Here is a 115,007-nt window from a genome sequence, read left to right on the forward strand (position 1 = left end):
CTGTCAGTACCTCAAGTCTCGTCTCGAGGGGGGGGGGGGTCAACGCCGCATCATCAGGGTCTGAGTAGTTTGCAAACAACATTCCTTCAGGAGGACTTGCCTCTGCTTGGCTCCACATCTTTGTCAAAGAGGGGTTCCTGGAGGATCTGCCCTCGTCTGTCCCTGCTCCTGATTGGCTCCTGGGTGACCCTCCAGTCCTTCATCCGATGACGTTGCCTTCCTAAGTGGCCCATGGGGGAGTTGTTCGCCAGAAGCCTTACAGCCTCCTACATCTTGTTATTCCTGTATCCCCCTAGTATGTCTTCCCACATAGTTCCTTGTGTTTCTCGTGACTGAAGTTTATTGTTTATGGTTCTGGTTTTATTTCTCATAATCTTCTTTTTACCAAAGAAAGTTGGGTATTTATGCATTTATTGGTATGTATATATGCATGCATGTACAGTATGTATTTTACCAACGTTTCACAAAAGCTATTAACTCGAACTGCATGAACGGTGATGGTTTGATTTGTCATCATCCATTAGATTTTGCGAGCACACAGCTCCCGGAGAGGTGAGATATTTACTCTATTGTCGACACGCTGGAGTTTCGCAATGTGCCGCCCCTCGCTGGGTGCTAACTCACTGCTAATTCTACCCAGCTGGGTACGTATGATGGCAGTTTACACCCAGGAGACGACAAAACTGTAACGGATGACAAATTCCATATTTAAACACTAACATAATCCTGACTCTCATCATCATTTATATTTTAGTTTAGTTTAGTTTACTAGTTTGGTTTACTAGAGTATAGGTTTTACACCTTCATGTCATGTTTTTCCAGCCAGTTTTTACATTTCAAATTTTTTTTTTTTTTGCACAAATAACACCGTAAATAGTCAACATGGATAAAATATAAATAAGGATTTAAATCTAAATGTCAATCTGGACTTTAAAGTCCACTATACATAAGTGGCACACATTTGTGTTCACATGGTCTCATATCTGCAAAATCACATAAAAACACAAATTGATGTTTTTCTTCAATTATTGTAATTTTTGGTCTTTCTATACTCCAAGAATGATGCCACCTAAACCATCCAGGAAAGGTTTTCAGGTAAGTGCTAATTTACTACCAGCTCCAGGAGCAATCTGCATGAGTGGAATTTCAAAAAAGGCTTCATACAAGTTCTCCAGAGCGTAAATAATGTTTTGACGCGAGCTCTCCTCCCTGTGGGGAGATGATACAGATCTGCCGTGGGCTCAAGACGAGGGAGCGAGAGGGCGGCTATAAAACACCTCGGTAAGAAGACAGGCGAGCCACCGAGAGGACATTAACCTCTGATCAGCTCCCTGATGGAGGGACTGTCAGGCAGACGTGACAGTACGAGGGAAGTCTCTGTGCGCTCTGTTCTTTCAGGTGCCTACGAGGCATTTACACTCAAGAAGAAATGTGTTTACGCTCAGCTGATACTGCCTCATCGTAGTAGAAAGAAAAACATTTCATACATGATAAAGTGACACTTTGCTTTACTCTGCTGTAATGGTGTTGTACCTCAGCAGCAGCAGCCAGTTATATTACAGACGTTTTGGTGGATTCTCTCTTGTTTAGCAGCCAACTGGTAGATTCAACATTGAATTTTCAAAAGCGGATATTCCCACTGACTTTGTTACGCAACTTAGCTACTATTTGACAAGGTTTTATCAAATTAAGGCCCCATTTACACGACAACCATTTAAAGTTTTGACACCTCTGTCATAGAGCATCTTCCCCCTCAAACTGTTATGGCCGCTCAACCGAAACACACCACAATAATACAACAATGTGCATATTATTAAAAGAGTCATATTATGCAAAATTCTCTTTCTACACTAATATGCGTTCCCATACCTGGAATGATGCCCCAGAAGTCTATTATCTCTCTCCCTGGATTGTTTCAGGTTTTAAAAAGTACTTCCTCCTCTTCCCAATGGGCGTGTGTGGGCAGAGCCAGTCCAGCTCACACAGACACAGCAGATTCTGAATGCAGCTCCTATGGTCCAATATTCAAATGGGTGAAAATCAAGGAAAAACTGGATTTGAGGCAACAAACTTTGATTACAATGTCTTTGGACCAAAGGGACCCATGTGAAAGTATTGAATGATGTACATCTTAGGGAACTAGTTACTTTCTCGGAACAATAACTGATAATATAACTAATTTATTCTTTCAACACGATTTACATGTTCATGAGCTTCAGATTTTCTGCACCTAAAAAAAAGCTCTAAAAACTGTTTTTTCTGAACGTTGTCACCTTTTGTGCATTTAGCCAAAACCTGCTGCATTGAACTATTTCTCAGATCAGAAAACTTTCCCCCCAAAAGTAGTTGTAAAAAATCACATTAAAAAGTTTAGCTGCCAGACGCAGACAGAAGAAGACGTCACTTTGCCACCAGCAGACTGTTTTCTGGGAGCTGCAGTGCAGAAACAGCAATCATTCATTAGCAGCGAGGACAAATTTAAAAACTGTAGATTACCACTTAAAATCATGTTCCTGGTGTGTGTGACAGGATATAATTATCAGACCGCCAGCGGGATTCAGACGGCTGAATCAGATGAACCACATTAGTGCCCTTCTGGAAGTTAAATAACAAGGCTTGGCCTGAATTCATCGTAATCAAGTGTCAAAACAGGCGAGGTGCAAAGGAGGGACACATGGAGGACGAGTGAAGTTAGCGTTTACAAGAGCAGCGCAGCGAGTGTGTGCAGGTGGAGGCAGACACAAGAAACTTTCTGCCTCATTAACTTTCAGCACAATAAAAAGAGGCTGTGCTGTGATAAAGGGACTCTAATATCCATTATAACACCCCTGGACAGGAGAACAACAGCTACGAGGGGTGGGGTAATTGTAGCCCTCCCGCCGCCTCAGCTTTCATGAATAATTACATGTGTAATAAACTGTGTGGAGAGACTGTTAGGGGAGGAAATCCTTTTTTTTTTTTCTTCTTTCTCCAGAGACAGTGACGGGTAAATAAAAGCACAGTTGTGCCATCATGCAGCTTTAGAGATAAAAGAAACTGCTGTGAAGTTCTCAACACCAGATTAAGGTGACGTTGGACGTTTACAACCAGCTTTATCACAGCTGATTAGAAACTCTATTAATTCCACGTGGACGCAGAGAGAACATGCAAACTGCACATAAATGGAATCAGGTTCCCAAGCTGTGAGAACAGAAACCAGGTTGAAATGCAGAAACACCGACATCAGAGCATCCCCCCCCCCCTCTGTTTACACGACGACGTTTCTGTGTTTTCATTTCTAAAAAGTTTCGCATTTACACAGCAGGGTTTTCAAAGAAAAATGTCTATTCACATGGAAACGACAGAAACACTGAAAACAATGTCATTTTCATGTTGCGACCACGAGTGGGCGCTGCTGTTTGTTTTGGTAATCAAACCACACATCCGCCGAGAGAACATTAAGCTATTAACAATGAAGGGTACACAGATATCCGCATGAGCAAACACATATGAAACTATAAAATCCCAGAAGAATATCGACTGGGAGTCATGGCACTGCAACTATTGTCATAAATCTTTGCTAATAATCTAATGACACACATTATTAAAGTAGCATTACAAAACCATTTCAAAATGTAATAACTGCAGCCGATAATGTAATAATAAATCAGTGGTTTGCCTGATACCACTGATTTTCTTGTAAATAAGACCTTTTTGTGGTTTTTTTGTGCTGTTTGCTTATCATAAATCGGTACAAAATCGGATGGCGTAATCATCATATTCATTCAACGAGAATATATACAGGAATGTTTGTCAATTACATTTGCATTTATTGCACTTTGGGACTTGGTACAATTAAAGTAGATAAAATTATTATTAGTGATTGCTCATTATTATTATTATATATAATATAAACCTTCCACAATCTGAAAGTTCAGGATTAGGATTGTCTGTAGTGACCCTGAAGTGAAAGAAACTGCATATGATAAAAAACAACCAATGACATATACATTTTTCTTACATAACTGAAACTTAAAAATTAACAGCTAAAGCATTTCCCCGATTGAGCATCTCTTAATGCCTCAGGATGTTGGCAGTGTTTCGACCGCTGCCTGCAGAGAGACGAGCGTATGTGCATGACATCCATGCCTGTCTAATTACCTTCCCTCCATTTGCGGTTCCCATCAGCGACGAGACTCCATTCATTACCCAAGAATGTGCAATCAGCTCCGTAACGATTATCCTACACAACTAGCCAGCAGGAAAAAATATGCGGCTTTGTTTGCTTTAATTGTTTAATCATTTAAAAGGCGCCAATTACACCTGCAGAGAGGAGCGGCCTCATCATGAAGAGCTTTAATCACAAAACCTATTGTTGTGGGGTTTCTTCTCTCCAAGGCCACAAAGTTCTTCTCGTAGATAAAAAAACAAAAACAAAAACAAAACATAACTCCCTTATTAGATAGATAGATAGATAGATAGATAGATCTACCAGAGTTGTACCTCAGGAAAAAAAAAAACCAAACTCAAAACTGAAAGATGATTAAAGATGATTTAAAACAAAGACTGCATCATGTAATAAAGTAAGTTAAATGAACGATCACTAATCAAGACACAGTTTCAATTCTGATTTGATGCCATGCGTCACATTTATGGTGGGGAAAAAGGTGGAGCGGAGAGATGGAGCAGAAAGAAAAGATAGCAGAGGAATGAATTCAATAAAGTCTGGCTAAATGTCATGAAGTTACTGTTTTAGTTGCACCATCCATCATGTTTATCCATCCATCTTTCAAACCCTTGTGAGAAATTTGGAGTCACCAACTCTATTGATCGATTATGCATTCTGACTGTCGGAGGAAACCAAGAAGATAAAGAAAACTCATGCAATGAGTGAGAAAATAGAACTTTTGTATGAACAATATAAAAGTAAAGTCCACTTACCATTTGATGTTACCGCTGAATAGGATATAACTAAGCTGTATGGTGGTGTGAGTTTATAACCAAGTTTAATATTTATTTACGCCTCAATTTAAAACAAAAAAACAAAAAAAACGAATAAACAAGGAGACCTTCAGGCTTATACAGCTGCACCAGCACTCGTGACGCTCACAGGGATACATTTAATGTGTTGATCAAACTAAACGTACATCACATGGAACACGTCAACAACGATTCCCTGAGAGTGGAGGTAATAACAGACCTTGGCTCTGTCACAGCCTGCTGTTACACTGATTCGTTCGTCTTTGTCGTGCCGATTGCTCAGATTGACGCATCGTTGCTGAAGTGGTTTGGAAAACTGTGGGTTATTAAGCAGAGAAGGTCTGAGATCTGCTCGTTTCTTCTGTGTTATGAAGCATCCAAAGATTTCCGGTCTTGAGTCAGACACTTTACTGTGAAACATTCACATCAAAACTTGTCATTTTGCACTCAAACTGTGTGTTTTGATAAAAATACTCAATTTATAGGAGGAAATCATCACCATGACTTCTTCACTTCCTCTCACACTTCGATTGAGAGCGATCTCGCCCACAACACCGGGAACCTGTTCACGCTCTGTCAACTTTTAAAATTTAAGCCTGTGAACAATTTCAGTTGTTGTCTGTCGTACTTCAGCTCATGACTTTGCCAAGAAACAGAAAAACATATATTATTTATTATATAAAGTAATAAGCTGAAGTCTGAGAGACGAGAACTGAACATGTTGGAAAACAGTAGACGTTCAAAGTTTGTAATTAAATGTGGAATACTCAGACTCCAGATGAAGTTCAATCGAACTGCAGCAGAGTACATCTGCAAGTGTTTTTTTTAAATGATATGTTGCATTCAGCCGTTTCTTCCAGATGTCAGAAGATTGACTGTAGTTTTGTTGGCTGCTCTGTTCGTCTTTCTCGTCGTCCTGCGGTAACTGACCGCGCTGAAGATTGTTAGAAAATATTGAGTGTCAAAGCTGACCATGTTGTCGTGGTGATATATTCCATTGTTCAAGATATTCTCTCGAGTCTAATATACATGTACAATCATTGGAGTGACACTTCTGTTGAGTGCTTTGAATCAAAACTCATTGTAATCAATTTATGACAAACCGCTAGTCATTAATCAAACTAATTGAATTAAGTTGATTGCATGTTAATTAAACAGAAACTTTCTATGGCTGAGAAGCTAAGGTACCAAGGGGGAAACCAAAGATAGCCATGTGTATAATAAAACTATACGTCCAGATAAAATTAGTCAATGGAGTGTTTATAAACACCCTTCTGAATCTTTGGACTTTTATTAAAAATAATCACGACAAGTTAATGGTAAATAATTAGCCTCAAATCAAATTAAAGTAATTAAATCTACATGTTAATGACACCAGAATGTGGTACGACTACGCCTGGTGAACGAGTAACACCGTCAGTATATTCATCTGTGGGACTGAAATGCGTTTAGCGTCGCAGAAAATTGACTTTCCTGGTGAAATACGAGTCAACTGCAACTGAGTCTTCTTTGTCTCGGGACACCTGATTTTTAATTTAGAGTCAGATCAAGTTTCCTGACCCTGCAGATAATCAAACTTATTCACAAGAACGATTCGATTTTTAAAGAATAGTGAGTGTCAACCTTGAAAATAAACATCCACGATGTGCCGTTTACCTGACAGCAGCAAGTTCAATCACTGTAGATACACGGTTCACTCTTCCCCCCCATCTTCTAATTCCCCTATTTTGTATCCGAGTAAACACGGAGACACTAACAGCTTTGACGGGCTGCCTTCAGGTAATCTTGGGATTCTGGTACAGCTAATAAAAACAGGCAGCGTGGCCTAATGCAGCTGCCCGGCAATAATTAAATAAAAACAGAGCAAAACTGGATTTTCCCGAACAAAAACAATGAGAGAGAAGAGAGAAGAAAGGCGATTATCCAGAGCTCATTGTCTGACTTGGTGGAGTAAAGAGAGAAAGCTGAGGACACAGATTGCAGGCAGGCTTCACAACATCAACTGCTCCGGCACAACAAGCAGGTCAGCTCACACAACAACAACAACTTTATAAAAAAGTGTGTTGGAGCCATCCTGATATCATTTCTCAATTTGGTAAATTTTACTGAGCATCTAACCCGCAGTGTCTGGATTGTGTTTATTGATGAAGTGCGTCTAAATAGAGAGCATGCAAAGTCCACACAGAAAAGGCTGGGACCGAAAAATTGTTGAGAATCATTCAAATAAAATTTTATATATATACATTCATTTGAGATCAAATATTTTTTCATGGTTTACATTGTAAACATGTTATAAAAGTAATGTTATAAAAAGATCATGTTATAAAAAACCACTCTTGAAATATTTAAAAGTACATTCAATAAATATATCTAAATTAGATGGGAGTATTTAATTTTCCATATTTCATTCATATCTGGAAACTATTGTTGCTTTGTTAATTGTGCAGAATATCTTTTCATTAAAACTAAGAAAAAGAGAAGCTGCACAGAGGATTGCGAGAGGCAAAAAGACATTTACATGACAAAAGCTTTTAACACCCTATTTGCTTCATTTTTACGTTAATGTAACATCATTCCAAGTTTACCGTTTTTAAGATGTCAAATTTCAAATATTTGGTAACACATTCAACTTAGATTACATAGTTTCCTACATCTTTGTATTTATATATTGATTTGACTACCGTACACTATTTTAAAAAGGTCTTTTGTCAATTAGTTTAAATTGTATTCCACCTCGTGTGACTGCAGGTGTTAGAAAAACAATAAAATCCCTTTGTTTCTTTCAATGAATCCCATTTCATGCAACACTGAATATGTGATCAAAGTTAAAACAAGAGTGTGTCCAGTTTGGTTTTTCATTTCCTTGCAATGTCTCTTTAAGTCTTGCAGGATGCACAAATAATTGAGCATTTAAACCTCCTAGAATGTTGGATCTAATCCTGCACAAACCTTCAGCATTCATGTATTGATTAAAACAAAGAAAATATCTTTCAACCGAAAAGAAAAAAAATGCAGCAGCAAAACCTTAAAACTGTTTCTTTCTGAATGGAGGAAAACTATCCCGGTGAATGAGCACGGTATAAATACGAGGCAAACGCTGCTCCTCTTGTGTTTAACACCTCAGGAAATGTGCAAAAATGTCAGACGTGAACTCGTCTCCATCATCCATCTAATTTACTTTAATACCCCAGTGGTGGAAAAAAAAAAAAAATCAAACTCCCTCTGCTGCATTTCTAAATATACTCCTAATGTGCGTGTCGGGTTTCTATTTGTTCCTTAGCATCAGAAAAAGGAAGTTAAAAAGGAGGGAAGAAATGCATTGGTGAATGATGTGATTGCACTTCAGGGCCTCTTGAGAGTTTTGGCTTCACCTCCGAGTGACTCGTGTGAGACTGAGGCGCATGTGGCAGAAGCCGCGTGATGTGTGAAAGCAAGTTTATGGAAATTTATGGAAATTAATATTCGCCTCTTTCAAATTGTCATAGTAATGATCGTAAAATGAGCCAAGGAGAAGGATTTCCTCCAGTCCGCCTGCCCACACACGCCGTGTGACACCAGGCTACAACCACTCGGGTTTCAGTGAGACTCCAACAGAAAAGTCGACAATTTCATCAATGAATTCAATTTCCTGGAAATACAAATGCCTTTAATAAAGCGGTGAGCTTTAACCAGGCTTAATAAATGTGTATTTTCAACAATGAGGACGCTGCTCAGGTGAAGCAAATATGTGATTGAATTAAATGAACTCATTCGACTGAAGAAAACCCATTGCAGGAATCATTTATTTTCATTTCATGTCTTTAGGAATACAGTTTCATCTTTCTGGTTCATATACAGGTTCACATTAGACTAAATGGACAGATGCTTCTTTAGTTTTCACATCAGATAACAAGTCTTCACTTTGGAATGGTCATGATCTCCGGGGGTAATGAGATGAAAATGTAAAACTAACAAGAGTCCCAGATCTAATTATTATTGACCTTTAGAACAAAGAGATTAGCCGGGGTCAGGATGTACAGTCTCTCATTGGTCGCTCTGAAGCCCAGGATTGGTTTGTCGGAGTCCAGGCTCGCCACCTGTTGCTTGGCAACCTGTCCTACCTGGCGGCCCTGCTTCCTGTTGAAGAGGACGGTCTCCACCGGCGCCGGCTGCCGGTAGATGAAGGCCCGCCGGAGACACTCGCACAGCGAGGCGTAGGAGAAGTTCGGGGGGCACGTGGCGAACTTCTTGTCCCGTTTGGACGCCTGGACGTAACCTGCATTGAAAGCAGAGAGAGAGAGAGACCGGGGCATGCAGAGTGAATAAGTGATGTCCCAGGAGGACGGTGGCTCTTTCCCAGGGTGCATTTTGCCCGAGGGCTTCGGTGGATCGACACCCTGGAAAAAGCTGTTGTGTAAACGGGGCCTCGCATTTCTTTTTATTTGCATCACATAATTCCATTAAATCCCACTGAAACATGATGTTGTAATACTTAATGAAATAATAGCTTAATAGCTTAATGAAAGTATTGCTTTTATCACAAACGTCCTTAGTCTTGTAATTTTTAAAACTAAATCATTTTGATGAGAGAATACGTGGAGTTTAACAATATTTAATCAAAACACAGTTTCCAAAATGAATAAGATGACATGTTAAAAGGACTGCGTTGTATTTGGCATTATATAAATAAAAATGAATAGAAACCTATTAATATTACAAAATAAGCTATAGTGCAAAATCGCATTGCCTCGTTTATAAAAAGCATCACACCCTGGATCACAGTAAAAACCTCAAAACCAGCCCCTGTTCTAGCTTTTTTATTTCTCGTGAATCCCAAAACATTTAAAATGAACATTCAATAATGTGAGATAAACAGGTTGTTTGACGTGCCTTTGTAAGTCTTGATGTGACTTTAATTCATGTGAGCAGGAGACAAATTTCAGTGGAATTCAGCAGAAGGTGGGTAAGTAAACCAGAGGGAGTTCATTCCTCTCGTCTTCAGCGCCTGCCGCCCAGCGAGACACAGACGGAGCGTCTTTAACCGATATTTCATCCAATTGCAGTGAGAGGAAGTCAGAGAAATTGCTGTAGCTTGACATAAATGACACATTTGTGTAGCCTGTTTTCGCACCCAGACATACGCTCCCGTCAGCCTTTTGCAAGCAGTGGAATTTATTTCCTCCGACATCTTTTTAGTGTTGTTTTGGAGCTCTTCATCATGTCTGACAGCAGTGATTCCCCGCTGTACGGCGGCGGCTTTACGCCGCACTAGATCAAAGAGAGAGAAAAATGGGCTTCTCATACAATTTAAGGGGCTTGAAAGCAAGAAAATAAAGGGGAACTGTCAAAAGTGCAGTGTTATTGTTACTATCCAGTAAAGAGAAAGAACAATATATTCTACTGAAAAGTGTTTTTTTTTTCCTTTTGTGAATCTGTGTGAACAGGAGCTTCTTTGTGGAGATCAGTCACATCCAAGATCAGACACTTCTACTGATCTACAAGCAGAAAAGGCACCAGACCAGTGTCGAGACACGTGGAGGTAGGATGTGATACTTTTAGGGAAGGATTAAAAAAGATTTTTGATAATTACACTGATTTTATGGATTAGATATTTAGAAATTCTGTATTATTTATTTATTTTTTATATATATTAGCCAAGATTGTACAGAATCAAAGCTTAACAAAGTTCGCTTTTTCTGTCATAAAACTAATGTATATGAAAGTTTCACATTAGAATAAATGATGGGAATACATTTTAGTCCACTTAAAGTCCACGATGAAAGGCTTAAAGTGAAGTAAGATTAAATAAACGTGATAAAACATCAATGAGACACAGTCCAGTCCCTGTGTCTTGTTGGGGTAATCTAGGTGAAGAATGGATTTTCTTTGATATTTTTCAAAGCTTAATTTCTTTCTTTCTTTTCAATAGGAACCTCCACTAAACTGTAACTGGCTGCAGTGGTGGGTTTGATTTTCGGTGGCAAACTTTCCCAGTACAAACACAGCAGCCGGAAAATGACTGTACTTGGGTTGGAAAGACACTGTGGCACAAAGATGATTTCTTTTGTCTCTGCTGCACAGAAAACAGTGAACAAACAATAAGGAATTTGTTGATGTAATGCTTGAATGAATAAAATAGAAAACATTGGCTGGTTTCTAATTGTCAAATCTGACGGGTTGGAGAGTCGCATCTGCTTTCTATCACTGATCAGCTACAACAGGTAAGTCGGTGATTCAAATGTTTATCTGGGGATTTAAATGAGGTTTCTCATTGATTTATGAGATAAAGGGATCAACAAACAGCTGCAAAGTGCTTCGCTGACAGAGTGAAAACATAAACCAGTAAATACATTACATATAAAGGTAGGATAATAAAACAACCAAAAAAAAAACCAAAGGCAAATATCACCAAAAGACAAAGATTGTTATTAGTGAGCTTTTATCTGGTTTCTAACTTTTAGAAGATAAATGAGACAACGCAAGTCAGTTAACAAGGTTACATCAGAAAATGGATGGATGGATGGAAATAGAGACAGAGAAATACTGGGAGAGATGACAATGAATGAAAGCGAGAAAGACACATGCCAGATGAATAGAGATATGATAAATATACTATATATGATCAAACCTAATAGAGTACAGCACATGTATACAGGTATGTATATATGTGAAACTTTAACTGTCAGAGAAAAGATTTTTCCTATCAGAACTCCTTCCTCTTCCCCCCTCAAGTAGATCTATTCATGTGAAAAACCATCAACAGAAACAAGATATTTCAGTTCGGTTTCTACAGCAACAGAGCAACTGTCTTTATGCCTGACAAGGCGAACCGCCTGTACGCTGCTATATTTACTGTCTTCCTGATCACACTCACCATATCTCCAGATAACTTGTACCAACACTCCTTTTTTTTAAAACTACCAGTATAAATATGCGCAGTGTTTCTGTGGCCGCGTCTTTTATCGTGAGGTTGGCGAACCCCAGCGATCGCGACTCCACTGCTGCTGGAAAGCAGATTATCTTTCACTCTTGAAATGTGATTAACCACATCCTGCGTGCTGAGATTTCCCATACGACACCGGGGCGTTTCAATAACGCGGAGACGTTCCTCTCTGCTTCAGCTCAACTTTGTCCATCAGGCTAATGAGATTAGCGTGACAGACTATTGTTGCTCGACAGAGCTCTGACCAGCTCGTTCAATACTAACCACTTTGTTGGTATAGAAATTCAATCATTTCTCTTAAATACTTTGTTTGCTGTGAAATTGATTGTCTAATGTTTATTGACATGAATCTGCCTGTTTATACTCTTGCTGTCTTATAGAAGACTAAAACTATTGAGATTATATAAATTCTAAAAGGGGGGGGGGGGGGCTAATTTGAAGCAGTTGTTTCTAACGCACCTTAACGACGCTGCTGGCGATGCTCAGACATGCATCTGCGGAGTCCCTTATCCCCTCGAATCTCATTTCAATTCACTTCAAGTAAGGTGTGAAAATACCACCTGGGATCCAGCTGGATGCTCAAATTGGATGATAGATTCCAAACAGAAAACGGGCAGATTGGGGGGTAAAAAAAACCCTCAAAAGACAAATGAAGATGTCAAAGTAGGAAATTGAAATTTAACTCGTTCCACATGTCGGTCTTTGAGACGAAAAGAGAAAGAAGAGGAGACAAATCAGCTAAAGTGAGAAACTGAAAGCAATTCGACGACAAGCATTGGTGAGAAACGAATCCAACAGACACAACAACAACAAGAAATCACTCCGAGATCGAGTATCAGACCAATTGAAGGTGTTTGCAAGGAGCAGAATATATTTCTTTGTCTTTTCATCCGTTTAAGCTACAGCGATGACAACTGAGTTACGGCGTCAATTTAAATGATCCGTCGTGTATTTATGGTATCGAGCGCGACGCAATACGCAGCAGAGCGACAACGGAGGTAAACAAGGTTGATCATTACAAGAAACAATAATTGAGCTTTAGCCGTCATGATTCATCAAAAATTTAAATCAAGACCGACATCCACTGAGTTCACATGCTGTGACGAGAAACTTCCAACTCGACTCTACACATGAATATTAATACTTCTGATATCAACACAGGTAATTCAGCAAATGATACATTGAGTGGAAAAACAACTTATTGTGCGAGAAATCAATTTACCGGGATTTCTAATTGGGTGGCGTCGTGTTGTTGCCATGAGTAGAAAGAAAGTTGATCGTTTCAAGTGAAAATTATCGTTTTGTTTTTGTTCCAGAAAGTTTTGCATTTCCACAGCAATGTTTTGAAAAGTTCCAAATACTGACAAAAAGATGTGGTTAAGCACGGCAGGCCATGAGTTGTTTCTGCCGTTAAACACAACACACACTGGTAAAGGGAGTTTGAATACAGTAACGTGTTATTTTACAATCGTGTTATTCCCAGCACTGCTCCCCTCACACTCCGGTATCCGTCAGCTGGATTCAGAAGCAGCGGCTCTGGAGGACACTGAAGTTCGCAGACTTCATTATGTGCCTGAGACGCCTTCGGCTTTACGACCTGGTGCACTGCCCCACTCACAGGAGCCATTAAGAAGATTGTGGCCATAAAGGGATACACCTGGTCGCCAACAATACTCACATAAACCCTGACGCTCCAACCGATCATCGATTAGCATTAAGTGGCCTAAAGTGTGCCAAGGACACTTGGCGATAGCAGCAGCAGCAGCAGCCTGGACTGTTGACTCAAGGCAGGCTGGGTTCATGGATACATCCAGGTGAGTCTTGCCATCTGCAGCCACAGCGGGAGCGGCGATTAAACTGATCGAACTGCATTTTACAATCTTAACTGCACACTTTTGTTGAGCAGCTTGAGATTTATGTTCCTGGGAAGCAGTGAAGGTTGTTTTCTGTCGATGTCTGACTAATCCACATCAGGGTTTTGATCTGGGTCACGTCTTTCATCTCTCACCCCCGACACGGCAGTGACATCTCTATTCAAGGATTTTTCTCTTTTCCTTGTTCAAAGTAAACACGAGAGACGGTGCTGCGTTACAATCTCATGAGATCGGCACTTTTATAACGACTTCAACTTCACAACCGACCACCAATCATCACACCGCAGTCGGCGTCGCCTGCAAGTTCCTGCCCTGCACTTTCAATGATTATTCACAAATCCCAAATGCGAGGACCATTTGGTCACATGTGTGTATTGGTGTGTTTCTCTTGTGTGTGGGCACATCATTTTCTGTGCAGCTTCACAAAAGGTGAGCAGATTCCACCTGTGCAGATAATTGGAGAAACCTGAGGTGCACTAGAATAAACCAAGGCAGCAGACACCATATTCCTCTCGCTTTCAACATCTAAACCAAACTGCACTGCGTATTTGTTTGGAGCTTTTTGTGTTCGATTTGACTTGCGATGGTAAAAAAAAAGAAACAAATTCATCCAAAGCACTGGACTCAAAGGTTATACGGTGTGACATAATAGTTTCAAAAGTCAAAGAAAAACCCATTGGGCTCTTACCCAAAGCATTAAACGTGGCAACGTGCTCCCACATGTTGCCAGGTTGGTCGGGACGAGGTTGCCACACCAGAGCGTCCACGTCATGTCGGAGGCAGAGACACGGCATCTGGGACGGGTCGACGTGAACTGTAAACAAGTACTGATTGCTCCCCAGATTCACCTGAAGAGAAGACAGACGAGAGGAACAAACGTTGGTGAGAATCACAGTTTCTGGACTCAATTTGACTGAAAATGACCAGAAATCATCAAGCATGAAGACAGAAACTTTGTGGGCTGATGTGGGATGAGGGAAAAGTTTGGGATTTGGGATCATGAGCAAATATTTGTTACAATGATGAGGAATAAATAACAGACAAAATCCATCCAGATCCTTTATATATTTTTGTATTTTATCCAGATTTAATCCAGCTTATCCAGACTTAGAATGAACTGGTCAAGTTATCCAGTTATCTTTTGTGACCAACAGTAAATCTCTAAATCAGCAGCCCAATAAGTTAAATGGTGGACAAGTAACACAATCATCATCATTATTATAACATAACACATGGATGAAATTAAATATCTGCAAGGAGATTTTTTTGCAGAGTGCAATCATTTAAAAAAAATATTATTTCCCATATAGCCAGACTACAGTGTGAGGTAATCACCACTCTGAGTTGAACTGGGTGATTTGGGTTCTCACAGATCAATCAGGACCTCTATTAGCATTTTAAGGGCTAATCAATTTTCACCAGTTATTGTCTGAGAAAGTGATCGACACATAATAATCACAAGGTGATAACAGGAGAGATTTTCTGTCTGTTTGCATATTCAAATACAATTTCTTTCTAGTTAACTATAATTACTTTTTTTCCCTTCTATTTTCATGCTGAACAGTTGCAACAATTATTGGTGCGTTTCACTGTTGACAAATGTGTGGTTGTTGATATCAATGACTTCATTTTGGAGCAGATCTTGTTAATAAAACCTTGTGTTCATCTGTATGTGATAATTACATTCCCTCATATTCACTTTCCTCTCATCAATGTGCTGATTAATAATTCTGTGTGTGTGGTTTGCTGCTATTCTGGTCGGACTTCATTTGTCTTGGATAGACAAGGATTGTCACTGTGGCGTAATCGTGACTCGGCGGACAACTCGCACCGATCCCTCACTCAGAGTCGACCCGTATCGCGCTGATCCAGCTGCCAAACGCGTCTCAGACGCTGTCAGGCAGCGCCGTCCCTCCTGTCACAATACACATTTGACAAGCATTGAAAAGACTCCACCAACCAGCCTCTGTGTTCTCTCCGCTGACAGTTTTGGCACAATGAAAAGCCACTCAGCGAGCCATCATCCCTCCTCGCTAGAAGTCACTTTCCTGCCACTTGTGCTTCGCGACGAAGAGGCTCGCTCACTCTCTGCGTTTTTGTACGCTCGGTGACGGACAACGGCGCAGTCCAGGTCATGATTTGTTAATCGAAGAAAAACAATGTGTGCTGGGTTAAATGGGCTCCAATCAGAAGTCCATGTGCCAGAGGGAGGATATCACAGCATTGTATGTAATGTCAACTAGTAAACTAGTGAATCGACTCCACTCCTGGTGAACAGTCACTCAGCGAGTGATGGCTCCTTCATTAACATAAAAACCCAGCTTTAGTTCAATTGAGTTGTTTTCATTAGTCCTTTTATTTGTGCACCAATTACAATCATGTGAACGGTTGTGTTTGCTTCTGTAAGCAGCACTGTCAATCACCTCTGATTAAACTGCACTCTTTAACCCCGACTAAGTTTTGAGCGTTAATCTACAAGCAAACTATTCATGAATGCTAAATGATGTTTTACCTGAATATTAACAGTTAGTGAACAGTCCGTCTTCTGTAACGACCCATTTCGGTTTCAGACATGACGGTGGATTCTCACGGTGCCCGTTCAGACGTGCCGTTAACGTGCGTTTCGGGTGAGCCAAAGCAATTTGAGGCGGCCAGTGCGAACAGCACGGGTCGCCGAAAACGCAGGTGGACGCCAGGTGTGATCGGGCCCACAGTCGTGAACGTGTCATCCAATCAGACTTTTCCTCTGTGTTCCGGTGTTGACAGTAGTTCGGTGTGTGGCTGCTTTCACACCGACTTCATTAACAGGGTGCAGTGTCACGTTTCCATGACGACTGGATATGACGACAGGGGAGCGTCACGGTCACATGGTTACAGAGTGGAAATGTTTTGGCCTTGATGCAGCATTGTTGTACGGAACAAATATAGTCGCTCTCCGTGAGGAGTTTTACCAAACATAGCACACACGTCACTAATCTTGTATTGTGCAGACCGCAGTGAATTCATAAAGTCATAAATGTTCCCTATAAATTTGTATTTTGGTTAGACTATGTCTTCACTGTCCAGGGTGTGCAGGCATGATGTACACTGACACATGGGATCGACACACCTGTCCATTGATACAGAAAAATGCTCCCTTACCTTCAACCCATTGATTTTTTTTTAAAGTCTCTCAATTTCAGTAATATCCTCCTTTTATGGATAACAATTATTTAAATAAATAAAAAAGAATAAGAAAAGCAGCCAGCTACTAAGGAAAAAAGCGACCTTGAACATGGTCTGAACCTCAGTTGATCCATGTTGGGAAGAAAAAAAAATAGGAGTTTATGATCAATTTGAAGCGGACGGCACACATAATCAAACTGTTATATACTGGTCCTGAAAGCTCTGTGTTGACCTTGGAGGCTGCAGCTTCATGACGAAACATAAGTACATGTGAACATATATTTTTTTTCAAAATCTTTCAAGTATGTCCTGTGTCTTTGTCATCGTATTCAAATCCAACTGCTGAGGACCATGAAATGTGGCTGTATAGCTCAGAGGCGACGAGCACATAGAATGTTCTTCCATTACGATATTTGAACCTCTATACAGCCGCTATGAGAGGCAGCGTAATGAATACAACAGGAAGTATTCTGAATTGTACTCCATGTTCTGTAGGGAAAGTACACAAATCACTTGTACCTGCACTCACTTTGGAAAAAAAAAAGAAGCTTTTCAGCGAATGCTCTTTTATTTCTATCAGAGATTTGAAAGGCTTTGTCGACAGAGAGAGGAAGTGAGAGGATGGAATTAGGAGGGAAGAAAAAAAAAACCAATGCGTCGGTCTATAGAGGCCAGAGGTGTGCATTAACGGCTGAAATGCCAACTCCGTCACCGTCACAGCTGGCGTCACAGTCCTGTGAGGCAGCTGATCAAACGAGAAAGGAACCGAATAATTGTTTATTTAGGGTGAGTCTTTACTTTTAAAACCGCCTTGTGTATTTTGTCTGGGTGTGAAGAGATCAGCTGCGCCACAGGCCGGTCAATGACGGGACGGAAATTCAATTTTGTTGTTGGCAGGAACAACAGAAAAAAAATCTCAAGTGCAAATTTTAAGCAATCGGCTAACAGATCACTATAAAAACCATCAAGTACTTGAACTATACAGTTTATTAGCTTTTGCTGCAATACTGATGGCTTTGTAGCAATTTAAGCCTAGCTGCAACTAAGAATATTACACCACAGCAATCAACTTACCAAAAAAATACTAATGTAGTAGATAAAGTACAGCAATCTCAGAATGAAAAATTGAGAAATATGTCCAAAGAAAAATCTGTAAAAAAATAAATCCAGTATGAGATGATCCAACAATCCACTGAGGCACGTGATGGGGAGGGGATTCCAAATACATGGTTCTGTTGGAGTCACAGTCTTGATTTCAACACAAAAACCAGCACAGTTTCACTTCGACAGATGATATGAAAAGTGAGCATTCACAAAACCTGCAGAAACCTCTGCTTTGACCGACACCAGAGACCAGAGACGACAACGTGGAGCCACTCAAAGCTTCATGGTCTAATTATCATAAACTGGCTGAGAGCTCAGCCAAAAACAGACATGAAAAGATAAATCTGACAACATTTTGAATAAAGAGAAGCACTTAAAAGATGGCCGACAAGATTGATTTTTTTTTTTTTTTTTTAGGAATAAATGACAGCTGAGGTGGGAATGATCCATTAAGCCATCCGCCGTCTACACCATTTTATCTAAGTCAGGGTCGGGCTGAACTGGAGCCTTTTCTATCAGAGGGCAGGCACATGGGTACATGCTGGACAATCCATTACAGCGCCAACACAGGGAGAAACATATACTGTGACAGTCGCTTATTTCAGACTCACAATCAACCTAACAAGCTTGTTTTGAGGAATTATGGATGGAGTCTGTGTACCTGGAGAAATCCCAACTCAATGACTGAAAACTTTCATTCAACTGTTGACAAGATAAGTTTCTTCTCATTTTTTTGTCCGAGTATGATGCATATTGAGTGAGTGTGCACCAACTATATTATTTGCAGATAAGTAGACGTGTGGGAATTCCCACACGCAATTTTATTTCGTTTAGTTTTTTCCCACTATGGCTACCCCGTGGCTCCGTAGACTTTAGATCATTTCTCTTTGATTTTTGTGCTCCTGTCGCTATAGAATATAGCACTTAGTCCCGTCAATTGATTCAAATTTTTTTCATTTATTTAATTGCATAATGATTGTGAATGAATCGTGAGCACTGCCACATTTTTTTCCACATTTAAAATTCATCCATTTAGGATTAGCAGAGCATGAACAAATGGAAAGAGAAAATGTCACAGTTAAGTCTTTGGCAATATGTAAATTGTGCATGTTGATATCATGATCACATTCAATTTATGCTAAATTTGCAGCCCTCGATTTAATCTAGTACTAAATCAAACTCTTATTCATCTTATTGAATAAGCAGGTGAACGTGATGCTACCTTTATGTGATGATCTTATGCTTACCCAACCTACATCTCTTACGATCAGAGCTTGCAGACAAAAATAATGAGCTCTGAATCTGACTCATTATTCTGCCTTTGCAAGGCAGGAATTTGCAGCCAAATTTTGCAGCTGATAGATGGCCAGCATCTCACTGTTGATTGTGTTTCACAAATAGAAATTAAAAGAACTACCAAAAAAACCCAGCATCATTTTTAATCCCAAAGCTGGAAATCAATTTGTATTAGTGACAGAATCACAAAATGGAAAACAAGTGTGGCTCAATGTCTCAAGACCAAGAAAATCCTAAATCTAATCCACTTTTAATTAACTCAGTTTGTTTGGGTTTTTTTTTTTTTTAAATATGATGTTATAAAGTTACCAAAATCCCATTTTCTAAGGTATGCATTGATCACCAAACTCGCCAGATGTTCTTGTACACGATGACAGAGACCGAGGATGTGACTCACACAACGACTATTCTCCGCCCTTTCAGACAAAACCATCAACAAAAGGTACCAAAACTAAGAGGGCCACAACTCTGAGCCGAGATGTTATGTAAAGGAGGTCGTCGTGAGTTTTTGACGGGCGGGAAGCATTAAAGCAGATACAATGAAGCTGCAGACTAAAGAACAGAGCGGTGAGGCTTCCTGGATGAAACACACACATGTCCACACACACGTGTCGCAAACGGATGTCCTTCAAAAGGCTGATGGAACCGGTAACACTGCAGTCCACCTTATTTCAGCGCAGCAGCTTCGACCGGCTGCTCTATTTGCCGAGTAAATGGAGGGAGAAACATTAAAGGGCTTTTATTCACATTAAGCCCTTCATCACGGCCGGGACAGAGACACAGTGTTGTACACTGAATGCTTATCATTAGCTTTTCATTGCATAATGAAAGGCTTCATTTTTAAAAATGTTGTGATAGTTCTTGTGAAGGGATTTTTTTTCTTCCCCCGTCATAAACACAGATATTATTCTGTGCAAAAGACAGTGAAAGAGGAACATCAGTGAAAGACTTGCATTCACAAATGAAAAGAGCACTCGCATCCGGCTTCATTTCTGATTTTCAAAAACGTTCATTTGTGCTTATTATTAAGAATTTCCCAAGAGGTGAGATGGAAACCTTGACTTTTCGTGGTATGTGCAACACTGACTGGACAATTAAAAATTATTTCCCCCTGAAAAACTCTTTTGCATTGACTGGTCAAAAAATAAGCTCCTATCTGACAAGAATAGAGACAAATGCAGCCGTGATATTGTTTGAACGAAATGAAACAAACCATTACCAGGGCTGGTGGATGAAGTTCAAGTTTCTAAATAATGGACCAATCTGTATGGTTCTGCGACACATGAATATTCAATCAAAGTTGTAGAAACCCACAGAAATTGAACAAAACAAAGCCTGAATCGCCTTCAGACATGGATTAGAAATGGGATCATTCAAACACTGTACCGGTGTAAAAGTGAAACCTTTTGACATGACCTATACAAAATATCGACAAAGATTATAAAAAAAATTGCTATGAGATTCCATTTTGTACTTTGATATTTTGTAAGTGTTAATATCAAACAAAATGCTTTGCTTTAGAGAAGCATGCATACCCAGGTCAAAAGGACATGACGTAACATTATATGGATATGACAAAGAAGTAACAAATGTACATCTATGTATATGTATTTACTGATGCTGCATTTCTGTATGTATGTTACATACATATATCTCTTTCTGGAGATATAGGGGTACATAGTTTGTGTAATTTGTGTTCTACTTAATTCAAGAAACGACAAAAGAAGCATTGGAAAATAAACTTTGATTGATGTTGTTTTTCATACATCCGCACCAACCTTCAACTTGTTTTTCTCGTTGGAACACATATATTCCGTGCGGCATAACTTTTTCACCAGAGGCGAGTTTCCACCGACAGCGGGATACAAGGACACCGGTTTTTCACACGTTCATAAAAGTTAACCTCCCGAATCTCCGAGATGCTCTAAAAAAACTTGCAGAATGATTTAACCAGAGGAAGAATACTGCTTGTTTGATGCACCGAAACAAAGAAGATAAATTGTTCTCCTTTTTTTTTCCTTTTTAGATATTTAATCTATTATTTACAAATCCAAGATCCTCGTCCATTTTAAAAGAAATCAGTCACTGACGGGTTACTTTACAGTGCAAATACTCGAGAAATGACACACTATAGCTGCGCCTAAAAAAAATGCGAGAAGACAAAAAAGAGGTGGAGTGTTTGTTGAAAGGCAGTCGGAACTCACGGACTCTTCACACAAGGCTTCTGCTGGGAATCGAGGCACGCATGAAAGTCTGACCAAACACTGCAGGGGTTTCATTTCAATGCTTTTTTTTTTTTTTTTAAGCTTTTCACCTCTTTGATACAATTTATTCATTCAGTGGATGAATTATATATATTTCTTTTTCGGTATCTCCACACAAGTACAGGCCTTCTCTCCATATAAAAAGAATGACTTGATATGAGCCTCAGCTGTGACCTGCACAACAATGGTGGGGGGGGGGGCCTGGGGACTGGGGACTCGCGAAAGAACGGAATGTAAGAAAAAAAATAATAACGTGGACGTCAGAAAGCAAATATGAGCTCTAGTGCATGACAAGTGATCAGCCCTGTGGCTTTCTAGCCTCCTCTCCAAACCCTCAGACCCTACTTGATGAAAATATTCTCCACATGAGCATTTGTAAAAATAGCTGTCAGCTCCAACGGCCCGGCTTCTTCTGATTCGAATCACGAGGAAGATTGATGAAGTGGGGCTACCTGTTCCTCTTTGCTCGGCCTCTGCGGAGCCCTGCGAACAAGTGGCTTGTTAAAGGGCAACGCCAGCCCTGGCTGGCCGGCTCACGGGGAGCACGGCCGACGGGAAACGTGCCCTCGTGCTCGCAGTGGGAATCAGGTGGGTAACGGTGTATGTGAGCGGACGGAAAAGATTGCAAGAAGTGCGAGAAAACGCCGAAAATTTTATGAACCCTCAGGAGAGGAGGATTGACGAAATCTGTGTGTTTACCAGTGGAAGGGGGAGCCATGTTACTCACCACTTGAGTGGGCTTGAGTGATTCTTCATCAAAGTGTGTGAGGCTGGAGCTGTCGTCTGGAAAGCCATCGCAGTCCTCCAGCTCCTGGGAGTTACAAGGGGGCTTGTCCCTGTCTGGGTTTCCATTCTGGACAAACAAACAAAAAAAACAAGCAAGAAGAGGAAAACATGATGGGCTCTGTGGTTTCACTTGTTTAGCATTTATTAACATGAAAAAGCCACAGAGAGCCTCGAGTGGACCCAGATGATACTAATAAAGAGAACGAGACAGGAAGTGGCCAAAAATGTCGAGAGCGACTGAAAAACAAAAAGGGTAATGATGTGAACACGCCGTCGCGGCAAGAGCTCAGAGCAGCTGAAGTGGAGAGCAAGAAGAGAGGCCCAGGAAGAGGAGGGATGCTGGGAGCTGGAAGGGTCGACGGCAATAAGGAACTTAAGGTCACCAGAAAACATCCTAAGAATAAAAACCCATCATTCAAGTTTTTTGTTTTTTTTTTATTAATCCAATTTTCATACATATACTGCTAACTGACAAGACTTCAAAGTGATCAGGCCACACTTCTGATAAAAAAACATGATGATTGGTCAAGTTTGGAGCAATGTGCTAGATTAAACTTAAACCCAAAATCTAAACAAAAGAAAACAAGCAATATGTTTAATTAAGTAAATCACAAATATTGTTTGCTATTGATCTTTCATAATTTATTTATGTCTCATCAGCCCATGTTCAAATCAAAAGAAACATGCAATATATCGATATATCATTTCAACATTTTATTTCCAGATTTGTGAGATGTTCTTTGTTATGTGACTGACCTGTTGCCATTAAACCAAACTGAATGTTCTTTCAAACGTGTCCTTTCAAATTATGACATAAAATCACGTGATAACCAAACTAAATAAATGAATAAAGGCAGTTAATGTTAATCTGGATGTGGAATGTGTTCCATTTCCCTCTGTCCCTTGGAGAAGGTCAAAAATCTGTGATTGGTCTTATTTTTTCTGGAATTAAACTCAAACGGAGCTTTTTTTGGTGACATTTAATCTACATTTTACACCAACTTTTTGGCAAAGAGCTTGTAAGTATTTCATGATGAGGTAATTACTCATTTGCATTTATTTTTATTTCTATACTTGTGGGGGTATAAAACATGTCTGTAAACTAATAAACTGACCAAACGATGTTGTTCCATGGAAAAGAGCCTTTAGATTTTTAACTGAACTAAACTCTGTAGGCAACATTCACACCCTAATCCACCATTTGAATGAATGAATGTCTATTCCGAACATACAAACAGAACATTGATGTATTTTATGTGGTTTTGTGGCTGTGTTAGGAAATCATTACACAGAAATACAAACAGTACGAGACAACTCTCATAGGATGTTAGTGGGAGAGATACAAGACATTTCTCATTACATGTAGCAGAGTAATTTAAGGGTGAGCCTCACCAGGTCCTCAGAGGTGAGGTGGGTTAGTCTCTCATGGATGAGGGCGGCCTGTTCCTCACTCATCACGTACTCCCCCCTCCTGTCGCCCATCACCAGCTCCGGCCACATGGGTCCCTCGGTCCGCTTCTGCAGGGTCACCTCCAAGCTGGAGACACATTTAAAAAGAAAAAAATAAATAAGAACTATGTCTAGTGTTGTTATATTTAATCGCATACAATCAAATACTATGGAAAACTTGGTCATCTTAATGTTATAACTATTTTTTTATTTGAAAAATATTAAAGTGTTGGTCTTTAGTATTCAAATTGAGAAAGAAATGCACTGAATGGCATTTTTTTTTAGCAAAACATTCTGAAATGATTTGATCAGTTTTACCTTTAAAACTGGTTTTGTGAAATATTAGAGAGAGAAAAATTCCAGCAATCTCTGGATGAACAACTTCAGAAAATCTGTCTTATTAAATAAACTGGAGAACCTTTTGTAGTACTTAAATAAAGATGTATTCATTCAGTAAACATCCAATCAGTAGCAAATTAGAGTATAAAAATGCAGAGATGATGATTGGGGTCAGACAAGGACCACGAAGAGCTTTTTTTTTTTTTTTTCTATAAGAAATTTATCATTTTCCTATAATACATGTTTTTCATAACTCCAGATGTGTTTTTGATTAAACTGACGTACCTTAGCAGAGGAATGATCTCAAAATCATTTTAAATGTGATCTTTATAAAAAAATTTAAATTTCCCATGACAGTGAAGTCAAAACAGAGTCCCTGTACAATTCCTGTGACAATAGATTAAAAGTGTGCATAAGCACTTCTGACCTCTGGTGCAGGTGTGGAGTCTGTATAAAGACTGTTACGTTTGTGTGTACGCTGAGAACCCAATTCTATTTTTGCCGCGTTGCATTAAATCAGGGCAATAATAAGTCCCAATGAGTTCAAGAGAAATTGAATAAATCTGAATAAAATCAGAATACCAACATGCATATTTCTTCCAGGGTGATACATCCTCCACGTCAGTGTGTAACTGTGAGACTCCACACTCACAGTGTGCAGCTCAGTATAATGAAGTGTGGTAAGCCTGGTGCTTTATCATGCATGCCTTCATATATTCTCCACTGCTTGTTACCCCACTGACGAGGGCTGAATTATGACAAACATACCGCCAGCACCACCATGAAGAAAAGATGATCTCCTCAGTAAAATGGCAAAAAACTCGTTTCCATAATTACTTTCATCATTATTCAGTTTGCATGAAAAAATTATCGAGGCAGCAAATCGTTCATAGTTCCATTTATTGTGACTTATCTGTGAATACATCTCAATTAATGAATGTATTATACATGATTCTGACTCTTTCCTAACATCATCATCATCATCATCACTGGTTATGCAATTCAAAGTTACAGATGTCATTCAGAACTTTCAATCAGCCCACATAACAATAAGCTTTTCTTCTTGTCTTGAGTACATAAACTGCACTTTTCTTTTATTCTCTTTAATGATGGTTCCTTCAGAGCCGTCAGTCAGACAACTGAAGACAAATAAGCTAAAACTGAAATGTTGCAGCAGCCACAGGGCGCGTGTGCAGTTTTCACTTTCCTCTGAGTTTGTTGCTGGTTCAATTCCCCATCTTGCACTGTCCACATGTTGGCGCGTTCCCGAACAAGGCAAATGCCAAATTCGTCGTAAATGGAAGTGGAACGCCTCACATGGAAAACCAATGGCAGCCAGCACTCCTGCTGGGTGAATGTGACTAACACTGCAAAACTGAAATCAATATTTCAGTGAACATCGTTTTATTTTCCCTTCTATTGTAAACGTCATTCAGAGGTAAACATATCAATTCAATCACATCTAATGAAAAACGCTCCTGAAATAAAAACTGTCAACCTTGAAAAGTCCAACATGGAGGAGCGACCATCGCTCACGCAGTGCAAGAGAGCTTCAACATGACATCCTGTTCAAGTGTTCCTTCAATCAGAGAACGTTAACAAGGGCCTTCCAGAAACGACTCCCCTATTTGCTGGGTTCTACCACTGCACGTTATGAAACTGGTCTATATTTAGCCACTGATGAGAAGATAGAAGAGAGACACAAAGGGAAGCTTCTTAATTCACATCCGGACGCAGAAAAGCAGGATGGTGCTCGACTGCCCGCCTCTGAAGAGCATTACCCATTGGCATGGAAAAACACGCTCCATACAAACAAAAGGACAACAGTGTCTCTCTCCAGGTATTTACATTGTAAAAGGCCATCCAGATGCTATCTGCATATACGGACAGAGACAAACACAAACTGACCGTATCTCCATCTGAACGGCTTTTTCCCGTTTTTATTTTGCGGGGGAAAAAAAAAAAATCAAACCGAGTACTTTGTTTGGCTGCCATAATGCCCTTATGGAAAAACACAGTCACATCCAGGAGGAAGAAGAGTTTTCTTTGAGATATTCACTACTTTAAAGGGCATTTGTGTGTATACAACACCCAGAGAGCGGAGATGGGAATAAAGGGTCGCTGAAGCTCAGATGTGAATCTGACATATGAGCAAGCATCCGCTCACAGAATGGAAAATAAAGACGTCTCATCTTTAGATATTTTTCACTGAACACACACAAAATCAGCCATTCTCTCTCTCTCTCTCTCTCATGCACAAGGGCCTTTAAGCTCAGCAAGGATCATCAGGGACACCAACAGGCTATGTAACATGTTTTCACACTGAATGGAGCACAGGAGGACTCGCATTGAAGAAGCAGGAAGCGGAGACAGACGCGCATATAAAAAGGTCCGAAAACAGATCGCATGACTCAACTCAAACGGATGAGCTGATCAATTGTTCTGTTGCTTATGAAAACTACCGAGTCCCTTCCGCATCTCTGCACCGTATCGCGGTGACTCACAGGATGTAGTTTTGATTATTAAAGACCAACAACGTGCCGTGTCGTGGCTGCCGAGATAATCCGTGTTTCTCCTCATGAATAAGTCACATGTACATTTGGGTGTCGATTACAGGGTACAAAAGAGACAAAGAGAGGCTCCTCGTTCACAACCGCGCTCGTCGGTTCTGTTCCGTATGTGAATAGCATCACTCATGAATACAAACATGTTTACCTGGTAAAACGTGCAAGCCACGTCTTAAAAGAAAAAAGATGAAAACCTTGAAAAGGCAACTGAAACAAACTAAAGCTTAGTTTAAGTCTTTCAAACAACAACATGCGATACAATTGTAGAGGCCGTGTAACCCCCCCTCACACCCCAAGACTGATACATACATTTATTTGACTTATTTCTCCTACATATTCACAAGAGTATGTTATGTTCTAAACATTTGCAATGGGGTTGGTTTTTTTCCTGAATGAAGTATTACCAAATGTTTGTCATGATACTGATCATTCACCTGAGTTTCAGTTGTGTCGCTCCTTGCAGTGCAGCATCACCTCATGTAGAGAAGAACTCGGTTTGATACCAAACCTTTCATTGTCTGGTTTCTATGCACGCATGTTTTTTTAATGTCGTTCCATTTCAGTTGTTCATCTGATCCTATTATGCTTCATTACAAAGAGCCGTGTTTATTGTCTTGGATTCAACTCTTAACAAACTCTTAACTTGGATTCAACTCTTAACAGACTCTTTATTTTTTTTATTGACCAATGTTATCCCCAGTCAAGGTCATCACTCCTCATCCTCGGACGAAAACCTTTCTCCGAGACATTCCCCCGCCAGTTCCTCTGTGAGCCTTATTGAAGCCGTTTGTCAAGGCGCTGTTTTCCTACTGGTGTTGATTTGATAAGCAGGAAGTCCTGAATCGCTCTGGGTCTGGCTCATTACTGGGAGCACTTTGCCTTGAGAGATCATCATAGGAGCTGCTGAGACCGACACGCAACCACACATAGGCTGCCGGTCAATGTAAAAAAAAAAATTAAAAAAAAATCCCACATAGTGTGATACAACAAGGAAATCATGGCTATATTTAGTCCCAAAACAGGGCTGGATGCTTTCTTTTGGGGGAAAAAGATGTGCTTTTTGATCATTTTCACTGATTTTTTTACTTTTCCCTTTTATACTAAGATCTTTTCAAGGTTGAATGTCTTATCAAATGTCAGGCTACATTAGATTTTAAGAATGTATCTACAAAACACGGAATTCAATGTTGGAACATCAAATCAAGAGTTATTGAGACCGAAATACACTTATTTGTCATAACAGTAGAAAACAAATGCTAATCAATGTATTTTGTATTTTTGTCAGAACTGAATACTGGTAAACATTTCCAGCCTATTCGGTGGCTGCATTGTGGACTTGCTGGTTGTGATTCTGACTTGACACATCAATTGTTTTACTGCTAGGATGACTGAATTTCTTTAGATTTTATGGCTGCAGGGATGTCAAAATAAAATGTGCAATAAGTGAGCACCTCTGCTCCTTATTCAAAGATAACTTTACCTTTCAATAACTCAACATTGCTGAGTTTTGAAGAGTACGTTTGCTATAAATGTAAGACACACTGGTAAACCTGTAAAACTAACTAAGAGTAACAAAGGTGTAAATGGATGACAGCTTTCCAATGTTTTATATTTCTTAAAGGATTTCAGTAGTAAGTAATTGAGAATATTCAGATAATGTGAGCTCTACACAGAATTCATGTGACATCTGTGCTTCTTACTGCAGGAGAACAAACAAAAGGAGTCTGCAGGTTCAACATGTCGCTGAGAGGTAACGATTTCCTGCTTCAATCACTCAAAAGCACTATTGAAAACAAACGGAAACAGCACACCACGTAATAGTTCAGCTAAAACAAAGAAAGAGGACCATATTACATGATTCCTGTAAGTGCTGCTGGCATCATTAAGAATTGATTTTGAAGTTATTTTATTGGTTTAGAAGCCTAAAATGGCCCTGGCTGTTTCTATGAATGGATGATTCTATATCCCACCCATGGTCACTACAGTTCCTCTTCATCTTTTTATTTTTTTTTAATGTATTGTAAAAGTATTGATGAGGCAGCTTTGTGATGGCTTTTAGTGTGCTTGTTTTTCTCAATCGTACTTAAATAAATGTGCTCATTTTGGAATAGAGGTTTTGTCGACTTGATCACTGTAAGAGGACCCATGTTTGGCTCCAGGCGCAAGACTTTCTGAGAGGAGTTTGCATGTTCTTCTCCTCTGCATGGGTTTTCTCTGGATACTCCAGCTTGGACTGACTTGAAGTCCTCCCCCAGAAGAGCTGAATAACATCAGGGTACAAGGATGTCTGGGCTTTGTTTTCTATGTTTCTATAACATACATTATCATGGACTAAAAGTATCCTGCACCTGGCTAAATCTAAATTGTGGTAGGCCTCGTCTCTTATAAAAGATGAATTGGTTGGTTAGTTTCTATACATCCAGGTCCCTTAACTGTGCACAACCTTAGGTTTCAGATTTGTATTCAAAATATGATATAAACAAAGCGTAAGTTGAATGCTGATGCAAGGTTGCCTCTGTCACAAAAAGGTTTTGAGCATCTGAAAACCCTGAATTCATAGTATATTTTAGATTAATTCCAAACCTTTTGTCATTTTTGATGATCCAGGCGCTGGCCTCGGGGTCGACGGCTGCATACAGCTGCCCTTGCAGCAGGGCGGAGAAACCTCGAACACCGATGGTCACGTTGTCGGGGGTCAACCTGAACTGCACCTCCTCTTTGGTGATGCCTTCGGGCATGCGTACGCACACCGTGATGTCCTCCCCAGTCTGCTGCCAAAAGTAAATGGGATCTGAATCGGGAAAAAGAGAGAAATGCAAGGGGCAGAAGTTAATGACAGTCCTCGGCCAGCTGTCACTGAGTCGGATATGAAAACATCCGGCAACAGTGAAGGAATGGCACTGAATATTCAGTGACACTGCAGATGGGAGACGATTAAAATGAACAAATTGTCAAACCGGGGTAAAACTACAACCGAGCTGACAGTGATGCTGTTCAGTATGGAGGACTAAATGTTAAATAAATGCGGCGTTAAATAATTAATTAAATGTGTTATTAATCAATAAAAAATATGAATTTGTTATTAATTTATCAAAATACCAATTTATTTTATGTAAAAAAAAAAAAAATACAACTAGTTCACCATTTTATTAATTATTTCATGGACCGGTGTTGCACTGCTTCATGAATTTATTTTATCTGTCCGAAACAGGACCCCAGTAACAATGATCACAATACTTGAGCTTACTTCTGTCTGCTACAAATCAAGTCTTCAAACAGAAACTTGTCACATGTGTGTTGGTGGATTGAAAATGAGCTTTCACATCCCAACTTGCTTTCTTGTTAGATTTTGGAGTATAAAAAGAATAAAGAATCCATAATTGTTGAGCTGTGCAGGGCTCCACCACAAGGCTACATGCTGTTGCTGTAGGGCAGATTAGGAACAACTGTTAGGAAGCTTTTTCATTTTACTGAGAGACTTTGAGATTTTACTCCGACCTGCAGATTTCTGCTGCGAAAACAGCATCTGTAAAAGCATGACGTAAACGAGCTTATTTATCCTTTCTATACCAATATGTCGAAAGAAAAGGGAAAAAAAAGCCTCTGATCTAGGCAGATATGTGGAGCCTTATCCTTATTTTTTTTTTATCCTTATTTGTCTGCGGGTGAGCATGAGGTCTGCTCACACCTGCTAACAGAGCTCAATTAAATGTAGTGCCATGCTCCACTCGCCAGAAAAAACACGTCGGCCACTCTTGACATGGATCTGAGCCAGGTTCTGATTCATCATATTTGTTTTTAATAGGATGACTCAGTGTTGCTGTGGTAAACAGGACTTCTATCAAATTGTGGCTCTTAATTAATTGAAAAAAGAAAGAATCTCTTATGATAACAGATCACCTGTAATTATGAAATCCATTGGTTAAATGATGAGGCAGCTGGGCGTCTGGCACTCGAGCTACTCCCTTTAAAAGACAGAGTTCATAAGTCGAATGGAAAGAAGTTGCTTGTTAACCGGGAACAAATCTGTTCTCACGTCGCTCTGGAGCCAACTTTCTGTTGCCTCCGGCTCATCACCTCTTCTGGCCTGTTAGTGCCTTTCTGATCCTCCGACAAATCTGTTCATTTTGTCTTGGAGCTAAAAATAACACCTGTGGAGTGGGGGCGGCGCTGAAATGAGACACATACACCCAGCAGAGAGCGAAAGCTTTTGAATATGACCAACACTGGTGGGATCATGCGTGTGAAGAAGAAGCCAGCGGGCCATGTTTGCTAATGGCTTTCCTGGGAAACCAATGACCAGTGTCCTTCTTTAACTCTTAGTTTTGCACGGATGCCTGATAATGACTCCGAATACCAGGCACACTCAGAAATAGAAGAAACAATCTCATTCTAAATATATTTTCCACTAACACCGGCCATTGTATCTGTATGCTTATTCGAAGGTAGACTGATATGCTTTTTTTGTTCACAATACATATTTTTAAAAAAATTCTGCGCTGTCGAGTCATTTTGAAAACATGCCTTAAAACTCCCCTTTTCTCTTTGGCCTTCGATACCATGTGAGCCGTTGGCATTTTATTATACACGGCTTTTACTCATCGTTTCATATCTTTCATATTACCCATGCTTGTATCCCTTTTGAAATGGTCTTAACTTCATTTCTAATATTGTATTGCCTTCTTTTTTTTTTTTTTATCTATTCATATTGTTTCCTATTAGATCGCTTTAAGTCAGTTTCGTCAGATAGTGAATAAATGCATTACAAAGTTGGGAAGCAATTGAAAGCCGCTATATATGTGGTTTAAATGACATATACAAGTCAAAGAGACCATTTTGTCCACAGAAGAGATTTAAAAGCACTTTAGTTGACAATAGCTGTAGTTATTGTGGTTAAATGGATCACCATGTTTTTTTTTGTTGTTTTTTTACATTTGTAGTTAATCAAGAGATTGTAACCTGTAAAACAATAAAGACCTGTGTTATTTTACCATACCTGCTCCATATGTGGTAGAGTTGTGAGGACCTGAAATATGCACACTATTATTACCTTGTGTTATGAAGAGATGAGAACTTTCATTTAATTTAGTCAATTATCTCTTTTCTTCAATGTTGATATTTCTGCAAAGAAAGGCCTTGGTGATTTAATACACAAAACATCTTTGTCCTACAAGTTCTCTGGAGATGTTTTTCTATCTTTACCCGAGGGTCCTTCAGGGCTGCAATAGTGTATGATTCCATCGTCTCCCTGCTCACTGAAGTCTTTCATTGTCACCTTTTCCATTTGATAATATAACCCTCACTGGATTCTGGTGTGCTGGGGCGGGAAGACATTGGAAGCACGCAGCCTCACAGCCCTGATTTACACAATGTAAATACATTTTGCATATCTGCATCTGTTTTCCCACCAGCACGGCACACAGTCACCTCCAGCGGTCACTTTAACATTTCCTCTCTCATCACTTACAAGCTTCTTTGAAGATGCCTCCCCTCTTGACACCTTATCCACTTCTCCCTCTCTCAAAGAAGAAGAAGAAAAAAAAAAAGGCAGAGTGCCGATAAAAGGATTGGCTGAAAAGCTGCTATTATTTTTGCTTCAGCACCATCAACAAATACCCTTGCTGGTCTGGGTCACGTTGTGTACGTGTATCTGTGTGGACTTGTTTGCTTATCTATTTGTTTGGAGTTTGCGAGCATTGTCAGGCATGAAAGAAAGAAATACAACATAGATATAGATAAATAGATATAGATGGTACGGCTCAGTGGCCTTAACTCTGTTTTTTTTTTAACTCCACTTACATAATATTTGATGCTCAGAGAATGAGGCAGTTCAAAAACTCATTAAGGGTTTGGAAAAAAGATTTTCAAATTTTCTTTCATGCAAGCAAGGTAACTAATTAAATGTACCTGCCAACATCATCTCAAAGTGTGTTGATCCTGGGGCGATGCATGATAAAAACCAACTGGTGCGACTGCTGTGTTGACGTCGTCTATTCTCGCTGTGTAAAAGCTGGCATCACAACCTTTGAGTGCAACAAAACTGCAGCCTGGGAGCATTTCAATAGCGGGTCTTCACCTGCTTCCATACAAATATTCAGGGTTCAGCTTGACTGAACTCCGAATGCGGCAACAAACCAAACCTGTTGAAACCATTTTGATGCAGGTTGCGATGGCAGTTTTCCACCTCTGTGCAGTAACAGAACGGTTCCCGCCACTGTTTCAACCCCCTTCAGACATTTTATGAACTGGTGCCGAGCTCGAGGTGGAAGTGGACTCGTGGGGATATTACCAACTAGCACCATGGAAACATTAGAAATACCACGCATATTCCGAATGCCACACAGAAAGTCCTCCTAGATTTGAGTGCAAATGGCAAAAATGAGCCTGGTTTAGGACAAAATAAATTAAATCCACCCAGTATTAACTCTGTTTACTGATTCGCATCTGCAATTTCCAGTCGTGAAGCTGAAGTCCTCAACTGAAATCAATACGTGACACCGAGTTACCATTTTAAACTGACGCTGAGGAAACAAAGTTTCACTAAAGGTTTTTAGGGTTAAGAAGTGAGGAGGTCTGAACAAAAACATAAACTATATTCTGTGCATTTATCGTACTTGATAAAAAAATATATACTTTAGAAAACAAGAACAAAAAATGTTAAATGCTTAATTAATGTATAAGCCAGCTATTTAAATATAACAATTCAGAAACAGCACTTGATGTCTGCTTTACCTGCTTAAAATATAAATCAGCAACAAATGAGCTGCCTCAACACCCTGTGTACATTCCAATTGAAGGAATCGGATTCTGACTCTGGAGAGCCCAGAAATATAGCAATTAAATTGTATGAGAAATCCCAATTTATCTCCTTCAACGTCCAGATATAAACATGCGGTGGTACAATTGTAGAGCCGAGGCAGAATTAGCAACTACGAGTGAAATATTGAGAGCACAAATGTGAGCGAGCAGGCAGAAAGCAATGCTGCACAGCTACAGAGCCTAAAAATACATCTGATCCAAAGGAAAAAAAGTATTTCATCTGAGTCGCAAATAACTTTTGTGAAGAATCTGAAGTCACATTCGATTCCTTCAATTGTTCCCATAGATACGAGATGCTTCTCCAGACGAACCCGGTCATCATGCTCCGTGGACAATAAAACATCTGAAATCCATTCAAGCTTCCCGACATGGCGACACAAGAAAAACATCCAGAACTTGTTGAAAGGAATTGATTTGGGTACAGTCTTGAGAAATGATTAATCATCTTATCTCAGCTTAAAACTGCATTTTTGTTTGTTTTTTTTCATTGTGAAATTACAACACACACCTGTGTGTCTGTAATTTAACATAAAATTTGACAAAAATCCCTTTCATGTCTTTTAATCTCACCAGGCACAAGCTTTTAAACTCAAACAATCTATCATACATTTTTTAATGAGAGTATTTCAGCTTGTAGTGTATCTGTGCACAGACAACCCAACCTCGCGGAGACCCTCGGGGACCTCGCCTGGTCTGATTGGGAATATTCTACTTCCCACTTAGACGTTTCTATGACGACCACCCAACTCGTGAATTTGTGCTTTCAGCTCGCAGCTCTTAAGGATAATGAGTGAAGGGAGATATATTTCTATGCCTCAAAAAGTAAAAAAAATAAAAAAAAATAAAAACTACATGATGCAACTGCATAATGACCGGAACCACAGAAATGATGGATCGGGTGATTTGTGCCTCTGGTAGACGGCTGCAGCCTGGTCGGCGCTTGTTGTTCCACCATGTGTCTTTCTGGTCAGACTGTGCTGCTAAAAAATAAAATTACTGTCAAATTCTCCTTTAGTATTTCCTGAAGTCTGAAGGAAACAAAAAAAAAAAGTCATCAAATATGTTCAACTCTTTGGACAGATTACCAAGGTAACAGCTCCCATTGTTTAGTTCTGTATTCATAGCTTGTTCTTCAAGGTCTACCTTGCGTCTCTAGTTCTGCCTCGTTAGTGATGTGCTGCGAGGTTTGAGAGACGAGGCAGCGACTCCTTCAGGAAAACAAGCTCCGTTTGCATGGGATTGTGCAATCTCAGGGGCCTGACCTCAGTCGTTTTAATTGTCCTCTATTAGTATAGAAAACGCAGAATGTGGTGACAGTAATATCTACCTTCCCTGACGATACACTTTCCACACAGATTCACATTTACAACTCTGTCTCATTTGTCTGTCCCTCAATCAAAAAAAAAAGAAGGAAGAACTTGAGTGATGGACTTTTTTTTTTTTGCGCCATTTTTCCCCTCATGGTCAACAGTGATTATGTCCCCACCTCCTTTCAGCAGTGCTTTTTTGTCTTTTGAAGTTTTTCAGTGTTTTTGGAACGGTACAGTGGCTTGTGGAGGAAAAGTATTTATCTGCAGAAATCCGGTGCACTGACGTTCATCACATTACTGCAGTCAGCTGTTCAAAGCTGTTTTCTGAGTCACTTAATCTGTGTTGTACGGAGGAGAAATCCCAGAAGGCAGAAAGGCGATGCCGTTTCCTGGGAGATTTCCCTGCAGCCTCTTTGACCCACCTGCTTTCTCCACCTCCATGGGCTCTGGACCGGGCTGCTCCACGGGAAGGCCGTCCACGTGCGTGAAGACAAAGGGTCTCTCCGAGGCCACCATCAGCCCCTTCCCGTGAGGCTCCACGGCTGCGTAGTGAGGCACCGTCTTTCCCCTGAGGACCCTCCTCTTCCTCACCTCGTACTTCTTCTCCTGACCTGCATGCCAGGGAGCGAGAGCTGCCGTGATGAAGGCGCACAGTCGTCGTGTCCTCTATTAAACTCGGCGAGAGAGATTACGCGGTGGCATTCCATGTCAAGAAGTCCTCCACGCGGAGGGGTCGCGGTATTTTACCTTTCTCACGGTTCTTACACACAGAGCTCAAATTACTTCCACCGTGATGTTTTGCCTCGCCTGCCAGTCTGTTCCGTTTTATAATACATCGCATACGAACTCGTCAACTGCCTGCAAAAGTGTGCAGTCTGTCTCAGGTGATTTTCTTGCTATTAATTAAAACTCTTGTGCGATATGTATTTGTTGCTTTAATTACTGCAGTTTTATTTGCTCACCATTTCATTAGGAGCACAAAGCTGTACAAATACTGTAGCTCTGTTATTTTGCCTTTAATGAAGGCGTAATGATCGGCTGTCATTGGAGATATTGATTCAGCTTTACAATTATTTTCGCCCGTTACTTGCACGTCTAGTCATTATTTCAACATCTGGTCAAGAGCCAATTTGTGGAATTTCTCAATTTCTTAATGTGTTTGAGGCCATCAGTTGTGCTTTTTCCCCACACAGTGATTAGTTTTCATTTTAACCCTTTATGATAATAACTATTCTCCTATTTATTGTATCGCAATCGGCATAATAGGATTATGTTTGTCTTTTCCTATCAGATATCACACCAGACCTTCTTTATAGTTTTTTGTTATTCGCCCAGCCTGAAGCCTTTTTGACCATCTTTGCTCACTTAAGAAAAATACATTTCCTTTAACTTAAAAAAAAAAAGTCAGTTGCTTTTAGACCGCAGCGTTAATCAACATTAGGAGTCGGAAAGGAGTGTACATATTTTTTTACCTCGACATCGAGGCACAACAAATACTTTTAAGTGTTTATTCCTATTTGCAGGATTTGATTGACCGAAAACAAACAGATGAGACTTCTTTGATTGTATGCTTGCATTTGTGAAAGTGTGAATGTTTTTCAAATCATCTGTTTGGTTCAGTCTCAAAACAGTAACAACTAAAAGACGTCCAACTCGCCCACACAGGATGCAGCAGGCATCACAACCATCGTCTTCCCGCAGCACAATTTCCTACGATTGAGAAATTTGGCGTTGAGCAGTTTCTGCCTCGGATTTAACTCAAATGAAATAACAAGTAAATTAAAATATCTTCTGATGTTTTTGATGAAGACTGAAGCGCACTGTCAAAACATGTCAGTGTTTTTTGGTATTTTTGTAAACCTATGTGCCTGAAAACACAAAAGCAAAAATACATTTAATACAGTTTCCAAGGCAATTGCCACATAATTAAAAAATATATATATCTAGATGACTTGCATTGTCCACCAATATGATTTAAAAAAAGGGGGTTTATTAAAAATTCATGACGATAGTAATTGTACTCGAGTCAATGTGAAAAGTTTTACTTTTGATAATAAAGTATCAGATGAAATGTTCCTTGTGATACTTGACAGTTTTACTTGTCTGAATTTGTTTTCCAAGCCAAATTTGCATCTTAACTGACATTTATCTGACTGAATTAATAATGAATTGGGAATTGAATTGAATCAGGACCTTGAAAAGGTGAATTGATTACAAACAACCAACTACCACATTAAAGTGGCATGATTCCTCCTGATAAAGTATAAAATATGTAAAAAAATAAATCTCCTAAGATGGTAATATTAATAAGATATGACTCATGAACTACAAAATTGCATTTTAGTCGTTCATTAGTTTTGCCAATATGTAGATTTTGTGACAGAAAATAAATGATTAAGCTGCGGCGAGTAGATTTTAAAGAGCTGCAACTTTAAATCTGCCTAAATGAGGCAAGATCTCTCAAAAGGCAGCTTCTGTTTTATCGTTACCATTAGTCAGAGCAGCTCTCAACAAACGCCAGGAACTTTAATGAAGATCTATCTCGCCAATATTTGCTTCAGTGTCCCCTGATCTCATTTGGGACGTAATAATTAAGCTTTCATTATAAGAGAAGTATGACTAACACACTTACGTGATCTAATTAACGAGGACTTCAGTGGGATGAGAAGACTGTGAAAATACACTTTGTCATGTAATGACAGGCTTGAAATCCGGATCCTAATTATGTGCCGCACACTTGCCCGATCTTACTTCGCGCTCAATTAGCAAACTTACAGCAGGTCAGCGAGCCACCCACCATGTCCTGCAGTGTTGGAGACTGTGATCCACTCCAGAGACACGGAGTATCCGCTCCCTTTGGTTTCCTGCGGGTCTTTCTGGACGCGGAGCAGCAGAACCTCCATGGTGTGAACGCCGGCCTGGACATGTGAGACACTGTGGAGGATGGTGAAAGGCTCCTCCATGTCTTCAGTGAACAGAGGCTAAAAAAAAAAAAAACAGAAAACTATGAGAACATCATTATTTATCATTTTTAATTGGATGCTTTTGAGAGGAAAAAAAAAAAGTCAACTGTGTTTTCTTACATACGCTTACATACGACATTTTCTCGTCTTCATCAAAAGCTCTATCCCATAATCCAATGTGGACACTTTAAGATGTACCAGTAAAGAGTAAAGCTTTTCAGGGAAAGTTTTGTAATTAGTTACAAAAGAAGCCATTTTCCTCAAGTTAAAAAGAAAAAAAAGTAATCATCAAAAATGTAATCTGCCGTCATCAAAAAGCTGCTAAATCTCTTTAAAGCCTCTCCAGTGGCCTCTGTGAGGGACGCATTTGTCTTTATTTTGCCAGTGAAATGCTAATTCAGACTAGTCTTTCTCTATCAGTGTCTGCTTGAAGCGATGCTGAGGAGCCTGACTGGAATATGACTGCATAAATATGTGTTTTGGGAGGCGGTTTATTATTAGTATGTCTTTACAACACACACGTACGCACAGCAAACGGAGCCAAGCTGTGAGGTTTTGGCTGCGATTTCCGAGCACTGAAACTTAAATTCAGAAAGATTTTCAGCTCCACAATTGTAGGGCTCGAATCCTCATTACAAACACGACTGTTGCTCTTTCAGAGTCACACAGTGTGTTGGTTCAGAGAGGGGGGGAAACTCTCATTTGTCACCAATCCCAACTGTGTGCCTGCTAATAGGACAAAGTGCACAAAGACTCATCAGAGACTTCCTCCCTTCATGCTGCTACAGCCAATTTCCAACGGCTAGCGGAGTCTCTCCAAAACAGGAGCTGGCTCCAAAGCTTTAATTTGCATAACCTTATAATTTCATGAGCATTGTTGTCTATGACTCATACTTTTAATTGCCCCTTTGAGCTGAAGTTGTCATTTGGTGACGGGTGGCAAGGATTGTATGTATATATTTCCAATTGCTCCTGATCCACAGAGACTATAATAAGGTCCTGAATTGGCCTCCAACTGATACAATATGAGTAATATTTGGTGGTGGCAGCTAAAAAATCCTGACTTTGAAGATTGACTGGAAGAATTGTCTTAAAATTAGTCCATGTTTGCACTTTAGCGGACTGGCAACCCTTCTGATCCCAGACTGGATGAAACTGGCGTCGGTGAGGAGAAAAGCATGGAGGTGCAGACGACTTCTACACGCATCTTCCCTGTCAAACACTTACTTCCCACTTTGCGCAAGAGCCGTCTCCCCTCTTGCCGGTGCGCAGCAGGTACAGCCTCCCACTGCCGTCGGACAGGGCGGCCCAGGTCGCAGAGGGGAGGCTGAGGGAGGCGCAGAGACGGTCCTCACACCGGGTGGACTCGGTGTTTATACGGAAGACCTCTCTCGGCTTCCCCAGAGCCGTGTCCTGGATTTACATCACGGGAAACAAAGAGATATGAGTGAACGCACGCTGGTTCTGCATATTGACAATCAGAGGATTTATTAATAGCTGAAGCTGTGACAGCACTACTGATCAAGAGTGGCCAGGTTGATTGAAAATTGAGATGCAGCGGTGTTCTAGATTAGACGTTACGGGTGGCTGCTCAGCGGTCTGCACTCTCACATGTGTCTGAGTGTGCATGAGCATACAATGTCCATCTGATTACAATGTCGAGCCATGAATATTAGGTGGACTGCCTGTAGATGTGACGGTGTGGACTGGTGACCTGTGTAGGGTGGAACCTCCCTTTAGCCATCAGCTGGGACAGGCTCCACTGTTTGAAGAAAATGGAAAGGAGGATGGATTTACATGGACAGTGACAATGACTGTAAACTGAGTAATATTAATTACTATTATTATATTTTATTCAGACAAACTTTATATCTACAAACTTGTCATAGTTGTAAACCATTGTTTTCTATGCAACTTGCATAATCTGTCTAAGCAAAAATGCCTGTCATACTTTCCAAAATTAGGTTTTTCCAATTAACATAACTGATTTAAATGAAGGTAGTCCGTATATCATCACTGGTGAAGAAAAGCAGCAAATCTTTTCCTCTCATGAACAGTTTCGCTTAATCTTCTGCTTCAAAGGTGCAAAAAGACTAAAAAGAATTCAGTGCGACAATAACAACTGAAGAATTACTGTAAACGATCTAAAATGCTCATACAGCGACCAACTCAATGATCGTGACACAACAACAATCCGGACGTGATTCGCGGACGAGACTTTAATTAGACCGAAGCTTTGAATTGAAGAGATCAAGTTCACCGCCTCAGTCTCCAATGACCCCTCAGGAATTTCAGTAATTAACGCACACCATTAAGAACTCCTCATCATCAGGTTGTTACTGTTAGGACCACAGAGAGATATGCATTCCATATAAAATCCAGAGAAGAGAAAACAACACGAGGTCATCGGGGAGACGTTGAGATGCCATGTGGCCGCCCATGTGACTTCGCTTTGTGTGATTGAGACAGTCTCAGACAGTCTTGAGAGCCTTGTTAGTAATGGACCACATGAGGATCACTCATAGCATCAAGTCTTTCAAAGAGAGCAAGCAGCCGCTGCCCAGTTGTTGCCATGGAGCATTATATCAATACCTAATGTGTGATGCACCTTTGAGATCATTTTCTCCGGCAGCATCGCACCTTCAATGCCCCAAACGGAGCGGCAGCCACCTCTGCACAATGTGTCGAGCCACAAAAAGCCTGCCAGGGATGGTAATTATCATGCGATCATTGTAATTAGAATTGGAGTGACACATTTCCGTCCAGAAATGCTTAATGGCGCCACTGAAAGCCAGAGAGATCGTGTCTCAGGATTATAGTCTGATCATCATCACTCAGGCCGGTTTAGACATTAAAACAGCACAAATAAGGCCTCAATTATCTCTAATTATGGCAATGATAGCTTGGACATAAAAGAAGTCTGTTGGAAAAGGTCAGTGAGATGATTCTTCCTCATTTTAACATCTTGGTATGAGGTAACAATCGTGGATCAGAGGGGAGAGATAGATTGATAATCACTCCTGTGATTAACGACAGAGGTCATCCAAAACTTTATCCACGGCAATGAATCACACCGTCAACAGAAAATAAAAACGGAAGCTCTGACTTCTTTGACATGTATGTAATTGATCTTTTTTGGCACATAAGCATAGATTGAAAAATCATATGAGATTAATTACATTCCATTAATATGATGTTTCTGAAATTGCTTGGGTTTTTATGTTTTTTTTTTAAACAGCTGTGCATTTTTTTTCCATCTTTATATGAGCTCCTGAAAATTCATCAGGGTGCTGCTGTTCCACAAGCATTTGGCCACCACCTGCTGGTGCGTCAGTTAAAAGCAAGAAATAACCCCACTGTCACAGGCATGTTTTCACTGTGGTTTTTGACCAATACAACACCGGTGGAGGGACAGGAGTGACTAATGCACCAGGCCAGTGAAAGACTCACCAAAGTGACGGTGAGACTGAGAACACGTCCTTTGCAGTCCACAAATAAAACGCTGTCTTCATACCAGGGGTCCAAGTGCAGGTAGTTGTACATGCCGAAAGCACGCATGTGCTCCAGGGTGTACTGAGTGTCTTTTAACTTCACCTCCTCCACCGCTGCAGCCGTGAAACAAAGACAACATCAGAATGTGTTCATTAGTCGGGTGTTTTTTTATATGCATGAAAACAAAAGCTAGAATAATGTTGAGGAGACTTACATCTATTTAACATCATCGTTTAAAGTAACAATACAACATTTTAAAATGCCACAAATACAGAAATGAGTGATCATGAATGAAAAAGAAACAATATATTCCAAAACAGAGGAACAAACAAATTCTGTGTGTTGGTATGTTGTTTGGTGCTTTATTCTGTGCAGGATCGTGGGACACAGCATGCAAACTCCTTGCAGCATGCCCACAACACAATGCAACTTAAATGTCATGTCAGCTCTTTTGCAACAAAACATTATATGGTAGCTTTAACCCAAGAAATTAAAAACTTTTTTTTTTAGAAGAAATTGAGAATACAATAAATGCAGAATAACTACAAAGCAACTTCATACAATTGTAGCAGTTTACCTTATCATAATCCCGATTAAATATTTCGCATACAATATGCAAATAGGCATGTATTATTACAATAGACTCAAACAATTGCAAAATTTAGACCTGAGTAACTAATCTAAATATTTGATGGTAAAGGTTTTTTGTCTTTTGCAGTTGCAAGTCGTGCATGCATTACAAAATATGAAGTATGAACTATTGTCATGAGCAGCTGTTGTGTTATTTATGATAGAACATCTCAATTAAGTTTGATCCTTTTCTGAATGTCCCCCGGCTTGAAACGTAAGGCCGTGAACCTCACATTGAGCCACCAGGCTGCAGCTTCGTGTATCTTGGACATCATCGATCCGGGTATTTAGTTTAGTTGACAATTAGAGGTAAACTCAGAGTGCTATGAGCTAACCGGACAGTAAGCAAGTTAGTTTCTCTCACCAGCATCAAGCTCTACGTTGTACGTCGGAATGCCGTCCAGAGATAAGCGGTAACTCTCAAAGCTGGGGTCCAACAGGTCTCTGTTGACCTTTAAGGAATAATTAAAAGACGCCATGTCTCTGTTTTTGATGAGACTGCCTTCAGGTTGATGGCAGCTAAATAATCATTTGAAGGAGAAAATACACGCGTTTCCTCTTTTGTTTCAACACGGAGCGAATTACTGCGGACAACGATATTCGCAAAGGCTCATGGGAAATTTAGTTCTCAGTCCTATTCAGCTATAAAAGTAATTGTTTAACTTGTATTAAATCTCTGTTTTAACTGTGGAATAAATTTTGGTTCAGTATTTAAACGCATCTTTTTTAGCTAATAAATAAAAAGAAAAATTGTGACAAATAGTCAGGTATAGTGGATAAAAAGGCTGTTTTGTTTCGCTGTCTGTAATTTGTCATTAAATACATTTTGGAATATTGCTGAGATGCAATATTGTTTTGCTAATAATGACATTATGTAACCAATATCTGTCGGTCGGTATTGTAGGACCGAAAGACAGTTAAGATCCTGTGTTAAGTCGGAAAAACATGCCACAATTCTTATAAACAACACAACAATCTAAAAAGTGTGCTTTTGCAACTCATGGTGAAAAACAATTGTTGGCCCATCTTGTTTTAAAACTAATTATTGGAGAAATTTTTGTTTTCAATCAACATTTAACTGAATACTTATGTGAAATAATTAGATTTTATAACGTGTATTATAGAGTAATTAACCGGGGCCGGAACCAACGAGCATTGTTTTGTTGTCGACGGAATCTTTAAAGAGGGGGAACGTGTGTTCCCCAGCTGATCCATCCTGACAAAGGTAACATTAACCGGGTTGGTAAATGAATTAATCCAGTCTTCTTACGTCGATCTGTCACTGCCGCCGTTCATCTGACTTCGCCGTGTTTATGTGTTTATGTTTGTTTGTTTATGTGTGTCTGTTTGCAGGCAGATCATGAGCAAAGACTCCCAGATGAGGGCTGCAATCAACCAGAAGCTGATAGAAATGGGCGAACGGGAGCGGTAAGCCAGCCTTTCTCTGCGGCGAATTGTCGGATTGGAGATTTTTTTTTTTTTTGATCCGATCAATAAACATCACGTCACCTCGATGTGTGGCCGCAGGTTGAAGGAGTTGCTCAGGGCGAAGCTGGTGGAGTGTGGCTGGAAGGATCAGCTGAAAGCACACTGCAAAGGTACCGTGGTCGCCTCAGTGATCTGCATTATTGTCTCTGCAAAGTGCATCACGAAAAGGAAAACGACTCCTGTGTGCAGATGTGATCAGAGAAAAAGGTCTGGAGCATGTCACAGTGGAGGATCTGGTCACAGAAGTCACGCCGAAAGGCAGAGGTATGACACAAATACAATCCACGTCCCAACGCTTCACCATTAAAATGACCATACCCGAGTGTTTTCTGGATGTTACGGTGGTGTAAATATCCTGTAGCGCTTTTCAACTTCACCCTATTGCCACAAGGAGGCACAACTGTCTACAAACCAAACAAAACCCACAGTAAATCACAAAAAAACATTCATTTAGTTGTGAAATGACACCAAGTGCTTTCAAACAAACAACCGTGAGATGCAAAGCAGTCATAAAGCAACGTCAGTCAGAAAATAATCATAAAAGGATACAAAAGTATGGCAAAATACACAAATGACAACCCAGACATGCAACTCGACCACAGAGACATTTAAAGGAACTGTCCAGAAAAAAGTCACAAATGGCATTAAACAAATGCACTTGATGACATTTAATAACAAGTAGTTACAGAATGACCATATGGAGAATTAAATCAACTGAAAATGGAAAGTAACCATAAAAAATAATAAATTCACAGAAAAGACAGTAAATAAAGACAAAGGGAAATCCAACTTATGCATGTTAAAACTAAACATACAGCAATCTTAAAGACAGACAAAAAAGGGAGAAAAACTAATATAAAAAGAATATCAGATCATAAACAGGTCTAGAGTTGCTGCAGTGCAATGTAAGCCCAGAGGACCATAAATCGGTTGCAAAAGGCAACAGATTTATGCTAAATAACTACAAAGAGTGACATTATCACATGGAGATGCACAGCAACTGACATGGCAACAAAGAGACAAAATCACCATAAAGTGATGTGTGAGAACAGACACAACACTTCGAGAAAGAAATAAAAAGGATAAAAAATGTGGTAAAACATAAATTAGCATTTAAAAAATGGTCAACAGAGAGATCAAGTGTACAGAAAAAGATGTGAAAATCACATAGAAAATGTAAAAAAAAAAAAACAATAAAATCAAAGAGCAGAAAATGACCAAAGAAAGACATGGAAGCATAAATAACTAAAGTTTTATTACAGTCGGGCAAAAACGGCAAGAGCTGTAAAAAAAGACGACAGAGAAATGGAAACTAATGAAAAGTTTGAATATATTAGACGCACTTCCAGTTGTGTGTAAATAAATAATGTGATGTCCTGTTGTGTTCATTGTTTGTGTGCAGCACTTGTTCCAGACAGCGTGAAGAAAGAGCTGCTGCAGAGAATCCGAGCTTTTCTAGCTCAACATGCAACCTTGTGAACGAGCCTGTCAGGACATTTTTTCTTTATTCTTTCTTTCTCTCTTTCTTTTTTTATTCTCTGTAGAGGCACCGTTAAAATCGAATCTTAATTTTGTTCTCATTGTGAGCAATTCTGAAGTGTGTTAATTTTATTTTGTATTATGTGTTTTAATATTGATTTAAGTTTGTTATGCTGCAGTTTTTTGGAAGAAAAAAAAAAAAGCCCCAATGAAATAAAATCATGCCTATTTTGGTCACTGCTGCTTGTGTCATCTATTTAAGGCTGAACTGCAGATTTTACTCTTTTTTTTTTTTTCTTTTTTTTTTTAACAACAGACAGCGTGATGAATAATTTGTGCTCATAATAGGAAGCACCGGTGTGACCGAAAGGTCATTTTCTTACCCTCTAACATTGTGAAACACTGAACTAGTTTATGCATAAGACTGTAAGAAATATTCCCAAACACGTCACCTGAAAGTCAGCAAAGAAGATATTACATTTCTGAAAGAACACATTGAATTGTGTGGTGATGTGGAAAGTTAAATTATATGAATGTTTTTTATATTTCAGAGGTTTGAAGGTGCTTTGAAAACTGTTTTGCACAGGACAGAAGAGCCACCTCCGCACCATTGGATGACTTTGCAAAGTAAATAAGTTGAAGAAAATGCTTTTTTCTAATTGAGCGCAGTTTTCCACTCACATCAACTGAGAGATCAGTGATCTGTAGTGAAAATGACTGTACTTGCTTTTGAAGTAGCATATACACTGAAACAAACCTTTCACTTGTATGTTTTCTGCCTGCGACCTTGAAAAGGATAAAGCCAATCAGAAGACGGATGTTTTTCAGAGATCAGCAGTAATAAAACCTAAAAGTGCATTTACATACACACACAGAGTACTTGGTAACGAAACGCATCTGTTGTCTTTTCATAAATGAGGAATTATCAGATTATAATAGATCACTTCACTGTCTTCTCCAGTTGTTTCCAAATCTGTTGTGAAACATGAAGAAAACATGAGCATGAGCTCACACACTGCGGCACTTCTGCAATTTCTCTTTCTAAGAATAGTGTGTGTGTGTGTGATCACTGTTTAAACCTGCTTGGTTATCCGCCCCCCATTCAGATGAAGTAGCAGGGGTGTTTGTGGCTTTTGGGCAGATATTTGTTGTGTGGGCAGAGTGAGGGCTTGTGTGTGGGCTGTGTATCTGAAACAGTGAGTGTCTGATTTTACCAGCAGCACAGATCCAACGCTGGCCAGCCTACGGGAATGCATTACTGATCATCATAGGTTTAAGCACTTCTTCACTCAGGACTCAGGTTTAAATGGAGAAAAAAAAACCCAATTCATATGAAAATTAAATCCACAAATACAAATTTTACCATTTGACTTTGGAACACTTCCTATGAAGAAAGTGCTTTCTCTTTGAGCTTCATGTTTAGAGCTGAAACACCTTAGTTATTAGTTAATTTTGAGAGGAAATCTTAAAAATGAACTATTGAAGAACTATTAAGCAGGTATTTGAATTGAGTGGCGTTTTGCAGTTTGTTTGTTTTTTTAATGGCATAATTGGCAACAGTCACTTTTTGGTTTTGTGAAGACAATATATATGTTAGCTGAGTGTAAAACATTAATCAAATATATAAACCAAAGTATTATTTTATTGTTACCAACCAACTTTTGTCATTTGTACGACTGTTGCATCAAGCCAATAGTACACTTGAGATGTATTGTATTGCATGAAGTCACGAATATTAAGCACCACAACTCTACCTTCAATGTAACATTTCTTTATTTAATTACCTGTAGCTGTATCAAAACACATTTGCACGTGCCTTCAGGTGGAAACGATGTTTCCTTTAAGTAACTGTCAAGGCCACATAACTCACTGATAAACACGATAGCGTCTATGTCTCTGGCATTGTTTTTAAACAGTGTGATTACTGGTTGGAGCTAAAAATAACAATGAAAAGAATGTTTTTTAAGAACCACTACTATCGAGTTACAGACATCTTGATTTTTCTCATGAACGTCATGTCAAAATGTTTCACATTTCTGGAGGCAATCACCTTTTCCTGCCCGGAGGCGCCCGAGTGGCTCGACTCCGTCATGTCATGAACACATAATCTGTTTCTGTGAAATGTTGTGTAAAGACTGACAAATCATGGAAACACAACACGTGTGGAGATTTGAGGAATCTACCAACAAAAGGCTGTTCATGTGTAGCAGTTAGTGAACAAAGCAAACATAATGAAGCTAAATGATGATTGACGGATTGGTTCATTCTTTTTTTTTTTACTCTCATGGTTCCACTGGAATCCTTCACTTTGACATCCGTCACTCCTATTTCACACCTTCTTTATCTGACTCAGGTGAAGCTGATCTTAATCGACTGCAGGTGAAAGCAGAAGAGAACATGCAAACTACTTGCAATTCTTATTATTATACCAGATAAATTAGGTGTATTAAAAAAAAATCTGAACTTTGAACTGGAAATCACACATCCAGTGTACAAAAGTGAAAAAAATGCTGTGTTATACAAAGGATTTGTTCAATAATAAAGCATTGTATGTGTTATATAATGCTCAGATTGGATCTGATCTACTGTGTTGAAGTTTTGAAAATGCATGTAGAACAAACATCCAGTCAATTTTCATGTTACAGAAAAGAGACATAAGAATAATCAACGGAAAACAGAGATACAACAAACCCACTATTCATTAAATTAAAATTTCACAACAGAGTGGATTATGTTATTCTGCAAATTATACATCAAGTTAATACATTAATTTTACCAGATAATGTTGAGAGCAGATTTGCCAAAAAAAGATTGAAGATTCTTCTTGAAATCAAGATTTGGGACCAAATAGCGAGAAAACAAAAGAATCAAGTTTACATGATTAAAAAAAGTGTTTAAAACCATCATATATTATTCAAATACAAAGAAATTGAGAGTGAGTGTTATTGTTATTGTCATTTTGTTTGTTTTTAATTCTTATTTTATATTCTAAATTGATTGTTTGTTACAAAGGGGCAAATAGGTTAATTTGTCCTTCTGCTCCCTTTCATTGATAACTTTGGAAACGTTTGTTTTGTACTCTATATTGAATAGTTTTTTTGTTGTTGTTTTTTCAATGAATGAAACAAAGAATACATCTGTGTGAATCATTACTTTTTGTGAAGAAAACCCATTTTTTTTGTAAGAAAAAACTAATTATAGAGTAATTCTTTGTGTTTTAGTAAGTGTTTCAGGACGGAAAAATGTTTCATAGTTAAAAAAGAAAAAAGAAAAGGCGCTGAGTGAAGATCAACACTGTGGTTTCGGTAAAAGTCTGATTTCTGTCCCGTTGTGTTGTAAGTGTGAACTAATAATACCACAGACAGGGTGAAGTCACACATGTCTCATCTTGTGTGGGATGCGCTAGGTGGATGCTGACACACACACACACACAAAAAAGTGTTAAAATTATACAGCTGTAAACATTCCGGAGGTTTCTGGTGTTCAGGAACAGGTTTGCATTTGAAGCATATTCACTGCCAGAGGGCCAAACTCTGCACTCTTGAATCAATAACGGCAACTAATCTCAATTTAATGACTGATTTGATAATATTTCATAGTTTTCTGTGTAAACTATAGGAGGAGGCCTGCATTTGACCTTTTTTCTTTAGTACCATTAACTCAAGTTTCTTTTCCTTGTCACCAATCATATTTTCTGAAAGTTGTAACAAAACATCAACACTGATTTGATCCAACAGTTAAAAAAAAGAAGAAAAAAAAGATGAAGTGAAATAATGTCATAAATATCAGATTGATGCTTCAACCTTTCTGCTTCCTTTCATTACATCCTCTTCAATTATACGGAGATCTGAAAGTTCCTGTTGAAAGTTCTCTTTCATCACAGTTTAACTTGTTTGGACAAAGAGATGTTTGAGTGTATTTTCGACTAGTGTAGCAACACATTTTGGACACAAGGTGACCTGATAGTCTCCACCTATAATAGAGTGAGAGGCGGGACTTCTGGACCCTGAACGCCTCATAAATAAGAGGTGGAACTGCAGCCTGCACTACAACAGGACATCTCTCTCTCATGCGGTCATCAGGTGAAGGACTGTTGAAAAATTCAAAACAGGTGGGCAATTGTTTTTTGTTGTTGTTTGTTTTTTTTAACTAAATCATATAATATGAAGATGTAACTGTATTTATTGATGTGTGGAGAAACATGTGCATGACAATGGGTGCAATTCAGCAGATCATATTGTCTTTTTTATTGACTTTTTAGTGTTTTTTACTGGGATCTCCTCATCATGATGGGCTCTGCAGTCCTCACTGCAACTCTGCTCATCTCTCTCTGCTGGTCCTCCTGTAAGTTTCATCAAACCTCAATAACTCCCCAGAGTTCATGCAACCGGTGATAAATCTCCTGGGAATTCCGATTTCAGGCTGCACTTTTGCAGCCAGGCTCTTTCACGTGGAGGGAAAATGTGTTTAATGTAGATTTTTGTTCGGTTTTCAGGCGCTCAACGCATTGACTTTGTGAGTCCGAGGAGAGGAAGCTATAATGGAGCAACACGACTCACTGTCTCCGGAGATGGTAACACATTCACATTTATTCACTTATCTAATCACGCGCAGTCATTTCTATCACTTTATCAATTAAATTCTATATGACCAGTCATTATGGCACCGGGAATAGTTGGTGTTTTCTCGAACCATTCTGTAATTTGAATAGAAATGATTAAATTGAACCAAAATTGTGACGTTAATTGCTCCTAAGCCTTAAGAACAGTTGATTAATTATAGTTGTAATTCGTTAGTTCCACCTTAAGACTTAATGTGGAAGTAACGAATTATGACGTTGTCTTTATTCATTTAGCACTCGTAAAAGGAAATAAGTTATCTGCTTTACTATTGTTTAAACGATATTTCATTACCGATAATTATTAGCAAAACATTTTTATCTGCAAATTTGTCGGCAATATTTTTTTAAACAAAGAATCTTCATTTGGATACCAGTGTATTGTTTTCAAATACTTTGTGGTTTGTTTGAATATCTTTGATTTGATTGATTTGAGTATTTGTTTATATTTATGGACAGTTTATAGCATTCATGTATGGTTGCCCAAGTCATTGATTAGTCTCCCGATTTCTACAATCTACTATTTCTCAAATTATCAGTACAAAATAATGTATAAGCATTAAATATATTAAGATCACATTTAAATTCTTGTTAAATCTTTTTGCATTATTGACCAGCTATTACATTTTGGATTTTATTGCATTTTTAAAATGATATTTTGGGTTCAGCACTTTTGCTACATTATCAAGCAGTCATTACATTTCAGGTTTTATTAAATTAGATTTTATAACAATTTGGGTCGTCGTTATATATCAGGCTCTAACAAACCTTCCATTTACGTCATCTATTTTGATTTGTTCAGACATTTTTATGAGGTGAGATGAATCTGTGTTTTAGTAAAAAGTCAATGTTAATGTGTGGTCACAGCTACATGTTTGTTTCTGCTTTGTAAATAGAATAGAATAGAATAGGATAGAAAGTAATTTCTTAGTCTGTGTTCAGGTTTTGCCCAGGAGGGACAGTTCCAGCTGAATCCGAAAGACGACTCGTTTGGAAACCGTGTGACTCTGGTGTCCAGCACGCTCTCCGTCCCCTGTGACGTGGAGAGGGACTCCACACACGGCAACCAGATCATGTGCTACACCAGGTGCTCATTCTAAAGTGTTTGAAGTCATCTTAAAGAAATGATTTCTCTGTGACAAGAATGGACGGGCATTGTTTGATGCAAGTTCACCCACAGTGGCTCTCCGTACCAGTCTGAGTCAAAGTGTGTTCATAGAATACGCCTGTGTTGTTGCTCTTCAGGGTTGGTGATCTGCTGCACTTTGAATTTGCTTGTTGCTTTAGAATTAACGCCGCCTTGCCTTCTGATAATACCCCGTGCTTACAGCCACTCTAAAATATTGATTTTTGTTCCTCACAGACCAATGCCAAAAGATAAGTATGTGATCCACGTCAGCATCGACGGCGTTCCCATTCCCGATGCCAAAATATGCCGGGGAACGTATGGCCACTACCACTGCAGCTTCTATGTGAGTTTGCAGCACTTAAATTCTCTGAAGCAAATGGTCGATTTTTGTTTTTTTAAACAATGTTTTTGCTGTAAATTCTCCCAGACTGTGTGGTATCGCACACCCACCATATCCAGTGTGAGTCCATGCACCGGTCCCCCAGGTACAGTCTCCACAGCGTGCCGCCATGTTTCTCAATACATTCGGAAACTTTTGTACTAAATACAGTTTGGTAAAAACACTTCAGGCACGATCGTGACACTGAGAGGGCGAGTCTTCACCGACGTGTACGGAAGCAACACGGCCAAGAGCTCGAATGGCCTCGACGTGAGAGTTCTCAGGTAGAAAACTCAAACACTTGTGCATTTTGTTTGAGCTAAAAAAAATCTGTTGATAACATTGAGAAGAAGCTACGAAAACGTACATATGTTTGACGAATGTCTGTGTTTAAGATATAAGGTTGGAGTATTATACGGCTCTTTAAATTAATAAAATGTCACATATGCCCAGAGTTGTGAAGCATTAATTAGAAACACAGCCGTGAACAATCCTCAGTAAGCATTGAATCGTTATGGTCTTATTGCAGATCCTACATGGGGGGGATGACTTGTGAAGTGCTCAAAAAAGGCTCAGATGATTTGTAAGTATCTTTTTTCCCATTCTGAAAGTACATAACGCTTCATTGAATGTTACACGTACATTAATTGTTTGTGTGAAATGAAGCCAGAAATAACCAAGGGAGCTGGAAATTTGCACTGAAAATTTCAATCTGTGAACATTAATTGTGAAGGTACCGACTGCATCTGGACCATGAACGTTCTTACAATGGAGTCTTGAGCTGCAAAATGACAGGAACTTATGTTGGTAAGATGGTTCTGCTTTGCGGTTTTTTTCTCCCAATTTGATTATAGCAGCTTTTTGAAATGCTTATTTAACAGTTTTACTTTTATTCCTACAGGTCACCACAATTGGAGTTACATTCTTGATAATGACTTTGGAAGGTAAAACACTGCAATAACATTTATCTCCTGATTGTTATGTACTTCAATGTAATATTTATGATGTTGTAAAAAATAGTCTTTTCAATGCATATTGTAAAAAAAAAACAGTTTGAAATGAGCTTCAATCTTGGCTCAAAATGTGAAGTAATTGTACCAACAGTTGCTCATCATGAAAATTAGTGATCAAGAGCTCGGGCCACATGATGTTACATAAATATGCAATATGAAATAATGTCACTACTATTTGTGTTTGTAATATTTTCTTTATTTTGTGATTTCAGCCCAGTATGAGATAAATGAGGTTGTCAGTGGATGGAATTTGGATAGTTATCGATCATGCAATATTGGGGAATTGTTCACACTTTTCATTCGTATTGCTAATTTATCACACTTCATTCAGTCTTTTTGAATATATATATTGCTCACGTTAAAATAATAATGATAGATTTGTGAGACACAAACCCGGATGTTTTGGCTTTTTGAAAAGCACATGTTACTAAACATTCTATGTATAATTTACGAGGAGAAACCGCCACAGAAAAACATTTAGAAAGTAAAGCCAATATTCTTCTAAAGCCATTTATGAGCCGCCGATACTGGAGATACTGGCTAATAATGTTGGTATTACTTCTCATGTTGCTGTCTTGAAGGTTTATGTCGGTCAGTATCATGGAAGCACTTATCCTTCAGTAAACAGGAGCTTGATGAAATGGTCACAGAGCTGTAACTTGTTACCCTCAAAAGTAGTTTTATTAAGTTTGCCTGTTACCAGACGATATTACTAACCACAATGATTCCGTTGCTTCTTCAGGAGTTTGCCAGAAAAGAAACTGTACAGGGTTTCAGCTGCTGGGAAGCTCAGCATGTTCCAGACGTACGCAGGTACCCGACACGTCGCATGTTTTCTCTTCTCAAATGTTTGATCCCTGGAACTTGTTTTCCTGAATGAATGTTTCTGTCTCCCACCCAGAGGTGACGGGGGTGTCTCCATCAGTGGGGAGCGTGATGGGCGGGACGCTGCTGACCGTCCACGGGCGCTTCTTCGATGAAACCGATCAGCCAGCTCGCGTACTCGTCGGAGGTAACCGTCGGCCTCCGAGGCTTCGCTGTAGTTTTTCACCCACTGCACCGGTTTGTGACACCATGACGACTTGGTGGTTTTCACGCGACGCAGCGGCAGAAAGTGAACGTCTCCCTCTCAAAACAAACCGTGGCCCATTGTTGAGGCGTCAAGTTGCGCCTCGTTGATAATCCTCAGTCAAAACCACAGCTTGCGTGCATACTTCAAAACAAAAGACCGTCCTCGGCGGCGTCGCACGGGAGACAAAATGATGTTCCAGACGATTGAAGACAAATGTAATCCACCATCTCTGAGTCATGAGTCCATACCTGAAGGATAAAGATAATGTTTCCTTAATGTTTCTAGTTATTCATAAACGTATTATATTTTCACCTGCATTCTGACTCATTATCATGTTGACCACTGGAAAACTGAAAGTAACTGTCAGATGAAACAGGTGCATGATGAATTAAGATATGCGTTGAATCCTCAAGTGTTGTTTTTAATCACATTATTGTAAATTATGTGTTTTACGCCATCATGTCGTTAGAATCAAATAGATCAACCAGGTGAAAAGTGATGGTTTCACCCTGATCATTTTATTCTCCGATCTTTGACTTTGTCTCTTCAGGCCTGCCTTGTGAAGTCCAAAGTGTCGCTTCAGACAGAATTACATGCGAGACGCCCAAACAGCCGATGGAACGCAACATGACGCTCTATCCAGGTGAGAACCTGCTTTTTTAAGCTTTTGTTTAAAAACAGAAGTTGTCATCGTCCATCACGGGGCTTTGTGTTGTACCGAGTCATTATCTGTTGTCTGCACGGAACGCATCACTTGTCAACTCGACCAGTGGAAAAATTCCAACTATCTGTCGTTTTACCTTTGAGCAAAGCTGCAGTTTTGAAGATGATTGCCTGCTAATACCTGTCACAGTCCATCGAGAGTCTCGGTTCTTTGATGTTTTCTGCCGTTTCCAGATAATCTATGTTGTAACTGTGACCAAGGATTTAATCAGACGTCATACAAAAGCCTTTGAGTGGAAAACAACAAAGTGTTCATTCTCTGTATTGTCACGTCAAGGGAAGATCAGACGACGCGTTATGACGCAGCTTATTCAGAGAAACAACATAAGACTGAATGTACCTGATGAAATCAAGAGATATTTAATGGCATCAAGTTTTGTCACACTTAAAACATGCAGGCATTGTAAAATTTGGCTAGGAGAAGAATAGACTAAAACAAACCTGTTTCAGGTAAAATGTGTATTTTCCTTGTAATTTAAATAGTGAGACTTGCATACAAGTTTTTATTTTTTATCATTTTAGCTCTGAGGTAAAGACAGTTCTAAATAAATTTGTGAAATACTATATTTCATGAGAACAAAAAAGAAGAAAGAAATCAGCAAAAATAGAATAGTATAATAATTTAGTATAATATAAAGGAAAATATCAACCGTGGTTCAATGTAGATGGTGACCGGCTGATTTTCTTACACTGCCATTGCAGTTGCTTTTTCTATATGTAAAGTAAATCAAGGTGTAGCTACCAGGCAACAAAAAAGTGAAGGTGAACGATCTAAAGAAATAAATAGTAATTTCAGTGATGTGTTATAGAAATGTTTGTGAGCTTCTTCGGTCGCAAAAATGGCTCTTTTTGTCAATTTTTTAAATTCAGAATTTGATGTATCTGATCTATGATTGTGTTATATTGTGAGATTTCTTTAAACATCTCTATGTTTGTACTGTATAATAAGAGTCATTTTTCAAACAGCATGAATTAGTTCTGCACATTTTTTAAAATGTAAATATGACCCACCTGTGTGCATTTATTTTTATGACTTCAAAAAGGCTCAAAAGTGAAAGAGTAGAACAACGGGTTATACGTTTTGGCTTGCATGTATCTCTGTGAGTGTCCTGCAAAGGGTTAATAATGTGACCTCAGCACTCATTTCTGCTTCGTTCAGGCGGGAGAGGCTTGAAGATGCAGGTGTGGAACAACACAAGGCCCCGTTACTTGAGTGACATTTGGAGCTACAACGAGAACACGACCGGATTCTGGTCGGAGTGGATCGACTGCCTGCCCCGAGGGTTTGACAATTCATTTAATTACTTCACCACACGAACCACCGGCTTCTTGGTGCCCCCGGCCAGCGGCAACTACAGGGTGTACCTGCAATGTGACGACCGCTGTGAGCTCCACCTCAGCAACTCCAGCCGGCCTGAAGATATGGTGAGGGGAAGGAGTTTTAAACAGCTTGTCAAATCTATGGCAAATCATGTTGACCTGCTATCATCTGGAATTTGTGAAAATAAGACAGTTCTGCTTGGTTCCTAAATCACTTTTTAAAACCCTTCAATATTTCAGGTCAAAGTTGCCCACCAGCCATATTACGTCCCAGACTACCGACTGGACTCGCAGAAGTCAGACGTCATGTCCCTCGAGAAAGGAAAACCGTGAGGATGTGGCCTTTATAAACGCATTGCGCACAAGTATACCTCGGGATGAAAGTGACAGTATGTTGTCTTGTGTTGAAGATATTACTTGGAGATTCTGCAACAGGAATATGGCCATATCGCCAGCTTCAAGCTCGGCCTGTTTGGCGAGGACAGTCAGTTCACGGAGGCCCAGACAGACGACGCCGTCAATGAAGTTCAAGTCATCGAGGCGAAATACGACGTGTTCGACGAGGAGCAGGTTGGGAGTGCCCGATATTAAACAACAGGAACGGTTCAGTTAATGAGACCGAACCTGACGAATGTGAAAACATCCAGAACGATGGTTAATATTTGTCTTATCTTTTGGGCGGGGTGTGTCACCGTGCTTTCAGGAGCTGACCTTCAACATGTGGCCCACCGATGCTTCTGGAGAGAAGGAGGTCCAGAAGTTGAGCGTAGTGAGCAGCTGCCCCAGCCATCTATGTGCGAGCACCTTCTACAGCCTGGGCTATGGACACGCCAGGACTGGTAAAAAGAGGATGGGATTAATTAGCCTCTATAAACCAGGAAATAGTGTCAGACGTTCAGAAGTGTCATCTTTATTTATTTATTTATTATTATTTTTTCTCTTTTAGGTCCGATCGCAGTCGGTGCTTCAGCACAAGTGGTTCAAGCAGCTCTGAACAGTTTGTGGAGCATCAAGCCCGACACAGTGGCGGTCACCAAGCAGAAAGACGGCCAAAAGACCCATTACACCGTCACTTTCAATTCAGACAGAGGTAGGCAACGTTTACAAGTGGTTGGTAAATACATTGTGTTAACATGACAATACTTGTGGAATTTCAGTGTTACTTTCACACTTTGCTCATGCAGTCTCATGCCAAGTTGTACATTTGCAAATTTTTATGAATAAATATTAATTTTGATCTGCCTTTATTACTACTTATCATGATGACAATGACAGAAAATGAGGCATGCTGGGAGATTTTAACCCTCCTTCTACTATTACTTGTCCTCTTTGTTTGCAGGGGACTTTTCACCGCTTCATTATCAGGCTTTTGGTGACGTCAACATCACTGTTGCTGAGGTGACAAAAGGCAAAAGCACCATGGAGTCCTTCACTCTGCTGTGGGGGGGAATCCCGACGACGCCCATCGCCTTCAACGCAACTGAGTCTGAGGTCTGAAATCGGATACGGTCCAGCACTGATCTCTGCTTGTACACAAATGCCTAAATTCACAGGATTTAAATTTCATAACCTCCGAGAAATGAAGAGAACCATATTTGTTGAGACATTTTAACATGACTTTGAAATATGAGCATTGAATTGGCTTTTTTATTACTAAAGATGCAATGCATGTTACAATTTAATTTCATTTAATTTCATTTAATTTAATTTAATTTCATTTCATTTCATTTCATTTCATTTCATTTATAGTTGGCATATTTTGTATTGCCTTTCTCATTAATACTGTATTTTTTTTCCTTATATACACAATTTGAAGTTTGAAGTATGCATGCTCACGTTCAGCGTACGTCTGCGAACAGGTGCAGTCAGCTTTGGAGGATTTGATGACGCCCGAGTGTCCGGCAGACATCCTGACGACTGAAGGAACCAACGTGAAATACTTCAATGACTTTGAAACTGATGACACCAAGGTCAGTCGTTCCCAACAACAACAACAACAACGTCATTCGTAATCCTCCATCGTGACAGAACTGTGACATTTTCATTCGGTTGCTTGAAGAGTTTGATTTTCTGTGATTCCCTGCCCTCTCCAGGTTTGGACTCCAGAAGGTGATCCTGGCACTCCAGTGAAATACTCTGGTTTCTGTGGCTCCTGGTCGCTGAAGAATGCGAAATCTCTTTTCAATGAAATTCACACCAAAAAGACTGGAGCCGCCTATGGACCAGTTTTACTTAACCAGCACCCGATGGTAAACCACTCGATTTTATTCAGTGGTGAAGAGTTTGTCCGTCTCATTTGACTGATAGTGAATTCATAAATTTTATTTTTTTTTAACTCAGCCACTGTAGTACACCATTAATAATTTCATCTTCCTCTTGCTCACATTATGTCATAATATAACATATCCTACCCTGCATACACCAGTGTCACCACAGGACTGTAAATCATGTATGTTTGATGAAAAATATCTGAAAGAAATCAAAAAGTGGCGCGTTACATTTGTCACATGTAAGAACAGCTTTCTCTTTACATTGAGTGACGGTTTAGTATTAGCATTATTTGAAGCTGTTTTGTCCAGTGGATAGCAGCACTGGTACTATTTCGCTAAACCTCTGTGTACTGGATGAGGGTTTCATATGCAGTTCATATGACAAAATCATGAAATCTATCTAAGTGAGTTCGACTAGCATCAAATTTTATCCACTGTAGTTTAAAACCTTATGTAAATATTACTTGTTTTCTTTCATTTCTTCACTTATTTCCTTCCAGCTTTGCTTTGCGTACATGGGAATGATGAAGGATGAATTACAAATAAAGTTCCAGTATCGCACCAGGGAAGGCAAAATCAAGGAAGAGGATGCAAAAATAAACACCGTCTTCACCAAAGGACCCAAGTCAGTAACATTTAAAAAGAAGAATTGCCTTGGTAGCATGTCTTCAGCTGAGCTACAGTATGTAAATGTATTTATTTCCTCTTCTTTTGTAGATGGAGCTACAAATGTGTGAACCTGCTGAGCTCTCTGCAGACAGAGTACATCGGGAGTCGGTACAAAATGAAGAAGGTCTCCCTCCTCAGAGACTCTGGTGGAGATTTCTATGTAGATGCTGTTCACCTCGGAAAGAGCGCCACCACATTTGATGAAAACGGTAAAATCTTGACCGTATTAGTGTTTCTCCTCAATGTTAATGTGCTGTAATTGTGAATTTTAATAGCTTTATGTTTGACATTGTTTTGGGTTTTTTTTCCCACCAGCTGTTCCCGGTAAGAGGAGGCCCGCTCCTTTTGAGAGCGCCGGTCTGAACATCGACATGTTCTCGGTGAGCAAAGACACATCGGACGCCTTACATGTCAGCTACACGGTCAAAGCGACGCCTCACGAGTGTGCGTTTGGGTTTCCACTTCTGGATGTTGGCTTCCTTCAGGTAAATCATTAGTTTTATTGTATGTATATTAAAAGACAAGGAACATAGACTCTCGGGAAAGCATCTGTGCAAATCCATATTTGGGTAGACTTTATAAAACAGTGCCAAAAGGTCCTCCTTTTTTTGTATTTGTATGTTGTGTAATGACATTTTTGGAGCTTTAAATTGAGGATTTAGCTTCTCTCTTTACATGTCTTCCAAAAAAAATAGGTCAGGATTAGATAAAATACAACTTAACATATATAGAGCTGTCGGATTAATCACTATGACATTTTTAAACAACCAGAAATTAGATGTCATTTTCAGAAGACAGTGCATGAGAGTGAGTCATTAAAAATGAGGAAATGTATGACAGCATCTGGCTTCCGTTTTTCCAAAGAAGTTGAAGTCTTCGGTTTCCCGACAGTTCAGTGCAGAGATCAGACCACTTCCAGGAACTGGAAAGGAAATATGACACAGACCGTGGGATTAGGGAATAATTGTGTTGTCATTATTTGACCCATATCTAAATCAGAAACACTCAAAAAAATGCTCAATTTAAAATGAGGACCAATGTCATCATGAATTCATTATTTAGCTTATTATTTAATTAAATTCTATATGTAATTGAGACAAATTTAAACTATTGAAGAAGCTTTAGTCTAAGTATTACACTTGCAGACTATATATGAATAATTATGTATAAGGAATTAAAGGTTAATACTTCATGTGAGACGTTTCCAAACAGTCTTGTTTCCTCCACTGTCTGTTTGAAGAAGTCCAACAGCGCTGAGGACATGGCGGAGTTCAGACAGGGAGCGTCCAGCGCCAGAGTCTCCCGCCTTCACGGCGCCACCGCGCCCCTGACGGGAACTTTCGACGTGGAGATTTACGGAGGAAGAGCTGAAGGTAGTTCAGACGAGCTTTAATTGTATTTGAATGGTGCCAACCTTCTCAGCCGTCCCGACGCCGTGCGACAGGATCCACGTGGAGGATTAGCCGACAATTTCCCTTTGTGTCGGTGTTGTCACTCAAAGTGTTGACAAGCTAAAAAGGGTAAAATCTGTGCACGGGACATTTGGACGCTCTCCAAGGCGTTTTAATCCTCACACAATCAGTGTTAATGTCCTGCTCAACACAAAGAGAAAGACAAACAGACAGACAGTGATTTAAAATATGTTCGTTGTGAAAAGAAAGCTTGTGAAAAGAAAATACATCCTACAGTCTAACGTCGATATTAGATTATTCAGGTATGGTAGAGGAAGTTTAACATGCTTTCAAAAGTTTTTTTTGTTTGTCAATATTGTGTCTTCCCAATATAAAAGAAGCAAGCTGTTTTGCGACTCTTTTGGGGTTTTGTATTGCAAGGCTGAAAATACTCACGTTACAGTAACTTAACACATAAATGACAAAACTGCAGTTTTCATTTACTTTATTGTTTGTCTGACAAAAGTGCTTCGAATATAGATATTATATTCAAGAGAAATAATTTAATAGTATTTAAAATGTGTCATCAAAAAATAATATTTGACAAATATTTTAGAAGCGTTCTTGTCGTTTTACTTGTCCCTGAGTACCATTTACCAATATAATAGTGGCTGTACTGTCTTTATTTTTTCGACCTCTGAAAAGAGAAAAGCAGAAAGAAATGGTATAAATTAGGACAGCGCTATCAGAATAGTTTCTTCTACATGGAGACGTCTTAAGAGACCTCCGTCCGTCCCTCAGGCCTCTCAGTTGACATCGACCCGGATGACCTGAAGTACGCTCTGGAGGGGATCGAAGGAATGGGCCAAGTGAAGGTTTCATACAAGAAAAACTGCAGAAATCCCAAGTGGAAGGTGGAGTGGCAGACAGTCCCTGGAAACCAACCCCCCATGAAGGTCTGAGTCGTTTCTTTACTAAAATAACTACAATTCATTAGCAATAACAGTTGTTGCTGTCAAAGCGAAAAGTGCTATCATCTATGATATATTGTCAATCGGATGTGATTTCAAAAGGCTTTCCATCAATTCAGAAAACTGATCTGTTTCCAGTATTTTACTAATCATGAACCATTAGATCTATGAAAATGTTCATCAACATTAAGTCCAAAAAATTACAAGTGAAGGTGATGTTAACATACATTTTATATTTTCCCCCTTCTTTTTCGAATTTTTTTTTTTTATTTAGATCTTTGTTAAGTGAAGCTTGAAGACAACAAGTCTTGTGTCCTAGGCTAGGTTTAGCGAACTTCAACCATGTTGACGTTTCATTACTTTTTATGGGGGGGGGGGGATTTCGGTCATATAACAGGTCTGGTTTCAGATGCGTGTGACGAGTTCACGGACTGACATTAAACTTCTCAATCTATCTCTGACATCAGATTTAGTAAAGCTGGAGTCACGTCGTGTGGATCTTAAGTCTGTGACTTTACGTCTTTGCAGATCGATTTCTCCTCAGTTGTCGGTGAAAATGTTAACGTCTTCGCCCGTGAGGCAACCAAAGGTGGGCTGCTGATTCGAGGACTGACTGGAGATTTCCTCCGCGTCGCGGAATACGATCCGCAGGTACGGGCTTTACTGAACAAGCCTCCAGGCTGGCAGTGTAAAGTTTCAGCAGTAACCTCCTGTGATTGTCTGCTGTGGCCACTGTCGATCAATTACCGTGTTTGCCAACTATTAATCCTGTTCAGCAAGTCCTATTTCTGTTTGTATTTGTACCTCCGTTGTGTTTTGGATATTTGTTGCCTACCGCCAGGATTTAATTCTTTGCACGAGAGATGTTCTCTTGTCAGGACAGGTACAGGATTAACGTGACGTGCTACTGATGGATACAACCCAGTGTTATTCACACACAGTGAATGTTTGTCAATTTAATATTGCGAAACTTTTTTTGTGTGACATTGCCACCAGGCGGAGGTTTACATCAACGGGATTCCCTCAAAGTGTTCTGGCAGCTGTAGCTTTGAGTGGTCAGAAGAGAAAACTCCCGTTGTGACTGGAATCAGCCCGTCTCAAGGTGAACTTCAACACAAAACAAGACAATAGGACATTTCATCCAAGGATTACGGCGGCATAAGACACGATATAATACAACACCATGCAATAGTACACAATACGATCTGACACAATCTAATGCGGTAATATGACCTGATGTAACGCGGCAATAAGGCACAATGTGACACAACATTCGATAGCATGTTATACAACATGACACAACATAATACAAACCAACGTCATTACAATATGATAAAGTACAGTTTGGATCTACAGGCTCTAACGGCCTGGGAACTCTTCTGACCATCACTGGCACCGGCTTCAATAATGAGAATGCTTCCATCATGGTGGGAGAATCCAGGTGTCAAGTCCAAGAGGTTACAGGTGAGTTAGTTCAAATTGAAGATGGAAGCATTGTTTTTTTTGAGTAATTTTTTTGCAGGTGGAACTTAACAGATTTTGTGACTTATATTCCAGGCACCTCTCAGGTGTGCAGACTGGGCAGCGCTAGCGCCGGGTCCTACCCCGTGTGGGTGAACTTCCCCTCTCTCGGTCGCGCACGCTATGCAGACAACGCCATCCTCCACTTCACCTACCAGCTCATCGTTTCCTCCTTCTCTCCCCTGTCGGGGAGCCTCGCAGGTAGGACATTACCCAAAAATGCATCATTAAATGACACAGTATGACAAAGTATGATCATATTTACAACAAGGTTTAGAGGAGAGCGGCACCCTAATGATCTTATTTGTGTCATCTTGCACCCAGGAGGCACCCTGCTGACAGTGCAGGGCTTCGGTTTCAGCCAGAACTCCACAGTGACTGTGGGCGGTCAGGAGTGTCCAGTGGTTCATGCCAGTGACACTGAGCTGAAATGCAAAACACCTGCAGTAAGTGTATAAAATGCACACTACTGTTTTTTTTCTTCTAAATATTCAGCATTTTTCCAGCCACTATTTCCATTCCTGCTTCTTTTATCAAACTTGGGCTCACAGGGAAGCTGGAGTTAATCCCAGCTAACTACGGATGAAGGCAGAGTGCACCCTCTAACAACCAAAAATATAATAAAAGACACTAATGTTGTAACCTTGGCTTTTATAAATGCAATGAAGCTAATAATGTAATAACTTTCCAATAGTGTAATAACATATTTTAGCCATTTTCTAGTAACATTTTGCCAATAATCTAGTAAGTTATTATAGAATTGAAGTCCCATTAAAATTTCCTTTCAAACTGTATTAACCGCAGCCAGTAGTGTAACAATGCATATATCCTGTTCCTTCACTGAGGATATTTACACCACGGCATTCTTGGCCATTTTAAAATCCCGCACACTGATGTCGTGTTTAGTTCTCTCGCCTCACACTTCATACTAACATGTTTGACTCATGTGTCGATGTTCCAGGGAGCTGCGGGGTCACAAAGTGTCACAGTCACGATGGGAGCCATGAGTCAAACCGCCAGCAGCTCTTTCACCTACGACACTGACCTCACAGCAATGATCTCAAGCATCAGTCCCCAAAGTACCTTCGTGATTGGTGAGTTTATTTGCAATTCATTGAAGCGGGGCCAGTTTAAATAGTATATTTGTATGTTATTACCTTTCCGTGAGGTGAGATCATTCTGCACCTGAGGGCGAGGATTATGTTCTTTGACTAATTTGAATGAAGAGTGAATTTTAAAGAGGGAGGGTGAAGCTTTTCTTTTCTTTTTTTTTTGAAGTTGAGTGCAAACAAGCATAATAAATATTGTTTCCTTTGTGCAGTGAAATAATAGGAATACAGTGCATTCATTGTGTTTCAAAAGCTTAAAACCTTTCCTGCTATTTTTTTTCCTTTCACAAAATCATTTTAAAAAAGCCATTAAGGTCAAACAAACAATGGTGTAACAGACATTACTTTATACATGCTTCTGTTAAATATCTACGCATTCACTGTTACATGCAGCAACACTTGAAATTCCGATTTGGGAACATGATGTTTTATCTGTCCTGTGGGCCTCAGCTGTCGCCAGGAGAAATCTTTTGTTGTTGTGTTGTTGTCATATATTCCATGTTCACTCTGTCTCAAGCCTCCAGAATCTGACCCGCCCTCCCACCTAATTCTGAAGAACAATCTCAAGCCAACCACACGACAAGAACACGTGTTAACCTTCCAGACGACCTTTGCCATATTTTAAAAATACAGAGAGAGAAAAAAAAAAAAAAAAAGCAGTTGACAAGCGTTAACAATCTCAGCACTCGAATGACAGAAGCTTCCTCCACTGCTTTTGTTTAGGAGACCGAGTTCTCACCATCCAGGGCTCCAACCTCGGCGGACAAGACAATGACAGCATGGTGGTGGTGGGCGGGGAGGAGTGTGTGTCTATGCAGTGGACGGAGACAAGCATCACCTGTCGGCTTCCCGAGCTGCCGCCGGGCCTGCATGAGGTGGAGGTGCAGGTCGGGAACAATGGCTTCCCTCAGACCAGGTATGGCTGCAGCACAAGGCAATACCGGTACCATGTTTTTTTTGATGACTTATACTTTTAATTTTTTTGCTGTTGAAAACATCTGGAGGTCAGGAGGGGAGGCCTTTTCCAAAAATGTTTTTTTTTTTTTTTTAATCTTTTTAATTTTTTTTATCAAAATAATCAGAAAGAAAAATAAACAAAAGGAGAATCAAATCTATAATTATTTGAAAGGAATGCACATTTTTACAAAATGAAGGAAGCCATGTTTGCACAGTCAGGGGTTATGCAACATGTTTGGAAATCTTTCCAAGATTTATTATTGTCCCCTCGCTATAAAACGATTTGACTTTAGTGTGACTTGTTCGTATTGTGGCTCTGTTTGTTGTTTTATTGCAGTGGAGTGAATACAAGCATTGAATACGTCCTGGAGGTCCACAGCATCTCCCCTCTGTTCGGCTCGTTCACGGGGGGAACCAAGCTGACCATTTCTGGCTCCGGTTTCAGCAACAACACGTCTGACAACAAAGTGTTTGTCGGTAAGAAACATGCAGCCCGCTGACTCCCACCGTGACAATCGCCACGGCAATAATCTATGCTTCATGGGATTTTAGTTGGTGGAAATTTCTGGTGATGTAACAATGCCCGGAAAGTAGGACTGCAGACCGACTGAATCGGGTTCCTAACATGATGTCACCGTCTTTGTGGTGTGACAGGTGCCGTCCAGTGTGAAGTGACGGACGCCTCCGAGGACAAACTGTACTGTATTGTTCAGTCGGACGAGAAAACCCACATTGTCACTAACCAGGGATCTGACGTCGGTAGGTTTACAATTCCAACCCTTTGTGCAGACGTCAAACTAAATCTGAGTGGAAGAAGTAAAAGAAGGATTAACTTTCGGAAACTGCTGCAAGCGAGGAAGCTAGTAACATTTAAGCTGCAGCTTAAATGTAGAGGAAACCAGCTTGTTTCCTCTAAATTTGCTCATATTTAGAATTGATATGTCATTTGAATCTTAATTCCCTTTGCTTGAAGTTTCATGTTTTAATTTTTTTTTTCTTGTGGTTCAGCCAACAGACCGGGCTTTGCATGGAGTCCCATCTCACTCACAGTGCTTGTCGGAGACACTGTGACGTGGCGCTGGGAGGCTCCACCGTTCATGAGATTAAAGTACAGTATCAGTGGTGTTGCCACTCCGAGTGCTGTAGAATACAACGGAGGACCTCTCAACAGCGGAGAGCCCAAGGCCACAGGTAGCACAACGAAGCAGGCTCGTTCAAACCTCCACAGACTTTATGATCATTGTGACCTCACATAAGTGCCACTTTTTGTTATTTCAACTTGTTAACACCTTCAAGTTTCCAATAAAAGCTCATGCACTCAGGAATCGGTCCACTTAATTATTGAAGAAAATTCAAGTCATACGGAACTCACACAACATCTGCTTTATATCTTCATGTCTCTTGTTCCCGTCAGGGTTTTACAGCTACCGTTTCACTGTGCCTGGTGAGTACCACTACAGCAGTGGCTACATACGCTCTGGTAGCACAGACAAGCTGCAGGGAGTCGTGAAGGTGAAGAGTCGGGAGGAGGAGAGCAGCTTCATCTCCGTCCGCGTGAATGGCTTTGAGGCTCGACTCGTTCCAGGAGGTAAATTTAAACATGTAAAGACGTGTCAATATTCATAATTTCTGTATTGATTATTTGCCAATTGACGTCTCTTTTTTTTGTTCTGTTTGATTTTAAAATCAATAGAATGAGGCAATTTATACACTCTTAACAGTGCACTCTGCATTTACTTACAAGCTAGTAAATAAAAGAGGAAGGAAAGACAAACTAAATATGAGTTTGTGTAGACATTGGGAGCATCACAGGTAGAACAGAAACTCAGCTCTTTATGGTGGATGGATGTGTGTAATCTTTATAATGGTTCCTGATGGAAGCCGTTTGGCTCGGTGAAGTGAGCACCAGACATGCATGTGAACACTTGGCGGTTAAAAAGGTGACTTGACTTTTTTCCCCGCAGGGTCTCATCGTGTCTCCAGAGAGGCCTCGCAGTGCGTTGCCTCCCCTCAGTGTCCACAGACCAACCAGACCTCAAATGGGTTCTCCTTCACCGCCTCTAAATGCTCCACCCCCACAGTCCACTCCATCGCGCCCAACCAGGGCTCCTACCACCAAGTGATCCACATCCAGGGCAGCGGCTTCAGTGACGTCGCCTGTGCTCACGAGGTTCACGAAGCCGCCTCCGCCTGTCCACGAGTCGAAAACGTTTGATGAATGTGGTTGTGACTCCCTCCACTCTGCTTCACGTTCTCCAGGTCACAGTGGGAAATCAGCCCTGCCAGGTGATCAACAGCTCTCAGTCTGAAATCAACTGCCAGCTCAGCCCCGACTCCGCGCTGCCCGTCGGCGTCGCTCACGCAGTGGCCGTGCGGGTGAACAACCTCGGCAGCGCCATCGTCACTGTGCTGAACGAGTTCGACCGCCGCTTTGTGGTTCTGCCCGTGGTCGACTCGGTGTCGCCGCCCGTCGGCAGCACCACCGGCCACACGCGGCTCCTCATCCGCGGCTCGGGCTTCTCTGCAGGTCAGGTGACGGTGGCCGGCGAGCTCTGCGACGTTCAGACGGTCAACTACACCCACATCGCCTGCGACACCGCGGCCTCTCAGCCGCACACCGGGGATGTCGTTTTCACCGCGGGCGGGATCCGGAGCTCCTGCTCAAACTCGGACTGCTCCTTCATGTACTCCTCCGTCGTCATTCCCACAGTCGCCAGTATCTCCCCCGATAGCATCAATGGCATGACCACGGTAACTATCGCCGGCTCAGGGTTCGGAAGCCAGGTGGAAGACGTGGCTGTTTCTGCCGGAGCCACAGAGTTGGAAGTGACTGCGGTGAGCGATGGTAGCATCGAAGCGACGGTCAGCGGCCTGCCCGCAGGTGACCATCCAGTCAAAGTGATCATAAGAAGCAAAGGCCTGGCGTCTGGGGATATAACCCTGAGCAGCGAGGCTCAAGCCGCCCTCAGCCCCGATACAGGCAGTCTGGCCGGAGGAACGCCTCTGGTTTTCACAGGAAACGGCTTCGCAGAGGGAAAGACGAGCGTCACGGTCGGAGGGAAAATCTGCGCGATTCAGGAGGTGACGGCGAGTCTTCTTCGCTGCCTGACGCCTCCTCACGTCGAGGGCCTGGTGACCGCCAACATTAGGGTTTTCTCCGTGGAGTATTCTCCTCTCAACTTCACCTACTCTGCAGAACACACCCCTGCCGTCAGCTCCGTCAGCCCCACCACTGGTAGGATTAACACGCCTGTTTTAGGAAATGTATGCATGTGTGTGAGTGGGAAGGGAACTGTTTAAAGAAGAAAATACGTGCAGGGACTGGATGAAGACGTGTGACATTGTTGAAACTTATTAAGCTCAGACTAATTGAGCTGCGGTTGTCGTAATCTTCTTTTTTCTCCTCTGTTTACATCCCGCAGGGCCGAGTGGGTCCACCATCACTCTGACGGGTTCAGGATTCGGCAGCGACTCTGAGCTCGTCTCTGTCACCATCAACCATGTCCCCTGCAACGTCTCGTCTGTGTCCGACACACAGGTTCAGTGCACCGCTGGCAACAACGCTGGAGGAACCTATCCGGTTGAGCTGCATCACCAGGTCAAAGGTCACGCTCAGTCCGACGTCATGTTCATGTATGAACTGACTCTCAGCAGCCTGCAGCCTAATCAGGGTGAGCATGGGTTTATAATATTGCACTTTTTGTTATTTTGCTGGCCTTTAAGCATGCACAGGTTTGTTTTTATTCAATAGAGGTAAAAAAAAAAAAAAAACACGGTCATTTTCTGTGCAGTTTCAAGTTTTTGTCTTTGTTTCCCTTGCTGATTTAAGATTAAATATTGTTGTGCTGAATACATTCTGTGTCTCTGATTCAGGTAGTTTTGGTGGCGGAGCTCTGCTGTCCATCCACGGCTCTGGTTTTGACCCGCATCACTCCGCTGTGCACATCTGTGGGCAGGAGTGTGAAGTCGACAGAGAAATGTCGACATCGACTCGTCTCTACTGCCTGTCACCATCAAACAACAGTACGTCTGATTTATTTTACAATCATAACAGTACAGTCAATGTCTATTGACATACTTTTCATAATAAAATCTTAATTACAAATGTAACATGTTTAGCTGCTCAAGCAGACAGTCCGAGAATATGGTGAAAAACAAGTCATAATTAATAGTGCAAAACACATGCAGGTATAAGAAACTTATTTCACCTCTCATCTTGAATAGAAGGTGTGCATGTTGGGTCCTTGTTTGCTCAAACAAGAGTATAATTACAGTTATGGATCATTACCTCATACACAAGTATTGGTATCAGTGCTTCCGTAATACAAAGAAAGCAAATTACAAAGAAACTACTGAAATAAAATAAAATTTAACTTTTTAAGATTCTAAGAAGTCTGCTTCTATTAGTGTTTATGATCAGAGATTGTCAAAAATGTTTTAAAATCTTAGTGGCGGTAGATCCATATTAATATCAATAAATTATATTATATTTAATTTGATCATTGCCAACACAATTCAAAACTCAGTTTTTACCCCTTCACAACTAAAAATGAGTTCACTGTTTTGCAACGAGCCGAAATGATTATCTGTGTTCTGCCTTTTACAAATGACTGGATTTCAAACACTGCTTATCAGCAGCAGTCATACATTATCTGTGATAATCTCTCTCGCTGGTTTTTGATCTTATTTGGTTTTCGTGACAAAGCAGTCGCGTCCGCCTGAACTTTAAACACCCCGATGCGGACACAGATTAAGAGGAATGCTGTCGGCCCTGTGGTGCTGCACGGAGCAGACGTGTCAGATCAGACAATAACGAGTGATGGATGACGTGTTTGTGGTCACACGAGCGTGTTTCTCCCGCCAGGCACCGAGTCGGAGGTGAGCTGCGCCGTCGCCGTCATCAACCCGGTGGACGCGGTCAACACGTCCAACGGTTACACGTACAAATCGCAGCTGACACCAATGATCTCAGAGGTCTCCCCTCGCAGGGGGGGAACCGCCGGCGGCACCCGGCTCACCATCTCCGGCTCCGGTTTCAGGTGCGGAAGCAGAGGAGAGAGTCTTCAGTAGACAGACGACACAATGGGGAGACACTCCCAGATTATGGACCATGTCTTTGTTCACAGCAAGAACACTTGTCACTTTAGGCGTATGAAGAATATATATAACATATACTATGTTTACTTTACATAGAATAAACAATCTTTATATACAGCAAGTTTCTTGATGCACCATCAAAATATAACAAACCATTTGAGCTTTTATATAAACAGTTTTATACAGCATTAGAGGTACGACAGTTATTACTATCAAAATGCAATATTCGGATTTGAATTCTTCTTCATAACACATTTCTGTAAATGAGTACTGTATCTTAATATCCCTTTGTGAAATAAAAAAAAACACTCTACAATGCAAATTCATGATGAACTATATAATATACAATGGTTATATTTTTAATAGATGCAATTAATGGTGAGTTTATTGTACACGTGTTATACCAGTGTCTCAGGCTTATCTAACTTGTGGTATATACATGAGCTTACATCAGATAAACACAAGAGACAGACAGTAGAAGACAGTATGGCATGTCAACATACACAATCGAAATATTGCAAAAGACTCACTGAACTGTGAAAAATCATGTTTGCAGGCAATGTACAAAGAATGATGTGATTAATTGCGATTAATTAAAAAACAACAACAATTGCAATTACGTAATTTGTACTTATGTGCTTTTATAAAGCATATTGTGATGGCAGTACACCATATTATCACATTCTTTCAATTATGTTGTATTTCATAACAAGAATACTACAAACAAGTATTTGAATGAACAACATGATACACATTTGCTCTTTGAAACAGATTTAAACAGTTTTAAGTAGCATAGTTACGTCTGTTAAATGACTGCCACTTAATGTCCATTCTTATAAAAAAAAAAGTAGTAAACTCTAATAATTAAATGTTATTAAATGTTAAATGCATTTTCTAAAGGCAATGTTTAATGGTACAGTTGCTTTTCTCCATATTTACAGCGCCGATATGAACGAAGTCAACGTGACGATCGCAGGGTCAGTGTGCGACGTCCAGTCCTCTAACAGCACACACATCGTCTGTGTGACCAACGCCCAGAGACAGTCACAGGAAACCAAAGTCAGAGTCATGATCGGAGACCGAGGCATCGCCAGCATGGTGAGAGAATCAGGCGTTTTCCGTTTCATAGAAGGTTTCGCATCTGAAAGAAACCTGCCAGAATCCACAGAGCCGTGTTGTGTTTTACCAGTACTAACAGATTGATAAAACATGTTTCACCATCAAGTACTTGCGTTATTCTTCAGGAGAATGCAGATTTCTTCTACATTGATCTGTGGTCATCCAAGTACACGTGGGGGGGTCTTTCGCCGCCCGAGAAGGGCTCGTTTGCTGTCATCACTAAAGGGCAAACAATCCTGCTGGACACCAGCACCGCTGTGCTCAAAATGCTCTTGATTCAAGGTACAAAAAACACACTTTTATATCTTATTTCAAAATGAAATCCAGTCTCGAATAATTGAAAATACATCAGCATAGGTGTACGTTGTCGTTCCAAGTTTGTGCAATAACGAAATTTGTGCAAACCACCAAACAAAATTGCTATTCCTCCTAGATTTAAAGCTCATGTACATCATCAGTGTTTGAGGTGATAGTTTTTATGCTTAATCCTTTAAAGGTGGGCCTACTTTTCAGGCTTGTATTCAAGAATTATACAACCTTATGTGCTCATTGTGTTTGGAGCTGTAGAAATGGCTTTTATGTTCTTGAAGCTGAAGTTCTCCATGTTTAGTGCACCTCTGCACCCCACAGTTTATCTTATTCTTCCTTAATATAATGTCATTATATATTAAGACTCGTGCGGGTTTGATGACCTCCTGAGAAACTGGAGCTGTGTGTTTCTGCCTTCATGTCGTGACCTGCCGGTTCCTTGTGCTCAGGGGGAACGCTGGTGTTTGACGAAGCGGACATCGAGCTGCAGGCTGAAAACATCCTTATCACGGACGGCGGGCGGCTCCAGGTCGGTCAGGAGGGGGCGCCGTTCCAACACAAAGCCATCATCACCCTGCACGGAAACCTGCGCTCACCTGAGCTGCCTGTTTACGGGACCAAGACACTGGCGGTCAGAGAAGGCGTGCTGGACCTCCACGGTATGAACCTACGAAATCAAATCTCTACACAGGAGCAAGTGTTTTTGGAATGACACAAATTTTGCTTTGATTCTTATACATTATATTTTATTGTGGCATCTGAAAGTCATTTTTATACTTTCTTTCTGTGGTTTAAATTAGAAGTTTGACACTATTTGAATGGTAAATACAACGCTGAACGAAGGACACCTTTAAACAGCAAAGCTATTTTATCTCCTTTTTCACCAACCTTTACTAACTTCTCTGTGTTTCCTTTACACAGTCAGAATACTACACAAAATCACTTAGCAATATTTTTTGCCACATAATAAAATAGCAGTGAATTTCTCTGGATATTTTTGTTTGCATATCTTAGTAAGCATGTAAAATATTTGAATGTTGTCGTATTTGCACATTTAGTCTGCAATCAGTCCTGCTCTTTAGACCCCAGAGGCATCGGACAGATACAATACTGCATTTGTGGCCCAAATATTTCAGAACCTCTCCTTTCATGTTGTTATGTCATGTAATGGTATGTTGACCTGGTAATTTGAGTGTTTTTGTCCTGCAGAGGTGTCATTCTTGTCTGTGACACCTCAGGTGCAGCTCATTGTTGATAACCTGTTCCTCCAGGTATTCCCGTCCCCGTCCCCTGGACGCGATTGGCTGAGACAGCGACGAGCGGCTCTGACACTCTGACCTTGATGCAGGCAGTGACTTGGAAGGTGGGAGATGAGATCGTCATTGCCTCCACCGGCCACAGGTACATACAAAATGTTCATAAATCCATCAACAAGGTAAAGGTATATAAGAGAAATCTGGGATTAAAAAGGTCTACAAAAAACAAAGTCTTAAGACAAAATCAAATATCTGATGGCAAATTCAGCAGAGAAACTTCATGTGACCCATCATTGGCTGAGAAGGCAGAAATATAGTCTTCATTCCATATTTAGCAAAGCCACAGCAGTGAGTCGTCCTTGTTCAGGGACAGAATGTACGTCAGAGGACTGTGGATCGTGACTGCAGCTAAACACATGAAACATAGAGACAAAAGACAGAGAAAAATGGTACGATGAGAGATGGGCTGAATGACCTGAGGTCTCATTTATAAGTCATTGTTTGTGATCCACCCTAAAAGATTCTTAAACTAATAATCAGTTATAAATGACAACTATTAATGCTTTTCCAGACACAGTCAGAAGGAGAACGAGGTGAGGAAGATTGCCTCCGTTTCGAGCAATGGAAAGACCCTCACGCTGACCGAGCCGCTGAGCTACACTCACCTCGCGGTGTCGGTTCAGCTCCCCGGTGGCACCGTGTTTGAAGGTAGAGGCGAGGTGGGTCTCCTCACCAGGAACGTGGTGGTGCGAGGCTCACAACACCAGGAGTGGGACGAGACCATCAAGGCCTGTCCTGACGGATTCAACACAGGTCGGTACAACAGTGGATGATCGTCACACCACATCTGAACTTTGTAATCCATTCATTTCTGCAACAGTTTGATTGAAAATTACATTATCAAGTCAGGGTGTAAGCCATGAAGGTGCAGAAGTTTGTCAACAAAGGCATGATAATGTTGCAAGCCTCCATTCTTTCTTTCTTTTTTTTAAATTGAATAGGTTGCATCTCTGCATTAACTCCTGTATTCGTCACACAATAATGCATCATAGATTATTAATTCAAAAAAATATATTCTGTGTCCTGCAGGTGAATTCGCCACTCAGACCTGTTTCCAGGGGCGCTTCGGGGAGGAGGTTGGCAGCGACCAGTTTGGAGGCTGCATCATGTTTCATGCACCCCGACCCAATGAGAATTTAGCCATTGGCAGGCTGGAATATGTGGAGGTAACATGCTTAAATTCACTTTCAGAAAATCTGTCACAGCTTGACAAACTGTAAAAATGGCCAGTAGAATTTAGCGATGAATTCCACAATACACAGTTTACACAGACCGCAAGTTATTTGGGGACATTATAACAAATGAGCCGCTGCGATTTGTAGTAGTCGGAAGCAGGAGAGGGATTTATGATTCATTTCTGATAAAAGGGAGTTATAGTCATCCAGGATTGTGAAAATGTGTTTGAGTTAATTTCTTCAGGTTGGATTGTGTAATGCTGTTTAGATTTTTAAAAACAACATGTCTAAATAAAGATAAATTGCCCAGTAATTTGTATCTATTTGTTGAGTATGCACACTAAATCCTTTCCCTACACGTGTGCAACAGGTCTTCCATGCTGGACAGGCCTTCAGGTTGGGACGTTACCCCATCCACTGGCATCTGATGGGAAAGATCGACTACAAGTCCTATGTGAGGGGCTGCGCCATCCATCAGACGTTCAACAGAGCCGTGACCATCCACAACACCGACCAGCTGCTGGTGGAGAAGAACGTCATCTACAACATCATGGGCGGGGCCTTCTTCATCGAGGATGGCATCGAGACGGAGAACATCCTGCAGTACAACCTGGCTGTGTTTGTCAAACAGAGCACCAGCCTGCTGAACGACGACATCACGCCCGCCGCCTACTGGGTCACAAATCCAAACAACATCATTCGCCACAACGTCGCGGCGGGGGGAACCCACTTCGGCTTCTGGTACCGCATGCATGAGCACCCCGACGGTCCGTCCTACGACCCAAATATCTGCCAGAAGAAGGTTCCTCTGGGCGAGTTTTACAACAACACCGTGCACTCTCAAGGCTGGTTTGGACTTTGGATCTTCCAAGACTTTTTCCCAATGAAGGACGGAGGCTGTCGCTCCAAGATCCCCGAACCGGCCGTCTTCCGTTCCCTCACCACCTGGAACTGCGAGAAGGGCGCCGAGTGGGTCAACGTGGGCGCCGTCCAGTTCAGCAGCTTCGTCATGGTCAACAATGAGAAAGCCGGCATCGAAGGCAAACGGATTTTCCAGTCGTATGTCAGCGGCTTCGGCGAAGAAGGAGGAGCGACGGTGTCCAACAGCACCATCGTGGGCCACGTCGACGAGCTCCAGCTGGGGAGCAACTACTGCACGCAAAGAGGCGTCATCCTGCCCTTCGACGACGGCATGAGTGTCCTGAACACGAAGTTCATCAACTTTGACCGCGGCTCCTGCACGGCCATCGGGGTAACCAAGATCGACGGGAAGTGCTTAGATCGGTGTGGAGGCTGGGCCGCCCGGTTTGGTGGCATTCAGTACTTTAAATCACCCAACAAGGCCGGATTCAGGTGGGAACACGAAGTGCAGCTGCAAGACACCGATGGCTCACTGACAGGTATTTATGATTATTATCATGGGCTTACCTTTCCCGCTTTTTCATATTTATGACGACAATACAATTAGCAGAAAACTGTTATTATTGCTATGAAATCTCTATTAAACTACTATTACTTGCTTAAACTTTATCAGGGTGTAACAATTTAAAACATCAATTCATTATGTTAGACATCTGAGCACCATGGTTTATAGGAATAATTCTCTTATATAGGTGGAAATACATTAACCATTTTAGACTGTTTAAAACATCAGATAAAGTCAGTTTCTTTAAATGCTTGAAAAGTGATGCACCTATCCCAGCACAAAGTCCTTCTACAATGGTATAGGAGAGCGCAATGTCACCAGTCTCTCACTTATTAAACAATTAAACTTGTTTTAGGGCAACATCCTTCTTTATATTATTGTTTTTCTTCTGGTTGCACTTTTGTTTTAATTAATATTAAGAAATATTCAAAATAAAATAGATTATGAGAATACTTTATTTTTCCCAGAATCTAATTCTTGAAATGTGATTTATCGAAGATACATCCACATATTTATTTCAATTCATCATAGGATAATGGGTTCAAAATCATGCATTCGTAATAGTTTTAGAATTTACTTATATATATAATATATTGTAAAGTGTTGCGTCTTATTCCATTTTTTGAATTCTTTTCTAATTGTTGGTATATTATAACATCTCACAGAAAATCTCTTTTGGAAAATGCTGCAATATTGAGTTTTATTCAAACGACAGTGTAATTTATGACCATGGGATTCCTGGTGATGGTTTTTCCTCTCGTCTTCAGGTAACGTCGATCACACCGTTGTGCCCATGAGCAACCTGTTGGACCCGGCTCACTGCTCCGAGAGTCCCGAGTGGAGTGTGGGTTTCCCCGGCGCCGTGTGCGACCACACCGTCGGCTTCCACCGTTTGTCCTTCAACAACCCGCAACCGTCCTCTCTGGACGCCAAGGACACCATCATTACCAACTCACATGGTATTGACATGCAATCAGCCACAGCATCATTAAATACATGTCATCGGGTTTGGTATTTGATGTAAATTTCATTTGTGTGTATGAATAATTATAATGTGTCACAATCGTTCTAAACATTCAGCGGGAAAGTTTGGTGCGTTCAATTTTATTTATCAATCAAAAATCATCTTTCGATCGTGTGCAGTCAAAAAAGAAAGTTGTGGATGAGACAGAATTTGATTATTGCTATTTTACTTTCAGATCACTTAACACCACAGCATTGTTGAAAATAGAAGCATTGAGACGTTTAAAATATGGCTATGATGTTGTTGTAAATGGATATAAATGTTTACTGAAGTCTCTCCATTACCAGGCTGATACAATATCTTGCACAGAACAAGAATACTTTTATTCGAAGATATTCAATGAAATGACACTAAAACACAGATTATCATCTCTTTTTCTTCTACTACATGTTTCAAAAAGGGTTAAAAAAAAGTTTGGTACTCGATAATAGATATATACTGTGAAAAATAGGATGTGATAATCTGCTTTCACATTCAGGCACCACTGTGGTCCCGTATTTGAAGAAAAGACTGACTCACAAGTTCGGCTGGATGGTTCTGCTGCCCTCTGGACATACGTACAACTGGTACTTTGACAACGCCGACCAGATCACCAACATCAGCTACAGTGCAAAGTTTTACAGCTTCAAGGTAACAAAGACGATCACAGGATGTCAACAAGCAATCATATTTTCTCAGACCGGCTTTGATCTGATTTACCCTCTTTTTATTTCCCCTCTCTCTCCCACATGCAGCCGGATCAGTATGTGATCATGAATCATAACTTCACCCAGAGTCCAAACAGTTTCCGCGTCATCGACAAGAGAAACGGCTCCACGTCGCCTCTGAGCTTCAGCAGCAACGAGAACGGCGACTGGTACTTCGACGAAAACACCAACGACCTCTTCTACCTCGGTTAGAGACGCTCTCGTCTGACTGCTGCGGTTAAAGTGACGAGTTTGATGATTCGCTTCAGAGAAGAGCTGTGTTAGTTCTTTGGTGCAACTTTGGATTTAGTTTTATGAGTTCAGCCATTGTTCTGTTCCTGCAGTGTCTGGGAAGACGAACGCACGCAGGAGGCGTAACAGCGTCGACCGCTCCATGAGTGACGTCGCAGTGAACTTCCAAGTCTACCGCTGCTTCTTCCCGAACTGCATCCCTCCTCCTCCACCTCCCCCCGCCACGCTCGCCCCATTACCCAGCGGCCGACCGGATGACTTCATGTACGCTAATTGATTCAGTTTCACTCACAATAATCTGTCTTTTTTTTTTTTTTTCATACGTTCTCAACAATATCTACACATTAACTGAGTCTAATTTCCTCTTCATGGTGTGAAAATGTGCCTTTTTTTCTGTAGTCTTTGGTCTAATGCCTCTTTCTGGAGCGATTCGGCTGAAAACAACTTCACGGTTCCTGCAGAGGGCGCCGATGTGGTCATCCCATCTGGTATGGTTGACTTAAGGCACAATATGTAATAATTGGGTTTGATTTGATTGAATGTAATCTGAAATAATCCTCATAAGGACGTCTCAAAGAAAATGTTGTGATTTGTTGCCGACTAACTAACCATAGTCAGCTGTTAATATTTAACTGTTTCCTCTTACAATACCAGTTTGCACCATAAGGTGGTGTATTAAGTCACTCACTGAAGTAGCTGGACAAACATTGTGGCAATATAATCAAGCTCAATTATTTAGTCTACATGGTGAGCAGGAATACCATATTTACTTGCAAATATTTAACAGGATGACTGCATCACATCATAAAATATCAAAAATGGGAGGAAAAAAAAAAAGTCTGGACTTCTACAGCTACCAGCCAAACTGAAGAGCCAAAACAATGAAACTCAGACATAGATCACAATCTCTACCTCTAAAGTGACTCAATGCTGCCACCTAATGTACAACAGTACACATTGCTTTTACGTCCCCCATTTAATGCATTTTATCACCCCCAACCACAGGGAAGTGGGTTGTTTTGGACGACGACCCTCCTCCCTTCAACAAGCTGACGGTCATCGGAGTGCTCGAGATCCCCGACACCTTGAACAGCTCGTCCTCCAGACCGGCTCGCTCTGCTCCCGAGTACAGGACAGTGACGATCGATGCAGTGTACATCTCCATTCAGGTCTGTGTCAACTCTATTTTCTTCGTAATTACCCAGAAGGATATTTAACATTTTATTGAAAACCTGTTCTTTGCCATTTCATTGCATCTATACGTTTACACGTATAGATATTTGTGTGTCGTCAATGCATCACAGGATAGCTGGACCTTAAGATATAAAACATTCTGCAACAAAACTGCATGAAGCAGTGCAAATTGCTGACAAGACAAATATTTTTTGTATCATCATTTAACAAAAGAACTATGATGTTATACATAATATTTTTTTTCGTCTGCTTTACAGGGTGGCAGGATGATTGCGGGCCGGGAAGACGAGCCGTTTAGAGGCCAGCTGCTCATCGAACTGAGAGGAAACCACCGGACTCCTGACTGGCCTCTGCCCAACGGACCCAACCAGGGATCCAAAGTGTTGGGTGAGAACCGTAACCGTAACAAGGAAACCAAGAGTAGTCCCTCTGGACTTGTTTACACCGTGTAGAAGCGTAACAGTCATTTCAGAGTTCTTGGCATTGCTGTTGCATTTATTAACAGACTGAAGAAAATTATTTGACGTATCAATAATAATGTTAAAGGACTCGACTCTGACCATTAAGTCAATCTCAATAAACAAAAATACATTATAAAATCTAATGGAAATCCTAAAACTGAGCATTCGTGTTTTAATAAATGCACAGGCAATGTTTCATTTCTGATATATTTCATACAAAACATGCATTTACACCTTTTTCGCCATCCAACTTCTTCCTTAAGTGTCAAATCATTGCAGTAGCTGTTAAATTCTGGTATGAACTCACAAGGTCAGAAAGGCTGTTCAATCCCTTCTCACTGGTGCATTTTTAAGAAACATGCATTTTGTGGCAAGTATAAGTACAAGTATATAGATATTTGTAGATGACGGACTGTCTTTTTGTTGCTGACGCAGGCGTGTTTGGTACTCTTGAGCTCTTCGGTCTTCCTCCTGCTGTTTATCACACCAAACTGGCTGCGACTGCTGCTGCTGGATCAAACTCTCTGACACTGGCCAAATCTGTGGACTGGCAGGTCTGCTTCCATTTATTTATTTCTGTGTTGTTATAGTTTTGTTTTTTTAGGAGCACAGTGGTCAACTCTGAACTAAATAAGCTGTTTGTCCTCCCACATTTTTCTCTCTCTATTTTTTTCTAGTGCACAATTATTTGACACTACGGTATTTACATTCAAAAGTATTGAACGAGCTCTGATCTGCTGTTTCCGTGTGTTTTGTGTTTGCGCAGGTTGGAGATGAAGTCGTCATCTCCACGACCAGCTACAGCCCGTGGGAGACCGAGAAACATGTGATCGCTGCCGTGTCTTCAGATGGCCGCACTCTGACCCTGAACCGACCTTTGACCTACACCCACATCAGTCAGTTTGGTTTCTCGAGACTCAATTTTGGATGAAAGAAAACGACTGAAGTAATGACGTTTTCTCCCCGTTTCCAGGTGAGACTCACTCTGTGTCTGGTACGTCTCACTCCTACACGCTGGCGGCTGACGTCGGTCACGTGACCAGAAACATCAAGATCATTGGTCAGGAGTATCCAGAGATGGCGGAGGAGTCGTTCGGAGCGCGACTGCTGGTCGGCTCGTACTCCTCGGAGGGAATCGACTACAAAGGTGAGAAGATTTTTACTGAAAGGGAGTGTAATGACTTATGTTCCCGCTGAATACTTTCTGTATTTTCAATGTTTAGCCAGCCCATCCTAAACAGTGTCAATGTCTCCTGTAAAGAATCATAGTATTTTCATTTTACAATTTCAACCAAAAACAACTAGATTTTTTTCTACATTTAAATGATGTGAAACTGTACTAACCACTATAATTAGATATTATTAAAATGCCGGCACCATATCGGAACTGTTAAGATGTATAAATACATTAAAACCATTATTAAAAAATAGCCAGTGTGGCTGATGTACATTATGTATAATGATTTAACTAAATTTTTTCTTGAAATATAACCGCTATAATAATACTGTTGTTAAAAGTGTAGTCACAACACAAGGAACTGTGATTATTTACAGACTTTTGAGTCATTATTAGTTTCCTGTCTTTATTGTGACAAACATTCGTACATTTTAATATATTACACCTGATGACTCTGCTGAGGTGCTTTTAAAGCTTCTACTCTCCACCAATAAACTTGCTGCTTTACTTCCTACTTAATAGTTTTACAATATGAAAAGGCTTTAATGTTCCTCCAAGCGGTGTTCAGCCCGAGTAACGATACTGACTTTGCTCAGTAAAAGCAAGCAGGAGACTAATGGTTTGTGGGTTGTTGTTATTTTTTTTTAATGTTTCTTCATCATAGTTTGACTTTTTCTTCTGCAGGACAAGCTCAGATTAGGAATGTGGAGTTTTACCGTTCTGGTCAGGAGGGCTGGACCGATTCATCGGACCCACGTTACTCTGTGGCCTTCCTCAACCTTGGACCGGTACATATTCATATTACACTATACGTTAGGTGAAAGTAGCAGATCAACCCATTACATGAAGATGGAAGTCATATTGTTCCTGTGTTTCAGGTTTCTGGAGACTCGTACATCCAGGGCTGTGCCTTCCATGACGGCTTCTCCCCGGCCATCGGCGTCTTTGGAACGCACAACCTGAACATCGACCAAAACGTTGTGCACCGCACCGTTGGAGAAGGTAAACACTGTCCTCATCCTTCTTCTGCTCCCTGACTCTACCCGGCACTTCCCAGGGTTAGTGGATGAATGAGTGTGTTTTGCATCAGGCATCAGGATTTGGGGCGACAATATAACGGCAAGGTGGAACCTGCTGATGATGGCGCAGTGGCCCGGGTCCTACCAGGGCCGAGAGGAGCCCTTTAACTTTGCCTGGAATGCTGTAATCGAGGTCCTTCAACACAAAATACACACATCACACATGAATATTATAAATATTTTCTACTATATTTATGTTTTTTGGTTTTTTTTTTTTTTTTATTTCTCCAATACATCAGGTCAATGAGGGGACAAACACTGTGCTGCAGTATAACATCGTTGCAGGTTATGAGAGAGTCGCGTATCGCATCAATGGTGAACCATGCCCAGGTAAATAACTCATGGAACACTATAACATCATACATTGTATTTGTATGTACATGGAAAATCAACTGCTATTATATATTATACATTGTCCACACCCACCTATTTTTTTTCTGCCTGTAGGCGTTGGGAACAGAAATGAGAAGTGGCTTCATAACGAAGCTCACGGCGGCTTGTATGGAGTCTATCTGAACGAGGACGGCCTACCCGGCTGCAGTTTAATCCAGGGTTTCTACGTCTGGAGGAGCTTCGACTATGGCATCTACTTCCAGGTACAACAACTGAACTCCGTCTGTTTGTGACGCTGGATTTCTGTGATGTTACGCTCAATGACAGTTAATCTTTCTTCTGCTCGTCTCAGACGATCATGAGCATCGTCGTTTCCAACGTGACCCTGGTGGATAACGGGATGGGCATCATGCCTCTCATCTACGCTCCGCCCTCCCTCACACACACGTTGGGAGATAAAACTGTACACGTTCAAGTAAGAGGCTTGTTTCTTTCATTTGGATTTGTTCAGTTAGGTGCGTTGTTTGCAACAGATAATAGAAAACTTAGTCTATTCTTTTTTTTCCTCCAGAATTCTTTGGTTGTTGGCAGTAGCCCGAACTTCAACTGTGCGGACACTTTGAACAGCAGTGACTTCAACCTGGCCATCAGCTCGGGCCACCGAGCGCCCAGGCCTGTCGAGGGTAACGGACCACAAACACACCCACTGAAAATCCATTCATTTTAAATTTTGTTATGTTGTATTATAGAAACAATGTTAACCTGAACTCTTTTAACGCTAGATTGACTGAATTAATTTAGATTTTTATCGCTGTGCCTCTGCTTCTTTATCTAAGATTACTTTTCAGTTTCTGGTTGTTCTTCAGTATTACTGTGTTTGACGGAGGTTCGGGTTACAAATCTGTGGCATGCTGGTGAATCTTGTGGCCATAATGGCTACATGATGGTGGTTTTTGTTCGGAGAAATAGACGGGGAAAAACAGATTTATTTGTAAAATACATTTTAGCAACGATGCTAAACAATGAAATTCAGAAAAGTGGTTCACATGAACAAATATTTTGACAAGAGCGAGAGCAAAGAGAAACAAGTTAAAATAAAATAACGAAAATAAACTCAAAGCAATTTAAAGATACAATGCAAGATAAAATATATCGTCACATTATATACTTCGACGTGATTTCAGGCTAATTAAACCGATAAAATATTTTTTCCCCTCACTGTTTCTGGTTCTTCTGTGTGCAGGAGGTCGATCTGGATTTTGCTGGTCTAACTTTGCTTCCGGACACAACACGGCTCCATTTAAGCCTCATCACTTGAACATGAACTACAACGCCATTACAGGCTTGATGAAAGTCACGGGTGAGTTCAGGCTGCTTTGGTCCTTCAGTAAACCTTTCCCACCATATTTCTTTGTCTTGATTTTTTTTTTGGGTGTTCTTCTTCTGTAGATACGACATTTGTGAATTTCAAAGACGTTTGCTCCGGCGAGACGAACGTCATGTTCATCACCAACCCGCTGAACGAGGACCTGCAGCACCCCATCGAGGTTTCAGGGATAAAGATGGTCGACAGCACCGAGGAGGGCAAAGTATTCGTTCACAGGCCTGATGTAGGGTGAGTTATCACACCTTAATAGATGACAGGCTGCTTTTTTTTTTTTTTCCAGTTTCTACCTGCAGTCCAAAAACATGCCTCTGAGGCTAAATTATAACGCCCCCAAAATATACGGGAATAAAAAAGAAAACTCATGTTTGACAAATCTAAAGCCATAAAGTGTCCATGTCACAACCGGGTTTATAATTCGTCCCTTCTGTGCCTCAGTAAAGCGAACCCGGCCGACTGTGTGGACATGGATTGCGACGCAAAGAAGAAGACGTTGCTGAAGGACATGGACGGCTCCTTCCTGGGCGCCGTGGGAAGCGTGGTGCCTCAGTCTGAATACGAGTGGGGCGGAGACCCCAGGAGGGGGCTGGGCGACTATCGCATCCCCAAAGTCATGCTCACTGCCCTCAACGGCAGCCGAATCCCCGTCGAGCAGGTCGCTCCCAACAAAGGTGAGATGAGAATGAAAAGTCCATATTTGTGAACAAAAAAAATGCAAATCAGGCTTCTAATATTCTTCTGACGAATCTACAAAATGATTGTTTCACATTTTTATTGAGTTGAACTGAACATTTTAGTACAAAAATGCAAGAATGATTTGTTGTCATCTAAGCCATTGGCTCGATAGTTAATTAAATTCTGATAAAGACATGGTTCATTCTTACCATACACAAAATGTAATCTCCCAAATTGTTGTGTCTAGGTGTGATCAGGAAAAGCTGCACCTACGTGGCTCCCTGGCAGAGCTACAAATGCTTCGGGCTGAATTATAGGATGCTGGTGATCGAAAGTCTGGACGCCGACACGGAGACCAGACGTCTGTCCCCCGTGGCCGTGCTCAGTAACGGCTTTGTGGATCTGATCAACGGTAGGACGGGTTTCTACCTGTGGGACTTGAACGCTCTCTCCACAGTTTTTAACCTGACTGTGTGTGTTTGCGTCCAGGCCCTCAGGACCACGGCTGGTGCTCCGGCTACACCTGCCAGAGGAGAGTCTCCCTCTTTCACAGCATCGTGGCCACCGGTCAATACGCGGACGTCTTCTTCACCAGCGTCAGCCCGCAGAAACTTCGCCTCATGATGCTGGACGCCGATCCGTCTGAGGTCCGTGCCCTCCTCACAGGATGTCACTCTGCTGTCAATGCTTTAATGACTTTATGGTGATCAGTTTATCAGATGATTCTGGGATCAAGTGTCACGAAAAAAGACTTCATTTTGATGATTCCGATGAAGTGTGTGTTTGTTTTGAATTCATGCAGAGCGTTGTGGTGTCAGTCTTCTACTCAAGCCCTCAGCGGCTCGACGTGTACGTCGACAATGAGCTGATCGCACCGGCTAACGCTCAATGGAACGAAGACAAAAGCGACTACACCCTGAAAAAGCCCATTTATGCAGGTATGTACACACCCACACGTACACGCACAACTAAGACAAAAAAAATAAAAAATCCACAAAAAACAAGGGGAAGCATCATGACAGGTGGGTGAAAACTAATTTTAAAGGAACAATTAAACACTGTAAGTGAAGAAATAAGTGACATAACATACAACAGGAAATAGCTAGTTATTAAAAATAAACAAGTAGATGAAGAATTAAGGGACAGCAAGGGAGTGTCTTTGCACATTCTATATTCTAACATTCAGTTTCTGCCAACAAAGAGTGTTTTCATTACTGTCAGTGCAGATAAGGATGCACATGTCGTGCAGACAAAAACGTTATGCATTTTGGTTGGCGTAATTTCACATGTATTTTTTGCTCTCATTCAAACGGTCCAACTCGGTGAGGAGAATGTGCAAACCACTAGTCCTCCATGTGACCAATATCTTAGACTGTATTTAATGGGTTTTTTGCCATTAAAAAAAATTGTGTAATTAAAATACTAGTCAAAGCCACAATGTGTGTTCAAGATGTGATACAAGCTGATCCAATTGTTGAATACCTGGTGATGTGTTATTTCTCTTTTCTTTTCCAGGAGAGTACGTTCCTCAGCTGAACGCCACTTTGGGCACAAACTACTTCGACCAGGACTTCAAGATGCTGAAGGTCCTGGTGAGAGGCTCCACGCCGGTGGAGGTTCGGACTTCCCCCGTCCTCTTCCTCGCCTTCGAGCTGCCCGCCATGACCGAGGACGAGTTCTTCGGGGAGAACCTGATCCAGAACCTCGCCCTCTTCCTCAAAGTTCCCCCCAACATGATCAGGATCACCAACATCATCAGGGAGGACGGAGGCTCGCGGCGCAGGAGGAGATCCACGGGTCTGATAGTGGAGGTGGAGATTAAGAAGCCTCCAGTCAAGCAAACCACAGACAGCACCAACGGTGAGGAGGGAAGAGTATCAGGGGTCCTGGAGTTCCTCTGTCCTGCATGGTTTAGCTCTCTGAGCATCGAAAAAAAATTAAACAACTATAAAACCAAAGATAAAAACCTCAGACGTGTCTGTAAATTAACAGATGCAGAAATGCGTCTGACGTCCCGGTGCTTCCTGTGTTTTCTCAGATGAGGAAGACTTCAAACTGCTGGAGAACATTGCTGATGATCTGGGACAGGCGGCAGTTTCTGGAAACCTCAGCAGGTCGATCGGCTTCAACGTGTCGTCAATGGGAGTGATCCCGCCTCCTCCTTCTTCCTCAGACCCCGACTGGAATGAGGTGAACTTGAGCAGGAATTTATTTAAAAAATGTTTAATGTTTGGTTTCTCTCCCACTTGTACACGGATTCAGCAGGTGTCCCGCTTTAAATTTCAGGTGGCGACTGAAGAAGCGACGAGAGAGGAGCCTCGAGTCAGTTTTGTCACCAGCGTGGACGACCTGCTGCTGATGGTCCCGCCCATCGCCGGCGAGTATGTGGGTCCTCTCTTCCAGCAACCCAGTCTGATGGCTGTGGACGATCAGGTAAGATTCTTAAAGTTATTCATCAAATGATGACATTTTACCCACTATTTGTTAAGTCATTCAATCAAAAAGGAATGAGGCATTATAAAAAAAAAAAAAGACCTGGCACAAGGTTTGTGTCTGTTAACACCGACTTGTGTTGCCGCTGTCTGCAGGGTAACTGTGTTTCTGTGGGAGTGACGAGTCTCACGGCGACGGCCAGCCTGAAGGACGCCGATGGAAACGATGTGAGCGGACTGGGAGGAAATGCCACCATCCAGTTCAGCACCTGCTGGGCCAACTTCACCGACCTTACTGTACTCGGCAGTGGTAGGAGCACATTTCTTCACATATATCGCGTAATAGACCAAAGTCAGTAAACGTCTGTATTTCTGAAACGGTGTTGGAGGGAACAGACGTGATGGAAACTAAAGAAAATAAACAACACGGCTGTTATTTAGAGACGCAAATCTCAACACACAAAGACAATAACATTGTCTGCTTAAATCTTTTTGTTGTACACAAATAAATTCATAAATACACTTGCAGTTATGAATATACATGTATATATACACACACACACACCTATACATTTAACAATCATTTAAAATTTGATCTAGAAAGACAAAGCAGGGTTTGTGGCTTGTAACTGGAGGATTAATTCCTCCTCTTCTCTCCGCAGGCGATAACCTGACGATGGTCTTCATGTTGAAGGAGTGGAGCACACAGTCGAGAGCCTTCACGGTCAAAAACACCCCGACCACCCAGTCACCCACCAACACCACCACCATGCCAGCAGTAACCACCAACGCACCAATTCCCACTGACGAAAGCATCTTCGGCTCCAGCGCTGCCGTGTCTGCTGGCAGCCTGTGTCTGCTCAGCGTCATCTACACTGTGGCGTGCTGCTTAAATGTCATTTCTATATATTAGAGCTCCAGCTCCATGCTGTGAACACTTCTCAGGGTTTTATGAAGATGATTTCATTTATATTTACTATAACTTGAAGAAGCGTGCAATCATTCAGGCATATGAGGGTTGGGTATTTTTTTTCTGTTTCTTGGGATTTTCTTTTCATCATAGGTGGAAATAGGTGGAAATAATGCTGACATTAAATCCAAATTTGGAGTACAGTAGTTCAAATCAGAAATGCTACAACTTACTGAAATGTTTAACTGAAAAGAAGATATGGGTGTGGAATGTTTCTGCTGGTCTCAATATGCTCCTTTATAAACGGTTTACATCCAGCTGAATGGGGCCTAATTCTCCAAATCAAAGATGTCCCATTAAATAGGTAATGTTTTGCATGTAATGCACTTTTCACAATGTCACAATGAAAACGGCTGCCTAGAGTGGAAAAAAACCACACGTATGGGATAAAATGCACATATTATATATTTGTACTTCATCCCTTCCCACTTCTGTCTTTGTATCACGTGTGATGTTTATTGGTGTGCAGTTGCTATAAAGTTCATTTCGGCCTGAGGTAACTGGTGCTGGTCCTGCAGGTCCACAGTCCTGCATGCTATAGATTGTATTTTTAACAAACGCAATTGCCAACTTGAATCCGATGGAAAAATGAAGTTTTGCAGCCGAAATAAAAACAAGTTCCTTTGTGATTATTTAATATGTTTCTTGAAATAAAGTATGTTTTTCTCTGATGAATACATCTTTATCTGTGTTTATTTATTGATGCAATATTTGGCAACAGGAATAAACATGGAGCCTTTTCCCGGCAACTTTTTTTCTTATGCTCCTGCTCCAAAAAAATAAAATAAAATATAGGAAAGTCGAGGAGGGAAGAGGAGCACCAACACAAAACAAAATGCTGAGCTCATCAATAAGGAAGACGCCAGCAGGATGCAAAAGAAAGGGACCAATGAGTTCCGAAAGAGAAAGAGAGATGACAGCCCGTCCACCTCCCAGGCCAGCGCCGTCTCCTGTGCTAAGAAAGCCAAAACTCAATATGACAAAAAAATTACTTAATTGGCAGCTTATCAACAACCACGTGCTGGTCCTGGGGAGAACATACAAACTTCCAGAAGATATCATTGCAATACGAAAGAGGTGGAAAGTGACACTATTATTTTAATTTGGAGTTTACATGACGGCAGACAGTAGGACAGATGGATGACTTAATTGCTGTGCGCAGACGCTGTCCATGGTGCTGAATGACGCTGTTTGGCTGCGTCTCTGCACGTTTCATATTTTCGGACACTGTTCGTGGCGCGTCGCGAGAGGGCGCAAGACTCCGCAGTAAACTCCGACACCGCAGCAATTTAAACTCATGCTTGAAAAGAGAAAGTCACTTAACATAACATGCTGGGCTTTTAACTGAATGTTCGTCTGTGTTTATGTTGTACAAGCAGATTTAGTAGCCGCAAACGGAGACGGAAAACTTTCTCCGAGAGATTCGACGCACCGGCAGCTGTGGCGCATCCTTTGAGCGCACATCTGCCCAGCTCCCCGCGGAGGGAGGTGACGGACCGAACAGAGGAACAATTAGTTTTTACAGCCTTAATTTGTGCCCTCCATTTAGCCCCGACGATAACAGTACAATGTGGGCGTGTCCTCGCCTCCTCCTTTAGACTGCGCGCCGCCTGTCCTCCTCAGCTGTGCGCACTTTGCGGAGCGGCCACTTGCTGCGGAGTGGATGCAGAGTTCAGCCGCAGCCGCAACCAACAGCGTCAGGCTCCGGCCGCAGACCCACGACGAGTCCGGAGGATGGAGGTCTACCACTTCACCTTTCTCTGCGGGGCTCTTGTGTTTGTTTGGGAAGTCCCCTGTTCCCAAACCTACGCTATTTCACCTCCATCTGCTCCCAAGAGCAGCGTGGTGGCGAGAATATTTGATGGACAAGCGGCGTCTAAATACTTTAAGGAGTTTCGAGCGCCTGCCTCTCTGGACAGAAGCTATAAAGCAATGACCAAAGAGCAGATAGAGCCTCATGATTACATGTTGTCCATTTACAAAACTTTCTCCACTGCAGAGAAACTGGGATTAAACGCCAGCTTTTTTCGCTCTTCGAAAGCTGCAAACACTATTGCAAGTTTTGTGGACAATGGGCAAGGTATGTGTAGCTGTGTGTGTGTTTCTGTCTGTGTGTGTGTGTGGATCATTGAACACCCGTGACTCATATTTTGTCTCCCACATTAATTCAAGGTAGACAATAGAGGGATTTTTTTTTTTAAAATAAAAGAAAAATGACAGTCAGATTCCACATCTCTGTGGTGTGTGACTTCATCTCCGTGAGAATGTATCTGACCCTTGCTGTTTTTTAATGCTTTCCACAGATGACCTCCCACTCTCCCCTCTGAGGAGGCAGCAGTATCTGTTCGACGTCTCAACCCTCTCTGAGAAAGCGGAGGTGCTGGGAGCCGAGCTCAGGATATACACCAAAGTGTCTGGGAATTTCAGGATTTCGGAAACGGAGCCGGTCGACATCCAGCTCCTCTCCTGCCACGACCAGCAGCTTCTGGACTCCAAAACTTTGGACCTGCAGGATTCCCACAGGCCGAAGTGGGAGGTGCTGGACGTGTGGGAAATATTCCGAGAGCGGCAGCACCTGAGCAGGGGGACGCTCTTCTGCCTGGAGCTCAGGGCCACGCTGGACAACCCCGAGAGGGAGGTGGACATGCACCTGCTGGGGCTGCACCGGCACGGCCGGCCTCAGCAGAAGAAGGCCATCTTAGTGGTCTTCACCAGGTCCAGAAAGAGGCAAACCCTCTTCAGCGAGAGGAGGGAGGGCAGAGCGCTGCTGGGGCTGGAGAGGAGAACCAAAGACAGGAGCCCCGGGAGGAGACGCAGGACGGCCGCCGTCAAAACCCGCCACGGGAAGAGACACGGCAAGAAGTCCAAGTCCAGGTGCAGCAAGAAGCCGCTGCACGTGAACTTCAGAGACCTGGGCTGGGACGACTGGATCATCGCCCCGCTCGATTACGAGGCGTACCACTGTGAGGGGGTGTGCGACTTTCCACTGCGCTCCCACCTGGAGCCCACCAACCACGCCATCATCCAGACGCTGATGAATTCCATGAACCCCAGCAACATGCCGCCCAGCTGCTGCGCGCCGTCCAAACTCAGCCCCATCAGCATCCTCTACATCGACTCAGGGAACAATGTGGTCTACAAGCAGTACGAGGACATGGTGGTGGAGTCGTGCGGCTGCAGGTAGTGGTCGTGACGGGCGTGACGGGTGCATCTCAATACCTGCACCCGGAAGTCTGAGAACTCTGCGTGGACACAATGTGATGCCCTCGGAAACCTTGCACCCGACAACAGCCACCATCAATACCTCAAACATTGTTTCTCCTGCGTCTTTCCTGACTGAGGAACTGGGGGCCTTAAACTCTACGCATTTAAGAGATCATGAACAGCAAACTGCTCAAAAGAATAGTTGAGCCTTTTGTTTACTAACTTTTTACCACCAAGGTCTGAAACTCGTGAAATGTGTCTTCCGGCTATAGGAAGAGGTTGAAGCTGATCATTTCTGTGAAGGTTTTAAATGCACATCGTCTCCCGTTAGGGGCCCTGAACAGGTCTGATGTCTGAAACATGCTCTCAGAAATCTCCGAACATGTTTGTCTTTTGGTTTTGTTCTTAATCCAGCGGTGTGCTGCACAAACAGTTCTAAAACTCCTCGACCTCAGCAGTGGAAGTTTACTCTGCAAAGTGCTGCTGTGAATCTGCAGGGACCCTGTAGCACTTTAAATGCATGTACAGGTGTTTCCGCCAAAAAATGTTATGTTTGAAAAGTTGTATTTTAAATAATCCCTGGTTATATATCACGCGAATCAAATTATGACCGTAAAATTCTTTAGTTGGTTTTCAACCACAATTTTTAGAGCAAAGATAAAACCTATTGATAAGGACATTTTTGAGATACGCCTATATCTAAATGCAGGATTAGGAATGGAAACAGGTGGAGACAGCTACCCTAAAGATTTTATTTTATTTCTTTACCTAAATTAATAAAGCAATGCAAATAAATGTGCCTTTAAAGAGCTTTAAGGGTGCAGATATGATTTATCCAAGTAATGCTACCTCTTCCCCAGTGTTTCCAATGTTTTCTGAGTATTACAAAACTATACACGCATAAGAGGAGAATCAATTTATCTTATAAACACAGGTGGTAAAAGTACTCATAATTTAAACAGAAGTCCTGCAACTTGTGTTAAAAGAAAGAAAAATGATAAAAACAAAATAAGTACCTATTCAAATTTCAACTGAAGCAATACTAAAAAGAGAAAACACAAAAACAAAACAGTAAAAATTAACCTTAAGCTATATACACACACAATGCCTGTGTTAAAGTATCTTCCGGTGGGGGTCATGTGTGCATACATGCATTATGCAACATATAATTCTATGTTTGTCAGTGTGGATTCACCAGCTTAATCATTAGCAATGACACAGATCAGTTCACTAATCTTCATAAAGCAAAACATGAATTCCATTCAAATACCCTAAATTCTGAAACAGAAGGAAGTTTTGCTGTTCAGCCATCGTGATGTAACTTCATCAGTCTTAGATTTCTCTCCTTCTGCGGTGCCAGTGTGGATAACTTGTCACCATCACTTTCATTTAAACACTGAAACGTCATCCAAAGTAGCCAACAGGTCAGTTTGAAGAATGTCTGTAGGAGAAAGTACAGAGATTATATGTGGGGAATAAAAGTGATCAGAGAAATGAATACCCAAGGACAGATTAGGTGTGCAGGAAACTCAGAAGCCACAATCTCAAGCAATCAGAAATACTGAAATGACCATTTTTTTAATTGCTCCAATAAGTAAACTTGTGACTTGTGACTCACAAAATTCCATCAAATGGCTAAATGCTAAAAAGCGACTCCATAACCGATGCTTGAATTAATTTTTACGTCACTGTTACTGAGCTTGTAAACTGGAGTTGTGTTTTGCATATTCATTGCTTCATCTGGAGTCGTTCTTGTTATTTTTCTGTAAAGGCAGAGAAGAAAATGTTTACTAACACCCCAACTTGCTCTGTGAGCTCCTTTAGTTTATTGTTCTCAGGTGTTTTTATTTACAGACTAGGTAAGCATGCATTACTGATCCCTGCTGTGGAAAAATCATTTCATTACATTTATTCCATCCTCTTCACAGTTTCCCTTGTATACACATCCTAGAAGCAGTAGGCTGTCAAAGTGTCGCACCGTGGGGGGTCAGTAAACTTCCAAAGCTGCAAAACTCACATGGTGGCTGAGTTTTCAACATCACAAAACTAAACACTGAATTCATTATGTCTGCCATAACAAGAGACCTCATTTCATGTATTTTAACCCAATGAATAATCTAAAAGTAGAAGTGAATTGGCAAACATGCTGACACTTTATCAGATTTTTAGATTTTAAGCCACTTGATTGTGCGTTTCCTGAGCCGTGAGAGCTGTGGCAGGGAGAGATCATGGATAAAACCAACACATGCAAGAGCGATAACATGCAAACAGAAAATACTCGCAAGCCAAAACTCAAACTGGGGACCTTCACACTATGAAGAGATATTGCCAATATGTGACTAATGTGATTACATTTTTGTTCCTGGCTGTTAAGATCATTGTCATATTTGAAATATACCCAACGTGGTCTGGCGGCTCAGTGGGGGGAAAAAAAACCAAACATCCAGTTTCATCACAATAATCAAAATGTGCTCATTTCCGTTTAAAACAATTGCTAAACCAGATTGGGTGACGATTCCACCTGTTCCTTCTGTAAACTGAATAATTACTGCAAGATAAACATTTTCACTCATACTGGAAACCTTCAATTGTGCGTCTGCCGGGATTTTTTAAAAAGCCGATGTTCTGCACTTGGCACTGCCGACGACTCAGGGAACGTCCTCCAGGGAGCACCAGGAACCCTCCTGAGATCAAAACCTTTTTAGGATAGCAGATTTCTCAGCAGTCTGCTCATGTTAGAGGAGATGATACACACAGTGATCTGGTCTGTAATGCACTGATGTTCAAGAAGTACCACGTGTAAATATTTGATATGGAAATAATAATTTATGATCAGTGGGTAAGTTATTGCAATTATATCGTCAGCTTTTCTTTTTTTTTTTTTTTCTGTTACAGCTTCCAGACGGCGTGAGTCACACATCTGGATGCTCAGGTTCAAATAAACACATATGGGTAATGTTTTGGTAGAGAAATGTGACGGATGCGCTCTGCTCGCATATTGTGAAGCGCCACGTCACTATCTGTTTCTGATGTACATATGAATAGAGAGTAATTATTCACCAAAGAAATGTATTTTTTGCTTGGTGATGTTTTTATCTTTAGGCAGTTGTTTAAAGGATTAGCAGGACATTATAACCTCTTATACTTTACGTTATTTGCTGGATAAAATAATATATATTTTACGACAGTTACATGAAAATGGGTATGAAATTCTCCATCATGCAATAATATGTTGTATTTTAATTTGCCATCCTGCATCAGACTGTGCAACTTGAAATAAAACTGAGGAAAAACTGATGACATATGTTTGAAATATTTTGGAATTGAATGTTTTCATCTTTGGGTGTTGAGATTAAACCATTTCCTACCTTTTATTTTGATAACAAAGTCAGTATAAATAAACACCAGAAATTGGCATTTATATTTGGCTTCATTGAACTTCTTCGTCAAGTTAGTTTATTAACTATCAACTATTTGAAGAGTAAACAGCAAATATATAAAAACACATAACATGAGCAACAGTAAGTGACTTTATTTAACCGTGCATTCGTTTAATTTTTAGTATTGTTCAATAAGATTGTTGAATGGTCCATAATTGTATAGAATTTGTATCATTTATGCCATTTAATTTAGTTCAAAAAGCACTTCTCAGTAGACTCAAAGAAGTTGAAAAATTGAAGAAAATACAAACATACAAACTTCATACATCCACCATATGCAGTCGGTTGGGGTTAGGGTTAGGGTTAACTCTTAAAATTTACCTAAGAAAGTAATAAGTAAAACAGTAAAAAGTCAATAAAACACTATAATAAAAATAATTATCCATAAAAAAAATACCCGAGAGCAGATATCCATGAAAAGGAATATTTTTTGTGAAAACGTGTATTCAACTACAAAATATCAGTATATTGCTTTGTGCTGAAAAATACTTCATTGGATTGAACAGCAGCAAAGTAGCTTACTTGATGTGAAGTATTGAAAATAGAAACAAACCTCACAATAGAACAAAAACATGAATAATAATGAGTATTTGTAGTTCATTACTTTTGCAACCTGCACATTACAAAACTTGACCTGATAACCAGAGGGGGAAAAAAGCTAAGTTGTCTGAACTTTCCTCAGTGTGATAAATACTTCCTAAACCATAAAAAGGCCAATGGAAAGGACACAGAAGGAATATTTCACAATGGATGGAGTCGATCTAAACTTGCAGGATGGGGCTCCGTCATGTTCAGTTGCAAACTTGGAAATCAGACGTAATGAAGCCACCGGCAGAGCAGCTGACTTCTACCTGCTGCTCGTCCCACTGTGAGTCGTTTTAATCCGCGACGATACGAGAGGGGCGTGATGAGTTACGGTTTGCAGGGTGAGAACAGGGTCAGCAGACGAGGGGAAAGAGCGTTCATATTCCACGGGTGGGCCTGCGGACCGCCGTGTAACAAACAAACTGGCATGCAGATGCAATGACTTTACCCCCCCCCCCCGCCACGCCACCACCTCCTCGTCTCGAACCACACTGGGTCCCCTGCCTCGCAGACAATGGCGGCGGAGGATCTCGACATCAGGTTAAGCCTTGCCTTTTCCTCACTGGGGTCAAAGGTCAAGTGGCCCATTGTCCCGGTGGGCCGCGGACATTAAACAACGTACACGTCCCCCTTAGAAAAAAAGGGCGGCAATCAGGAGGGCTGGCGGGAGGAGGGCGAGGGCGAGGAATGTGTACGACGCTGTGCGAGGGTCTCACTGTCACTCCCAAAACAACAAGGTGAGATATAAAAAGGGGGCGGCGGGTTTGAAGCAGCTGCTCCGCGCGGACAAAAGGCTGGAATGCGTCGTCTCTATAGCGGCGCGCGGAGGCGTTTCTGCACTGTGTCTCGCCGTGGCAGATTTGCTGTGAGATGGAGCAAACATATTTGCCCCGGACACAAAAGAAGGGGTGTAAATCCAGTGCAGGACTAAGCTGCCGTTATTGCAGCGAAAAGAAATAAGTGGGAACTCGTGTTGCTCTGTTTTCTTGCCTCCTTCTCTGTGATGTTGGACGTTCCACACGTTTTCCAGGGAGCTGTCCGCAAGAGAAATGAGAGCTGGAAGGAGCAACCAGATATTTCTTAACCCTTAATCAGTCAAATGATGATGTTTGGTAGCTTGTTCATTTTTCACTTTCTCACAAACTAAAAGTGATCGGTTAACGACAGTCGCAGCGCCGATGATTTAATAGTTCTGCAAAACACTGAGGTGGGTGTTACTTTTGTAAAAAAAAGAAAAAAAAATTAAAAGAATGTGCTTTCACTCCTTTGAAATAGGAAAACCTGTCTTCCTTCCAGAATGTGCAGCAGGGTGATGCTTTTAATCGTAATAGTTGACACCATGTTTATGAATAGACGCTGTGCACAAACAGCGAGTGTCACTGACATCATGCAAAATATATGATCCATGTGTGAAGCAAGTCCAAATTATGCAGGGTTTTTTTTTTTTTTTTGTAAATAACACTATTTTGTAAGACGACACAACTGAATAGTTTATAGGATGTGACAAGAGGACTGTGAAACATTTTACCGATATTCAGCGAGAATCTTAAACCGTTTAGAGATGATTTAAAGCTACAAATGTGTGTTTCTGGTCCATTTTGTACTGTTGAACCCTCTGGGATTAATAAAATATTTCTTTTTCATTCTATTCAAGCACACACATGGCTTAGAAGGCTGTTTCTTTTTTCATAGACTTGATAAAGTCATAAAATTAAAAGGGCTGGATATCACGTTTCGAGTATTTAATCCATTCCTTATGAAGGGATGAAGAAGAGAAAACATGTGTGAGTACAGGAGAAACAATCACACCAAATAAAGAGACTTTATCCTGGCAATTCCAACACGTGCCGTCCTCGTTCGGTGCCGTCCTACCACCTTGACCTCTGTGTTTGCTCGGTTAAATTCAGCCTGTCGGAGCCTCCAGGGTGAAAATCCTCCCCGTGGAGTCGGATGGCGACGACTCAAAAGCCTCAGAACGCGAAGGAAAGACCTTCTGTAAACAGCAACAGGTTTCATTTGTTCCCTTTGCATCTCCTCTGATCCCGGCAGACTTTGATTAATGATGTTCGATAGTCATAATTATTGTATTTGATTCACTTTTCAACTGCATTTAAATGAGCAGATTTGCACATGAAGCGTGGTGGAAACTTCATTATGGTCATTCAGTCCATAAAACACTGTGAGCCGAAACAATCGGGCAATATATATGGCAGATTAACAAGAAAACTAATCGTCTGTCTCTGTGGACAACCTTTATCAAGCTTTTTAAAAAATGCTTCAAACGAGTGAATCTGTTGTTTTTGCTATAAAACATAAGCTTGCAGTAACCACACATGACTCAAAGTGGGAATAACCCCAGTTTGAGTCCAGGCTTGAGGGCTGTTCTGTGTGGAGTTTGCAGTATTGTCACCCAAAAACATGCATTTGAGGTGAAGTGTGATATATACAAGCCAGAACACAGACAAAAACTACATGTGTTTGATGCTCAGAGTAAATAAATGCTTGTAGGTTTCTGTTTTTACAGTCGTGATACTTTGAAAACCTCGTTTCTATTTTGATGATGAACCACCCAAAAACGAAAGTCTATATTATAAGTTTAACTCTAAAGTTGAAAGAGGTGCATCATGAGATCATTTCATACACTTTGTGAGGTAAAAAACAAAGTATATATTAGATCTTGTGTTGCATATCAATAAAAAAGGCATCGGAAACTTTCTTCTTGCAAATAGATGTGTAAACAGGGTCATGCTGGGAACAAAGTTGAAGAAAAAAAAAAAAAACACTAATGCTTTCGGTCTGTGAATCAGGCGTCTGAGGCTTATATACAAACAAAAAGCACACCGCTTCAGACACATTTTTCTCTGTGCATACAATAAAAGAAAGTAATGTTTGTGTTCAAACAGGAAATCTAAAAAATGTGTGCATCAGTTTTTGCAGTGATCCTGGGAAAGCCCTGTATTTCTTCCAAAATTGAAGTCTTGACAAATAGCAAGCATCTACGTTTTCCAAGAAACCGTCCACGCAGCTGCTCGCACCTCCATCCACAACTGCTGTAATGTGCATCAGCTGTGGGAGGACGGCCTGCATGTCTCGCTCTCTCTCCGCACTGCAGCGTCGTCCGAGGGACCTTTTCATGTCTTCAGTCGGAGGAAATTCAATTCGTATTTGCTATTTTTCCATGCGGTGATCCGGTTCCTCCCCTGAGGTGCACTCACCTTCCCCAGTCACAGAAAAGTGCAAAAAAAATAAATAAAAAAATCCAGCTGGAAAAATCACATCTCAAAAAGTTCAATAATGTAAAAGAATGAGAAATGAGTAACTGGGAAGTGGGAAAGTTTCAACATTGAAGTGGGAAAATGTCATGTGATTGGGAAGTGATAGTATTCTGATTTTCGATTCCAAATATAATCGATCTGAACTCTTTTAAAGTCTGACATTCCACCTGACACACTGGGACAGCCATACTTGGTGCTCGTCAGACTCCTCATTTGTTATTTGCAGGTTATTCGCTCCGTTGAGGGTCATTGCTTCTGTATTTTACATGATACGTGACCTTTTATGTTGACTAAATCGCCTGAAGTTGGGCATGAACCAGGTAAAATAATGAAATAAAGACGCCCGTAAGTGTCATAAGAAACATGTGAAAGGAGGATGCTTCACCAGAGTCCCAATAAAAGTGTCTCATAATACCAGAGAGGGCAGAATCTGCTTTTTATTTGCTTTATAAAACATGTTTCAAACATCTGTGGGGGATGTTTTTCTTTTTTTTTCTTTTCCCCTTTTTATGTGGCTTTCATGCAGTTTTATATAGGAAACACACACTGTAGATCAATACAAGGACGTAGGTGTTGACAACAGCTTCTTAATGATAACCGTCAGGTTGTGTACACATTCACAATAAGATTCTGTTGTGCTGTTAACATACTTTTGAGTTTTCATGTAAAATGAATAATACATATGTTTGTTTTTAACTGTAATTTGTGATGCTTATAAACTGTAAAGCTTCTTTGGGTTCAATGGCGAGCAAAGTCTACATTTAAATAGATTATAGTAGTCACTTATACAATATGAGCATAAAACAAAATGTTATGTTTTAGTGTTAGAGGTTCTCAGAGAAGCAACACCTAATTTTAAACAAAAAGCCCTTTTCTTTTAAAAATAAATATTTGATCTGAGAGGCTGTTAGGACACCGGACTTAAGTCTGAAATTTGTCTAAATGATCATGTTTTTTTGGCCTGAAATCTTCAGTCATCTGCATTTATCAATCTGATAAATGTGGAGTTTTATTGATATATTATGATGCTACAAGGCCTGGTTAATACGGGACATCGCTCCATGCCAATTCTAGATTTATCTTGCAAGATGTCTGACTGTTGAGTGAAATTATCACACATGTTCCTCCATTTTAATAATTAAAGACATTTTTATTTTCAAAAAAATCTGATAAAATCAGCCTAAATGCTGGTTGCTATCAGCAGCATTCAGCATGCATGTTTAAAAATCAATTCCCTCTCACAGTTTCTATTTGATGCCAATAGAATTTTTCAATAACTTGTTCAGTAGCTTTGTCCGCTTCAGTGTTGTGATTAACGGTGTTAATAGAATCGGGAGACCAGCAGTGGACAACGTAGAAATGACAGCTAACTTATTTTGAAAAGGTGCAGTTAAAAGTGTAAGTGATCTCTACACCATGAAAAGTTATCGCATGGACCTTGAATGGAGCTTGTGGTCCCGCCTGCCGTATATATTTTTTTACACCCCAGTACAAAACTATTCATATTATGGAGTCCTACTGTCTTCCAACAGAAAGTATTATAAAACAAAAGCATAGCCTTAACATAACATATTTGATATATGGTAATATTTCCTTGAATTTCCCATTGGTAGTTTAGAATTAAACATAAACAGATGCACAAGTTAAAGAATATGTGCACTTTTCCTCTCAAAGTTAAAAGCTCAGAGCTGCCATCCTTTCTGGTTTTAAGTCTACAGATTGTATCTTCATGGGGGGGGGGGGGGTACAGATCCTATCAGAGCTCCGTGTCACATAGTTTGTCCCACCATATAAGTAATGTTCAGATTTATTGGCATTCCCAGCATGTAAATTGCTTTGTGTTCCTCCAGTAATACCTGCATTTATCCCCTTTCAAGTTCAAAGAAAGGAATAGGATTTCACTCGTTAAAACAACACAGACTTCCACTCTTCCCCATCCGAAGCCCCCCCCGTTTGTCTTCTGTGCCTCTTGTTTCCCCTCGCCGTAACCCCTCTGCCTCTCTCAGCACTTTGGATGCACATGTTGCGTTTCTGCACTTTAAACACGATCCTCCGGCTTGCCTTCCCATTCTTGATCTTTAACTCTTCTCGTACCGTTTGCGGCCTCGAGTGAAGGTTTCATGAGAGGGCGATGGGCACAGGGCCATGTTTTTTTTTTTTTGTTTTAAACATCCTAAAGATACATTAGCCGCAACACCTCATTCTGGTTAAGTTTTATAGAGATGGGAAGAGCCTCACAGTGTTGCTTCATCTGTGCGATGCACCTGAGGGGAAGAGGACGGGAGCCAACAGGGCCGTGCAGACCAAGACAAACATACAGGCAGGGGTGAAATCGTAAAGGAAAAGGAGCAAGTGAGAGGGAAAAAAAGATGGGAATGGAGGAAAAGTGAACAGGATAAAATAAAGGAGAGAGAAAAACTGAAAAAAAAAAGTTTCAGAGTGAAAAGACACTTCAGTGTCAACGAGGGTAAAGATTTATCCATCCATGGATCTTCTCTGCTACTCTTGGAAAAAAAAGAAAAGCTATTTTTCTTCGTTTCAATCGTTACTGGTTTGGTTGTGGTCTGAATTCAATTTAATTTGAATATATTGTCACAGATCGCTGCTTGGGTCGGACTCATTCAGCCAGACATGCTGTTTAAGTTAGAGGAGCAAAGGGGAAGCAGCCAACAAGGCCAAAAATACAAACACAGGGAAACGACACAAAAATTAGAGACACAACAAACACAGATGAACGGCTTAATATATACAGGCAGCCCCCCGGTGACAACAATCACACAGGTGAAACACATCAGTGCAGGGAAACACAAAGGCAATGGGCCTGAATCGAAAACAACACAAGATTCTAAACCTGAACTACATAACCTGTTTTCTTTTTCTTTTGTTTTGAGGTTTATTGTAATCTTGTCGAGTTGTTCTGAATCTAGTCTGACTGAAAGAAATAGAGAGTTAAAAAGATAATAGATATGAATTGTAAGGAATATTTATGCTTGGATAATCAAAGGGGCGGACAAAAATAAATGTTTTTAAACCAGATTTAGTACATTGGAAGAATTCTGACAACTAAACAGTGGCATTTACCTTGGAGTTTTATGGAACTCTATAAAAACAATATAATAGATATATGCCTTTTGTCATATTATAGTAACGTTAAGGGTTAGGTTGATTTGTTTAATATTTATCTGGTTTTTTATCCTTTAAAAAAAAAGTTCCTTTGTGCTAAATCTAAAAAAAAACTTGCTTATACGAGCACATGTGTGTTTTGTGAAGGCAGGGTGCCAATCTGATGACTTTGCCAAATCAAATCTTTAAATCTTAATTCCTCTTCTCTCACACAGGAGAATGAGAACAAGCTGAGGATGATGATGTTACATGAATCATTTTCTCGAAATATATGAGCTGAACCAATTGCATTAAACCCTGTATTTAACTTCTACGGCGTTTGCGCCTTAAAGGATTCACCGGAAAAGTTCACAATTCCAAGCTGTTAATTAATCAGGCACCAGGTCTTAAAGTGAAGCAAGGCAACTTTATTTGCATTATACATCCAAGGAACGAGCTGATTCAGTGTTTCATAGCAAAAAAAAAACCCAAAACATAACATAGAAACAACATGAGGACATAATGAAGAACAAACACATGGTAAACAAGAAAGAAAGAGCTTTGGAACTTGTTCCAAATAGCTGGCACATAAAACATTTATTTATATGTTTAGATTTAACTCTGTAACCCACCTGTTATGTGTTTCATCATAAAAAATAAAAAAAATTAAATAAAAAATTAAGGCTTTGTGAAATAAAATAAAAAAAGAGAAAAATGTACAGGCTGCATAAAGTCAGTGGCTAAAACTTTTATAAAACTACATTTCCCATCATGCAAATTGATAATTCTGGGTAAGAAGAGACACCCTGAAAGACATTGTGAGATAATGTTAACTGAAATAAATTAGTGTGTGTGTGTGTGTGTGTGTGTGTGTGTGTGTGTGTGTGTGTGTGTGTGTGTGTGTGTGTGTGTGTGTGTGTGTGTGTGTGTGTGTGTGTGTGTGTGTGCGTGTGTGTGTGTGTGTGTGTGTGTGTGTGTGTGTTGTTGTTGTTGCAGAGCAGTCAGGCCTTATGGAGACCAAAACCAGTTTACCCTAACAAATAGGGCCAGTAGAAGTAGTGAACTGCTCCTTTATTTCGTGTTTGAGAGGTAGGAAGAGAATGAACATGAGAAGAGAGAAGAGAAGAGAAGAGAAGAGAAGAGAAGAGAAGAGAAGAGAAGAGAAGAGAAGAGAAGAGAAGAGAAGAGAAGAGCGTCAGATCAGAAGTTTGCATTTACGTTCTCCTTTTGAAAAAAAACAAAACAGCTTCCCTTGATGTGACTCGTTAGAATTTAGGACGACGACTCACTTTGAGGGATCAGAGTGAAGGAAGGACAAACGTGTCCTCTTGAAGTGATGGAAACCCAAATGTGTGTGTGTGTGTGTGTGTGTGTGTGTGTGTGTGTGTGTGTGTGTGTGTGTGTGTGTGTGTGTGTGTGTGTGTGTGTGTGTGTGTGTGTGTGTGTGTGTGTGTGTGTGTGTGTGTTCCCGCTGCAGAGCCCCATTCTTCAGGCCTCCTGGCAGCAGAACAAACCGGACAGAGTTACTTTCTAGCGGGTGTTCCCCTCTCCTCCTCTCCGCAGCCTTTTACTGTCACACAGGGATCTAAATGATGAGGACACGCAGAACACGCAGATGTTTGCAATATCTCTCTAATATGAACTCTCTCGTGCGGACGCACCTGGCTCTGATTTGTCTGAGATAGAGCATGTAGCGTGTGCACTTGACATCAGTTTTTATGTGTGCAGAAAGATACTCAAAGGAAAGAGGGAAGAGGAGGATGGGGGGGGGGGCATGGGGGGTGGGGGGGCGTCGTAAGTGAAAACAGAGCAACTGTCGCTCACATGCCCGACACAGAATGATAATCAGGGCTCGGGCTTTTTTGTACACGAGCAGCTTTGGTTTTGGGTGACAGCGCTGGCAGTGTTGTTTTACAGTCAGTCTGCAGTTGGAAATAAAAACCAGACGAGCCGGGCTCGGCGGCCAAAATCAGGCCCCCCCTAGTAATTAAAAGTGCCTGCTGAGAGCTCTTTACTGCGCACAGCCAGATCGCTGATCATCACTGCCCGATCACATCAAAAGGAAATGACACAGGACACAAGGCGAGCCATTAGTGAGCCGATTTCCACAAAAAGATCACAGGCGGTCATTGGGTGGCTGATTACCTGCAGATTGTCTGTTCTTTCTCCACCTCTGCACTGAAACACGCTCTGGGTTTTTTGTTGTTTTTTTGAACATCTGACCTCCGTGGTTAAACTGCACAAAGGTCAACTATTTAATGCCCCGATGATTTCATTATGATGGATTATCGGAGCTCATATTGTTCCCTTGTTTCACTCTTAATGGATCCAGTGAAACAAACTCCCTGAAGTAGGAAAACACTTCAGTGATTATCATCCTAATATATTTAACCACTGCGTCCGTTTCTTTTTGTTAACAAGTCAAAAAGCTCATTATTTCACTTCATTTGTATTTTGCCTACGGATTAATTGAAGAAAAATCAAACTTTTGCTTTAACTCCATCCATCTTGTATATTCATTCAGCTCTATATTTTCATACACTGCTTCCATTTCTCAGTTGTGGCGCTCTTGAGTCGATCTCAGTCGATTATGGGTAAAGGCAGGCGACGACGTATAGAGAGTTCACCAGTTCATCACGGGGCAAACACAGAGAGACAGGAAATCACAAACAATAACCATGACATCTCGGGGCAATTTAGGTTGACGGGATGGCTTCGTGTGCATGTTTGTGGACAGTGAGAGGAAACATGGAGAACATGCAAACGCCACACAAAGTCCTGGGTCATTCCTGGGTTCAGCATCTCGCCCAGGGACACTTTGACATGTGGAAAGAGGGAGATGGGGAATCGAGGCCGCAACCACTAAACCGCGTCACGGCCGCCCTTAAATACGCTCGTATTTTGAGAACGCTTATTTTTATTTTCCCCCCCGACTTGAAATTAAATGAGTGAACAAAATAAAAACGGCTTTGGAAATGACCACAAGAACCCTTTAGTTTGCTCGTCAGCAGTGTGACTGCAGATTGTGCAAAGATAAACGAAAAAGAATCCTGCCAGCAGTTTCTCGTTGTCCTTTTATCCCTTTTGGCTCCTGATTGGTCAATCAGCCAGCGAGCAGCGAGCAGGTGATTTCAGTCGGGCTGAGGACGACTCAACTGTTAAACCACCACTAAACAATCAACACATTCCAGCAACATTCAATAACATCTTTTCTTTTTTTTTTTTCCAAATCAAAATAAACCTGATTGCAATTTCTGTACACGCCCAGAAAAAAAAAACATTCTTGTGAATGTGAAATGCAACAAATTTCTTAATGTTAAAATAAATGCGATGATGAGAGGAATTTGCACCTTCCTTTCACCTAAACATCAATAATGGAGAGTTTTGTGACAAACCTGCATGTAAACTCAACCACATTCTAGTTTGGAGTTTTTGGGTATCTATTAGTAAAATGATCTGAACATGCAATTATAAAGAAAGTTCTCTTTTTTTTAGATTATGTGTGATACTAAATATATAAAAAAGCACAGCAATGTGAAGTCAGGAGGAAAACATTTGAGTTTTAAAAGAACTGCTACTAGGCCAATCTGTGTGTATAATGTTCATTTTCTATTTGATGCCGCAATGATGCAGGTTCATGAGAAGTGGAGCAGTGGCTGTCTTTCCCCCCCCACACAACAACATAAAACTTCACATGTACAACTATTAAAATCCAAGAAGATAAACTACTAAAATATGTCTTGCCTCTGGGATACTGGTCAGAAGATGTCCATCTGACATTTTCCACTGCGCGCGATACATAAAACTTCTTCTGCAAAGAAAAACAAATACTTGGTGGCACTAGGCTAAGAGGGGGAATATTTGTTTAACTGTGCCAGTCAAAATTAATGTTTAGCAGAAATATTGAGCCGTGTCAACAATGTCAAGGCAGACTGTCACTGAAGGTCTCAAAACACGAAAATCCCTCTCAAATTAAAAACAGTCGGGGGATTGAGACCGTGCGATAGAGGACCAAAATGGAGACGCAGAAGACAGACGGAGGTTGAAACTATTAATTACAATTAAACAAGGATATGGTGATACAGTGAACATATCTGGATTTTTGCAAAAAGGACTTAAAATATGTGATGCAAGAAATGTACTCAAGGTTTATTTTTTATTATTAGATTGAAATCATTCCACCTCTGTGTGGACAGTTACAGAACTAAATTGAACCTTGCTTCAACCTAAGACAGAACTTTTAAAAAAAGCTTATTCGAAATTATTTATCATATGTTATTGTGCCGAGAATCATCTCTCTTGTTTGTTTTATCTCATTCTGCTGATCACTTGAGGATCACAATCATGTGAAACTAAAATATTACATATTTAATCTCCATGCTAATAGTCACATTTCATAATCTAAAAAAAAAAATCAAAAAACACACCTTTTTTTTTTTTTTATAAATGTTCCATTTCTTTTCATAATTTTGTTTAAATTGTTGGTCGTTTAAATCTCCCATGTGTAAATTTGACTTCAAAAGAGCCTCGTGACATTTCTGAACACCTTGCTAAATGAGTTGCAGGTGCAATGATCAGCACAACAGCACTTTCATTCGCTCGCTTCAATCCCCTGCTTACTGTAATTTATTCTCCTTCAATACAAGCGGGGGGGGGGGGGGGGGGTGAGAGGCGTTGGGGCAGAAGGGACGTTGTAGGGGCAGGGGAAGGGGGTCGGTCGGGAGTCTTAGGGTCAATAAAAATCAAAAAAGCCGTTATTGACTTTGAAGCCCTTTTGCCGTTTGAGGGAAACCCAAAACCGGGCCGATTGTGGCGAGCTGGTCTGGTTGAGGCCGGAGAGGAAATGCGGTGTGACACTAACAGGCTGAAGGAGGAAGTGTTGATGGACTGAATTAAACAAGGAGGGGGTGGGGGAGTGGGGGTGGGGGGAGTGGGGGGGTGTCGGGGTGGGGGGCTGTGGGGGCATGACACTAATGTTTTCCATTGACAAGACGGAAAAGCCCCACTGCTATGCCACACACACACACACACACACACACACACACACACACACACACACACACACACACACACACACACACACACACACACACACACACACACACACACACACACACGCACAGAGTCATAAATCCATGCATTTTATTCACAGGGAACGTCCACTGCAGGCTGGCAGCAGGGCCACTTTCCCATGCATGCTTGAAGAAATCCACACACAAATATTTGAAAAGTGAAAGATCTGCCCAATCACTCAGAGCAAAGTTTCCCACAGAGGTTTGATTAAAGTCTAAAAATGCCCATCAGTCGTCCGGATTGAAAGAAAATAATAAAGATTCAAACATATTTCAGGCTACTGTGACTCAGACGCACACCAGCTGTCTGTTTCCAATTATGGCTTTTAGGCAGTTTGAGGAAACGTGTGGTAACTTCAAGAGGAAATATTTTACATGTCAAGGGTGTAATAGAGGAGCATTGTATTTTGTATAAACTGCAGGATCTGGGTTTTATCTCCACATGCAGCAGCGAAAATAAAGAAGGTGGAGGGAGAGTGGGAACCAATGCAGGTTTAAGTATCTTAATCCAAAAAAAGGCTTTTTGTGGTATGTTTACATAGAGTTGTTGATATAAAGAACGATATTCTAACAGGTCAGAGATGAGAAATACATTTTCCACATTTAAAAAAAACGGTGTGCTGTGAAGGTTTGAGTTCCATTGAAGTTGTATATCATTACTATTTTGTTTGGTAATTGCGACATAAATGATAATCCTTTAACACAGCCATCAGTCATCCACAAACTGAGCACAGATAAACACACGCACAATAATTATACACTTTTTGTTAAAAACTACAATAAAAATTTGAAAAATGTACAACATGTAGCGAGGTAACAAGGTTAGCGGAGCCAGCTGTAAGGGTTTAGACGGCAAAAATTATGCTGACGAGAAATAAAGCAGCCACCAATTTTTCTAATATTCAAGACAGAGAGGTTTTTCTATAACAATTTTTTTTTTAATAGAATTTTAAGCGAGTTTGGAGTTAGTTATTCAGAAATAAAGATTAATATTGATTTTACATTATGGAAACATGCAAACTTTGCAATTTAAATGATATCTAACCAAATCAGTAAGTAATTTTTGTTTCTATAGCATTTTTCACAGATAAAAATAACAAAGTGCTTTAGAATAAGAAACCCTAAAACACAATAAAACATAAAACAATGTAAGTCAAGAGTGTTTTACCTTTAAGTTAATTCAGGATTGGGACCTGATGCACTTAAGGTTGTTGACTGTCACTTATCATATAATGATCTTTATTTTTCATTATACTAAATTCAATTACAGTTCAATATATTTATGATAATAATTGTTATAATAAAAGTTTGAATCCGGGCCATGGTAGAAAGGTCATCTATTGTAAAAACATATCTACGCTGTAAACACGGAGCCAAAAAGACACTTTCTATCTAAAAATAAGCATTTTCGTTAGAAGAAGGAAAAAATGTGCCCCAAAGCACGGTTCTGCCGGCTGTAAGTGTGTGAAGAACTTATTTTAAAACCCACTTCAACAAAATGTTGGTTAAAAATGAAAGTATGTCAATGACGCAAGAGCAGAATGTACGTCTTTCCTCCTCAGCCTCGTAAAAACAAACAAACTCTGTGAACTGATTTCCAGCGTGAGGGCAAAATGATTGTTTTCAGTCTTTTCTCTCTCAGGCTTTATCTATTTGAGCGCAGTGATGAAAGCATGTTTTGATCTGTAAGCCACTGTTCATATCTGGATTTGGGAGGCACATGGCATGGGAGAGGTCACATTTTATGGGCATTAACACCGAGTCAGACGGACCTCCCACCACGCGCACATTCATCCAATAAAGCCAGTCCTTCACTCCACGGGCCTTGATAAGGTTTCCAATCAGTGGCACATTTCTGCAGCAGCAGTGGCAGAAAGAGGCTAAACCACGAGAAATAAAGTATTACCCCAGAGTTGCCAGATTAAAATATCTTATTTGGCCTTTTATCAAAGCTTCTCTTTTAAGTTGTGGATTTGCGCCGTGTTATTCTTTGCTTTAATTAACAGGATTAAAGTGAACTTTGATCAGTATCATCTGAAACAATGTCTTGTTGTCAAACCTCCGCTAATCCCTCCAAACTGTCGGAGCGGATTATATCTGCAGATGAAACCAGGAGCAAAGCGGGTTTTAGAAGTGGCCCGGAGTCACACGCTGAGGCTGTGCAGTAGAAAAATACGTGTCGAGGTGTTGTGGAGACAAATGACATTTGAAAGCAAAAAAAGTTAAATAAGTTTTATTTCTTGTACATTTTCTAAGTTATGTGCATGAAAAGATTGAACTTTACAAGATGATTAAAGTCTTTCTTGTGTCTTAAAGATGAAAAGCTCCCTGAAACTACCTGAAAACTCATAAACACATACACCATAGTCATTTTTTTTACATGTTCAATAATACGTATGGCCATAGATTATTCCAGAATAACTAAATCTATGTGTTTAGTATGCAGTTGTCATGTTTTACTTTAGAACATAATTAATATAGTTTTTTATCTCTAATAATTCTGTGTCATCAAAACTGATCCCATGTCGGGTTACATTGCTATTTCCCTTCCCACACTTTCCCAGTTCACAATATCTTGATGTAAATGTCCCAGTGGGTAGTTGAAACCTTTCCAGCCTCCGGCAGTATGATGAAACACAGCATATTAATAACTCAACTAATGTTTTTATTTTAGGATAAAGACACACAGCACAGATTTTAGTTCAGTGAAACCTGTGTGGTTGGGACTAGTGGTTCATTATCATCATCATCTTCAACACCCGGTGACTCTGACTTGGACAAAACTGTATAGAAAATGGTTTCTAGATGGTTTTTAGTTTGAAAACTCATGGAATCCACTGGAAAACACTGACTGAGTAGAGAAGGTGTGGAGGGTTATGGCTCGTTAATCCAATCGTAAAACCATTTGAGGTTACATTTCATAGAGCACACAGTTACTTTGGTTTAGTTACCAACTCATGTCAGAGATGCTTTTGGAGTTTGGTGTTGACGGTTGCTGCGAAATACAAAAATTGTGATGCAACAATAAACAGCAAACAAACCAGTTTTTTTTTTAACGAGACGCCAATAAATCTGTTTTCAGGCAGTGACGGTAAAATGTTGGTAACAGTTGCAGTACTTTAACCCTTAAAGGTGAACAGGGTCAATTCTGAGGGTACAGCTCTTGATTCTTTTGAAATAAAGTGTGTTTGTGCTGCTTGTTGAGTCTGGACAAAATGATCATGGCCGCTCTAAACCCCCCCCGCCCCCCCCCGCCTGGGTCAGAGCACTCCGGTGGCAGTGACCCCGACTCCCCTCTTTCACCTTTAGGTGTTGATTGCTTTTAGAGCCCAAAGTCTAGATTGAGGGCTTTTCCCATGGAGATTAGACGATCTGGTTTGAAGCTGTTTCAACAGGTCGCTTGTGAGGGGTCAAAGGTCAATTACATAGTAGTGCCTAATGGTAGCAAATAACGTCAATCACCTTAAACGGACCAGTGGCGAGACTTGTGCCCGACTTCGGGCTGGAATCTGTGGAATCCAGAGGTTAAGCCTGTGGTGGTATGGAGCGGCTGACCGGACACACACACACACACACACACACACACACACACACACACACACACACACACACACACACACACACACACACACACACACACACACAAAAATGTATGATATATACCGAATGTGTTTCTTTCTTCTCGATAGAAACAAATATACATCAGATTTTTAGAAATATGATTTCTACGAGAAAGAAAGAAAGCATGCATCATTCATTACCTTGGGGAAATAATTTCTTGTCATTTATCTCCTCGTATTCACAGTTTCACCTCGTCTATGTGCTCTAGGAGCCGCGTGACACCCGGGAGCTGCTGGGGGTCAAGTGCCTTGCTCGGAGACTCACAATAGTAACTTGTCAGCAGTGGGATTCGAACCAACGAACCAAAAGCCTCTTGTCTAACTTTGGATTTACTTAATATTCAAGTTGCATCCTTAAAACCAGAAAATATTAAATTCCTGAGTTACTGTGTGAGAGTCCTGTGATTGGGTTTGATAAGAATTTAAACAAATAAATAAATAAAACAGTATTCTATAATTTTCTGAAGATTTCTTTTAGTTTTAAAGTGTAACAGTGTCAGGGTGTTTATGGATATTTTCACAATTCAAACTTTCAGTCTTTCCCCCTGAACTTTTCTTGGTCTTCTCACGTGGAGCCCTTTTTTATTTTTTTTAAATCAACAAACATTTATCTAACCAGAACCACAGCTGGATTCGTCTCGTTTCCCAATCGATGTCCTCGGGAAAAATGAGGCGGCATGTTTCAGACATCTGTCTGCTCCAGCACACCTGACTCCAATTGTCTGGTCATCGTCAGGCTCTGCAGAAGGTGGATAACAAGCCATCGGTTTGGATCAGGTGCAGTGGAACAGAGAGACGGACAGAACCAGGATTCATTAAAATTACAGGGTTTATAGTGTGTGTTTCATGCTACTTTGTAAATTTTGCATTTTTTCTTTTATTTGATTTCCTCTATTTACTCATTGACTTTAAATTGCATAAGTGTCCGTATCACATTGTGTCCGTATTTATTTGCAAAGATTAATTGCGTATTAGTGCACCATATAACAATACTAAATAACCAGAAAAAGACATCAGAGGTCCAAAAGTACCCCAAATAGATCCAAACTAATGCCTGGATGAGAAAACGATACCAGAAAGTCACATAGCTCATTGACAAACATACATAAAACCACAAATATAAGCACATCACTACAAAAAGCAATGAATAGATACTGATTTAATTATTACGTAAGACGTCTGAGTCCAGGGTTGTGGTATGTTAACATACTCCGTCTCCTTTTTCTGACTTGCAGCGGAAAACACATTAACGGAAAAAAATTATGAAGTCACAGATCAGCGTCGGTGTGCATTACTCCGGCTGTTTTCTAAATCTTCGCAGAGGCGCGTCAGGCGTCAGGTGAGGGTGTGCGTCATCTCCGTTGTCACGGTTACGCGGCACCGTCATTTGTTTGTGCGCCCGGGGGCGAGGTGATTAATCACAGAGCCGGCTTGGGACGGCCGTAACGAATCACGCGGCTAAATGTGAATGGCAGGCGTTTGTGCCAACGCTGTTCTCATTCAGCAGAGTTCACGTTCCTCACGTACAGGACGACGACCGCACATCACCGGAGGAGAGGGAAACCAGGACCGGAGCCAAGAGAAGTTGAAGTGCACAGCGGCGGCCCAAAGGTGAGCGAGAGTTTGCTGGTTCGAATCCCCCGGATCAAGGTAAATTAAGTAAATCTTTTATACCAATAACCACATTGAATTTGTACAAAACCTTCACTGTGAACTCCAGGATCAACAGCTGCTCCCCGACCAGTTGACTTACGTACTTTCTAACTCGGCCTAAACGCTGGAGGGACTTTGAGCGGACGCCATGACTTCAGCCGGCACCAGATGACATCAGCACATTGTTTCTCGGAAATACTTTCATTTCTTTAATCTTGTTAATCAAGCGGTATTATTTGGAAGTACAACCTGCAAGCCATCAATGGAAATTCAGTTTGAACTTTTGAAGCTGAATTTTTGTCTCGTTTCAAGATTTTCTTTAAGGAATGAAATAATTTTAAAGGAATAATATGAATCTCTTTTAAATTCTAGAACTAGGATTTATTTTTCACCTTTTATTTTGTCTTTTTTTTATTATTCTGTAAAGTACTGCATTCTAATCTTTAAAGGTTTTTTTTTTTTCCACCAGAAAGAGTATTTATGTGCCTTATCCAGACTCATGTATATTTTTTTGCAATAAAAGCTGTCAATTTTAGATATATCAGACATAAAACCGAGGAAATAAAATATGTTGAAACATAAAGAGAACATGACTATAATGTCCTTTGAGAGCACTTTCACTGTGCATAGTGTTTCAGGTTTTTTTAATTTATTATTCTTTCATTTTATCCATCTGTGTTGAACTTTTTGGAAACATTTGTTGTGTTTAGACTGACAGAAATAATAAATTATTGATCATTCACTGTGCTGTACCGGCGCAGACGTGTACAGTATACCAACTTCCAACATGGCGCAGGGCCCACGCTGTCCCACACACACACACTGTTTGCATGTGCAGGGTTTTTGTTTCCATGCCTCCCTCGAACTGAAAAACTCTTCCGCTGGGAACAGTAACACTGCAATCAGACCCGCTTTATGGCAGCCAATCTGCCATTCACCGAACACCAAAGATTGATGACACCTGTCCTGTCTGACGGGTCTCCCGAGCGAGAGGTCACCGACTCGCATGCACCGCACGCTCATAAATCTCAGTCCATCTGTTCCGAGACAAACAAGGAAACGTGTCCATAAATTCTGAGTTGTTTGAGAAATTTGGCGTCGGACAAGCAGAGAGGGGTAAAAATCGGTCTGATCGAACCCTCCTGTCTGCGGTTGCGTTGCCCTTTTGACCCGCTGACCAGACTACTTACATTAACATGACACAATGTGTTCTCTCATGAAAGCAGCGGGAACCATCACAGCCTCCCATTGACACCCAAACAGAAGTATTTTTATGGCCTTCCGAGCACCACTGAACAAGTTTAAAGCGGCTTAATTGCAGCGTTGACCCGACTGGCAGCTTACATGAATGTGCCTTGCTGGGGAGGACGCCGCAGACCGTTAACTGCAGCGAGGTGCAAAGAGGAAAGAAAAAGTTAATGAGCGAAACGCAGCACCGCCTTCAAGTCGGGACCTGCGTCTGAATACGGACTAAAATAAATGTGTCGTATGAGAAAATGGATGGTGGCTGTGAGGCGTTACAACATAAACTCAACATGCGGTGGTTGTCCGTGTTTATTGGTCTTTAGATGGGGCACTTGAAACAAAAAGCACTGACTGAACCCAGAGGGTAAACATGGCGGCCCCTAGTGGCTGACGCGATTATGACAGCAGCAATGCAGGAATGTAGGACATGGGAATAATACAGGCGAGATGTTAACATTAAATTAACTGTATTTATTCTTGAAAGTAATCAAACAAAGCAATGTTGAATTGAAGTGTTTATCATCAGTCAGTATTCAGGAAATGAATATTAATCAATTGATTAAAATTAGATAATATTGATTGGTTTGCTGGTTTGTTCATACAATTACTTCATTTGTTTGTTCAATATTTGGTTCAGTGCTTGTTTCTTTGTTTGGTTGGTTTCCTGATGTTGGATACTTGGTGTTGATTAATAAAATAGTTGGTTTGTTGGTAAAACAATCTGCTTCCATAAACTGTTTTCATACCTTCAAGTTCAAGCTTTTTGTTTCCATGAATGAGCCACTTAGGAATTTGGCGTTTGCTCATTTCAAGTTCAAAAACAACAATGATCAGACAAATAATTAAGACATTTCTCACTTGGTTCCAGGTTATAATAAGTTATCAAAACCAAACACATTTCTAACAAAGGTCTTTAGAGAAATGTGATTCATTGTATAGTTTAACAATACGGTCCAAACCTCAGGGCCAATGCAGAAACTGAAGGTCATGGTTAATTCTCAGGCACGTTTCTCACCATCGACATAAATTACAAATTAAAAACGTTTTGAGCTGAAGTTTTGATAGATCCTCTGTGACAAACATTTCAAACTTCACACAACCAAAGCTTGACATTCAGATGCTTGTCTAGTACAGTAGGAATGGAGAGTGAGGTAATGAGGGCCTCTCTGGGGGAGAGTGAAGCACTGACCCGTGGAAACCCCGACAGGTCCACTGAACTTTAAAGGTGAATTGGATCAGAGCCCCTCTGGTCCGCCTCTCAAGCAAAAACCTCCTGATGAGGGCTTAGCGGCAGCAGTGAAAGCAACCTAATGAGTGACGAGTAATCAACACTATTACCGGGCCCCACCAGTATGCCCAAGCTTCAGCCCGGCAGGCTGTGATGTCGTCTCCAGCCAAGCCCCAGCCTGAGTCACGGTGAGGGTGACTAATCAGGAGGCGGGAATATTGGTGAATTTAATGGCTGAAGTATAAATCTCTGCCAATGCTCGGCCAAAAGAAGAAGAAGAAAAAAAAAAAACGGCTTTGATTAATGAGCTGAAGTGTTTTTTTTTTCACCCAGGTCTGTAGCCATCTGGGACTCTATCTAAACGGATGACCTCACCGCATTTCACTGGCTGCAGTCCATCCTGCAACATGTCCTGGGCAATCAAAGAGCAGTGCCAATACAAAGGCCAAGTCCAGAGCAAAAGCTACGAGGTCAGAATGAAGTAAGATGATAATTGACCTGTTTGGGTTTGTTGTTTTCATGATCATTGTAGTGGAACATTAAACCTTTGTCGTGATCCAGAAATGGAAGATGTCGTGTCAGTGACAACCGTTTTTCATGAAAAAGTCGCTCTTTCGCATAAAACTATTTGAATCATTTATTGAATAAAAAGTAAAAATCTAAACTTTATTTAAAGTCCAAATCTTCGGTGAAACAGCATTCATACTTATTTGGAGGTGATTTGGGCCATATCGTCGATTTTTAGATGATTTCTTTCTTTATTTTTGCTTCTACTCGGACTTCAGATATAAATATTTATTTAACTGTGTGTTTGTTTATTGGATTAGTTTATCAAAACCTGCTCTGATCAAAGTAAAACTGAGAAGCGCTTAGAGTTTAGTGGAAACTCAACGTGTTCTTCACTAGAGACAGCATCTTTAGATAATGCTAAAGCTCATAAAGAGAGACTTGAATGCTGATGTGCATTAACGTTCAAGTTCAAATCACTAAAATTGTTACTAGTTACGTAATTATATGCATCATCCATCCTCTACACCACAAAAAAAATCTGTTAATTTAAGAACTTTTATTTGAATGCCAAATGCATACCTGAGTCTTTTGTTAACATTTCATAATGTTCACCAGCATGTCCTTAATTCTATTTCTTAACTAGTCCATACAGGAGGCACAGTTAATTCTGTTTGGGTTCATAAAGAAACAAAAAAACTGTGAAGCTTAAATGGAATCATGTGATTCACAAGGCAAAAATGTTTGATCTGTGTACAACGTGCAGTAAAAACACCTGCTGGTTTCATTACACAATAACCGACAGAAATTTCTTAACTGAAATCTTGTGGAAAAAAAGCTGATGAGTGAACAGAAACTTCAAAATCTTTCATTGCAAGCACAATAACTGGCCCAAACTTTTTTCCGCCAAAGTCCGTCAGTTGTTCCTCCTTCTTCAGCTTGGGCTTCATGTAAGAACAACAAACCTCGAAACAGCTGCGGCTTTCATTCCAGGCACGTCCTCCATCTTGTTTGCAGGCAGGTACCTTCGTCTCCAGGCCTGCTGCACCAAACAGAGTTCAAAAGTTTAAGCTCGAGCAGGGATCTGTGTCCGGGACACTTTAAGCAACTTATAGACTTATGGAGCAGTAATCCTTTGTGTGTAACTGATTTAATGAACAAAGTGAAAACAGAGGGTTGATCTTCTAATCCGGAAAATACTCGCAGCTACTTGAAATACTGGTGCTCGGCAGTTCTCTTCCTTGATGTTAATCAGGACTATAAATCCACAGGTTTTAGGATTTATCAATCTCCTCCAGCGGAATGAAACAAAAGCAAACTGTGAGAGGAGGATCTGTGATATATCATGGTGCATACTTCTTAGATGGGATCTCTGTTAAGTGGTGAGCGCACTGAATTTTCTGGCATGTGAAAGAGATTGAGTTTCATAAGGAGATCTGGTTGTTAATTTGCGTGTTTATCTTGATGCAGAGCACTGGGCTGAATTCGCGTAATATATGACCTGATACACAATTTTTTTTTTTTTTATCTGTGTCGGCTCCCCTTCCTGCTCCCCTCATCCTTCCCCTCGTTCTCTCTTCTATCTCTTTTCCAAATACCTTCCAGTCAAAAAAAAAGAAGAAAACAACCCTCCAAAACACCCATTTCTGTGGGTTATCACTCCAATGCATCATCACTCCCACTTCTCACATTAGCCGAACCACAGATAATCCATGTTTATCCCTGCATTCAGCACCACCGCATCCATTTTTAAGTTTTATGGTGCAGTTTTGTCTCCAAAACAAACTTCACTTTGATTCAGGGCAATGCTGTGGATGTGACGACTGCTTTGATGCTCAGCAGCTGCTGCAGGAGGAGACCAGCGCTTTATGTCAGGATCCGGAGTTTCCCTCACAGCAGAGTTATTGTGACTTCAGCAC

The 115,007-nt window shown here is 40.8% G+C and overlaps 4 protein-coding genes across 5 annotated transcripts; 3 read left to right on the forward strand and 1 right to left on the reverse strand.

Moving 5' to 3' along the window:
- Positions 1–8,767: 8,767 nt before the first annotated feature.
- nudcd1 (NudC domain containing 1) lies at positions 8,768–42,447 on the reverse strand. Its single transcript, XM_080516329.1, has 10 exons — positions 42,304–42,447; positions 41,268–41,422; positions 39,045–39,230; positions 37,652–37,835; positions 35,277–35,465; positions 29,309–29,516; positions 23,763–23,907; positions 22,312–22,437; positions 14,444–14,603; positions 8,768–9,214 (listed from the first exon to the last, which is right to left on the reverse strand). The coding sequence occupies exons 1-10, from the start codon at positions 42,416–42,418 to the stop codon at positions 8,925–8,927; spliced, it is 1,758 nt and encodes a 585-aa protein (XP_080372455.1). The 5' UTR covers positions 42,419–42,447; the 3' UTR covers positions 8,768–8,924.
- Positions 42,448–43,109: 662 nt separating this feature from the next.
- LOC308144859 (transcription and mRNA export factor ENY2-2) lies at positions 43,110–45,126 on the forward strand. Of its 2 annotated transcripts, none has more exons than XM_080516106.1 (5): positions 43,110–43,164; positions 43,293–43,367; positions 43,467–43,537; positions 43,617–43,691; positions 44,830–45,126. In XM_080516106.1, exons 2-5 carry the CDS (start codon positions 43,300–43,302, stop codon positions 44,904–44,906), a joined length of 291 nt encoding a protein of 96 aa, XP_080372232.1. In that variant the 5' UTR covers positions 43,110–43,164; positions 43,293–43,299; the 3' UTR covers positions 44,907–45,126. The 2 variants fall into 2 exon arrangements, with proteins under 2 accessions (XP_080372232.1, XP_080372233.1); XM_080516107.1 differs by having other exon boundaries at positions 43,126–43,178.
- Positions 45,127–49,195: 4,069 nt separating this feature from the next.
- pkhd1l1.1 (PKHD1 like 1, tandem duplicate 1) lies at positions 49,196–86,100 on the forward strand (the record flags this gene model as incomplete). Its single annotated transcript, XM_080515634.1, has 76 exons — positions 49,196–49,250; positions 49,402–49,479; positions 50,467–50,611; positions 50,888–50,996; positions 51,081–51,138; positions 51,223–51,316; positions 51,562–51,615; positions 51,766–51,839; positions 51,934–51,976; positions 52,788–52,858; positions 52,947–53,057; positions 53,668–53,760; positions 55,000–55,265; positions 55,401–55,489; positions 55,571–55,730; positions 55,864–55,999; positions 56,107–56,250; positions 56,500–56,651; positions 57,020–57,130; positions 57,254–57,409; positions 57,931–58,055; positions 58,148–58,308; positions 58,415–58,584; positions 59,340–59,472; positions 60,292–60,446; positions 60,990–61,112; positions 61,458–61,563; positions 61,818–61,925; positions 62,019–62,183; positions 62,307–62,428; positions 62,944–63,076; positions 63,815–64,007; positions 64,386–64,525; positions 64,703–64,807; positions 65,057–65,239; positions 65,463–65,636; positions 66,013–66,218; positions 66,308–67,283; positions 67,471–67,719; positions 67,922–68,071; positions 68,913–69,087; positions 70,087–70,243; positions 70,390–70,546; positions 71,023–71,232; positions 71,845–71,974; positions 72,401–72,642; positions 72,919–73,055; positions 73,435–74,464; positions 75,258–75,449; positions 75,993–76,144; positions 76,249–76,408; positions 76,545–76,716; positions 76,852–76,940; positions 77,458–77,621; positions 77,904–78,033; positions 78,543–78,661; positions 78,874–79,003; positions 79,081–79,254; positions 79,969–80,072; positions 80,163–80,286; positions 80,375–80,496; positions 80,603–80,693; positions 80,811–80,959; positions 81,049–81,171; positions 81,268–81,379; positions 81,940–82,056; positions 82,146–82,311; positions 82,519–82,751; positions 83,003–83,167; positions 83,245–83,402; positions 83,558–83,693; positions 84,271–84,615; positions 84,794–84,945; positions 85,042–85,188; positions 85,344–85,497; positions 85,850–86,100. The coding sequence occupies 76 exons, from the start codon at positions 49,196–49,198 to the stop codon at positions 86,098–86,100; spliced, it is 12,645 nt and encodes a 4,214-aa protein (XP_080371760.1).
- Positions 86,101–87,891: 1,791 nt separating this feature from the next.
- gdf6b (growth differentiation factor 6b) lies at positions 87,892–89,341 on the forward strand (the record flags this gene model as incomplete). The annotated part of the gene is made up of 2 exons (XM_080516093.1): positions 87,892–88,237; positions 88,461–89,341. 2 exons carry the CDS (start codon positions 87,892–87,894, stop codon positions 89,339–89,341), a joined length of 1,227 nt encoding a protein of 408 aa, XP_080372219.1.
- Positions 89,342–115,007: the final 25,666 nt, after the last annotated feature.

This window comes from Blennius ocellaris, assembly GCF_963422515.1.
Source record: "Blennius ocellaris genome assembly, chromosome: 20".
Lineage (NCBI taxonomy): Eukaryota > Metazoa > Chordata > Actinopteri > Blenniiformes > Blenniidae > Blennius > Blennius ocellaris.

Coding starts and splice junctions, on each gene's coding strand:
- LOC308144859 (XM_080516106.1), top strand. CDS start 43,300: ATGAGCAAAGACTCCCAGATGAGGGCTGCAATCAACCAGAAGCTGATA. Junction 43,538..43,616: donor GCTGAAAGCACACTGCAAAG/GTACCGTGGTCG, acceptor TCCTGTGTGCAG/ATGTGATCAGAGAAAAAGGT. Junction 43,692..44,829: donor AGTCACGCCGAAAGGCAGAG/GTATGACACAAA, acceptor GTTTGTGTGCAG/CACTTGTTCCAGACAGCGTG.
- nudcd1 (XM_080516329.1), bottom strand. CDS start 42,418: ATGGCGTCTTTTAATTATTCCTTAAAGGTCAACAGAGACCTGTTGGAC. Junction 39,231..41,267: donor TCAGTCTCACCGTCACTTTG/GTGAGTCTTTCA, acceptor ATGTAAATCCAG/GACACGGCTCTGGGGAAGCC. Junction 22,438..23,762: donor ACCTCACCTCTGAGGACCTG/GTGAGGCTCACC, acceptor TTGTTTGTCCAG/AATGGAAACCCAGACAGGGA.